The 144,179-nt window shown below is 42.7% G+C and overlaps 1 protein-coding gene across 2 annotated transcripts; it reads left to right on the top strand.

The window, feature by feature from the left end:
- Positions 1 to 63,182: 63,182 nt before the first annotated feature.
- LOC126474125 (proton-coupled amino acid transporter-like protein pathetic) lies at positions 63,183 to 137,224 on the top strand. Of its 2 annotated transcripts, none has more exons than XM_050101558.1 (10): positions 63,183 to 63,331; positions 96,596 to 96,666; positions 104,523 to 104,627; positions 107,471 to 107,621; positions 114,593 to 114,717; positions 118,760 to 118,844; positions 123,261 to 123,542; positions 128,133 to 128,311; positions 131,801 to 131,970; positions 135,874 to 137,224. In XM_050101558.1, exons 1-10 carry the CDS (start codon positions 63,314 to 63,316, stop codon positions 136,110 to 136,112), a joined length of 1,425 nt encoding a protein of 474 aa, XP_049957515.1. In that variant the 5' UTR covers positions 63,183 to 63,313; the 3' UTR covers positions 136,113 to 137,224. The 2 variants fall into 2 exon arrangements, with proteins under 2 accessions (XP_049957515.1, XP_049957516.1); XM_050101559.1 differs by lacking the exon at positions 63,183 to 63,331 and adding an exon at positions 79,794 to 79,977.
- The last annotated feature ends 6,955 nt before the right edge of the window (positions 137,225 to 144,179 follow it).

The raw sequence follows: 144,179 nt of genomic DNA, 5'->3' as shown, positions 1-144,179 counted from the left end.
GGCATAGATGTGCGTTTTGTCCTTAGCGTAAATTAGTTTATGTTAGATTATGTAGTGTGTAAGCTTAGGGACCGATGACCTCAGCAGTTTGGTCCCATAAGACCATAGTAGAAATTTCTTACCAACTGAAATCGAGAGGGACTCATCTGAACAAGCCACGGCTTTCCAGTCGTCTAGGGTCCAACCGATATGACCACGAGCCCAGGAGAAGCGCTGCAGGCGATGCCGTGCTGTTAGCAAAGGCACTCGCGACGAGCTTCTGCTGTCACAGCGCATTAACACCAGATTTCGCCTGACGGCTACGTTCGTCGTACGTCCCACATTGATTTCTGCAGTTATTTCACGCAGTGATGCTTCTTTTTTAGCACTGACAACGCAAACGCCGCTGCTCTCGGTCGTTAAGAGAAGGCTGTCGGCCACAGTGCTGTCTGTGCTGAGAGGCAATGACAGAATATTGGTGTTCTCCACACACTTTTGACACTGTGGATTTCGGAATATTAAAGTCCGTAATTATTTCCGAAATGGATTGTCCCATACGTCTAGCTCGAACTACCACCCAGCGTTCAAAGCCTGTTAATCCTCGTCCTGAGGCCATATTCGCGCCGGAAAAAAAAAAAAAAAAAAAGTCTTCAAATGTGTGTGAAATCTTATGGGACTTAACTTTCTAAGGTCATCAGTCCCTAAGCTTACACACAAGTTAACCTAAATTATCCTAAGGACAAACACACACACCCATGCCCGAGGGAGGACTCGAACCTCCGCCGGGATCAGCCGCACAGTCCATGACTGCAGCGCCTAAGACCGCTCGGCTAATCCGTCGGACACAATTTCACTTGCATCACCTGAGTACAAACGGCAGCTCCGTAAATTCACTACCCTTTTATACTTTGTGTACGGGATACTGCTGCCGTTTGCATATGTGCATCGCTCTCCTATGATTTTGTCAGCTTAGTGTATGTACTGATCGACAGGAACCAACTTCTCGTTCGGAACAAATGTTAGTGGCTATAAATTGCATCTAGTAATATGAGAACCATTATAGTTTGAAAAAATTTTCGGCACCGCTATCCCTTTTGACGATTTCAGTATTGTTAGTGAAGGTTGTCGGCGGCATTCTCAGCGGCTAGCTACGATTGTGGGCTCTAACCTCTCTGGACTGTGGGAGTGACATGTTTCCGCACACCACAGCGAGTCACGGACGGGTACGTATGGTATTTTGACGTTATGACATTTGCAATATAGTTGCAAAATAAGCATTAAACGGTTTTACAAACATTCATATAAACATTTCCTGGGTTTTAACACGTATCCAAATGTCTCTTTCAATATGGAAAGGCGATAAAATAAATAAAGTACGTTGTTCTAAATGACACAGCACAAAGTGTTTCGATTGTCTGGGGAAACTTCGAGACACTAATTTTACTTTTTGTACCGTTAAGAGTGATGTGAGTACAGACGACGTTGGCAGGAAAATGTATGAAAGTCCTTTAAAAAACACACAGTATTAATTTTTTATTTCTCCGTGTAGTGTGCGATGCGCTACAGCAGTTGTCTGCCCTGAGGTTCGGACTGCATGCTCGTGATATCACTCTTCATATTGTTGGAAGGAAATGAAAATATGTGTACTGTTACCCCTAGTTCCATTCACGTATAATTTTATGAAAGGTTATATAAGCGAACAGAAGTTAGACTTTTAAGTGATAAAGAAGATATTTCTTCATGCGCTAAAGTATTGTATCCTAACTGGCCTGACAATCCTGCAGTAAGTTTTCGTGTGAAAGAAAGAAAAATTATTTCAAAGATTCAGTTTTCCTGAGAAAAGTAATAAGATATTTTCGAGAGTTACTATAAGAAAACGGACGTCCAGTTTCTCTATTGCCTCTAATAAATACAGTTAACTGCATACCAATATCCACCAGTGAAGGTGAAGACTGTTGCTAAGTTGATGTACATCAACCTAGCGGGACCTTCTTTAAATCTGGTTCCAGAAGAGAAGACACCTGGCTACAGACAGTAAACGTAAGAAGCGGAAGCAGGCGAAACATGTGATGTTCTGATGCCGATTTAGAACATGCTTTAAATATCCAGGCACGTCTGCAAGGTACCTCTTAACCGCAATTCTGCCGGCCGGTGTGGCCGAGCGGTTCAAGGCGCTTCAGCCTGGTACCGCGCGACCGCTACGGTCGCAGGTTCGAATCCTGCCTCGGGCATGGATGTGTGTCATGTCCTTAGGTTAGTTAGGTTTAAGTAGTTCTAAGGTCTAGGGGACTGATGACCTTAGATGTTAAGTCCCATAGTGCTCAGAGCCATTTGAACCATTTGAACCGCAATTCTAGATATTATGTATGAATCTATGTTAGTTGCATACTTTAAGGTAAGCGTTCAAAGTTATTACAGCAATAATTTGTAAACGTTATACAATGGTGACAGGTCGCACAAAGTACCACTAAACTTTTTTCCAGAAAATCTGCATTGTTCACTTCCTCGCAAGTGATATACATAAACATGAAATATAACCTCAGAAAATGGTGGAATAGAGTAGTGGCAGTGGTGAAATGAAGAGGTCTACAGAAGTCGACGCGTATAAAGAACTGTTAAGACATTACTTGATTTCTTGCTTATTGTTGTTGTTGTGGCCTTCAGCCTATGGTCTGATGCGGCTCTCCATGCTACTTTATCCCGTGCAAGCTCTTAGCCTTACACCATCCTTGATGTTGCCTAGCTTTCGCATGGATTACACAGTTTGTATATTTTGCTTATTTTTTCATAGTTCCACACAACTTCTTCCTGTTTTCTCGATTTGATCTGTGTTCAGTTTTTCAAGGCCTATCCACTGTGCCAACTTATAACTAAATCTGATGGGGGTGCGATGGGGAGGTTCCCTTGTTAGTGTATTCATGTCTTGGTTTCCCTCAACGATTTTTACCCTCCACGCTTCCCTCCGGTACTAAATTGGTGATCCCTTGATGCCTCAGGACCTGTCCTACTAACCGACCCCATCTTCCAGTCAAGTTGTGCCACAGATCCTCTTCTCCACAATTCTGTTCACGTGATCCACACATCTAATCTTCAGCATTCTTCTTGTCTAAACTGTTTATCGTCTATATTTGACATCCATACATGGCTACACTCCATACGAATCCTTGCTTACCTGACTGCTTATTTCAACCACTTTCGGATAAAGTGCGTTACTATCAGATGTCACACCTCAAGATCCTTGTTTCGCCCCAACGCACTTGTATTTTAGTGATATCGACCGACGCAGCTCCCGGAAGCTCCAACAAAATTTATCCTCTCGGAAGGGTAATTGAGTTGTAAGATTTTATTTTATTAGGTAAGTTTCATTTGACTATGTTTTATATGAATTTACTCTCCTGTAGTCAACAGACCTCAGATGAAATGACCGCATTTGGAATTAACTAATGCCTCCTAACCTCACTTTTGTTTATTGTAAAGTAAGTATCCATCTAGTTAAAATTTTAGTACATCAGTTCTTGTTCTATGTATTATGATTATTCCAAACACACATACTGACGCACACACACACAGATACACACACACACACACACACACACACACACACACACACACACACAATGCACTGACAGACACAGATACATCGAGCATTAGAGATCTTAAGCTGTAATGACGAACTTTACCAGTGCGGTGATGTCTGTAGAACACTTTTCATCCAAAACGCATAACGATGCACCTTCTACACAAAGCTGAAAATCAACTTCGTACTCAGATTGCATAAATATATGAAAAATAATAAGTAAGAAATTAGTAACAGAGAGCAATATTTTCTTGAGATTATGTCATCTTTAGTGGCAACAGTCATTTGTTATTATTAATGCAGAGTATTACATTACGGAAACACCAGGTAAGTACAGTGAAGAGCCAAAGAAGCAAGTACACCTGCCTAACATCGTGTAGGGCCCCTACGAGAACGGAGAAGTGCCGCAACACGACGTGGAATGGGCTCGAATGTCTGAAGTAGTGCTGGAGGAAACTGACACCATGAATTCTGCAGGGTTGTCCATAAAGCCTTAAGAGTACGAGGGGGTGGAGATCTCTTCTGAACAGCAAGTTGCAAGGCATCCCAGATATGCTCAATAACGTTCATGTCTGGGGAGTTTGGTGGCCAGTGGAAGTCTTTAAACTCAGAAGAGTGTTCCGGGAGCCACTCTGTAGCAATTCTGGACGTGTGGGGTGTCGTATTGTCCTGCTGGAATCACCCAAGTCCCTCGGAATGCACAATGGACATGAATGGATGCTAGTGATCAGACAGGATGCTTACGTACGTGACACCTGTCAAGAATCGTATCTAGACGTATCAGCGGTCCCATATCACTCCAACTGCACTCGCCCCACACCACTGCACAGCCTCCATCAGCTAGAACAGTCCCCTCCTGACACGCAGGGTCCATGAATTCATGAGGTTGTCTCCAAAACCGCACACGTCCATCCTCTCGATACAATTTGTGTCGTGCAGTCATCAACGGCACACGAGTGGGCCCTCGGCTCTGAAAGCCTATATCGATGATGTTTCATTGAATGATTCGCACGCTGACACTTGCTGACTGCCCAGCATTGAAATCTGCAACAATTTGCGGATGGGTTGCACTTCTGTCACGTTGAACGATTCTCTTCAGTCGTCGTTGGTCCCATTCTTGCAGGACATTTTTGCGGCTGCATCTATGTCGGAAATTTGATATTGTACCGAATTCCTGATATTCACGAATGAAATGGTCGTACGGGAAAATCCACACTTCATCACTACCTCAGAGATGCTGTGTCCCATCGCTCGTGCGCCGACTATAACACCGCGTTCAAACTCGCTCAAATGTTGGTAACCTGCCGTTGTAACAGCAGTATACAATCTAACAACTGCGCCAGACAATTGTTGTCTTATATTTGCACTGCCGACCGCAGTGCCGTATTCTGCTGTTTACATATCTCTGTATTTGAATACGAATGCCTATAGCAATATTTTGGCTCTTTAGTGTAGTTGCTTCAAGTTAAGATAGTCTCTTTAGAAATGTTGTGATGGTCACTATTCACGGATAATACCTTCAGCCAGGCAGGTAACATGCCACGGAACATGAAAGACAAACGAACAGACTGAGAGATTGATGCGTTGCCGTGGTGTTTCCAGATTGGCGAGTTAACGTTGCCCCGGGGGAGTCAACTGCCGAGGTCATTAGTCCCTAAGCTTACACACAAGTTAACCTAAATTATCCTAAGGACAAACACACACACCCATGCCCGAGGGAGGACTCGAACCTTCGCCGGGATCAGCCACACAGTCCATGACTGCAGCACCTGAGACCGCTCGGCTAATCCCGCGCGGCAAGTCTGGTGTAGACAGCGACATGCTCTTGCACTCCGGACGCTCTAACTTCCACCGACGGTCGATTAGTAGGTTTTCCGAGTAAATGAAACCCAGTTCTCCCTGGGAAACTGAATTTGCTCTATCTCACGGTGTTGCTCCAAGTTTTATTGTGCCCTGTGACATTCAGTGGAATCCGAGGATTTGCATTTTAGTAGATGGCTGCTGCGATTTGGGCAGAGTAGAGAGAGAATCAACAGTCACAGTATTGCATCTTGCTGACGTCCAAATGTTGAAGTAAGAGTTGCAGTGTCGAGAAAGGAAAAAGTTCACTGGGACGCTGAACCGGTAAATTTATTTATTCATTTATTTACTTGCTATTCTCCCCCTGCCCCCGGCCCTGAAAAAAGTACGGGGTTAATTTGGGTCGTATTTCATGTGTCTTACTTTTATTACAACTTCTGTACAATTACATCTACTTTATATCACTTGACTGCTGATTTATAGTTTATTGATTTTACTGCAGTTTATAGATTGATACTTCTACGTGATTTCTATATATAGCTGTTGATCTTTTACAATTACTTTAATTCTTTCGTGTATCTTCGTAGCCTAATAGTGTAATCGTGTCCAGCTTCACGCAGGTGCATAGTGCACACAACGGTTTTCTTTCTCGTTAAGTCCAAAGCGTTAATCTACGTATCGTTTGCACAACTACTTTCCTGATGAGTACAGTTGACAGCTTCCTATGAAAGTATTTTTGCTGTTCCCAAACATGACTTGTTCATTATATTCTAATGTTATAGATGATCCTTATTGTCTACAGTTAGGTCCTATTTTGCCAATATTTTTATTCTTAATTTAAATATTTCGTTAGGGTTGATTGCTGATTCATAATCCGATATGTTTAGCAGCATTCGTGTCATCCCCTTATACACATTTGGTAGAATTCATACACAATTCTCTACCGTAATATAGCCGGTTTGTGGTGGTTATTTCACACAGATGTGGCTTGGTTTCTTGTGGATGATAACCACCCCGGCCGCGGTGGTCTAGCGGTTCTAGACGCGCAGTCCGGAACCGCGCGGTCGCAGGTTCGACTCCTGCCTCGGGCATGGATGTGTGTGATGTCCTTAGGTTGGTTAGGTTTAAGTAGTTCTAAGTTCTAGGAGACTGATGACCACAGTAGTTAAGTCCCATAGTGCTCAGAGCCATTTGAACCATTTTGATGATAACACGGTTGAGGCCAGGAGCGAGAAACCTTCAGCTGTGTTTTGCGCTACCAACTGATATATGCAGGCGTGTATTTAGCTTTTACATTTCTAGTTGTTTTGTCTTCAAGGCCAGGCCATAAGATATATCTTCCATATATGGCCCGTAGATTAACTAGGGTGGTTTGTAGGAGAACAGATCTTGCTTACGTATTTTTTTTTTTTGTCGCAAGAATGCTTGCAACTTTATTGTCATACCGTCCACGGTAGGAGCTTCATTTACAAACACCGATCTACTACATTTTTACCCGTATGCTGTATCATTTTTTTCCTTGCGTTCATGAAACCTGCCTTAAGCGCTCCTTGTTAGTGGTTATTTCCTTTGTTTATTCTCTTCAGGCTACTCGCGTCCACAGTCTTGCAATATTTTAGAAAGGACAACATGTTCAACAGGATTGTTCTTAAATGCATCTATTAATCGAAATTGCAGTTTCGGCGTAATATGTCATTATCAGCGATACCGCACTATGCAATGCGCCAATAAATCGTTCTTATTAAGTAGTATTGGTTCATGACTGCCCTCTGTGGGATTCCAGCGTGAAGTTGGAATGTCTCTGAGACATGAACTCGGCAACTTTTGCTGTGCGACGTTCCGACGATACTCAGTCATTTTGTTGAAAGTTTCGTATCTCAATCAGCGCGATATCCATGTCTCACATTATGGCCACTTCGCCACGGTTTCCTTTGAACGTTCCAGAAATTTCTATTGCACGTTTCAGCCGTAGGTCGTTGTATGAGTATTTTCTTCTAAACGTTGATTGTCTTAGGGGATAAGCTGCCTGTCTGCAAAAATCCTGCGCCGGCGCCAACATGTTTAGAAGCGAAGACGTCCTGTAATTTCTTGAATGGATATTCGCCCTGTGAGGTTACGGGATTATTATTTTGTTGAAGGGCTACTTGTAGCAGTAGAAACGCCTAAATAAGACCGTGTGTTGGCTCATTTTGGGTAATCATGAACAGAAACTCAGAGAACAGATTTGTTGAACGCCAATTCACTGCACGTGGTAGCATTTCATAAAAGCAGAGAGATTTGGAAAGATAAATTTAATTTTTCATTACAAATACTAACTACTCTTACCAAAAGAATTGTTAGAAGTTACGGTTGTCTATCAGTCCTGTAATCGATTGCGCCATTCGCCTGGTCACTCTTCCAGCAGACGTTTCGTCACGTTGGATCATTATACACTGTTGAGTCACATCAGCAATCTGAAGTTGGATGGTGCTCCGTTAACTTCATGGATGATTCACAGATTAGCCGGAAACCGAGTAGTCGCACTCTTAAAGGGAAACAATTTACTTAGCACATCACAGTTTGGATTCCAAAAGTGTTGCTGGACTATTCCTGGCATATGTGAATGACTTTCCTGTAATCGATTGCGCCATTCGCCTGGCCGCTCTTCCAGCAGACATTTCATCAGCTTGGATCATTATACACTGTTTAGTCACATCAATATGAAGCCTGAAAAGCTTCCTTTTGCATCGTGGACAACTGCGAGGCGTGCAGAAGGAGGTGCCGGCAGACGTGTGGAGCCATGCCGAGTCCAGTAACGTCGCCGGCTGGGTTCTAGACTGATGATCCATGGCGCGAAGAGGCCGTTCAAAGGGGTCCCACTGTTTCTCGATTGGACTTAAATCCAGGTAATTTTGTGACATAGGGAATACGGTAAACTCATCCTGGTGCTCTTCGAAATACGCGCGTACATTACAAACTGTCCTGCGTTGTCCTGCTGGAAAATGTCATCGTGTCGAGGAAAAACAGACTGCGTGTAGAAGTGTACATGATCTCCAAGAATAGATGAATACCTGTGTTGATCCATTGTGTCTTCCAGAAGATCATCACTCAGAAATGACACGAACACGTTCCCAAGACCTTGTTGCAGAGTGTTTGCCTCCAGACGTTTCACGCAGTACACGCCAACGGCCATCTGTCCGATGGAGCGTAAAACGTGATTCATTTGAAAAGGCCACCTGTCGCCACTCAGTGGACGTGCAGGTGTGGTACTGGCGTGCGAATTCCAGCCTTCTTCGACGATGAACAGCAGCCAACAGGCGAGCATGAACCAGACACCAGCTGCGAAGGCCCACACGCAGTAACGTTCGCTAAGCGGGCGTTGAGGAGACACTGTTAATGCCCTTGGTTCATCTGAGCTTTCAGCTGTTGCACAGTTGTACGTACGGCTATTCGCCCGCGTCTATTCGCCCGTTCAAATTTCCGCAGCCGTAGTTCACCCCTTCATCTATGGTCTGTGGTGCACCATAATTGCCTCGGCGTCAGATTAGGATAGCGCCATTTCGCCAAGCACGGTGTACTTTTATCACAGCGGTTTAAAAATTTTGCCGTTTCGGAAATGCTTCCAATCTTGGCCAGAGCGCCAATGTTCTTGCCTTTCTGAAAAACAGATAAATGCGCTTCGTTTCCGCCTTACGTTAACGGCTACACTGTTTTCCGTGTCCAACAGCACCCCTCCCCCCTCTACGCTTTATACAGGGTGTTATAAAAAGGTACGGCCAAACTTTTAGGAAACATTCCTCACACACAAAGAAAGAAAATATGTTATGTGGACATGTGTCCGGAAACGCTAAATTTCCATGTTAGAGCTCATTTTAGTTTCGTCCACCTACGCTCAATGCAGCACGTTATCATGATTTCATACGGGATACTCTACCTGTGCTGCTAGAACATGTGCCTTTACAAGTACGACACAAAATGTGGTTCATGCGCGATGGAGCTCCTGCACATTTCAGTCGAAGTGTTCGTACGCTTCTCAACAACAGATTCGGTGACCGGTGGATTGGTAGAGGAGGACCAATTCCATGGCCTCCACGCTCTCCTGACCTCAACCCTTTCATTTATGGGGTCATTTGAAAGCTCTGGTTTACGCAACCCCGGTATCAAATGTAGAGACTCTTCGTGCTCGTATTGTGAATGGCTGTGATACAATACGCCATTCTCCAGGGCTGCATCAGTGCATCAGGGATACGATGCGACGGAGGGTGGATGCATGTATCCTCGCTAACGGAGGACATTTTGAACATTTCCTGTAACAAAGTGAGGTCACGCTGGTACGTTCTGTTGCTGTATTTCCATTCCATGATTAATGTGATTTGAAGAGAAGTAATAAAATGAGCTCTAACATGGAAAGTAAGCGTTTACGGACACATGTCCACGTAACATATTTTCTTTCTTTGTGTGTGAGGAATGTTTCCTGAAAGTTTGACCGTACCTTTTTGTAACACCCTGTATACTCTCCACTGCTAATACTGTCACTTGTCGTCTGTGAGTGGTTATTGAACTCTTGAAGTGCAACATAGGCAGTGGTCACATTAGTGTAACGGGACAGAGTAGTTTCATTCTGTAGGAAAGGGTGCATGACAGATGGTCAAAACTTTTGATGATGTCTACTTCGTACAATATCATCAAACACGTTTATATCTGCATATAACTTTTTGTGTGTGTCTCTATGAACCACCATATATCTAACAATCAGCTTTAGCACATAACTCATTTCATTCTACTCATTTGCTACAGCCAGAAGACTAGAATGTGTTGCCAATGTTGCTCTGCTGCTAGAATTTGATAAAGATTTTGTCACATTAACAGTGACTTTGATGTTGCACTGCCTAATCTTGCGTACTTTAATACAATTTAAATTGTCGCTTCGCAACACACTGAGTATCGAATACAGCAATAGATTTGTGACTGGACCGTATTCATTTTATGAGATAAGATCCAGTATATAATTCTCAGTGAGGACACATTTCGACTATTATCCCATCAGTTTGAGGATTTACTTTCCTCGTTACATGCCAACTGCGTTGCCGCAGTGTTAACACGTTTCCGTCATATCACCAATATTAAGCACCGTCGGGATTGACTAGCACTTGGGTGGGTGACAGTCTGATCTGCCGAGCATTACTCGCAAGCGGGGTGCACTCAGCTACTTGATTGGGAAGTAGCGGCTCCTGTCACGAAATCTGACAACGGCCGGGAGAGCGGTGAGCTCACCACCTGCCCCTTCGTATCCGCTTCCATTGGCGCCTGTATGTTAAGGATGACACTGCTGTCGGGCCCAACCATTGGGCTTTCAAGCCCTGTTTGGACAGAGTTTAGTTTAGCTTTTCCCTTTATATATGTCGCATTGATTTCTCCATTTCTACGGGTACTACTTCTAGAAATTACTCATTCTCAAATTTATGAACTGTGAGAGCATTAGAAGATTTCTTCAAAAATTTATATAGTGTACCTAAGGAAAGGAACATCTTTAGCACGATCTCCCAGTTTGGCATCCTGTCCCACTTGATATGACGTGAACCTAGCATCAGTAGCTGTTCCGTTTCCTTAACATTTTAGTTTTTCTCGATTGCCTCTCCTTATAATCCTCTCATTATACCTTTTGACATCATCTCATAAACTTTTCTGAATAGTTTTGTTTTGTTCAGGTAACTCCATCTATCATTTAGTTTTAACTCTTTTATCTTCTTCGTCAATTGTCTGACGCCTTCTTAAATTTTGTTTCTGTATTAAAGCCATTCGTTGATTCTAATTGGTATTCTATTACTTTCATAGCTAAATTTTTTAATGAATGAAATTGTAGTTGTGCTTAACAAGTTGGTCCAAATGGCTCTGAGCACTATGGGACTTAACATCTGAGGTCATCAGTCCCCTAGAACTTAGAACTACTTAAACCTAACTAACCTAAGGACGTCAGACACATCCATGCCCGAGGCAGGACTCGAACCTGCGACCGTTGCGGTCACGCGGTTCCAGATTGAAGCGGCTAGAACTGCTTGGCCACAGCAGCCGGCGCTTAACAAGTCTGGTTCTTTCTAACTCAGGTTTTAAAATGATAGTCCAAAACACTACGACAACCACCCATCGCGATGTTGAATGCCGCCTGCTGGTGTTGCGAGCACTTGCCGTGCTATGGAAAATATATACGAGAAGCAGAGACAAACGGGGAATCATTGTAGCCACAGTACGGGCTGGAAAGAGGAAAATCCATTGACGTAAGAGATTTTGACAAACGGCAGATTGCCCTACCCTAGCAACTGGGAACGGGTATTTCGGAAACAGCTAAGCAGGTCGTATGTTCGCTTGCTGCTATCGTGAGCGTCTATGGAAAGGGGTCAACGGACGGTGAACCCAAGTGGTAGGCGACAAGATTTTGGACACCAAAAAACGGAAAGCAGCAGTAAACGACAAGTGGAAGATCTGAAAACAGTGTATGGGTTTAGTGTGGGCTCTAGTTTCCCGGAGCACGCGGTTCAGCGCTCACTGTTGAACATTGGGATCTGTTGCAGACGCACCCTACGTGTTCCCATATTGACCCAAAAACGTAATATTTAGAATGCTTATGAGACTCCACGTAATCGACGATTCAATGTTTTTGGAGCAAGTAATGAGTGCTTCATTCGTGGTTAATGACAGATGACTCTGCTGTTCCCTTGTTGCTCCATTCCATAATTAAAAGTAAGTAGAAATCGGCTAACAAGAGATCATTCCGAAGAGTAATTATGCGACCTTTATGAAATTTGGCGGGTACGTAAAAGAGTCAAAATAATGCAATAGGTATGTTTTAGTTATTGCCCACTTTCACTCCCAAGGGGTACAACATACCCCAAAAGATACTTTGGCTTATTAGGTCTAGAGGGAATATCTTCGAACACATTAGAGATTAAAAAGGTGTTTCATATAAAAGTTGAAAATTAATTATCGTTCTTCAAAACGGTATAATTACCTTTTGTGATAATCTGAAATTTTGCAAAATACCCCACCATTTTGTCACAACATGAATTAAAGACGTTTTCACGCCACACACATCCATGTGTAATAAAGCTGTTTTCTGAAATACCATTGTTTGAAAATAGGCTGTTCATGACACCTATTTAAAGTATACAAACGTTCATTATTATTCTAATTATTTGTTAATTTATTTTGTTTTCTGTTTTAAATTGTTACTTCACGGTTTAAAATCACGTTTTCATTTTGCTTTTAAGTTTACAATTTCAAATATATGTATTGTGTTAATATAAAACTGTAATGAACTCATTTTTATGATACATTATCATTATAATAATGATAATCTGCAAATAAATGCTTTTTTCTAACTTAATGAATGGTGGTGAAGTATTATGCAAAATTTCAAATTATTATAGAATTTTATTGCACAGATTTGAAGGACGGTAATTACATTTCAATTGTCATATGAAACACACGTTTTATGAATCATGGTTTCGAAGATATTCTCTCTAAATATTACATGCCAAATTACCTTTCAGATTGTGTTTCGCACCTTAAATTAGGATTGGGCATAAACGAAAATTGCTTATTGCATTATTTGAATCCTCCTAAAAGATCATTTATTTACAGCTGGGAATGGTCCCTTGAAAGGAGACCATGCCGTGTAACTGCATAAATATAAGCCCGTAAATCAGAGAAGCACTTCACAAAACTTTGTCCTGGTACGCTAATTTATCTATTCTTTCAACTGCTGGACTTTAATGTCGATAAATCTGGAAGCCAGCGTCGCTGCCTTCACTTGAGGTGTCTGAGCTTCCTTGGCGCATTCCAAGAGGTCACAAGTTCCGCAAGCATCGGTTTTAAGACGGTGCACAAGCGCGGTAGAGATGGTGTGGTTTGGAAGGACTCTGGTGCGACTGCCGAGTTGGAAAGGTGGCGAGTTTTCCAGTCTGGATCTGGCTGTGTGACTGGTAACTACACAAATATTCTTCTTTTGTGGCATTTCCATTGCTCGTCTGGAAAATTTTCATACTTTGAATCCAGGTTGGTTCCTCCTCGATAGCAGTTTACCGAGGTATACATGCTGCGAGACCGTTGTGGTACTCATTATCACCACATAACGGAAGTCAAGAAGAGCCCTACTGAGTTACATCTTAACAGTGCTTAGTTGTGCCAAAGGGATTGAACATAGTACTTCCGTTGGTAAATCTGGATAGCGCTCGCACGAGCTCGCCTGTCCCATAATTTTCTGCTGATGAAATCTGGTTCTGTATTTGATGTTTAGAAATCAGATGCTTAGTACTGTGCTGCAATATTTTCTGTCTATATTCTCGTCCTCCCTTCTCTCTCCACGTTATCGCACCCACCCCAGGTGATTCTCATATCCACAGTATTACTTTCCAGACTGTAAGTAGCATATGTACCAAATTTGATGGAAATTGTTCCACGGATTTAGGATGAGCTTTTTACCTGTACCTTTGTCCGCATACGCGCATATCAGATATATTTAACAAATATCACGCTATTCACACACATATTTCACCTGTATGTGTAGAGAATTTTCATTTTCACGCTGCACAATGTTTGCTACATCGTATCTCCTGAACTATGTGGTGTACAATGACATAATTTTGCAGATACATCCATTGGTAAAGGTGCTTATTGTCTGCGAAATTTGTTGTGAATAGAGTTAGTAGTAAAGCAGTAATAAATAAATATATCATGCATGATGAGAAAGTTTTTCACGCATCCCAGTATTTCCGACGGTATACCTCCTGAACCCAAGTGTCGTGCAATGATGTCATTGGCAAATGTGAATACTGCCTACAAAACCTGTCACGAATACAGTTAGTAGTAAAGAAGTAATAACTTGAAAGTCATGCTTCATGCGGCAGTTTTATAGAATGAGCAGCAAAAATGTAGTAACCGATGAACTTCTTCCTTTCATAATTTTGTCCATCAGCGATAAAAAGATTCGTAAAGGTTGGAAATTATGCGTAGGGTTTGCTGCAAGTCTCTCAGTGCTCTCATTCTCAAATACTGGACGACTAAGGTGTGTGTATTCTCGCATCGTGGACTACATTGCTTTCCCATCCCCACCCCTTTGGTAGGTGTGTGCCTCTTACCCCCACAGTCCTTTCCAGACTGTAAATGATATGTATGCCAAGTTTGGTTGAAATCTGTGCAGTGGTTTAGGACAAGATGTGGACGTACATACGTATGTGCGTCCATTTTTATGATTTGAATAGATTCCAAACTGAGTGCTGACAGTAACTCGTGCGCTCCTGTGGTTTAATTTATTCCGTAAATAATACAACCCATGGACAGAACGTTGCCGCAAACTTCACTTTGTTTTCAACTATGAATATGATAAAGATTTTTTTTATTATGATGTCTTTTGTAGTTAGGGGTTGTCATTGGGGTTTAATTCATTTAGATATCAGCTGGTACTCGGTGTAAATATGTGTGACTAGGAAAAGGAGCCATGTAGCCAGAGTTGCTGGTGTGTTAAATTGATTTATGAGTGGTGGAAAAGGTTCAAGTCTGGTTGTTAGCTGAAATTGTATATAACTTTTTTAAGATCTTACGGTATATGTGGTAATGTTGTTTCTACTTGATTATGACGCTAACGGCTTAATATTTTATTGAGTTTGTCTAAACCCGGTGGGAAGGCCTGTTGACATCTGTGGCGAATGTAAATGATACGTATACCAGATTATCAACGAACTTTTGCAGGATGAGTCTTCAATTTCCTTCGTCGGTGTTTGGTCTACTGTTTTGGCATTGTATTCTAATGACATTGTAGATTTTGTTTTAACGTTTTCTGCTGGAATTCCATCAGTTACCAGTTTTGAATTAATTGGAAGCTGAGGCACAGATACCCCGTAAGGGAAAGTATTTTGCTGTTTAAAGTGTCTCATTTATTTATTGGTGATTTTAAACATTTCGGTATTTGAAACTTCCTGACAGATTAAAACTGTCTGCCGGACCGAGAGTCGAACTCGGGACCTTTGCCTTTCGAGGGCAAGCGCTTTCTTCCAGGAGTGATAGTTTTGCAAGGTTCGCAGAAGAGCTTCTATGAGGTTTGGAAGATAAGAGACGAGATACTGGCAGAACTGAAGATGTGAGGACGGATCGTGAGCCGTGCTTGGATAGCTCAGTTGGTGCCGGCACCGTTGCTCAGCGTGTTCGGTCAGTGTGTTAGCTGCTCTCTGTAACAAAAAAAAAACTGAGTGAACGGATCAACAATGAACCTGAGCAGGTGTCATGGGACGTCCGACCCCGAACGAATGCAAAGAACAATAACGAACAAAATGAGGTCAAAAACAAAAGGAAATTGGTAGAGCACTTGCCTGCGAAAGGCAAAGATCCAGAGTTCGAGTCTCAGTCCGGTACACAGTTTTAATATGCCAGGAAGTTTCATATAGCGCACACTCCGCTGCAGAGTGAAAATCTTCTTCCGCATTTCAGTATTTGTCTTATGAGAGTTTAATTGAACAATCAGGTGTGCTCAGTCTACCAGCGTATGCCTTATGTAAAATTTCTGATGTGAAATAAATTGTTAAATTTTCATTTGCTGAATGTGGTCTTGGCCGCTTACGACTCCTGGATCCCTGCACCCTTCTCATTTCAGACGTAGTCCTTCAATAAGCCAACAGCAGTGTTAGTTATAAATCTCTTAATTGTCTTAACGACATAATTGACATCATGATGTTGATTTTTTTCGGGGTAGAGGGAAAGAGAGAGAGAGAAAAAAACTCTATATTCACACAGTATTATATTACTGAATGACAAGAGTTTCCAAATGTTCAATTGAGTGAAGTATTGTTCTAAAATATTAATGAAATACCCTTAGTGAAAATTACGTGAGCGTTAAGTACTAAGATATGGAGTGACTGGAAGATAGTGTTCTGTCAACTTCGCCTAAAAGATTCAGACTAATTTAGAAGTGATGCCTGGTATATACGCTGTCATAAGACAGGTATGATTTATTAGCTCATACAAATTCGAATATTCCCCAGGAAAATAACTTTTACTACGTCAAGTTGCTCTTTTCAGGTAGACGTATTGTGGGAACGTAAGCAGAGAAGCTAATTCTGAGAATGTATAATTGTGACCTACAAATTAGTCTTTTAATGACTTATTTTTAACAAGCGCTAAAGCGTAGGCTTCTCACCGTGGTAGTTAAATTGCTGTTACGTGGTAGCGTTAAAGAAACAGTGACCAGATTTGAATTTGTTGGTGGAAGGAATGTTACCCTCAGGAATTGATCTTTTCTTAGGATGTCATCAGAAATTGATGTCTTTTGCATTTTATGAGAATTGTTATGAAATGAAGTAAGGATCTGTTACAGAAACGCACATCGGCAAAAAGTGGCCAAAATTAATATTAGCATCGACTGAAGTTGTTTAAAGTGTCCAAGTGAATCACATTTAGAAAGTAAAACTCAACAAATTTAGCGGAATTTTATAAAAGCACGCCCACAATGCAGATACGTTAGCACTTGCCTTGCAACTGAGGAAAGGAGTAACGTTTACTAAAAGATTACTTGCAAGCATTTCTGAAAGGAAGGTCACTGTTAATTATCCACAATTGAACGAAACACGTTCGAAATTATTTTGCTCACTATAAATTCGTTCGCCGACTGCGAATTCGTTGATGTCAGGTGTATTAGGTATAGATCTACTACCAAACAGTGCACCGATATCCAAAATGATTAAGGTGATCGGTCGGGATAAGCGGGAAATCCGGGTTCGGGTCCCGAGCGGTCACAGATTTTCTATGACACTAGTGAGCAATAGAGGTGATGTCAAAGGATTCGCAGTCAGCGAATTAATTTCAAATAAAGCAGCTGAACTTATGAATATTGAATTCTGCCTTTTAGGTGATTAGCGCGTGATTGGCCCAGTTAACGATGAGGAACATTGCAAGTAATTTGCGCATTCTCCATGAGAGAAGAAGGCAGGCGTAGGGGTGCAAAACGTTACAGGGAAAAGAGCAGCGAATTACTGTGATGACCCTCGAGGAAGCGCAGCAGGAAAAGCGCTGCTTGTTTACGGTGACCTCCAGACGTGCGTGTCGCGCTCTGACAGCCGTGTGGGACGCTGCACAGTGCCCGGCGCCCAGAGCATGCTGATTGCTGACGAGGCCTGCACGCTGCTGGGGTTCACCGGCCACCCACGTGACCCTGCCTAACAACGTGCCAAATGACAGCAGACCGCTCTCAGGGGCATCTGACGGAACGCTTGTATGCCAGAAACTACAGTGCAACGCAGATAAACAGAGGCAAAACGCAGTATTAAACTTCTGAAATAATCGGCATGAACATGATGGAAGCAGATCCGGATTCAATTCTGTTTCGTCTTAGGAGTCTTAATCGTACAACTGCATTTCATTACCAGCTATGAAGTACAATACGGATTCGGATCTGCGTAATTATAGTTTAATGCTGCGTATTCTATTTCAAAAACAACGTAAGAGATTTTGTTTTGCGAAAAATTGAATAAATAAATAATTTTTAACCCTGCACATGTTTCAGGGCAGTACGTCATCATCTGTAAGGACAATTTTCTTATATCATCAGTCTATTGACAGGTCTGATGCAAACCACCACGACTTCCTCTCCTGTGCCAACCTCTTCATTGTAGAGTAGCCACATGCAGACAACTTCTTCATTTATTTGTTGGATATATTATAATCTTTCTCTTACCCTACAGTTTAACCTTCTAGAGCACCCTCTAGTACCATCTCTAAAGACACGTCCCATGATCCTCTTCCTTCCTTCGTCAATTATGCGGATAGAAATCAGGACTCAGGATGTTTTGTAGTCAAAGACACCATCCCTAAGCATGATTAACTATTAACTTCTCCATGCCCACTTCGCCGAAGATCTAGAAGAGAAAATTCTTAAGCCTTCGTCATCGTATTGTATCTTTTAGTTGCTTCTACGGGGATTTACGAGAAATTTTCCTTAGGAAAAACGTAATAAACGTAATCTTTCGCCAGAGAGCACCCACTTACACACACAATGTAGAGCCCTTCGGGTTACCATCTCAGTTATAAAGCTACTATGGAAAGTAGTATCACTTAGGAAGACTAGCGCAATAGTAGTTCCACACTCGTCAGCAGATCGGAAAGTTGCATTCAGCTCTCGCCCCATGTGAATTTAGCTACGTCGACTGACTGCTACATTTTCCACTTCGCTGCGTTTCTGGGCACCTGTACAGCTTGCTTTCTCCTTTGTGTTCAAACTTCTTTTTACGTCGTATTTTTCTGCACGTAATAACGTGTAAAAAGTCTGCTGCTAGTGGATAAGATGCTTTACAGCCCATGTAATACTCCTATACCAATGAGGGTGATAATGTCACTAAAAAGAGATAGGTGACACAACTTCTCGATTTCCACATCCTTCCCAGGTAGTGTCCTGGAGAGAACCCACGCATTATATTGTTTTCCAGTTTGAGTATCTCTTCCTGGAGGCTCCAGGAAAGGCACCAATACGCTCAACGTGCCTTCAAATTGACGTATAAACTATTTGTTCACTCGGCATGCTCCGCCATTTACCCATTTTAATGAAAGGAAAAAATATAAAAATGCTACAAATGAAACAGGCGAAAGTCAGGCCAAACGTCTAAAAAATGAGACTGACAGGAAGTGCAAAATGGCTAAATAGTAATGGCTAGTGGTCAAACGCTAGCATTTTTAGAAGCAAATTTCACTAAGTGAAAGATGTAGAGTATCTACAGGTAAGTTAAAGAGGGCGCCGGAGAAAACAAAACCAGCTGTATGAGTATCAAGAGCTCAGATGGAAATCCAATACTAAACAAAGAAAGGAAAGCTGAAGGACGGAAGGAGTATATAGTGGATCTGTACATGGGAGATGAAGGCAATACTATAGAACAGGAAGAAACTGTAGATGAAGACGAGATAGGAGATACGATACTGCGAGAAGAATATGACAGAGCATTGAAATACCTATGTCAAAACAACGCCTGGGAGTAGACGACATTCCGTCAGAACTACTGACAGCCTTGGGAGAGCCATCCACACCAAAACTATTCCATATGGTGTGCAAGATGCACGAGGCAGGCAAAATAACCTCAGACTTCAAGAGGAATACAATAACTCATTCCAAAGAAAGCAGTTGCCGACAGTTGTGAATATTATCGACCTATCAGTTCAATAAAATTGCAAAATACTAGCACTAATTCTTTGTATAAGAGTGTAGAACTGGTAGACCTCGGGAAACATCAGTTTGGATGACAGAGAAATGCAGGAACACGCGAGGCGATACTGACCCTGAGACTAATCTTAGAAGATAGGGTAATAAAAGACAAACCTACTTTTATAGCTTATGTAGACTTCAGCATGAGAATGCACAAGGCAATGGAAAACCACTGCATTACAGACTGTGTAACCACAGGATATGGGACCTGAAACTGAAAAACTGCCATTATGATCTCTCCATCGACAAAAGATTCCCGAATAGTCCCTCATTCGGATCTCCGGAAGAGGGTGAACGTGAGAAAAAAAACTGAATGCCCAGTGAAAGAATAACGCTCTGTGAGTTGGGGCGTGAAATCTCAGAAGCTTGAACGTGATTGAAAAGGCAGAAAATCTGAAAAGGTAAATGCAAAGGCTCAATGTAGATATAGTTGTAGTCAGTGTAGTGAAATGGAAAGAATACAAGGATTTATTGACAGATGAGTGTAAGATAATATCAGCTTCAGCAGAAAATGGTATAATGGGAGTAGGATTCGTTATGAATAGGAACGTACGGCAGAGAGTGCGTTACTGTGAACAGTTCAGTGACAGAGTTGTTCTGATCAGAATCGAGAGCAAACCAACACCAATAACACCAATAACGACAAATACACATAAAAAAAAGTTTTGCATCACCCCGGTTCCCAGAACTCCTGAAGATAGACGTTGACTGTGGATATTATATCACAGACTCATTCACTTTGACTAGAGATGAGACGTTGACTGTGGATATTGTATCACAGGCACATTCCCTTTGACTAGAGATGTCACTAAGCCCGCCCATGGATGTAAACAACCATGTATGAGCAGCGCCTATTAGAGGGAAGGGGTCCGACAGCCGATCAGTTCCAGTCATTCCAACAGGAAAGAATTACACGGCTCGTGTTGTCTGTAGTTCAACCATGCCTAGACGGCCAATGGGCTCTGAACAAGGGAAGTGTACAGGTGTCTCGGAGTGAACTGAAGCGATGTTGTTCGGACATGGAGGAGGTAGAGAGAGACAGGAGCTGTCGATGACATGCCTCGCTCAGGCCGCCCAAGGGCTACTACTGTAGTGGAGGACAACTTCCTACGGTTTATGGCTCTGAGAAGCCCTGACAGCAACGCCACCATGTTGAATGATGCATTTCGTGCAGCCACAGGATGTCGTGTTACGACTCAAACTGTGCGCAATAGAACGCATCATGCGCAACTCCATGGCGAGGTACATCTTTGCAACCACGACACCATAAAGCGCGGTACAGATGGGCCCAACAACATGCCGAATGGACCGCTTAGGACTGGCGTCACGTTCTCTTCACCGACGAGTGTCGCATTTGCCTTCAACCAGACAACCGTCGGAGACGTGTTTGGAGGCAAACCGCTCAGGCTGAACGCCTTACACACACTGTCCAGCGAGTGCAGCAAGGCGGAGGTTCCCTGCTGTTTTGGGGTGGCGTAATGTTGGGCCTACGTACGGCACTGGTGGTCAAGGAAGGCGCCGTAACGGCTGTACGATACGTGAATGCCATCATACGACCGATGGTGCAACAATATCGGCAGCATATTGGCAAGCCATTCGTCTTCATGGGCGACAAGTCGCGCCCCCATCGTGCACGCCTTGTGAATGACTTCCTTCAGGATAACGACATCACTCGGCTAGAGTGGCCAGCATGTTCTCCAGACATGAACCCTATCGACATACCTGGGATACATTGAAAGGGGCTTTTTATGGACGACGTGACCCACCAACCACTCTGAGGAATGTAAGCCGAATCGCCGTTGAGGAGTGGGACAATCTGGACCAACAGTGCTGTGATAAACTTGTGGATGCCACCAAGACTACAGGCATGCATCAGTGCAAGAGGACGAGCTACTGGGTATTAGAAGTACTGGTGTGTACAGCAATCTGGACTACCAGCTCTGAAGGTCTCGCTTTAAAGTGGTACAACATGCAATGTTTGGTTTTCATAAAAAGGGCGGAAATGATGTTTACGTTGAACTCAATTCCAATTTTCTGTACAACATCGCAAGCTGAAGATGAAAAGAAAGAGGAAGCATATGAGTATGGTGAAAGGGTAATACAGTACGTAAGGGAAATGAAAATCGAATACTCAGGGGGACTGGAATGCAGTTGTAGGTGAAGGAATAGAAGAAAAGGTTACAGGAGAGTATGAGCTTGGGGCAAGGAATAAGAGAGGAGAAAAACTGAGTTCTGTAATAAATTTCACGTCGTGGATGATTGACTGATATGGCCCTGTTACACTAACCAAGACGGCCTTGCTGTTTTGGTACTGCGAACGGCTGAAAGCAAGGGGAAACTACAGCCGTAATTTTTCCCAAGGACATGCAGCTTTACTGTACATGGAGAGCTGCATCAAACCAGTCTCAGGACTGAAGACCACAACAACATAGCGAATACTTGAGGAAAAGCCCAGATGATACCAGAAGATTTCAGTTAGATTACATCATGATCAGACAGTGATTCCGAAATCAGATACTGGATTGTAAGGGGTACCCAGAAGCAGATATAGGCTCAGATCACAATATAGTAGTAGGCTGAAGTTTAAGAAAGAATTAATACGCAAAGAAGTGGGATACGGAAGTATTAAAAATGACGAGATACGTTTGAAGTTCTCTAAGGCTATAGATACAGCAATAAGGTTCAAATGGCTCTGAGCACTATGGGACTTAACCTCTTAGGTCATCAGTCCCCTAGAACTTAGAACTTAGAACTACTTAAACCTAACTAACCTAAGGACATCACAAACATCCATGCCCGAGGCAGGATTCGAACCTGCGACCGTAGCGGTCGCGCGGTTCCAGACTGAAGCGCCTAGAACCGCTCGGCCACTGTGGCCGGCAGCAATAAGGAATAGCTCAGTAGCAGTACAGTTGAAGAGGGATGGACATCTCTAAAAAGGGCAATCACGGAAGTTGGAAAGGAAAGCAAGGATAAAAAGAAGGTAACTGTGAAAAAACCATGGTAACAGAAGAAATACTTCAGTTGATTGATGAAAGGAGGAAGTACAAAAATGTTCCGGGAAACGCAGGAATACAGAAATACAAGTCAATGAGGAATTAAATAAATAGGAAGTGCAGGGAAGCTAAGACGAAATGGCTGCGTGAATATGGTGAAGCACTCGAAGAAGAAATGATTTTTGGGATGACTGGCCCAGCATATAGGAAAGTCAAAAAACCTTTCGGTGAGTATAAAAGCAAGGGTGGTAGCTTTAAGCCTAAAACGGCAATTCCAATTTTAAAAGTGGAGGAGAGAGCGTATAGAGAGATTACACAGAATGCCTCTATGAGGGGGAAGAGTTGTCTGATGTGATAGAAGAAGAAACAGGAGTCTATTTAGAAGAGATAGGAGATCCAGTATTAGAATCAGAATTTAAAGGGCTTTGGAGGACTAAAGATCAAATAAGGCAGAAGGGATAGATAACATTAATCATTGGGACAAGTGGCAACAAAATAACTATTCACGTTGGTGTGTAGAACGTATGAGTCTGGCGATGTACCATCTGACTTTCGGTAATCTACACAATTCCGAAGACGCCAAGAGCTGATAAGTGTGAGAGCCATTGCACAATCAGCCAAGAATAATATACAGAAGAATGGAAAAGAAAGCTGCGGATGTGTCAGATGACGATCAGTTTGGCTTTAGGAAAGGTAAACGCCCCAGAGAGGCAATTCTGACGTCGCGGTTGCTAATGGAAGCAAGAATAAAGAACAATCATAGAATTTGCCGATCTGGTAAAAGCGTTCGACAATATAAAATGGTGCAAGATGTTCGAAATAGTGAGAAAATACGGCCAAGCTATAGGGAGCGACGGGTAATATATAACAGGTGCAAGAGCCAAAGAATGGTTCAAATGGCTCTGAGCACTATGTGACTTAACTTCTGAGGTCATCAGTCGCCTAGAACTTAGAACTAATTAAACCTAACTAACCTAAGGACATCACACACATCCATGCCCGAGGCAGGATTCGAACCTGCGACGGAGCGGTCGCTCGGCTCCAGACTGTAGCGCCTAGAACCGCACGGCCACTCCGGCCGGCCTGCAAGAGCCAAGAGGCAATAATAAGGGTGGGCGACCAAGAACGAAGTGGTCGGGTTAAAAAGGGTGTAAGACAGGGATGTAGTCCCTCTCCCTTACTGTTCGACGTGTAAATCGAAGAAGCAATGATGGAAATAAAAAGAAGGTTCAGAAATCAGATTAAAATTCGAGGTGAAATAATCTCAATGAAACGATCCGCTGATGACATCGCTAATATGCGTTGAAGTGAAGAAGAATTACATGAGGCTACGGTCGCAGGTTCGAATCCTGCCTCGGGCATGAATGTGTGTGATGTGCTTAGGTTAGATAGGTTTAAGTAGTTCTAAGTTCTAGGCGACTGATGACCTCAGATGTTAAGTCCCATAGTGCTCAGAGCCATTTGAACCAAGAATTACATGATCTGCTGAATGGAATGCACAGTGTAATGAGTACAGTGTAAATCGAAGAAAGGGCAGGTAATGAGCAGTAGTTTAAATGAGAACGGCGAGAAACACATCAGGATTGATGGTCACGAAATAGATGAAGCTAAGAAATTCTACCACCTAGGGAGCAAAAACGACGGTGGAGCAAGGAGGGTATCAATAGCAGATTACTAGTAACAATCACTGGTCTTAAATTGAGGAAGAAATTTCTGATAATGTATGTTTAAAGCACAGCATTGTATTGTAGTGAAACACGGACTGTGGGAAATTGGGAACAGTAGCAATGTGGTGCTATAGACTAACGTCGAAAATTAGGTGGAATGATAAGGTATGGAGTGAGGAGGTTCTGAGCAGAATCGGAGAGGAAAGGAATATGTGGAACACACTGATAACGAGAAGGGACAGGATGACGGGACATCAGGTAGAACGTGAGGGAATGGCTCCCACAGTACTAGAGGGAGCTGCAGAGAGTAAAAACTGTAGAGGAGGACAGAGATTGGAATACATGCAGTAAATAACTGAGGACGTAGGTTCCAAATGCTACTCTGAGACGAAGAGGTTGGCGCAGGAGAGGAATTCGTGGGTGGCCGCATCAAACCAGTCAGTAGACCGACGACTCAAAAAAAAAGGGGGGGGGGGGAAGAAAAACAAGAAAGACTTGCGGAAACCTTATGACAAAGTAGGCTGGTATACTGGCTTTGAAATTCTGAATATGGCTTGGATAAAATATAGGAGCGAAAGACTATTTACAACTTTTACAGAAACTAGACAGCAGTTGTAAGAGTACAGGGGCAAGAAGAGGGAGCAGTGGTTGAGAAGGGATTGAGACGCAGCAGTAGTCTGTAACCGAAATTATTCAAATGGTTCAAATGGCTCTGAGCACTATGGGACTTAACATCTGTGGTCATCAGTCCCCTAGAACTTAGAACTACTTAAACCTAACTAACCCAATGACATCACACACATCCATGCCCGAGGCAGGATTCGAACCTGCGACCGTAGCAGTCGCGGCCGAAATTATTCAATTTGTACACTTAGCAAACACTAAAGAAAACCAAAGAGAAATCTGGAGCAGTTACTGGATCCTAGGGGCAAGAAATAATATCAAGCTATTTATCATTCTGTTTGGGAGCACCTTGCTAACAGTAATTCAGTGATGACGAGACGTAGTACGTGAATGAACATTTGATGTTTGCCGATGACACTCTAATTCTGTTAGAGAATGGAAAGGATTTCGAAGGGCAGTAGATCGGAATAGACAGTGTCTTTAAATGAGGATGTAAGATGAGTATTTACGAATGCAAAACAAAGATAAAGAGATGTAGTCGAATTAAATAAGGTGATGTTGGAAGTATTCGATTAGCAAACGAGACGATGAAAGTAGTAACTGTTTTTCGTTTATTTACTTACAACGTGCTCGATTACAATATTTGCATGATTGCATGTATGTACTGTGTTTTGCATGTTTCTCTCTCTCTCTAACTTACTGCCTCTCTCTCTCTCTCTCTCTCTCTCTCTCTCTCTCTCTCTCTCTCTCTGTGTGTGTGTGTGTGTGTGTGTGTGTGTGTGTGTGTGTGTGTGTGTGTCAGAGAGAGAGAGAGAGAGAGAGAGAGAGAGAGAGATAGATAGAGAGAGATAGAGAGACAGAGAGAGAGAGAGAGAGAGGGGTGTAATCTTTGTGTTGTTCGATGGCGGTGGTGGTGGTGATGATTATGAGGAAAGGGAGAGGGAGAGGGAGAAATCCGGTGCCACCACATAGCCTACTCCTCGACTAAACCATCAAGGAGGCCGCCGAACTTCACGTCCCCATCCGACGGACGGATCACCCTCAACAATGACTGTCACAAGCCCTCATTTCATGAGACAATGTGTAGAGGAATGGTTCTTAAACGAGGACAGTGGTGTAAAGTCTGACGGTCAGAAACTGTATACCACCGCCTCTCCTCCACTTTCTGCCCAAACACTGGCAGTAAAATTTTTTCCCACCATCAGGATTCGGACCAGTTTACCCAAGATTTGAGCGCCACCGCACGAACCTGCGTTAGCGACTCGGCCGCGGAGGATGGTGAGTTTTACTATTTGAGCAGCAAAATAACTGGCGATGACCGAAGTAGAGAGGATATAGAACGTAGACTAGCTATGATAAGAATAGCGTTTCTGAAGAAGAGAAATTTGCTAACATCACATATAGATTTAAATGTTCAGAAATTTGTTCTGAACGTATTTGTCCGGAGTGGACGGTAAACAGTTTAGACAACAATACAACAGTGGCTTTTCAAATGTAGTGCTACATAAGATGCTGAAGATCATATGGGTAGATTGCGTAACTAATAAGGAGGTACGGAACAGAATTGGGGAGATAATAAATCTGTGGCACAAGTTGCTAAAAGAAAGGATCAGCTGATAGGACTCGTTCTGAGATATCGAGGGATCACTATTTAAGTATTGACGGAAAGTGTGGGGGATAAAAATCGTGGAGGGGTTGTAAGAGATAAATACATTAAGCAGACTGCGAAAGATGTGGTTTCAGTAGTTATTCGGATATGGAAAGGCTTGCACAGGATAGAGTAGCATGGATAACTACATCAAATCGGACTGAAGACCACAACAACAAAAACAACATTTAGAAGGTAAACATATTCATAGATTGATTAAAAATAAGAATGTTAAATTGGGAAGCACTAAGTCAGACGTATGAGTTTGATCTGCACTGACGATCCTGCAGTGAGAGTATACCGACTGCCATGGTAGATACAGCAAATAATAATATTTCGACCACTACGCTTTGTTTACAAGTTCTTGTTCCTGGCGACATGGATCGACGTCGTCAAGTTTAAACGCATTAGGATTACTTTCAACAGCATAAAGAAGATGAGCAAAAGAAGATTATCATTTTAAAATACTGAATCTGAAGACGCAGGCGTTCAGCTCCGACGTACGTCACTTGGAAAGAAAGATCACTTGTCCACCTTTTCTTCTTTTCTACGACGCAGCAGTGAAACTGAGGAGTCCTTGAGAGCTCTTACGTGTCTCTACATCTAGATGCCAGACTGAGATTCATTGGAAGAATCCTAAGGAAATGCAATCCGAAAAAAAAGGAAGTAGGGTAAAGTACGCTTGTTCGCCCACTGCTTGAATACTGCTCAGCAGTGTGGGATCCGTACCAGATAGGGTTGATAGAAGAGATAGAGAAGATCCAACGGAGAGCAGCGCGCTTCGTTACAGGATCATTTAGTAATCGCGAAAGCGTTACGGAGATGATAGATAAACTCCAGTGGAAGACTCTGCAGGGGAGACGCTCAGTAGCTCGGGACGGGCTTTTGTTAAAGTTTCGAGAACATACCTTCACCGAAGAGTCAAGCAGTACATTGCTCCCTCCTACGTATATCTCGCGAAGAGACCATGAGGATAAAATCAGAGAGATTAGAGCCCACACAGAAGCATACCGACAATCCTTCTTTCCACGAACAATACGAGACTGCAATAGAAGGGAAAAGCGATATAGGTACTCAGGATACCCTCCGCCACACACCGTCAGATGGCTTGCGGAGTATGGATGTAGATGTAGATGTAGATAGATCTCTGAACGCCGTCGAAGACAGCACTTGCGTCTGCCGATACTAGCGCACAGAATACACGTTTGTGAAAATAAAGAAAAATACAATAGAGTCGCAAAATATTTCGACGTGTTATTCTAGTAGCACGTCAAGGCACGAGGTACGCCAACCAATTGACTATGACAGCGTAAGCATAGAAATGTGAACTGAAATGTTTCTCCCCTCGTCAAAGATGCAGTGGTAGGATGGAGGAAAGTCGACTGTGTCCCTATTACTGAAACCGTCTCATCGTTTGTTAAAGTTTCGCGAACATACCTTCACCGAAGAGTCAAGCAGTACATTGCTCCCTCCTACGTATATCTCGCGAAGAGACCATGAGGATAAAATCAGAGAGAGAAGGATACTTTATTGTATGATTATATGATAGCGGAACAAACACTGGTAGCAGTTACTTCTGTAAAATATCTGGGAGTATGCGTGCGGAACGATTTGAAGTGGAATGATCATATAAAATTAATTGTTGGTAAGGCGGGTACCAGGTTGAGATTCATTGGGAGAGTGATTAGAAAATGTAGTCCATCAACAAAGGAGGTGGCTTACAAAACTCTCGTTCGACCTATACTTGAGTATTGCTCATCAGTGTGGGATCCGTACCAGATCGGTTTGACGGAGGAGATAGAGAATATCCAAAGAAGAGCGGCGCGTTTCGTCACAGGGTTATTTGGTAACCGTGATAGCGTTACGGAGATGTTTAATAAACTCAAGTGGCAGACTCTGCAAGAGAGGCGCTCTGCATCGCGGTGTAGATTGCTCGCCAGGTTTCGAGAGGGTGCGTTTCTGGATGAGGTATCGAATATATTGCTTCCCCCTACTTATACCTCCCGAGGAGATCACGAATGTAAAATTAGAGAGATTAGAGCGAGCACGAAGGCTTTCAGACAGTCGTTCTTCCCGCGAACCATACGCGACTGGAACAGGAAAGGGAGGTAATGACAGTGGCACGTAAAATGCCCTCCGCCACACACCTTTGGGTGGCTTGCGGAGTATAAATGTAGATGTAGATGTAGATGTTTAGCGAAACAAAAAAACGTTAGAAAGGGATGACTGGATATAGTTTTGCACTGAACTGATTTGATATATGGGTGCAAAATAATAGTCACTGCACCATTCAATTGTAAACGGCAGTGTGGAATATAGAACTGTATATGATTTAAACCTTCACCCTAGTAATTAACTGGCATCATACAACTTAGATTTACCTTAAATATAATTACCTTGCCTATGACACAATTTATAAATTTCGTGTTTGCTGCTGATTAACATGTGATCATCTAAAAATATCACTAGTTGCAGACTTAAAATGACAAAACAGATGATTTTTTCATGTCTGGATTTAAATAGAGCTAATTTATAATGTGCAAGGTCACTAGACTGATTTCTTCAGGTTTTCTCTTACGTTTTCAAAACATCCAACAGAGGCAGCAAAGGCAGTTAAAATATAGATTTCCCTGTTTTTACTTGTCATTTACATTTTGATAACTACTCATAATGTAGGTCGTTGCTCTTTCCAGTGAACTAAATGGCATATTAATTATTTAAAACAGATGTCGTTTCACAGTCACCAACTTTAGACAGTTACATCTTATCCGATTACTCGGCGAGGTAGCACAATAGTTAGCGCTTTGGACTCACAGTCCACTGAAAGACGGTTCAAACCCGTATGACGCCATCATAATATCTGTTTTCTCACGTTCTCGTGAATCCCTTAAGGCAAATAATAGAATGGTTCCTCCCTAAATGGCCGATTTTCTTCGTGGTTCCGTAATACTCCCCCCCCCCCCCCCCCCCCAACACAAAAAAAAGATTAGTGGAAGCTGTGGTTCACTATAATGCAATAGATTTGCAAATAATGATACACCGATGTACACTGATCACCCAGAAAATTATGACCACCAATATACTACCGAAAAAAAGCCGTCCAGGCGACAGCAGCATCACCTGGTGAGGAATGACTGCTAGTCAAACACACACACATACGATGCATATAATATCAGTGAGCGTTCTGTACGTGTGTAGAACGAGAAGGCGTGCGATCTATCTGAGTTCGAGCGAGGGCAAACTGTGATGGTACAGAGGTTCAAATGGTTCAAATGACTGAGCATTATGGGACTTAACATCTTAGGTCATCAGATCCCTAGAACTTAGAACTGCTTAAACCTAACTAACGTAAGGACATCACACACATCCATGCCCGAGGCAGGATTCGAATCTGCGATCGTAGCAGCCCGCGGTTCCGGACTGCAGCTCCTAGAACCGCACGGTCAGCGCGGCCGGCTGGTCCAGAGGATTGCACGAGCATTTCGGAAACTGCTCGACTTGTCTGGTGCTCGAGGAGTGTCTTTAACACTTGGCGAAACAAAGATGAAACAACGGCCAGACGCCGTGGGCTTGGCTGGCCACGCCTCATTACAGATGTCGGACGTCGTAGGCTTGGCAGACTGGTGAAACAGGACAGACGTCGAACTGTGGCGGAATTAAAATCAGACTTTAACGATGGGCAGAGTACAAATGAGTATGATCATATAGTGCACAAAACACTCCTAACGATGGGCCTCTGCTGCGGATGATCATGCATGTGCCGACATTAATACCACAACATCGACAACTACGACAGAAGTGAGTACGTGACCTTAGGCACTGGATTTTGGCTCAGCGGGAAAGCGTTGCATGGTCTGATGAATCCCGATAGCTTCTTCATGATGCCGATGGGAGGGCGCGAATACGGTGTCCTCCAGGGAAACAGCTCCTTGACACTTGTGCTTGGGACTGAGACAAGCTGGCGGCGGTTCCGTTACTCTCTGGGGAACACTTACGTGAACATCCATGGGCCAGAGGAGCTCGTGCAAGGCACCATGATGGTCAAGGAGTATCGTAAGCTTTTTGCATACCACATACACCCCTTTATTACGATCATGTTTCCCGACGGCAGTGGCATCTTTCAACAAGATAATGTTCCATCTCACAAGGCTAGGAATGTGATAGCGTGGTTCGAAGAACTCAGTGGCGAGCTTTAGTTGACACTGTCGAACATATGAACGTCGTGCCACAGCTCATCGCCACCCCAACCCATCCTCCCCGCCCTCCCTCCTCTAAAATTTACTGGGATTGGGTGACTTGTGTGCGGTGCCTACTACCTCGAACGACCTACCAAGGCCTCACTGCTTCCATGCCACGACGTGTCGCCGCTGTTATCCGTACCAGAGGTGAACATACCGGCTATTAGATATGTGGTTACAATGTCCTGATTGATCAGCGTATTACCTGCATATGAAGTTTATTATGCCAGCCGAGTGTCTCACACCTTCATCAGTGACATTACAATTATAACCATGCTTTTTGTATTATGGTATTTATTATGTAAGGACAGAACGTGCTGCATCCTTCCCACTTCCTTTTGCTCCTGTAAGTTCTTTCCGCGCATATGCGCGCCATTTGTAACTCAGAAAATGAACACGTAACTAATGGCATTACATTTTAAACGATAAACTTATTATTTCATTCAGAAAGCTAATCCCATTACAAAACGAAATGCTCTTATACTCCAACTATCTACGAGAGACTGTTCCACGAATTGTAAAGTGTATCTGACGACCAAAAGTATCGAGGGTTTTTGTAGCTCTTTTACTAAACGTGTTTTTAATTCATATCGTACCGACTTTTCTTTGGTGATATTGTCCAAGTCAGTGACAAAAAATTCTAATTAGAAGATAAATAAATTTTATCTCTATCAACGGCCTCAGATAATACATGCATCCAACATCTGCACTGCGACTTATTCACGAAGAAAGTGGTAGGACATATTTTCTACGTTGCCCGAACGTTAATTTCATTAGAAAAGAATCCAGGGTCCCCCTATTTTGACTAATTCAGAAAATTTGAAGAGCAAAATCTTTATCCTATTATGGAAACTTAAATTCATAATCTGAGATTTAATTACAAAGAACAGAGAGAATTAATTACTGAAGTAGCTTCACTGGTCCACATCAGTAATGATATCATTGTCGACCAACCTGAGGCTTCTTTGATAATTCTTTGCAGTTGAACCGTTTGCTACAATTTTCGTGGTCTTATGTGCTACACTTTTAGGCAGTTTCACCTACTAAGGTAAATTTTGTGGAAGTGAAATGGCGCCCTCCCTATCGTATTGCAGGAGGTACCACTAAATTTATTTTTCTGCCTTCTAACTCAAACAACCACTTAAAAGTTCTTTTCCTTGTATTTTACATGTATAAATGTATAAATTACAAATCAACCATAGGCACGAAGCGTTTCATGATTTCGAAAATAATTATCTACCTTGATAATTATCGCTGTGCGGTTATTTAGATTCGCTAATTACTTTCTGTTCTTACCTTTTTCGTTTTTGTGTGATCTTCATTTCTGCTAATTGGGCCATATTAATATGCAGACATGGTTCTTTAGGATCGAAAACAAGGCTTAAAACTACACAGACATCAGAGCTCGCTTTCTGCCACCAGGAAAGTTCGAAAGTGTCTAACACGGTGCCTTCACTACAGTTTCAGACAGATCATAAATTATGTGTTTTAAGCCCTTTTTCATGCGACTTTATTGCATCGTGCTTTCTTAGTTAACGTCTTCCCTCTTTCTGCAAACATCGCGCTTACAAATATTGTAAATGCTACTCTCGACTTAGCAACTGACATACAAAATGTTTGAGGCGCTAGTGAATTAGGAAAAAAACAAGAATGTTCTGTAAACGGTTTACTTTCTGCTGTTGAGGGGCTTTCCCTGAAGAAAATACCAGTGAACTGTGCCGTTGCTATTGCCTGATAAAAGACAGACGTGTTTACATTAGAGGCCTTCGTCTAGTGCGCATTGTGAGGACAGTGACGAAGAAGAAATGCCCATTCAATGCCGCAATATGTACCGTCTTATCACTTCCCGTGTTTTCCGAGTTCCGTGACCCGGGGGCCATGTCGCAACACTCAGATTGGAGCTTGTCTGGCCAAAAGTGACTTCAGTGCATCACAATTTCTGTGGTTAGGCTGCTACATCGTACACCAGTTTACATATCAAGTGAAAGAAAAAATTCTTGCACGACAGTCTGTGCCCAAGTATACCGATTAAAAAGAGAATGAGCTTTGCAATGTTCCTGCACTTCGATTTGCTTCACGATGTGGTCATACATATAAGGATTTTTCCAACAAGGAAATCGGTTCAGAACGCAGCTCAGTCTTAATGAGAACACCGTAGAATTCACAACCTAGTATGCTAAGGAATCCACACTTAACGGTGAAAATTTTGATATAATGTTTTCCTCAATCATTTGGTAAATTTTTGTGCTGATACCAAAGACAGCCAATATAGGTTTAAGTGCTTATAAAAATTGTTTTCTGAGGAAAGTTTCAAATGAAATGGTCATTAATGGAGTTGAACAAACCTTACTGCAATACTAATTAGTTACACCCTAGCCTTCATATTCCACGTACGCAACAATTACGTAGTTCTGCTACACGTGTAATTACACAACTATGTCACTGGTAATAACCAAGTTTGATTGTTCTGTAACGTTTTTTCTAATAATTTGGATAACGATCCATCAAAATTGTGTAACCTAGGCATTGGATTTTATTATCTTCCTCGTGGTCTAACGTGATGAGGATGTCTGTGTGTCTTAATGATCCAAACAGCTGTGTTGGCGAGAGCAATGCCCTGTCAAGGTCACCCATGACATACTGTTCAGCAGGTGAGAGACAAGTGCAACGCCCTGTCAAGGTCACCCATGATACACAGCAGAATGTGAGAGACAAGACAAAAAGCAGTTCCTCATGGGGCTCCCTTTTCGGAAGTGTCTGGGGGCCAACCACTTGGACCCTTTGCTAAGTTTGACATTGCTTCCAGTTATGGCGCACAGGGCATACAGTCAGGTAACGTCGTCGACAACCGCTGGTTGCATTCCCGTATTTTATTTGAATATTATGCACGTTGGGAGGAAATCAGATCTCTCCGTAGGTTTTCCTCCCTATCGGCCACTCTTGGTAAATTTTTCCTTGTTCGATGTCATCAGAATGTGAGGCCTGAAGGTGTTACATTTTCATTGATTAGTCTTAGCTTCCACAGGGGAGGAAGACCTCCTCAGGAGTGGTGAAGGTAGCTTGTCTATGGGAGCAAACCTGTGAGACAAAACCTGGTGCTCCAAGTTAGGAGTTATTTGGTAAGGCCAGTAACCTCTCTATTTACAAATCTTCATACTCGCAAGCCTCATAGTAAGTCTCGACAAAAGCCGGAAATCATGAATGACAACCAGGCAAGGAAATGGTTATGAATTACGAAATGAAAGACATATTCAATACTTTCACATGGAATGTACGGGGTTTTGGGCAAATGACAGCGAACTTAACAAAAAAACCATAAATCATAATGTCAATACAGCAGTGATTACAGAAATCAAAAAGTAACTGAATATCACTCAATACCTCAATCAGTATCTCAACTCGTTGTCAACTCAATATCTATAAGATTTACTTATTCTATACACAGTGTGGTAGTTCTGAACATAGAGCACATACTGGAATGGCAGTAATGGTAAACAGAATATGGGAGAGAACATACAGCAGTATGCTTTAGCAAATAAAAGGATCATGGTTCAAATGGCTCTGAGCACTATGGGACTTAACATCTATGGTGATCAGTCCCCTAGAACTTAGAACTACTTAAACCTAACTAACCTAAGGACATTACACAACACCCAGTCATCACGAGGCAGAGAAAATCCCTGACGCCGCCGGGAATCGAACCCGGGAACCCGGGCGCGGGAAGCGAGAACGCTATCGCACGACCACGAGATGCGGACCAAAAAGGAAGGAGCAAAGGAACAAACAGATCAGTACTACAAAGAATTATAGAAACGTCTGAATAAAATAAACGTTACAGACCATGTTGTCTTGGCGGCAGACGTAAATGTACTTACCCGTTGGTCGCAAAAATCGAGAAGATGCCATTAATAATAATGATGTAAAACGGAGTTTGTTGCCTTTAATGAACTGAAAATAACCAACACATTTTCTGAAAAGAAAGAAATAGTTAAATACACATGTTTTGAAAAAGACCCTAGAGCTCCTGTTGATCACATGATAGAAGTTCAAAATTTGTCTTCAGGGGGGAGAAACGTAAAGACGAACCATTATCTTCTTAAATCAAGGACTCAGCTGTGGGAACAATCTTAAAAACGGAACAATACGGAAAATGAAACGTACCAAAACAAATTTTTTAGGGTGCATCTGCTCTGGTTAACTAAGGCACTCCAACAAATGTCAAACTTACAAAGCACTGTAGAATCAACAAACATTAAAAAATACCATAACAGAGGTCGGAAAAGGAGCACTAGGTGAAAAACTCAAATCGAATCGAAGAAGGGGAATTAAAATTTGAAATGAAGCCGAAGCAGAAGCTATAGATAAGAGAAATGGAGCATAAAAGGAGTGATTGCAAAAACAGGGTGAAGAAGCTAAACTGAAATGCAATAAAATCAGAAAGGAATCCAAAAAATAGTTAGACAGGCATACAGATCTTCATGGGATACAATTACAAGCAGAGATAAAACTGACATTCATGGTAGGCAGGAAATCTACATCTACATCTACATGTATACTCCGCGAGCCACCTTACGGTGTGTGGCGGAGGGTACTTATTGTACCACTATCTGATCCCCCCTTCCCTGTTCCATTCACGAATTGTGCGTGGAAAGAACGACTGCTTGTAAGTCTCCGTATTTGCTCTAATTTCTCGGATCTTTTCGTTGTGATCATTACGCGAGATATATGTGGGCGGTAGTAATATGTTGCCCATTTCTTCCCGGAATGTGCTCTCTCGTAATTTCGATAATAAACCTCTCCGTATTGCGTAACGCCTTTCTTGAAGTGTCCGCCACTGGAGCTTGTTCAGCATCTCCGTAACGCTCTCGCGCTGACTAAATGTCCCCATGACGAATCGCGCTGCTTTTCGCTGGATCATGTCTATCTCTTCCATTAATCCAACCTGGTAAGGGTCCCATACTGATGAGCAATACTCAAGAATCGGACGAACAAGCGTTTTGTAAGCTACTTCTTTCGTCAATGAGTCACATTTTCTTAGAATTCTTCCTATGAATCTCAACCTGGCGCCTGCTTTTCCCACTATTTGTTTTATGTGATCATTCCACTTCAGATCGCTCCGGATAGTAACTCCTAAGTATTTTACGGTCGTTACCGCTTCCAATGATTTACCACCTATGGCATAATCGTACTGGAATGGATTTCTGCCCCTATGTATGCGCATTATATTACATTTATCTACGTTTAGGGAAAGCTGCCAGCTTTCGCACCATGCATTAATCCTCTGCAGGTCCTCCTGGAGTACGTACGAGTCTTCTGATGTTGCTACTTTCTTGTAGACAACCGTGTCATCTGCAAATAGCCTCACGGAGCTACCGATGTTGTCAACTAAGTCATTTATGTATATTGTAAACAATAAAGGTCCTATCACGCTTCCCTGCGGTACTCCCGAAATTACCTCTACATCTGCAGATTTTGAACCGTTAAGAATGACATGTTGTGTTCTTTCTTCTAGGAAATCCTGAATCCAATCACAAACCTGGTCCGATATTCCGTAAGCTCGTATTTTTTTCACTAAACGTAAGTGCGGAACCGTATCAAATGCCTTCCTGAAGTCCAGGAATACGGCATCAATCTGCTCGCCAGTGTCTACGGCACTGTGAATTTCTTGGGCAAATAGGGCGAGCTGAGTTTCACATGATCTCTGTTTGCGGAATCCATGTTGGTTATGATGAAGGAGATTTGTATTATCTAAGAACGTCATAATACGAGAACACAAAACATGTTCCATTATTCTACAACAGATTGACGTAAGCGAAATAGGCCTATAATTATTCGCATCTGATTTATGACCCTTCTTGAAAATGGGAACGACCTGCGCTTTCTTCCAGTCGCTAGGTACTTTACGTTCTTCCAGCGATCTACGATAAATTGCTGATAGAAAGGGGGCAAGTTCTTTAGCATAATCACTGTAGAATCTTAAGGGTATCTCGTCTGGTCCGGATGCTTTTCCGCTACTAAGTGATAGCAGTTGTTTTTCAATTCCGATATCGTTTATTTCAATATTTTCCATTTTGGCGTCCGTGCGACGGCTGAAGTCAGGGACCGTGTTACGATTTTCCGCAGTGAAACAGTTTCGGAACACTGAATTCAGTATTTCTGCCTTTCTTCGGTCGTCCTCTGTTTCGGTGCCATCGTGGTCAACGAGTGACTGAATAGGGGATTTAGATCCGCTTACCGATTTTACATATGACCAAAACTTTTTAGGGTTCTTGTTTAGATTGTTTGCCAATGTTTTACGTTCGAATTCGTTGAATGCTTCTCTCATTGCTCTCTTTACGCTCTTTTTCGCTTCGTTCAGCTTTTCCTTATCAGCTATGATTCGACTACTCTTAAACCTATGATGAAGCTTTCTTTGTTTCCGTAGTACCTTTCGTACATGATTGTTATACCACGGTGGATCTTTCCCCTCGCTTTGGACCTTAGTCGGTACGAACTTATCTAAGGCGTACTGGACGATTTTTCTGAATTTTTTCCATTTTTGTTCCACATCCTCTTCCTCAGAAATGAACGTTTGATGGTGGTCACTCAGATATTCTGCGATTTGTGCCCTATCACTCTTGTTAAGCAAATATATTTTCCTTCCTTTCTTGGCATTTCTTATTACACTTGTAGTCATTGATGCAACCACTGACTTATGATCACTGATACCCTCTTCTACATTCACGGAGTCGAAAAGATCCGGTCTATTTGTTGCTATGAGGTCTAAAACGTTAGCTTCACGAGTTGGTTCTCTAACTATCTGCTCGAAGTAATTCTCGGACAAGGCAGTCAGGATAATGTCACAAGAGTCTCTGTCCCTGGCTCCAGTTCTGATTGTGTGACTATCCCATTCTATACCTGGTAGATTGAAGTCTCCCCCTATTACAATAGTATGATCACGAAACTTCTTCACGACGTTCTGCAGGTTCTCTCTGAGGCGCTCAACTACTACGGTTGCTGATGCAGGTGGTCTATAGAAGCATCCGACTATCATATCTGACCCACCTTTGATACTTAACTTAACCCAGATTATTTCACATTCGCATTCGGTAATAACTTCACTGGATATTATTGAATTCTTTACTGCTATAAATACTCCTCCACCATTGGCGTTTATCCTATCCTTGCGGTATATATTCCATTCTGTGTCTAGGATTTCGTTACTGTTCACTTCCGGTTTTAACCAACTTTCCGTTCCTAATACTATATGCGCACTATTTCCTTCAATAAGAGATACTAATTCAGGAACCTTGCCCTGGATACTCCTGCAGTTTACCAATATTACGTTAACTTTTCCTGTTTTTGGTCTCCGAGGACGGACATTCTTTATCAACGATGATAATGCCCTCTCTGGTAAGCCGTCAGGTACTTTATCGTTTCGCCCAAGGGGGGGTCCCTCTAACCTAAAAAACCCCCGTGTGCACGCCACACGTACTCTGCTACCCTAGTAGCTGCTTCCGGTGTGTAGTGCACGCCTGACCTGTCTAGGGGGGCCCTACAGTTCTCCACCCAATAACGGAGGTCGATGAATTTGCAACCATTATAGTCGCAGAGTCGTCTGAGCCTCTGGTTTAGACCCTCCACACGGCTCCAAACCAGGGGACCGCGATCGACTCTGGGCACTATGCTGCAGATATTAAGCTCAGCTTGCACTCCGCGTGTGATGCTGGTTGTCTTCACCAAATCAGCCAGCCGCCGGAAGGAACCAAGGATGGCCTCAGAACCCAAGCGGCAGGGGTCATTCGTTCCGACATGTGCTACTATCTGCAGCCGGTCACACCCAGTGCGTTCAATAGCTGCCGGAAGGGCCTCCTCCACATTACGGACGAGACCCCCCGGCAAGCACACCGAGTGCACACTGGCATTCTTCCCCGACCTACCCGCTATTTTCCTGAGGGGCTCCATAACCCGCCTAACGTTGGAGCTCCCTATAACTAATAGGCCCGCCCTCTGTGACTGTCGGGACCTTGCCGGAGAATCGGCCACTGGCCCAACAGGCGAGGCACCCTGTGGTGGCTCGGAAACGATGTCATCACCACTAGGAAGCACCCCGTACCTGTTGGAAAGGGGTAAGGCAGCTGCCACGCGGCCAGATCCCACCTTCGCCTTTCGGCCAGGCACGCGCGAGCCCACCACTGTCCGCCATTCACCCTGGAGTGATGGCTGACCGGTAAGATGCTCACTGCCGGAAGACGCAGCGACATCAGGGGTTCCATGTGATTCCAAGGCCACCGAAGTAGGCATAGGTCTCACCACAGTTGCCCCAACGCCACTACGAGCCGACGCCTGCGCCTCGAGCTCGATGAGCCTAACAGACAAAGCCTCCACCTGCCCCCGAAGAGTGGCCAATTCTCCTTGCGTCCGCTCACAACAACCACAGTCCCTACACATGACTATGTTTACCCTACTCTATAATATAGTATAAACTGATCAGACAGCTGGAAAGAACCGATAAAGGTACTGCAGATACAAATATCATTCCTTTCGAAGAATGGATAAATCATTACAAGAAATTATGCATAATACAGATGCAGAAGAGCCAACTGAAACAGGCAGAAGAAGGTACAGATGTAACAGATCTGAAACAATAAAAATAAGCGTTCAAGAAAGCGAAAAACAGAAAAGCAGCTGCACTAGACGGAATAACTCAGAACTGATAATACAAGGGCGTGCTAAAAAGTAATGCTTCCGAATTAATGTGAAAGCTCTTAATGCCTTTTCAATTAAAAAAATTATTAACATTTATTTTTAACAATTTATTTACATTTATTTTATTAACAGTTTTATCTATTCTACATCTTTATTCTTCATGTCTGCGTATTTAATTCTCAAATTAGTCACCCTGGCGAAGAACATATTTCTACCAATGAGAGACCAGTTTGTTGATACAGTCACTGTAGAATGTTTGACTTTGTTCTCAAAGATGTTCTTTAAGTTTAGAAACGGATAATAATCTGGTGGGGTCTAATCGAGACTGTGTGGAGGATGATCGACGACAGTGATCCCAGTGTGTCAGATTGGTGTAGATGTAGCAGCGCTCGTGTGTGGTCTGGTATTTTTGCTGAAGCGGAGGTTGCTCCGTTTATGGATGAAGTCTTCCATTTCTAAATCCTATTAGTGCACGCTGTTTCTCACACACCGACATAGTTACGTTATACACCGCCATGATATATGCTACAATTCGGAGCTCTCTATCGGCAGAGGGCTGCAAATATGTAGACATGAACAGACACGTGGACAGAAAGAATAAAGATGTGGAATGTTAATAACGTCTATTTTATTTAAAAAAAGCTTTTAGAGGTTTCTCACAAAAATTCGGAGGCATTACTTTTCAGTACGCCACCTGATATAGTGGAACATTCCTTGAATTGTGAATGCTATATAGACTCTTTAATACGTGTTGGCGTACAGGTAAAATGCAAGAAGAACGGAGCTGCACTTAAGTTATTACATTGTTTAAAAAGGGAGACTGAGGTAACAAAAATAATTACAGGGCAATCAGTCTTCTGAATGCTTCTCATAAGATGTACAATAAATTTATTAATGAAAGGCTTCGAAATATCTCATGGTCAGTTCTGTTAGAACAGCAAGTAGGTTTTCATAAAGGAAGATGTGCCGACGATGTTTTCACACTGAAACAAATTATTAAAAGTAGACAAGAATTCAATTTGGAAACATACATGGCATTTAACGACTGCGAAAAAGCACTTGACCGCATCAACACTGATCAGTATTAGAGAAAAGAATTATTCCAAGGGTGATCCAAATCACCAAAATAAGAACAGATACTGGCAAAGATCTGACGCCAGAAGTAGAGGTAAGCCATGGAGTGAGGCAAGGCTGTAGTATGTCACCTACACTGTTCAAGATCTACACCGATGAACTGGTCAGGGAATGGATGGGACAATATAGCTTAAGGTATAAGAACTTAGGACATAAATTTCTAAACACAGTGCTTTATGCCGACGACCAGGTGATAATACAGGAAACTAAAGACAAACCACATACAGCGGTGCATAGACTAAACTAGGGGTGTCCAACACTCGGTCCGAGCCACCTGCAGCCAAAAGCAAACATCAGTGCGCCACAAGAAGCGAACATCTATCACACGATCGGAAAAAAATCCATAAGCATCCGTTTGTTTCAGCTTATAATAAACAGGAATATTTTCAATATGGGGAACGAGAACACGAACCTACCCCGTGTAGTAATAGTGTCATAAACGAACACTACAATCATACAACAAAACTATATTTTGAAAATAACTTAATGGAAAGAATATAACAATTCATATAAGGATAATGTAAATGGTGATTACACTGACTGGTCTGGTATCTTCCAATTAGGAATGTTGTGACAATGACTCGGTGCAGCTCACTGTACAAAATTATTCGGCACGTAGAAAATTCCATAAAGGAGCAATCAGTGTGTTAAGTTAGTGTTTTTTTTAACGTCCCGTCGACACCGAGGTCATTAGAGACGGAGCACAAGCTCGGATTATGGAAGGATGGGGAAGGAAATCGGCCGTGCCCTTTCAAAGGAACAATTCCGGCATTTGCCTGAAACGATTTAGGGAAATCACGGAAAACCTAAATCAGGATGGCTGGAGACGGGATTGAACCGTCGTCCTCCCGAATGCGAGTCCAGTGTGCTAACGACTGCGCCACCTCGCTCGGTGGAGCAATCAGTATTCCTACGGCCACCAGCTATTCGCGCTCGGGTCTCGCTACAATCTACAAAGTGCCACACGTATTGGAATTCCTGTCTCGCATACCACAGTCCACGCCTCGCTTCCACTTATCGTTTATGTGGTGGAGTAGCTGCAGGACAGTAGCGGCACGGTTGAGCAAGTCGCCCCAACAGCTGCTTACGGCAGCGGCTTGTTTCCCATACTTGTTTGGGAGAAACTCCTCTCCTGCCAGATAAGTAGTCGTGCCACATTCCTGTGGCTATGAAGTACTTCTTTAAATAATTTTTAAATCTGGAAACAAAAGAACATTTGGATTTAGACAAAAGAACAGAATCATGCATTTATAACTATGTGCAAGGGTTACAATTTCTTTTGCAAAGGCTGTTAGGCACTTTTAATAATCACTTGGACGTTGCACTTACTAGTAACACGGAAAAGCTGAATAAGGATGAGGGTGCAAATAGGAGGTAGCTTTCTTTAAAAAACATACGTATTTCCGCGAAAGCAGTTTAATTGCGCCACGGGACCTCTATCTGAAATAGTTGTAGAGACGATTCAGAGACTAAATGTTTCAGTCTGATTAGCTTTTAAAAAATCGTATTTCCTTACGCATATTGTTGCAACAGTTGTTTTTAAATAACATTGTAGGTGAGTCTACATATGTGTACCAGTGGCGTGTAATGATCTTGTCACAAAAGAATGAAATGTCATACTTAAAGGTGAAATTATATTGTACGTAATTAAGTTGGATCCCGTTCTTCTCAGCGAAGTCATTGTCCCACGCCTCCTCCAACCAGGTAGATGTAGCAAAGAACAGGACATATGTCTCTGGAAGAAGTCCATTTACAATACCCCGAGCTCTCTCACTCTCATCAGAGCCGGCAGGTGTGGCCGAACGGTTCTAGGTGCTTCAGTCTGGAACCGCGTGAGAGCTACGGTCGCAGGTTCGAATCCTGCCTCGGGCGTGGATGTGTGTGATTTCCTTAGGTTAGTTGGGTTTAAGTGATTCTAAGTCTAGGGGACTGATGACCTCAGATGTTAAGTCCCATAGTGCTCAGAGCCATTTGAACCATTTGAATCCTCATCAGAGTGGTAGTTCATGGGCTCACAGTCTTTCCGTAGTGAAAATATCCTCTCACGCGACTGCCTTTGAAGTGAGTAAAATGGGAAGGAAAATACTATTTCAGAAAGGTTACGCTTTCGGATCCAAAAATTTGTTAAAATGTGGAGTAGCGCATTTGAAGTCCCAACATTAAGCCTCAGTACGGCTAGGACCATGTAAAAATAGCTTTAGGCAAAATTCAGAGACAGAAAATAGTTTTTGATCTGAAGTGGAAAGCGACAGAAGGAAAATGTGAAAGACCATCAGAGCTATTGGTTTGCACAAATGAAATTACAAAATTTCACGGACTTTACTGGTCTCATATAGATTTGAATTTATGTATATAAACTGAAGCGTCGAGTGAAAATTTGGACCCAGGCCAGGAATCGAACCTGGGTCTCCTGCTTAATTTGGTGCATAAGTTCACAGCGTTTTTCCATATCTTTGATAAACACAGGAGATACATATAACAGGAACGTCAGTCATCAATGGCATTATACTACTTCACTATTTACAACAGTCTGCCACCACTGGGGTATCTTTTCGATTCCACGACTATAGAAATCACGGGGTTTTGAGGCGAAGACCTCGTCGAGCCATGCTCGGGGTGTATTTTCATTCGGCAACGAAGTTTTTGGAACATTATTCGGCAGAGATCGGAAAATGTAAAAATCTGAAGGTGCAAACTCACATGAATAAGATAGATGCTCAATGACATCTCAACCCAGCTCCGTATAGTGTATTTTGTCGGTCTACCAGACTGCGGGCATGCATTACCGTGGAATAGTATCACTTCCTACCTGGTTGATGTATTTGGATTGCGTCTGCAAGACATCTAAATTGTGAAAACAAATGTCAGCAGTTATGGTTACACCTTGGGAAAGAAATTCATAGAACATCACACCGTGGCTGTCCCACCAGATGCGTAACATAATCTTTTATGGATGCGCACGGGTCTTTGTACGCTGAGTTGTTGCTTTGTTTGGGCTCAATCACTCCTTCATTCACCGCGCGTAGTGTATAAGCCTAGGGAGCGATGACCTCAGCAGTTTGGTCCCATAGTAACCTACCACCACTACTCCTTCATTGCTTTCTGCTCTTTATATTAGCATGAAGACACCATGTATAGCCATCAGTAAAGGTACAGGACGGGAATGGTAGATGTTGTTTATGAGCCATCTGATGACAAGTAAACAGGGATGCGCATATGGCAACCTGCTGATTTCTGTGATTTTAGCTTAGAGCATGCTGTACCCAGACAACCTTTTTTTTAACCTTCCCCACTGTATGCAGATGTCGCACGATGGTGGAATGACCACAGTTCATCACATTTGGCAGTTCTCGAGTACGCCGACGTGGATTATTGCGTTTAAACGATTTTCATCAAACCCCCAGGTATTCCTTATCGTGAAGGGCCACTAATGTCAAAACGACCCTCCTTAAAACGAGAAAACCATTTCCTTGATATGCGTTGTCCAATGGCATTACCTCTTATAGGCGCAAATGTTTTGGCTGACTGCGCTGCTGCTGCTGCACCAATACTGAACTCAAAGCGAAGAATATGGAGGAATCATTCAGATTTCTCCACTTGGCACTCCATTTTCTAGTGTCCGCTGCTCCACTACTATCTCCAAATTACAAAATGACAATATGTAAACTCTAAGAGTAACAGTGAACCACAAATAAAAAATCAGAATCGTTAAATGAACTCATAACAACCGGAATAGCAACATACAAAACATAAATGTGATGAACTGATGCACCAAGCTAATACTTATAATATGTAATCAACTGCATGGAGAACAGACAGACCCATTGAAGATGATCACACCTACGTATATATATTTACAAAGCTTGGCGGAAAATTCTGTCGAAATTAGCAACCAATATTCAGAAGGTTAGTGTTCTTCTTGAAGCTATAGATGGGTAAAATTCGTTGTTACGGAATGGTACTGACAAAACTATTGTAATGGTATGCGAAGTTGAAAAGCTCAAAAAACTTAGTCGTTGTGACACCATGTATGTTGATGGAACGTTCATATATTGCACAAGAATGTGTAATTAAAAGGTCACTCTTTGAAACCTCGTAATCGTCTCCCATTGGCTCCAAGGTGCCTACAGCATCCCACTGTAATGATGAAATAGCCTGCAGCAATGCTACATCACCCTTTGAGCTTGGCGACGCTTCAGAATCGAAGGTATCGTCACATTCGAGAAAAAGGCCAAAGCTCAGAAGTTCATGTGAGGGACATGTGTGCCGGCATGCTGACTCTGACGGGTGTCGAAGGGGTTGCCTGCGCTCAGGCGTTAGAGCAGAAGTGGCTCGCGTCCAAATTACGTCGAATGGTTTTGCATCCTGTACACCAGAGCAAAAATTATAGTCATGCTTTGATGTTGCATCCTCACGATGTCCTTCGAGAAGATTTGAATCATCTGTTTACGGGGAGAGGGAGGGGAGTGGGGGAGGGGAAGGTGTCAATAGTGTCGAGCGTTGTCAAGAACGTCGCTCTGTTGCTCTTCGCACTGCGAACTGTCGTTTTCGACAGCAAAATGTGTGGGAATCAGCTTCCCAAGGGGTGGGGCGGTTTCACTGACGAACTTCATGCCACCTCCTGAGACCTTTTAATGCGGAGCGGCGCTACGTCTGAAATGTTTTCCTCGGTCTTCCATAAGAAAACCACTGAGTGTCGCGATTTTTATCTCCATCGTAGAGGCATCAAAAGAAGGGGTGAAACGTTTGATAATAGGGAGTGTGACGACCTTCCCGTTCTGTGATACGCCCATGGTGGCTTTGGGCAGAACTATGGTGAAATTTGCTGGCAATGTGGCATCATTAATCTACCTTACAGCCTACACGAGCTTCTAAGCCCTGTCCTTTATTTTGCATGTGTCGACACTGCTGTTTGAAGCATCGCCAAGTGCGAGTGTGACGTCTAAGAGTGCAATTTTTTCCCACTGTTACAAGGACTTTTGTGGATACCTTTGAACCGAATTTCGAACTCCTGCGTCGCATTGGGAGACAGTCCCTGGGTTTCAAAGAGGTGACCCTTAAATTGTGTTGCTCAGTGTACGATCTATGGTGTTGTTGAACATTACATTGCAATTGTTTTTCTTGTTCAACGATAAGAAAATTTCATTTTTCAGCTTGTATTTTCAGCAGCTGTTGAGAAATGGAATAATCTCGGTCTGAAATTGTATCCCTGAAGTATGTTTCTTGGAGAATACTTTCTTGAAAGTATTATGCAAGCTGGGTGTGAAATGTGGACTGATATAAGAATCTAAGGATGTAAATTTCATCAAAAAGTGCTGGTAGTGGAAGATATAAACATTTGGGCTTGCACAGTAATATTCTAGAAATGAAATCGGAAAATATTTTTGTTATATATTTGCTTTGCTAGTGATATGATTGGTGATTGTTCTGTTGAGGACGTAATGTCTGCGATGCCTGTGTCTGAATAACACCAACTTTCAGCAGTTACATAGTGCATAATTATGTAGACTAAAACGCACTCTTTTTCCATCCATGAAAAAAAAAAAAGAGACAAAGAGAGTGAGAGAGAAAGAGAGAGGGAGAGAGAGAGAGAGAGAGAGAGAGAGAGAGAGAGAGAGAGAGAGAGAGAGAGAGAGAGAGAGAGAGAGAGAGAGGCATCTTGGCTGGCTTCAAAATTCGTAACGCAACAAGTGGCGAACTTATAAGCTGTAGAAATTTCTAGAATGCCATATGGGAAAATTAGTTTCGTATAGAAGAAAACATGGAAGTGCAAACTAAAATGAATAAGAGTGCCAGTTTTAATGATCAAACTGAAATGAAATGATCGAATGGCGTTATTGTCTGGAGACCCCTGTGGTGTCGTCTGGCCGCATAGTATGAGTCACATTATTTGACGCCAGTTCGGCGAATTACGCGTCGATGTTGATGAAATGATGATAAGCACAACATAGAACACCAGCCAGTCTCCGATCGGCTAAAATCTCCGACGCGTCCGGGAATCGAACACCGGGCCGCTGCCTAGCAGTCAGCCATGCGGACTACTCAGCTACGGAGGCAGACAGTTGTTAAGATGGGTATATAAATTGACTAGGCTGACAATAAATTTTTACATGTATTTAAGAATATAAAAAAATGAAAATTTGTAGAAAATTCTGTGCTTTGAAAAAGTTCGTCTCCCCGTGATGCACTCTGCGTAACACTGAACGAATTGGTATAAAAGCCATTAATTAACATTTAAGCATTAGAGGCTCATTTTCTTTTGATCTCAACGTACAGAGTCGCTTTTTTTGTTACGACTTACGCGAAAAATATTTTAGACCTTCGAGTAGAAGTATATTTGTAGCTACTTGCTTTGAACAGAAGGCCTGGGTCCGATCTCTGACCCCGAGAGGCGTTGGTCCCACTTTTCCGACGGCGGGAGGCGTCGGTCATGCACCCTCAGGAGTTCCTTTTCAATTGACAACATAGTTAAGTCAGTAAACCTTCGCGAAATTTCTGACCGAGAAACTTCTCTTAACTGAGGCTCCGGACGCGAAATAGTTAAAATACGTTCATAGAATCTCACCGCAGGGTGCTCTTCGAAATACAACTGTCAAATTACCAACTCCATTATGAAGCAGTTCTCCTAAACTATGCGTTACTACTAGCTGCGATCTTAAGTGGGAAAATAAAAATGATGCATAGCAATCTTTTTGCGACTAAAATCAAAGATCAACGAGACACTGTTTATACCGATCAAAATTATGCACGTTTAAAAGTTAAAAAAGTAAAACAGAATCCGAGTTACTGAATCTGTGTTGCAACTGCTCGAGCACTGTGTCCTAAATTTTGCAATAGATTCTTCTGAAGTTCCCAAACAGAAAAAAACGTAAGTTTTTGTTACACAACCATTGTAAGCTCTGGCTTGAAATGTATCGAATAACGCGTTAATGAGGGAGAAATTATCCGAAAAAGCATGTAGAATTGGGTTTAAACACATCTTGCATCATGATTTCAACTCTACGAGCAGCAGTATCGACACCATCCTCCCATATCTCATTTGAATCTACACTCCTGGAAATTGAAATAAGAACACCGTGAATTCATTGTCCCAGGAAGGGGAAACTTTATTGACACATTCCTGGGGTCAGATACATCACATGATCACACTGACAGAACCACAGGCACATAGACACAGGCAACAGAGCATGCACAATGTCCGCACTAGTACAGTGTATATCCACCTTTCGCAGCAATGCAGGCTGCTATTCTCCCATGGAGACGATCGTAGGGCTGCTGGATGTAGTCCTGTGGAACGGCTTGCCATGCCATTTCCACCTGGCGCCTCAGTTGGACCAGCGTTCGTGCTGGACGTGCAGACCGCGTGAGACGACGCTTCATCCAGTCCCAAACATGCTCAATGGGAGACAGATCCGGAGATCTTGCTGGCCAGGGTAGTTGACTTACACCTTCTAGAGCACGTTGGGTGGCGCGGGATACATGCGGACGTGCATTGTCCTGTTGGAACAGCAAGTTCCCTTGCCGGTCTAGGAATGGTAGAACGATGGGTTCGATGACGGTTTGGATGTACCGTGCACTATTCAGTGTCCCCTCGACGATCACCAGTGGTGTACAGCCAGTGTAGGAGATCGCTCCCCACACCATGATGCCAGGTGTTGGCCCTGTGTGCCTCGGTCGTATGCAGTCCTGATTGTGGCGCTCACCTGCACGGCGCCAAACACGCATACGACCATCATTGGCACCAAGGCAGAAGCGACTCTCATCGCTGAAGACGACACGTCTCCATTCGTCCCTCCATTCACGCCTGTCGCGACACCACTGGAAGTGGGCTGCACGATGTTGGGGCGTGAGCGGAAGACGGCCTAACGGTGTGCGGGACCGTAGCCCAGCTTCATGGAGACGGTTGCGAATGGTCCTCGCCGATACCCCAGGAGCAACAGTGTCCCTAATTTGCTGGGAAGTGGCGGTGCGGTCCCCTACGGCACTGCGTAGGATCCTACGGTCTTGGCGTGCATCCGCGCGTCGCTGCGGTCCGGTCCCAGGTCGACGGGCACGTGCACCTTCCGCCGACCACTGGCGACAACATCGATGTACTGTGGAGACCTCACGCCCCACGTGTTGATCAATTCGGCGGTACGTCCACCCGGCCTCCCGCATGTCCACTATACGCCCTCGCTCAAAGTCCGTCAACTGCACATACGGTTCACGTCCACGCTGTCGCGGCATGCTACCAGTGTTAAAGACTGCGATGGAGCTCCGTATGCCACGGCAAACTGGCTGACACTGACGGCGGCGGTGCACAAATGGTGCGCAGCTAGCGCCATTCGACGGCCAACACCGCGGTTCCTGGTGTGTCCGCTGTGCCGTGCGTGTGATCATTGCTTGTACAGCCCTCTCGCAGTGTCCGGAGCAAGTATGGTGGGTCTGACACACCGGTGTCAATGTGTTCTTTTTTCCATTTCCAGGAGTGTATTATTACATTAAGAAGTGAAACCAGTTAACTAATGTACTCATATACGCTTTTCGCTAAACGAACTGGAGAACTCCGCAGCGTGGCAGACACTTTATGCAACCGTTTCTTTACTTTCTCATTTGGAGCCCTGGTTCTATTGGCTGACGTGGGAAATAAATAGAAAGACCATTCAAAGTGAGGAGAAAACTTCTGCGCTTTTTGATCTTTGATACACCTTGCGATAGCGCTAAATTCAGTCGGTGAGCGAAAGATTGAACGGACATTGCAGTACGAAACGTGTATTTCACAGAATACTGCAATCCATTCAAATAACCAGCCTTGATTGCAGCTCCTTCGTAACTACGAGCGTTTAGTTTTTGATTGCACCCATATCTGTCTATCAGTTGTACCGCAGTATGATACGGGACCTCGGCTGTTCTGCCGTCAGAAATGTTAATCAATTTTAAAAATCTTACGGGGTCCCGACCATGAGCTGTAATAAAGCGAAAGGCTGAGGTGACCTGTGAGAAGCTATTCACATCAGTTGTTTCGTCCAGAATAACCGAAGAAAAGTTCGTTTCACATATCTCCTTCCCTACTTCACTCATGAGCGTGTTTGAAACGTAAACAATTTAATCGTTTAGTGTTAGAACACAGTTGAGTATTCTAAATGATGTTTCCGCTTTTCGTCCTATTCACATACGAACTGTATGGGTCAACGAACTGCCTTTATTCAGAGACCCACGTGATTTATCACGCCCTTTGAAGGCCAACCCTTGTGCTGACATGAAACGAACTACTTAAGTGTACGCCCCTATTCTTTCGTACAAGATTGTTATGTTGTAAATTACGAATTTTCTTCTATTCGTCCAACACGCAATCAACTATCGCCTTTCGATCGTTGTTTCATTGATTGTGGAAAGCTAATGTTTCTGGGACTGGCTGTGGATTTTGCAAGCTTTGTAAATGTTAACCGAATCGCAGTAACCAACCATATTCCAAACAGATTTATCATTTATGAACAAAAGACGTTTGCATATTAGGGCATCTTGTTAGTCACTTATTGCTGTTACACAGGTGCATACAGATACGCCGTATGCAAGATATCACCTTAACTGCAACGCATCAGTCAGGTGTAGTTGTATCCTCTTCTCTTGGAAACTGCGAGCGGGTAAGTTGGGCCGGCCGCGGTGGCCGAGCGGTTCTAGGTGCTTCAGTCCGGAACTGCGCGACTGCTACGTTCGTAGGTTCGAATCCTGCCTCGGCCATAGATGTATGTGATGTCCCTAGGTTAGTTAGGTTTAAGTAGTTCTAGGGGACTGATGACCGCAGATGTTAAGTCCCATAATGCTCAGAGCCATTTGAACCATTTCTGAGGGGGTAAGTTGTGGATAGGAGTTTCACAGACTGCACATTGACACGGGCGTTGCCCTGCTTGGATACTCATGCCCTCTGCGCTCTACACTACGATACTCAACGAACTAGGTTGTTTGCGATCCCATACATATGCCATGTTTATTACGAACTTTTAAAGCTGCTTATGCCGTTGAGACATCGTAAAATTATGAACCACATGAGTAATTACTCATTTACCTTACACACGAACACCTTTACTCCGCGTTAAAGACATTCGTGTGTAAGGTACATCTACATCTACATCTACATCCATACTCCGCAAGCCACCTGACGGTGTGTGGCGGAGGGTACCTTGAGTACCTCTATCGGTTCTCCCTTCTATTCCATTCTCGTATTGTTCGTGGAAAGAAGGATTGTCGGTATGCCTCTGTGTGGGCTCTAATCTCTCTGATTTGATCCTCATGGTCTCTTCGCGAGATATACGTAGGAGGGAGCAATATACTGCTTGACTCTTCGGTGAAGGTATGTTCTCGAAACTTTGACAAAAGCCCGTACCGAGCTACTGAGCGTCTCTCCTGCAGAGTCTTCCACTGGAGTTTATCTATCATCTCCGTAACGCTTTCGCGATTACTAAATGATCCTGTAACGAAGCGCGCTGCTCTCCGTTGGATCTTCTCTATCTCTTCTATCAACCCTATCAGGTACGGATCCCACACTGCTGAGTAGTATTCAAGCAGTGGGCGAACAAGCGTACTGTAACCTACTTCCTTTGTTTTCGGATTGCATTTCCTTAGGATTCTTCCAATGAATCTCAGTCTGGCATCTGCTTTACCGACGATCAACATTATATGATCATTCCATTTTAAATCACTCCTAATGCGTACTCCCAGATAATTTATGGTATTAACTGCTTCCAGTTGCTGACCTGCTATTTTGTAGCTAAATGATAAAGGATCTATCTTTCTGTGTATTCGCAGCACATTACACTTGTCTACATTGAGATTCAATTGCCATTCCCTGCACCATGCGTCAATTCGCTGCAGATCCTCCTGCATTTCAGTACAATTTTCCATTGTTACAACCTCTCGATACACCACAGCATCATCCGCAAAAAGCCTCAGTGAACTTCCGATGTCATCCACAAGGTCATTTATGTATATTGTGTATAGCAACGGTCCTATGACACTCCCCTGCGGCACACCTGAAATCACTCTTACTTCGGAAGACTTCTCTCCATTGAGAATGACATGCTGCGTCCAGTTATCTAGGAACTCCTCAATCCAATCACACAATTGGTCTGATAGTCCATATGCTCTTACTTTGTTCATTAAATGACTGTGGGGAACTGTATCGAACGCCTTGCGGAAGTCAAGAAACACGGCATCTACCTGTGAACCCGTATCTATGGCCCTCTGAGTCTCGTGGACGAATAGCGCTAGCTGGGTTTCACATGACCGTCTTTTTCGAAACCCATGCTGATTCCTATAGAGTAGATTTCTAGTCTCCAGAAAAGTCATTATACTCGAACACAATACGTGTTCCAAAATTCTACAACTGATTGACGTTAGAGATATAGGTCTATAGTTCTGCACATCTGCTCGACGTCCCTTCTTGAAAACGGGGATGACCTGTGCCCTTTTCCAATCCTTTGGAACGCTACGCTCTTCTAGAGACCTACGGTACACCGCTGCAAGAAGGGGGGCAAGTTCCTTCGAGTACTCTGTGTAAAATTGAACTGGTATCCCATCAGGTCCAGAGGCCTTTCCTCTTTTGAGCGATTTTAATTGTTTCTCTATCCCTCTGTCGTCTATTTCGATATCTACCATTTTGTCATCTGTGCGACAATCTAGATAAGGAACTACAGTGCAATCTTCCTCTGTGAAACAACTTTGGAAAAAGACATTTAGTATTTCGGCCTTTAGTCTGTCATCCTCTGTTTCAGTACCATTTTGGTCACAGAGTGTCTGGACATTTTGTTTTGATCCACCTACCGCTTTGACATAAGACCAAAATTTCTTAGGATTTTCTGCCAAGTCAGTACATAGAACTTTACTTTCGAATTCATTGAACGCCTCTCGCATAGCCCTCCTCACACTACATTTCGCTTCACGTAATTTTTGTTTGTCTGCAAGGCTTTAGCTATGTTTATGTTTGCTGTGAAGTTCCCTTTGCTTCCGCAGCAGTTTTCTAACTCGGTTGTTGTACCACGGTGGCTCTTTTCCATCTCTTACGATCTTGCTTGGCACATACTCATCTAACGCATTATGTACGACGGTTTTGAACTTTGTCCACTGATCCTCAACACTATCTGTACTTGAGACAAAACTTTTGTGTTGAGCCAACAGGTACTCTGTTATCTGCTTTTTGTCACTTTTTCTAAACAGAAAAATGTTCCTACCCTTTTTAATATTCCTATTTACGGCTGAAATCATCGATGCAGGTAAATGACAATAGAAATATTACTCCTCATAATCTCTCGCCAAGGCCTGCACTCTAGAGTATCAGGCAGCGACGCCTTCTGGAAGTCCAGCGGGCGCTCAGGTGACATCGGTCCGCACTGGAATCGTGCCACACTGTGAGCGCGAAGCTACGAAGTTTGCTGAGAATCACGAGAAATCGGCAGCGCTAAATCAAAAACATTGCACAAAACCTTATTTGTCAATCTACATAAGGCACGCTTTTAAACTTTAGCATCGTTGTTGTTGCCAGTTTATGCTGTGTAAGCAGTGTTTACCTTGCGTCCATTCCACTCCATTGATCCTTACACATTTTTGTGAACTCCTCTGTAGTTCTTTTCCTCGGTGTGTCGTTCTGAGCTACTGTATCATACCAGTGTATGTGCTGTATAGCCGGCCGAAGTGGCCGTGCGGTTCTAGGCGCTACAGTCTGGAACCGCGTGACCGCTGCGGTCGCGGGTTCGAATCCTGCCTCGGGCATGGATGTGTGTGATGTCCTTAGGTTAGTTAGGTTTAAGTAGTTCTAAGTTCTAGGGGACTGATGACCAAAGCAGTTAAGCCCCATAGTGCTCAGAGCCATTTGAACCATTTTTTGTGCTGTATACACTATACACAAACAGACTTGACGGGGAACCACATTGCCACACCGATGCACGGAATGGTTCAAATGGCTCTGAGCACTATGCGACTTAACTTATGAGGTCATCAGTTGCCTAGAACTTAGAACTAATTAAACTTAACTAACCTAAGGACATCACACACATCCATGCCCGAGGCAGGATTCGAACCTGCGACCGTAGCGGTCGCGCGGTTCCAGACTGTAGCGCCTAGAACCGCACGGCCACTCCGGCCAGCCGATGCACAGAGCTTCATTTTCAATCGACGTATTTAATTTTGCTATCGATGTAGTTTGAAAACGGATTCATAGTTCCTCAGAGGAAATGTTTTTATGATTGTACGAGCTCGGTAAGATGTGCTATATTTTTTGCCGTATCATCGAAAGTGTATGTGGCTCACTAAAGCCTGAACTGTTATATGTAGACTGAAAACATAATGTATTTTATACAAAGAGTGCCAATGCGACGTACAAACATTCACTCCAAAAAACTGTAAAGAATATTAGCCATTTTAGGAAGTTGTTTAAGCGAGCACCAGAACGTCGTCAGATTTTTGATTACGGTGATATGCTGCTTGGCCAATGTTCATTAAATAGCCCACTAAGACCACTAAACATGCTGCTTCGATTTCTTGCAGGAGCTCTTATAGTAGAGACGAATTTCTGTGACGCGCAGTATCTTGTAAGGATTCTCTTAGCTAAACGTCTAACGGGGTTAAAACTGAAGAATGTGTGAAGGCATCTGCACTTCCTCTTTCATTCGAGCAATCTAAAAGATCGTCAGTCGTACACAATATGGTAATGTCTAGGTGCACAACATACGATACAGGAAGCGTGAATGAGGCGATGGTGTGTAGGTTGTTCGTGAACAATTGGCGCCCGACCATGTTCTTGTAAGTTGCCTCCATTTAGACTCCTACACGAAATCAAACATTAAATTCGTTGTAAACTGAAGAAAGATCTGCGTTTAACTTCTGGTCGATGACGATGTCATTAGAGAAGGCGGATAAACTCTGTTAGGAAAGCAATGGAAAAGGTAGTCGGCCATGTCCGTTTCAAAGGGACCATCCACATCCAACATTCAGTTTAATTGATTTATGGAAATACCGGAGAAATATAAGTTAGTGACCTTATCTTGAATAAGAATCCAGTGCCTTAACTCTAGGGGCTGATGACCTAGTAGTTTATTCCCTTAAATGGTCCAAGCAACCAACTTTAGGTCTGCGCCACCTCAGTCAGTCCCCGTAAGCTCACTTTCTTTGCTCTAATACATGTTAATTGCCTACTTTGCAGCACCCACAATAATTGCTGTTTTCTGAACAAAGTGCTGATCCTTTTACAGTCAGTTTCTGTAACATGCTGCTGCAGCCACGTATCAGGTTATCTGCTTTCGTTTCATGAGTGATGGAGTGGTGGTATTACATTTTAAAGCTTGTAACTTTAGAAATGAGACGCAATTTGGTTCTCATAACACAAATATCACGTTTGCTATACTTGAACTGTGAGGAATAAGCTGTTCCGATAGGAAACGCCGAACAATCTGGTCACACTGTGACACGAAGTCGCCATACTGCCCACATGAGATGTAGTATTGGTCCACAAGATTTCAACTTATCATGGATGCTTCAAAGCGTCTCGTTTGTTATTCTGGTCCGTACTGATCTGTTCGCTGACACAGAACAGCGACGACATTCTCAAATTTCACTTTAAAACAGCTTTAGCTGCTAAAATTAGAGCAGCCAATACTTTGAGTCAGAAACATATTTGTCTTATGTAATCTAATGTATACACCTAAAGAAGCTAGAAGACTGTACTTAGACATTTCGGCAGTAATTTATCCGCTATCTGCAGTTCTCTCGAAATTTCATGCAACGTAATGCAGAGAGTCTGTGGACAAACGTTAACGATCAGCATTTTAAAACTTCCCGTTCATACGTACAAAAATATTTTTGCAGGTAAGAAATTCTCTGTTAATTAGACTAAATCAAACCTTGCTAACTTCACAAGGTTGAAAACAACAATGTATTCGATTTGTCATACGGAAGAATGATATAAACGGCGGAAAATTATGCGTCCCACGACTTCTATCCTACGTTAGGGTCATAAATCAAATACCACTATTGAAGAAACGAATTCAGTCGTAAATTATGGTTGCTTTGAATAACGCAATTGGTAAAGCATTTTGGTACGATAAACAATGAAGTCTTGAATTGATGCTTGTTTCTGGTATCTTAATTCATTTTTGCCTCATAGTTTAATGAAAGGCATTATTATTATAAATAAAAGGCCGTTGAAGTCTCGAAGACGATAGCCATACCTACTGGAATCATAAAAAATCATATAAGGAAAGACATGGTTGCAATTTTTCATTTATGGAACCGACGTTTAATGTCGTAAACGGCACAGCCCGCTAAACCCGCTAGGCAGAACAGGTGATTTGGATTGCGGAAAGTGCGAAATAGGGTTGGGGTCACTTTCACCTTAAAATTGTAATTTAATAACACATTTACAACCAAAGCGGCACATAGCTGAACTTTTACAACTACGCATTTCAAACTCCAAATCTTTCACGGCTGAAGGCTTCCAAACAAGAAATGTTAAAACTCAACAAAGTGAATTTCAAGTGACTGAAAACACGCAGTTACAATTACAAATAAAAATTTATATATATATATATATATATATATATATATATATATATATATATATATATATATATATATCACAGCTAGGCTGAAAGCCTCAAGGCAAGGGTGGGTAGACAAACACAAACAAGATGCAATACAAACGGCTGATGATCCACAGCAAAATTTTCAAGATTTTAAAATAAATTAACATAACCTTTCAAAGGCAGAAGGCTGCAATGTTTAAGCTTGAAAGGTAATTTTAAGAATAAGGTTCCAAGGCTGTAGGCCCACAATTTTCCAGAATTTAAAAAATAAATAACCATAAGCCTTAAGCTCTAAGTAGCTGAAACCAAACTAAAAGATAAGACAATACAACGGCAATAACCTTTCAGCAAATATCCACTTGCTAGAATTCAAACTTACTTGCATAAAACACAGTAAAACCAAGAATTATTTTATCATTGGCTATCATAGATTATAAACAGACAATTAAACAACAGACAAATAAAGAGAAAGACAGTAAAGACAACAGCACTCAGGAGCCTCCAGCGGGTCGGTCTGCCCTCGTTCACTTAGGTGAGACAGGTGGTGAGCCCAACTATACTTGATCTGTCGGAACCCAACCTAGGGACTGGCACAGACCGACCGACAAACGACTTGCTTGCCACCAATCGGTACATGAGAATTCAAACACAAAATGTTACAGGCGTGATTATCCACATTCGAATATGTATATGTATTAAGCTGTCAAAACTACACACCGTGTTGGACAGTGACAACAGGTGAAGAAAGGACATTGCCTTAAATTACGTTAGTAGCCAGGGCAGGTAACCGGAACACTAATGGCCACAAGGCAGAAAATTCCACTGGTGCACTTGAATTGTAGTCAACCAATGTAGTTAATTCCACTGCATGGCGGCTAAATTTCAGCAGTACAAGTACTCGGTGTTACTCACAGGAAAATCACCCCAACAGCGAACCACCAAAACGAACCACACAACATGAATGGACATGGCTTGGGTACTTGAAACCACTACTCAACTTTGACGTCCTGGGTCGGTGAACCACGAAGCTCGTAACGATCGGACAGCTCCACACACGCACCGACATTGCACAGGGACCACCAACGGACCCAGCCGACTGCACCACACGGAGATAACTTCCCTGGTCCGGAGCAACCGCCTGACTCCTCTCAGAATGCCGACAACATCTAAAATAGTCGTCAGTAGAAATAACGCCAACTACACACACAACCTGACAAACACTTACACCAAGACCTGAACAATACCCAACAGTAACTAAGCATGCAGGACGACCGACCGACGATCCACCAAGACCGTGGCCCAGTTCAAGTGATGCGTGGCGGCAATGGTCGGGCGAGCCATGTCGACGCAAACCTCACTGCTGCTCCAACCAGACTGCACTAGTGCCGCATTGAAACTCCCCAACTGGCACATCCGGACTGAGCTCCAGCCGCGTTCCAACTCACTGGCAGCCCGAACTCGAGACCCGAACTCGGCCTACGGTAGACAACGACCGGGAAGTAATAGCACTCGAAAAAAGATACTACGAGAGGGGATATATCGATACGCGCTGCTTAAGCCGCTCACGGTCAGGAAAAGCAGTAACACAGTGACAGTAGTAATTTAAATTAACGTAATGAGGTGGAAGTACGTTAAAGACAGGGTGTAAAATACATGGTGGCGGGAACACGAGCCACGCACGGCTCACATCGAACAAGAAGTCCTGTCGACATCGTGTTCATTAGGGACAGAGCAGAACCTTCGTTTGTTTGGAGGCTGGGGTAGGCAATTGGCCGTACTATTTCAAAGGAACCATCTCGGCATTTGCATGGAGAGATTTAGGGAAATCACGGGAAATCCAAATGTGGATGGCCGGATGCGGGTTTGAACTACCGTTCTCCCGAAAGAGAGTCCAGTGTGCTGACCACTGTATTACGTTGTCGGTTGCATTGTAGAGATTTGGAGAATTCTACGATATCCAACATATGTAGCTTGTTTTTTCCTGAAGAAGCTCTTGTAGAATTTTAAGTAGGATTAATAGAATCCTGGAAATATGCTGTTCAGTGTTGGTTTGCAAATCGTTTCCTTATGTTATAACGCCTCTCAGTTTCAAGTTATCAAGTACCTGTTTCTTTGGCCTTGTGCTCCACTTGAAAGTGAAAACAAAGGTCAATAATTGTCCATTCGTGAATAAAAATAATTTGTTGACTTAATGAACAGCACTGCAGAAACAACGGTTTCCTTCAACAAATACTGTGTTGTAAGCGTATAGATATCGATTCCATACTGCTAGGATCGAATTACCCTCACGTTCCTTTACTACCGAGCAGTGACATCACTGACGGAGAGACTGGTGCCTGGAGATCGTATGGAGGTTTAGGAGAGAGTCAGTCGAGCCTGAGCAAGCCCGCAGGGCAGGTTCGGAAGCTCGTACCCCTCGCATGGAGCGTAGAAGAGTGAGTTAGTTTTTCGATATTGCGGGATATTGTCAGCGGAGCCGGAGCATGATTACAGGGCAGATCATAAGTGCCTGCGCTTCTCGTGATCGTGCGTAAAAGTGATAGATTTTACTGATAGTCGTGCCAGAGTTAAAATGCGTGTAGAATTCGTATTTGTGTGTGTGAGCAAAGCTAGAATTTTGAAGCTCAGATTTATATTTTATTTCCGGGAAACTTGAAATATGTCAATAGAAAATCAAGCAGGCCAAAACATAAATAAATCAAAGTAATAAACTGATGAGAAATATTTATAAGCTAACAAATATGTAAATAACAATTGCAGAGTGTGAGATAAAAGTTAAGAAAAATGTTTTGTAAAATTTATTTAAGCTTTTTGCATATCGATGGTGACAGTGAAGTATCCGTACCAAGCTCTTTGTTGGCGGGAGAGCCCGCGCCTTGATACATAGGGAGCGCGGCGAGAAGCGCGCAGCATTGTCGATAGAACACTCTTGAGCCAACCTTTCTGCAGTGAAGTTGTGTGTAGAGAGAGAGAGCGGTGCGCCTATTCGACAACAGCTATATATTACTTGAAGAATACTATAATTATATAATTGGTAATTATTCAAGAATTATTAAAAATCGACGTCATGAAGACGTATAAGGTATTTAAGCACTAACTGCATATTGTAAGTTATTTGTAACATTTTTTAACCCGTTTTATGTAAACGATCCCCAAACTAAAGTTTTATAAATTGAATCATTACAAAGACTTAAAAACTTATATTCCTTCGTTTTCAGAATAGATCAGTTTATCTCAGTCAATATCGTATTATTATTCATTCAACCCAGTATCCACAGGATTTAACTTTTGTTGAATTTTCTCAATTTTTTTTAGTTAATAATAACATTGAATTTTTCACCGGTAACTTCAATGAAAAAAGCAAATCAATAATAAGTACAGTTTTAGCTCACATATTTGCAATCCCAGTAAATGAATGCCAACCCAAATAATTATCAACAGCAGATCAGAGTGAGTGCATTCAGACACGCAGTCAGCTGACGTTATCCACAGGCGACCCAGTAAAATAAACGGTAAGGTAAACATACAAGTATGTTTTCAGGCTCACTGCATAGACAACCAGTACTAAGGGCCACGCCGTAAGCTTATGTGTTCACGTCGAAATAGTCTTCTTTTGATCAGTCACATTAATATTGTCGTCAATAAAGACACAAGGCGTACTACATTGTGTACGCTAAAGACTATCAGATAAGACACGTTGTCAAAAGCAAGTGGAGACAGGAAACCTGCAAGGCACAAAAGTTCAATTCTCTTTCTTTCTTTCCTTAGACGGAAAGTAAGTTAAATTATTTTATTCTAGACAGGAAGATTATCGTCTAAACGCATTAAGTTCAATCATTTATTCTTTTATTTATTCGACGGGAAGGTTTCATACCGGTGTAATGAAAAGACGATATTAATGATAAGACAATGGTAAACTCATACAGACGCGTGATAAATCAGTGACTGCGTTTGTAGAGTGCAGCCAGAATCAGCAGAGACGTGTTTCTGGATTTTAAAGTGTAACAAAATAACTGAACGTACAAAAGTGTTCACCTATTAAAACCTCTTCATCATTAATATAATGTTTTGGAAGGAACAGAATCATAATGTGGGAGAACTGACAGGGCATGTGTTTTAGCCTCGCGGTCAGAACTTGAGTTATCAGCGCACGTATCTCTATAGCTGGCTACTTATTAATATCCGATGCCTAATTTTCCCAACTAGGCAGACTATAACAAATATTGGTTAACTATATTCACTAATAGAATCAATAAAATATTAGGTGCGGCTTGCAGTGTAAGTTTTACTAAAAACGGTCTGACGTTTCTTTTTTAGTTTTCGATTAATTTCTGGAAGTGCAGCAATGTCTTCTACAGCCCGACCTTACCTGATCTCGGCCTCCAAATATTACGAGTAGGAGTACTACTAGCACAGGTCTCACTGATACTGGTTCCCGCTGATTTTGTGCGGACCCTATCAATGGGCTTTCACTCTTCTGTTTTTGGGGAGAGAGATGTGTCTCTACGTAGCTCTGCGCTCTATTTACGTCTTCGATTCAATGAGTCTTGTAATTCTTAATCAAATATTATGGTTTTATTACCTGAAGATACATTCCATCTTTAGGACAGAGGACAATGTATACAGAAATAGGTGTAACTCGCAACCTGACAGATTAACTCGCACTTCCAGAAATGAGCTTAACGGACGTGCGGTCTAACGCACTGCTTCCTGAGCGGGAAAGCGTGCCGGTCCCCTGCACGAATCTGCCCGGCGGATTAGTGTCGAGGTCTGGTGCGCGGGACAGCCTGTGGATGGGTTTTAAGGTGGTTTTCCATCTGCCTCGGCGAATGCGGACTGGTTCCCCTTGTTCCGCCTCAGGTACACTATGTCGGCGATTGCTGCGCAAACATCGTCTCCACGCATGCATACACCATAATTACTCTACCACGCAATCATTGGGGTTACACTCATCTATCATGAGACGTTTCCGGGGGAATCCACTGGGGGCCGAACCGCAAAACAACCCTCGGTTCGGTGTGGGGCGGCTGTGGGGTGAGTGGACTGCTGTAGCCTGTTGTCGGGTTGTGTACCACTGAGGGCTACGGCGGGGACGAAGCCTCTCCGTCGTTTCTAGGTCCCCAGTTCAATACATACACACTTGTATTATATGACATTTTCAATTCCATATTCGAATTCAATACCAGTAGTGCCTTCCGATTGAAAAAATCTATCGTTACCTGCATCGCTATGTTCATGATGTCACATTTGCTTCTGTAATTTTTTGCATTCTTGCTTTCTTAATCGGAGAAATCTTTTATTTCTTACTAGCTGACGAACCCGGCATTCCCCAGTATTCATTTTGCCAATTTTATGTTAGGAACGAAAACAAAAAATTAGATGATTGTTACTGAGGTCCCTAAAAAATTTCACTTCCATCTGTTCGTGAAAACACCTTTGAAATTATGAATCAGTCGTACAAAGAAATGTGCATAATGTACCAGGTGGCTATAATTAAAGTGGAGATATTCACAGAGGCCCAGTGTGGGCTGTAATCATCGTATGACAGAAAATCTTGGTAGGTATTGTAACGCGTTGATGAGGAATCGATTTATTCTGGAAAATATTAGTTCAAATTTTGACCAGCAGGTGCAAATCTGGCACCGTGCAGAATGTCGTCGACGCATCCGGTGCACATATTGAACAAATTACCTAAGCGATGGTTAATAGTATCAAAATTATGTCTTTGTTAATAATATCAACATTACGCCTTTGTCACTTATTTCACCTTTCCTGCCCACCTCCCTTTCGCAACCCATCACATACAGAAATATTTCTATACGACTTCCTTGCATCCACAGAGTCAGATTTACAACTGATGCCTAAAATTGGGACTAATTACTTTCCTCATTAACACATTAGAAAATCTGCAGAGTTCTGCTGCCATGCGATAATTACTGCCCACAGCTGACCTCTGTAAGTATCTGAACATCAGTTATAACTTCCCGGTAGTAATATATTGGTCTGCAGGTTAAGAAACATGATCGCAGACAGTTTCCGTCCGTTGGGTGCAGCTGCTTCACGTGTCTACATCTGGATTATGTCACTTGTCTACGGCAATGTCTCTTCATACCTCGATAGGAAACTGTCGCTTTCGCCTAACGCCGTTTGCGCTTCGCGGTTGACAGCTATCAAAATCATTGCGAGGCGTCAGGGATTTCCTTAATTGACTCGACAGTACGAGTGTCTTATAAAAAGAATAAATGTATTAAACCTTAATGCACGATGCGGGTTTTTTTCCTCGTATTTCAGTGTTTGTGACGTTGTACCTCTTGAAATATGTGTCGTACATTGATATATTTTTGTAGGTACATTCAGCGGAATATGTGGAGCATGTCAGCGAAGTATGTTGCGAATAGAGTTAATATCAAGGAAGTGACTGCGGCAGTTTTTCATGCAGCTCATCGTTTATGACATCATATCTCTCGAAGTATGACAAAGAGGTGATTCTTAACGCCACAGCGCTTGATGCCTGACAGCAAGGGTGACCTGTTCCAAGTTTAATTAAAGCCATTTCAGTGATTTAGTAGGAGACATGGAACATAGACACATACACACATACATTTTTACAATGTTTGTTGATTTTCCGATGGAAGTCAACAAAGGTAAAATCGCGTAGGCAAGACAACTATATGTCGCCATCGAAATGGCACAATACCTTTGTAATAGGTAGTGCAAAATTTAAAAGAACGTGGACTTATGCAGCGCCTTTTTCTTAGTCCGTATACCTAATAAGCATGAAATAATTTTTTTAAATTCCTACCAAACCAAACCTTGTAGATCTTTTTGAATGTAATAGTAGAGCCAGAAGTCAATAGTACTGGGCCTACGGTAAACAGTTCTAAGTTGCCCACTTGGCAAATGATGCCAGCAATGGTAAGTCGGGTGGTGGGCGATTTCCCGGTAGTATTTACGTTGCATCAGCTGGTCTATTCGCAGCTTCACTCGGAACGTCGCACGCCGCGCCGCGAGCCAAAAACCGCCAGTATATACAGGGCAGGCCACGCGTGAGCAGCGCAGTCTGCTTCGTATCTCCGCCTCAGGCCAGGTGGTCACGTGCGCTCTGGGGGCCGGATTGTTGACAACTGCACAACTGGATACGGTCACTGGTTCACACCTGATGGTGTCTGCTTCACTGGAGCCAGGACGTTTCTCTCAACATGGATCTGGTTAGCGAGGTACGTCCAGCAATTTGCCCGACGCGACTTAAGCATGCACTCTCTGTACTCATTCAAGTAATGTTTCAATCACTCGTGCTTTGTGCCGAAAGCGATACACTTCCATGGGGACTTGATCGAGAAGTTTACCTTTCACGTACGCTAGAACTAACTAGGACAATACTTGACACTGAAGTGAGTTGCGGCTCCCTAGCCACATTTCCGCAGTTGTCTCGCGAACGATTCGTTTTCAGACCAATGTTTATTGTAAGTTTTAGTTTCAGTTAGCCTATTCTTTCTAGAGATCAGAAACGGAGAGGGTATTCGTCTGTTGGTCGGTTTGCGCTCGTCACAAATCAAGGCGCAGCTGTTACATCAGAGCTAACGGGAAACTTTCGTTCCCGCTGGTAGTTCAGCGGGTATGGCGATTCTGAGAACTGGGCGCTGCGGTTGCTTCATACCTGGAATGTACGCCCAGTCGTAACTTACTGTTTGTACGAGACAGAAGTACGTGATCTTCCTGCTGTAATGTAGCATCGAGAAGGCGAAGGGGCCGACTGTCGGCATCACATGTCCTTTATGGGCTAATAGCGAGTTGTATAGTTTAACATTCATTGTAGTAATTTATTTTAACAATTAATCACCATTTAGAGGATGAACTTTGCCCTTACGTCACGTTTTCTGGTACTGTCGGGCTCGTTAACGACTCGAAAATGTGTACATGTCTACATAATCGTTAGACTTCGTTCGAATAGATATTAAATACTAAAGTAGATCTACAGCTGTGTTCAAAAAAGGTATATCTTTATCAATATATGTATAAAGAGAACAATATTCGCTTCTAACCAGTCAGTCATATTGACATATGAAGTGCTTCTATCATTTAGTAAGGTCGGTCATTTTGTGACATTTCAACCTGCAATCAAGAATGTTATAATGCCGAAATCATAACTGTGTGAATTAAGTTAATATCAATTTTCAGTTTAACAGTGGAAATTTCTTTCAAAACGTTTGCATACGTTGCGAGAGTGTCATGGGCTCGCTGTTATATTTGCTAACTCGTGTTCTCGCTCACGTTTCTGAGTGAATCGACTCCCGACAACAGACTCAAATGACGTGTCGGCTGCGGCGGAGAGGCTCGGAGGTGGCGAGTTAGAAGATGACGTCACAGGACTCGCTGGCGTCAGCTTGGTATTATACGTCCTGTATACTAGTTCTGTGTCGGTAAGTTGTTATCATTGTCAATAAAATTATTGAATTCTGTCCTTGGAGTACGATGAGTGGAAAGAGCAGCATGCTTATAGCGCAATCTGCAGTTCTACTGACAAAGAATATATGACGTTTTTAGCAATATCTAGATGAATGCAAGCGGAGGGGTATCTGCAGTGTCGGTTAACATGGCACCTGCCATTGAAAGGCAGCGCAGGTGGCGTCGCCTGTATGTAAGACAGTCTGCAGCAGCGCCCTATGTTCTTCCCCTGCGTCAGTCCGGAACACAGTGCCACACGGTTTTGCGTCTGCCCTTCAGCTATCCTCTCACGGAACTTGAAAAAGTACGTGAACGAGGAGCTGGTGACATCAAAGTGTGGAATTCTGCGTACCACTACAATGCGGAGCCTGAAATGAATCTGGCATATCAGATTTTTGCTTCATGAAGCGGAATGTGGCCGAAGAGATGCGACATCGTTGTACATTGCCAGCAGAACATAGCAGCCGCCATATTGCATGGCGTTAAACAACGTGTCTGTGTGTCTCTTCTCTCATAGAGTACGTACAATTAATATAAGCTGTTTCGAAGCATCAGCAAAATCATGGTCTCTACAAAATGCGTCGTTTTAGCTACGGTGTGTTATAATAAGATGTCAAGAAATTACATATCAGTAGGTAAACGCATTGTGTAGTTAATTTTAGTGTTATAACTTATATACTACGAAAGTGTACATTTCAATGCTACGGCACAACATTTATCAAAGTATGTCTCTCTGGTACAGTTTGCATACTAAATACCAGGAAGTAACATTTGTACTTACGATCTTTACAACAGTGTTTGCCATGTGCGGTGGCCAGGTAGCTGTGTTGAAGCTCTGGAAAGCAGAATTGATAGCGTCGTGGGCCACTGAGGTGCGATGAACAAGGTAGCGAGTTTGCGTCCAGCCGCCTCCGGTATTTTTTAATGTATTTTTCTATATATTATTCTGCGTCGTTTTTATTCATTTACAAGTATTATCTCAAAAGTCGGTGTTACCTGTTATAACTAATAAATTTGCATCAATTCCAGTAGCAGAGGCCAACGATTGGAATGTTTCGCCAGCTCCCAGAATGTGTGAAGGTAACTTTACTCACTGTAGGTTTTTGCTGTTATGAAACTTTCTGTAAAATATATATACCCATCCCTGGGTTTATGGACTGGCCCATATTTGGTGTCTTCAAGGTAAATATCTTCTTCAGTGACGGTATGCACCTTCGAAAAAATCTCTTCTTCGATTCAAGTGAAATCACGAAATGAATCTCGATCTTCAAATCTTTGTAATGAAGTATGTTATTTCAGAGTGTTAGCAGTGAATGAAACATCGAGAATATGGAAATCACGCATGCGAAAACTGCCGTTAGAGACTATTCTTAACCATATTCCGTTTAAAACCGACAATGGGATGAAAATTTGATTGGGTTAAGGAATTATTTATTTCTCGTTCTATCTGCCAGATACATTTTACAAAGAACAGATAAGATTAATATAAATCACAATAAACGTTTGGAACTTACAATGTGGAAACAAATTATGTCAGTTATTACATTACAATTATGTCAGGGAAACTACATTATTACATTAAATGGAACAAAAATCACATAAATTGAAGACAATTAATTACACAGTAACATTAAGATTATGGAGCCATTTCCTGGCATTGTCCGTTAACTTATGGAGCGACATAAGAGAGCCGTCTCTGAAACCATGAATGTTACAAACCAGAAGATGGTCCATTGTTTGTACCTCGCCACACTCACAACACGAATCGTCTGTATGGCCCCGTTTGGTTGTTTGCTGTCTGCATCGTCCAACTCCCGTGCGAAACCTGTTTAGAGCCGACCAGTGTTTCCTGTTGAGATTGAAGCCTTCGTTCCTTTTGGTTGGGTCGTGGATTAGGTGATGGTTTTCCACGACGCCGCTTCTCAGACCCTACCATGCTTTCTTCCATTCAGCATCGAAACCTTTTGTGCCCAATGTTCTGCTCCAGACGATGGGTTTCCTGGACTTGAGTCACGTGGGTCCTCCCATGTCGGCATGTATGGGTAGCCTTGGGTTTGCTTCAATTTTTCTACTATATCCTGGGTTGCTTTCTCTCTACGTATGGAAGAAGGAGCGATGTTTGCCAGCACCGGAAGCCACTCAACGGGGGCAGGCCTGAGAGTGCCGGTGACGGTTCTCAGAGTAGTATTTAGTTATACATCCACTTTTTAGGCGTGCGGGCTTCTGCTCCAGACTGGGGCACGGTATTCTGCAGCGCTATACACGTGTGCCAGTGCAGCAGTTTGTAGAGTGGCAGCATCACAACCCCAAGTGGTGACTACCAGTCTGTTGAGCGGGTTATTTCTCGTCTTTATCAGTTAGGTGTTAGGTGTTGTCTGAAAGTCATGCAGCGATCTAGCTTAATACCGAGATATTTTGGGAAATTCTCGTGGCTGACAGCTTTACCATTTATAACCAGGCGCAGTTACCCTCTCGCTTCCTTGTTGTTTAGATGCATGACCGTGCATACAGTTTACGAAAATGGACACGCGTAAAACAGCTGCGTTAACTCTGTTAGCTATTGTCAGAAGAAGAGCTGAGAAAATCGCAAGAAAGATTCTGGATTCGTAGGTTGCTTGAACAGAGAATTTCTGTTAGAGGATCACTGCATTATGCTATATAGCGTTCTGATAAACATATCAGTAGAAATTAGTTAAGGAATAGTTTCTACTCCTCTCACCTATCTGTTTCCATCCCCTCCTTGTCCCTCACTTTCCGTCCATCTCCTCGTATCCGCTTCTTTTCCTTGTTATCGTCCCCATCCCAATAGGAAGTTGCTTGTCGTTACCCCCAATAATATTTCTATCCAAATAGCGAGTAGTACGTGTACCAAATTTGACTGAAGACGTTTAGGGATTTAGGAGGAGCGTTTTACACGTGTGTGGCTTTTCTCTTGCACGCCCATGTCACATATATGTAACATATGTCGCATATATTCGTACATGTAGTCCATCTGTAGCGAATTTCGCCCTGCAGTTTCGTTTCCACGCGACTTCCCTTCCCGTCGAGTACCGCTTTGCGATACTCATTGCGAAGTTGTTGAGGGGTGTGACTCAAAGGTTACGGGACGAACTGAAGACTTAAATTGACAACTGTCTGCCTAATGGCATACACTGCGGGTTGTTTGCACCAGTGAATGAGCTACAACAAACTAAATCGAAATTAATTGTTTTTATACAATCGAGAGTATGTTAACATATTTACAGTTAACGGAAATTTGTGACTTTTCTGTTGCTTTCGCTGTTAGTTTTCACACTATAATTTAATTTTACTGGGCGACAGTGGCGCTGCTAGTCACAGAAAATAAAACTACCCGTATGATTTATCTCTTTCTTGCTATTTGCTCCCACTGCCGCACAGTACATGAAACACGGAACACCACATACACGTCCCACTGCACTATTTATCTCAAATCTCTCCTGCAGTAGCCTAGAAGATTAACAGTTGTATACAACGGCATGTTTTTGTGTCTCGCGTACAAAGATGGTGTTCAAAAGCTGATCCTCCATTTTCTAAATAAAACGATACAGAGCTGTTATGGAGGACGTGACGCAACTCACATGCTTCGTATCGTGGACTCTAAGACGCTGATAACTGGATAGTAACACGTTGCAAACGATTTGTTGGTGTGTTACTCTTCAGTCGCGGTATCTGCAGAGTCATACTCAACTATACGGAAATGATTCGCAAACTACCAGCTATTAACTTGCGCCGTCAACGAGCCTCAATTCAGTTGCTCTGTGTGAGGAGGGCCTTAACCCTAGCGACGCTGCAGAGTAAAACAGAAACGCCTAAGCAGTCTATATCTGTTTGTACTGTTTGTATCCCGCAAGACGCAGCACGGCGTGGGTAGAAATTGTGTGGAGGGAAGGGGAGCAGACAGGGAAAGGTTGCGCGGAGTATGTCAGTGGTATTCTCCCCACTTCTGTTCCCATTCGTGATTGGTACAGCGGATTAAGTATTGTCAATGTCCATTATGGCTCTTTGCGAATATCTTTATCAGTATAATTCTTATGCGCTGTTGATCGAATTGACAGTATATTAAATTGTCCGACGTTTCGGGCACTATTGCAAACGGCCTCTCTCAGGGCTTTGTGCTGAGCTGAATAACGGATTTTGTATAGTATCGGAGGAAACTGTTTGCGTGCTTTCATAGTGTACTTGAGGATAGGAGGAGGGGTGTTAGGCGTTCTTTATTCTACATCTACATCTACATATATACCCCGCAAGCCACCCAACGGTGTGTGGCGGAGGGCACTTTACGTGCCACTGTCATTACTTCCCTTTCCTGTTCCAGTCGCGTATGGTTCGCGGGAAGATCAACTGCCGGAAAGCGCGCTCGAATCTCTCTAATTTTATATTCGTGATCTCCTCGGGAGGTATAAGTAGGGGGAAGCAATATATTCGATACCTTATCCAGAAACGTACCCTCTCGAAACCTGGGCAGCAAGCTGGGCAGATCGCCTCTCTTGCCGAGTCTGCCACTTGAGTTTGCTAAACATCTCCGTAACGCTATCACGCTTACCAAATAACCCTGCGACGAAACGCACCGCTCTTCTTTGGATCTTCTCTATCTCCTCCGACAACCCGACCTGGTACGGATCCCACACTTATGAGCAGTACTCAAGTATAGGTCGAACGAGTATTTTGTAAGCCACCTCCTTTGTTGATAGACTACATTTTCTAAAGGACTCTCCCAATCAATCTCAACCTGGTACCCGCCTTACCAACAATTAATTTTATATGATCATTCCACTTCAAATCGTTCCGCACGCGTACTCCCAGATATTTTACAGAAGTAACTGCTACCAGTGTTTGTTCCGCTATCATATAACCATACAATAAAGAATCCTTCTTTCTATGTATTCGCAATACATCACGTTTGTCTATGCTAAGGGTCAGTTGCCACTCCCTGCACCAAGTGCCTATCCGCTGCAGATTTTCTTCCATTTCGCTGCAATTTTCTAATGCTGCAACTTCTCTGTTTACTACAGCATCATCCGCGAAAAGCCGCATGGAACTTCCGACACTATCTGCTAGGTCATTTATATATATTGTGAAAAGCAATGGTCTCATAATACTCGCCTGTGGCACGCCAGAGCTTACTTTGACGTCTGTAGACGTCTCTCCATTGAGAACAACATGCTGTGTTCTGTTTGCTAAAAACTCTTCAATCCAGCCACACAGCTGGTCTGATATTCCGTAAGCTCTCACTTTGTTTATCAAGCGACACTGCGGAACTGTATCGAACGCCTTCCGGAAGTCAAGGAAAATGGCATCTACTTGGGAGCCTGTATCTAATATTTTCTGGGTCTCATGAACAAATAAAGCGAGTTGGGTCTCAACCGATCGCTGTTTTCGGAATCCATGTTGATTCCTACAGAGTAGATTCTAGGTTTCCAGAAACGATATGATACACGAGCTAAAAACATGTTCTAAAATTCTACAACAGATCGACGTCAGGGATATAGGTCTACAGTTTTGCGCATCAGCTCGACGACCCTTGTTGAAGACTGGGACTACCTATGCTCTTTTCCAATCATTTGGAACCTTCCGTCCCTCTAGAGACTTGCGGTACACCGATGTTAGAAGGGGGGCAAGTTCTTTCGCGTACTCTGTGTAGAATCGAACTGGTATCCCGTCGGGTCCAGTGGACTTTCCTCTGTTGAGTGATTCCAGTTGCGTTTCTATTCCTTGGACACTTATTTCGATGTCGGACATTTTTTCCGTTTGTGCGAGGATTATTGGTCTTTATATTAATCTTTGTCACTGGCGGATAAAGAAGCGGCTGGTTGGTTTTTACATTGTTTCTTGCCATTGGTGGATACAGGCGACTTAGAAACAGGCGGTAGCTGTGCCGCAGTGCTGTTTAATTGTTGGCAGGTGCGGGCTGCGGCGTCACTGCGCTCTGTTAATATGTACGACCACCGCTGTCTTCGGCACGCCTGTGTGAGTTGCCTTGCGCGCTGTCCTATAACATAGCGTTGTCACTGCTGGCAGCCACGACGCCGTCCTCTCTGTTCATCTTGGCGGGTCGCTTGGCCGTTCCTATCGCCCTCCTTAATTTTCTTCATCAATGTAAATGGCTGTTCCGCCTGTAAGCGGGCTTCACGAATGATTACACTACTGGCCATTAAAATTGCTACACCAACAAACAATGTATATGATAAACGGGTATTCATTGGACAAATATATTATGCTAGAATAGACTTGTGATTACATTTTCACGCAATTTCGGTGCATAGATCCTGGGAAATCAGTGCCCAGAACAACCCCTTCTGGCCGTAATAACAGCCTTGATACGTCTGGGCATTGAGTCAAACAGAGCTTGTATGGCGTGTACATGTACAGCTGCCCATGCAGCTTCAAAACGATACAACAGTTCATCAAGAGTAGTGACTGGCGTATTGTGACGAACCAGTTGCTCGGCCACCATTGACCAGACGTTTTCAGTTGGTGAGAGATCTGGAGAATGTGCTGGCCAGGGCAGCAGTCGAACATTTTCTGTATCCAGAAAGGCCCGTACGGGACCTGCAACATTTGGTCGTGCATTGTCCTGCTGAGATGTAGGGTTTCGCAGGGATCAAATGAAGGGTAGAGCCACGCGTCGTTACACATCTGAAATTTAACGTCCACTGTTCAAAGTGCTGTCAATGCGAACAAGAGGTGACCGAGACGTGTAACCAATGGCACCCCATACCATCACGCCGGGTGATACGCCAGTATGGCGATGACGACTACACGCTTCCAATGTGCGTTCACCACGATGTCGCCAAACATGGATGCGACCATCATGATGTTGTTAACAGAACCTGGATTCATCTGAAAAAATGACGTTTTGCCATTCGTGCACCCAGGTTCGCCGTTGAATACACCATCTCAGGCGCTCCTATCTGTGATACAGCGTCTGGGGTAACCGCAGCCACGGTTTCCGAGCTGATAGTCCATGCTGATGCAAACGTCGTCGAACTGTTCGTTCAGATGGTTATTGTCTTGCAAACGTCCCCATCTCTTGACTCAAGGATCGAGACGTGGCTGCACGATCCGTTACAGCCATGCGGATAAGATGCCTGTCATCTCGACTGCTAGTGATAGGAGGCCATTGGGATCGAGCACGGCGTTCCGTATTACCCTGCTAAACCCACCGATTCCATATTATACTAAGTCACTGGATCTCGACCAACGCGAGCAGCAATGTCGTGATACGATAAACGTCAATCGCGATAGGCTACAATTCGACCTTTATCAAAGTCGTAAACGTGATGGTACGCATTTCTCCTCCTTACGCGAGGTATCAGAACAACGCCCTTCAACTGCTGTTTGTGTATGAAAATCGGTTGGAAACTTTCCTCATGTCAGCACGTTGTAGGTGTTGCCACAGGCGCCAACCTTGTGTGAATGATCTGAAAAGCTAATCATTTGCATATCACAGCATCTTCTTCCTGTCTGTTAAATTTCCCATCTGTAGCACGTCATCTTCGTGGTGTAGAAATTTTAATGGCCATTGCATTCATCCTAGTGTTCCGCCACCGCTGCCCGTGTGCCTTGTCCCTGACGGATATATCTTTCATGAGCTACAGTTCCTGTGCTATCGGCCGCCCCGTCTCGCCTACACGTCCTAGTCCACATTTGCAACCGATGTCGTAGACTCCTGCGGTGTTTAGCTTCTCGACAGCATCTTTCGTTGGACCTGTAACATCTTTAATTTTATTTTTGCTCCGAAAGATTGGCTTCGTGCTCTCTCGGCGGAGAATTTTGCCCACACGTTCAGTGACCCCTTGTACATATGGTAATAGGTCTATGTTCTGTTCTTCCTTCTGCTATTCGGTATTGGCTTCATACTTTATCTTCATATTTCATCTGTCATATTCTTGCCACAACCGATGGCTGCAGAAACGGATCTTAGGTGTCATAGTTTCGCCTTCATGTGTCCGTCATCGCTGATTGTGGGCTTTCATGGTTTAAGTGTGAACGGGGAACTTCTGTGTGGATGATGGTGGGAGGAGCCCCCGGAAGCCCACACTTAATTTAACTAACCTGTTTGGGCAGGAAGTATACAGAAACATAGGGCAGCTTTAATCGCTGCGACTAAAAAGAGGTAAATTGCTGAATGATTCTGCTTTTTGAAAAGATGTAGTGACACCAATGTAGCTCCAAAACTCTTACAGCCGACGTTCCGTACAAAATCGAACAAGGCTAAGAATATCTGTTTAAGGCGAATAAGGCTTTACTAAGAAAGAGGATCCGGCACATTCGTATTAGACTCGAGAACATCATCAACAACAACAACAGGAAACTGTGTGAACCGCACCTCTTCCTGACAAAAAAGCTGGAGATGGGAGACTGGGACAAGGTCGACAGGTCAACCTTTCAACAAGCCACAAGATGGAGCGACAATATCACTGATCGTGGCTATGACATATACCACGAGCTAAAGCAGAGAATATCGGACAAGAAACGGTACGAGTCCTGACTGATGTAAAGCCGTACAAAGAAAACATAAGCAGGGAGGAACGATTTGCTATCGTTGAGCTGAAGAAGACCCTCAGTTAGTAATGGCACAGGCAGACAAGGGCAACGCTACCATTGTACAGGACACAGCAGACTACAACAAACGAATGAAGAAGCTTCTTCTTCTTCTTTTTTACTTTCTTTATTCGTCAGTCTTCTGAATTCCTCTCTTGTGTCAATTACTTCATCTCAGAGCAGTATTTGCAACCTACGTCCTCAATTATTTACTAGATGTATTCTAATCTCTCTCTTCCTCTACAGTTTCTGCCCTGTACACCTCCCTCTAGTACCATTGAAGTCATTCCATGAACTATGGAAGTATTCTGTGATATCTTAACAGATGCCGTCTCATCCGGTCCCTTCTTCCTGTCACTGTTTTCCACATAATCCTTTCCTCTCCGATTCTTCACAGAACCTCCTCATTCCTTACCTCATCAGTCCAACTATTTCCAACAATCGTCTGTAGCACCACATTTCAAATGTTTCGCTTGTCTGACAGATTTTTTCACATTCCATGTTTCACTGCCATACAATCCTATGCTCCAGACGTACAGTGTCAGAAATTTCTTTCTCAAATTAATGCCTGTGTTTGATACTAGTAGAATTCTCTTGGCCAGGGATGCTCTTTTTGCCAGTGCTAGTAAGCTTTTGATGTCCTTGCTCCGCCCGTCATTGGTTATTTAGCGGCCTATGTAGTAGAATTCCTTAATTTCATCTACATCGTGACCATCAGTCCTGATGTTCGGTTTCTCGCTGTCCTCATTTCTGCTACTTTTCATTACTTTCGTCTTTCTTCGCTTTATTCTCAATCCATATTATCCACTCATTAGCGCGTTCATTCCATTCAGCAGATCTGTAATTCTTCTTCATTTTCACTGTAGATAACAAGGCATCCATTCTTATTATTCCTCTTGGCTCTTGTACATATTGTATATTATCCGTCTCTCCCTATTGCTTACCGCATTTTTCTCAGAATTTCGAACATCTTGCACAGTTTTACATTGTCGAACTCTTTTTCCAGGTAGACGAGTCCTACGAAAATCTCTTGATTTTTCTACAGACTTGCTTCTTGGTGTCTTTACTTTTCCTATAGCTAAACTGATCATCATATACCACATCTTCAGTTTTACGTTCCATTGTTTGAATGGAATACTTAATGAATGCATGCTTGCATTCAATATTTCGGCGGCTACATCGGATATTAATGTACCAGCATTTCACATTTGTAATGCCTTATCTCGTGCTTACATCAACCTCTGATCTTTCAATGTCAGTCACTTATATATGTTGCCTAGACAGATGTATTCACTGAATTTAATTACTCTACATTAATTACGTTTTGGTGTTGCAGTGTTTTCTCCCGTCATTTTGTTATGAACATATTTACCGATTATGCAGTATGTGACGATGACATGTAATACACCGTCTGGTAATTTTGTATTTCCACTTCTACTAAATGAAAATATTCCGTAGATCTTATTTTTCAGAAATTGTTCCACTTGAAAATCGCTATAAGAGTAATTGCAGTTGTGCAGGTTGAAAGGTTTCTGTTGGATTCCTTTCATGTTAATTTCTTAAATCTGTTGTCATTTACGGCACAAATTCCTCTTCTAAATTTACTGTGGTGTTTCTGACTATCTGGGAGGAGACTGAGGGGTGAAACGTGTTATTTTGACACATAAACAAGAACGATCTGTCACACTACTACACTTTAAAATACAGTTTATATGTAATTCATGTCACACAGTCTCATACGGAACCTGTGTGAGAGGATGAATGAGCAAATGTATTTGTAGTTGCATGCTGGATGGTAGCAGACAAGCCTGTCTGCTAGAGAACAGTAGGACCAACGTCGGAACAGGTAGCTACGCTTTCTAAAAGCAGAGAGGTTTCTATGCTTAGTATGGTCCTGTCCATCCCTTGTCATGTTGGTATAGGAAGCTGCCTCTCTGGTCACTTCCGTTTGTATTTGGGAAGCACGCTCGGTAGGAGCGCAGATCAGTCTGTCCGCGGCGAGCGTCTGAAGTGGTAAGATCTCCGGCTAAGCGCGTGTCTGCTAAGTCCGTAGGACAATGGATTTCTTAAGTTTAGCCTAACTGAAAATTTAATCACCTTTATTTCAGGTTTAGCTCTAAAATATCTAATGTTATCTTAAATTGTAATGCAGTGTAATTCGAGTGTGAAGTTCAGAATATATTCCGGTAGTTGCTTTGTCACTACTTTGCGAGTAAAGTGGGACCACGTGTTGATCAGTAACTCTAACTAGCATCATCAATGCGAATGTGCGTGAGATTATAACGTCTCGTCTTGACAATATTTTTCAATATCGCAACTTTCTTTATGTTCAACCCACGTGGGGTATACTTTGTGAGACCAGTACCACGTGCTTATACAATTGTTTGACCCATCAGGTTAATAGTAAGACGATAGTAACCAGTTCGAGGTTTTTCTTTTGTAAATTGGTTTTCGATCTAATTTATTTTAATTATCAAAATTATTGTGGAGTTACACTCTTTGTGTAAACCAAGCTGACCACGTGAAGCATGTGGTGTAATCATCAAAGTAGCCCTCAGCTTTTCATTTCGGGAAGATTTCACAGAGAGTTAGTATGAATTTAGTATACCAGTGTGTGGTAATTACATGACGGACAGGATTGCGTTACGAACGTAACTTCTTTGGGTGAAAATTGAATCGCTTGGTTGTGGTTAATTTCCTCTTGCATGTTTCAACGTTCTTCGTGTGTTATTTTATGAATGCAGTGTTGTATGCAGTCTCCCAATCTTGGCTCCATATTTGATGTGTTCCGTGAGATTACAAACTCACATTTTCATAGTCCTAAATAAGGCACCAGCTTACTTAAGAATCAAGTTTAATATGCTGAAATTTCAATGATCAATGTTAAAATAAATTTCCAAATATAAACCGATTTATTTCTTTTTGTTTAAATTCTCTTTTATATATATATATATATATATATATATATATATATATATATATATATATATATATATATATATAACCGGTTCTCGTATGACTATTAGAAGATTATAATTAATGTTAGTCTGGTTGGGAATTTGGTAAGCTAGACTGGATACCTGGTGAAACAGTTGCTCAGTAATGCAAGGTTAACTTCCCCAGACAGCTCACAGCTTTTAACCCACTTTTATGGTCTTGAACATCAGCACCGCTTTCATAGAAAATTAAAGCAACAACGTTACAAGGTTGTAAATAAAGTAATTTTACCAGTCAAAGGAGGTAGTGACGTGTTTTTAAAAGTTTTATTACTGGGGACCCAAGACAAGAAAAGATAATCAGTAGTGTAAAATGATCTTCAGCACTACTGTTTTTGTGTCTGCCATTGGAAGGTAGTACATCAACACCAACTGCCATTATACACCCACCGAGAAAGACTTAAGTAGGAATATACACTACTGGCCATTATAATTGCTACACCACGAAGATGACGTGCTACAGACGCGAAATTTAACCGACAGGAAGAAGATACTGTGATATGCAAATGATTAGCTTTTCAGAGCATTCAGCACCTGCAACGTGCTGACATGAGGAAAGTTTCCGACCGATTTCTCATACACAAACAGCAGTTGACCGGCGTTGCCTGGTAAAACGTTGTTGTGATGCGTCGTGTAAGGAGGAGAAATGCGTACCATGACGTTTACGACTTTGATAAAGGTCGGATTGTAGCCTATCGCGATTGCGGTTTATCGTAACGCGACATTGCTGCTCGCGTTGGTCGAGATCCAATGACTGTTAGCAGAATATGGAATCGGTGGGTTCAGGAGGGTGATACAGAACGCCGTGCTGGATCTCAACGGCCTCGTACCACTAGCACTCGAGATGACAGGCATCTTATCCGCATGGCTGTAACAGATCGTGCAGCCACGTCTCGATCCCTGAGTCAAAAGATGGAGACGTTTGCAAAACAACAACCATCTGAACGAACAGTTCGACGACGTTTGCAGCAGCACGGACTGTCAGCTCGGAGACCGTGGCTGCGGTTACCCTTGACGCTGCCTGTGATGGTGTACTCGACGACGAACCTGGGTGCACGAATGGCACGTCATTTTTTCGGATGAATCCAGGTTCTGTTTACAGCTTCATGATGGTCGCATCCTTGTTCGGCGACATCGCGGTGAACGCACATTGGAAGCGTGTAGTCGTCATCGCCATACTGGCGTATCACCCGGCGTGATGGTATGGGGTGCCATTGGTTACACGTCTCGGTCACCTCTTGTTCGCATTGACAGCAGTTTGAACAGTGGACGTTAAATTTCAGATGTGTAACGACGCGTAGCTCTACCCTTCATTTGATCCCTGCGAAACCCTACATCTCAGCAGGACAATGCACGACCAAATGTTGCAGGTCCCGTACCGGCCTTTCTGGATACTGAAAATGTTCGACTGCTGCCCTGGCCAGCACATTCTCCACATCTCTCACCAATTGAAAACGTCTGGTCAATGGTGGCCGAGCAACTGGCTCGTCACAATACACCAGTCACTACTCTTGATGAACTGTGATATCGTGTTGAAGCTGCATGGGCAGCTGTACCTGTACACGCCATTCAAGCTCTGTTTGACTCAATGCCCAGGCGTATCAAGGCTGTTATTACGGCCAGAGGTAGTTGTTCTGGGTACTGATTTCTCAAGATGTGTGCACCCAAATTGCGTGAAAATGTAATCACATGTCAGTTCTAGTATAATATATTTCTCCATGAATACGCGTTTATCATCTGCATTTCTTCTTGGTGTAGCAATTTTAATGGGCAGTAGTGTAATTGGATTACGAATCGCTGAAAGTTCAAAATAGTGCCTAGGATGCGAAGTGTCTCTGAAGAATTTTATAGCCACGACAAGTAAGTGTTTTATTTTAGTATTAGAAAATCTCCTATGGCATTAACTACAGTCAGTTCCCATCATAAACAGGATCAGATAATGATGACAAAGACTAAAGAAGAAAACTAGAAAAAATATTTTTTTTCTTAAACGTATTGGCTACAGAAATTTTTATCTAACTGTTATGTTTCTTTCTTTTAAACAACAACAAAAAAATCGTAACCGATAGGAGACTAAACTTCAGATCTAAGACAGTTCGTCACAGAAGGGAGCTCTGAGGCCGAACTTTATGGTTTCTCAACCAAGACTAGTTAGTGCCAAAGATATATCGTAAAAGCTACTTACAACGTTTTAGTTAATTTTATGCTATGGTTATTACCGCTTCTGCTGATTTTTCCTCAGAAGACGCTGCAATTGGCGTTACACTGGTTTCGTTCACTGTTTCAAGTTCTTCTTGGTAATTCGGAATCCTGTTTTTCTAGACAGCACATGTTTTGCGACATTGTGGACCAAACTCTTCACAGAGATCGTTCCCCGTCATGTTTGTCACTCTGTTGACAATGACGATAGCTAAGAGTATAAGTTCGACGTGGAAAGATCTCCGTGAAGCATTTATTACTAACGTTACGGGTAATTATATGAGAGATCTCCACATGGCAGTCACACACACTGACCGAAGAGCTGTATTGATTGTATGTTGGCACTAATGTAGGAAACCATCGTGTTAAAAATAAAGTAAAAGAGACACAACAATTATATGATTTGAAATTTTGCCTTTACTGTAGCTTACGTTCTTGTTTTCCTGCTAGTTTTGTGGTTTTGCGCATTAATACCAACATACAATCACTATAGCTCTATGCTGGTCGAAGTGAAACTTGAATGAGAAGTAACGGCTCCAATATTAGGAAAGCTGACAACACCTGGAAGACCGCGTATCCCTCCCCACCGAATCTAAATGGCGCAGAATGGTAATGGACGACTAGATAGTCTGTTAGCAACGCGGAATCGTCCAGGTCTGTTCTCGGGTCTTACAAAAATTAAACATTACGTATGTTGTGGGGTTGAATGGGTGTGTGCATGTACGTGGATGTGTATTATTCTAATCACGTAGGTAAGAACATGAGTTGGCGAGAGGGAAGGTGGGCGAAGTGGGGTGCACGGAATGAGAAGGAAGGGTGCTGAATAGAGAAAGGGTGCTGGCTATAGTAGGGAGGATACCGGAGTAGGGAGGGTCGAGGTTTCAGTAGGATGGATGTAGGTTGGAGTGTGGAGAGTCGAGGCTGGAGTAGGGATGATGAAGATTGGAGGAGGAAGATGGAAACGAGAAAGGACGAAGAAAAAGAAACATGGTAGGAAAATGTATCAGCTATACGATTTGCATAGCCTTTTGATGGAGTGTAGGCTTCCAAACTTGACGAATTGAAAAAAGTGACTTCTTGTATCTTTTCCATTTTTGACTTAAAATGTGGGAAAGGAGAGAATGGTACAGGCGGGTGAGAGCAATGAAGACTGACAGATGTGAGCCACTCGGTCTGATTCTGGTGGTAGATCAATACCTGGAGAAGTAGCAGCACGGGATCCGTACGGAGAAAGCCGGGCCAGTTCTTGCCTCTGGCAGGTGGCGCCGGGGTTCCCCGCGCAGTTCATCTGAACAGTTCCCCTGCCTCCTCCCTCCCGCCTTTCCCCTCTATTGGAGGTAGTAGGTAGTACGCACTGCCCCCACTCCCGAGCGCCACGTACGTCACGCCGGCGGCGGCGGCACGCGGTCCCCGACCCTGAGGAGTAGGAGGCGGCGTCGGCCGGCTAGCGGTCCCACGTATAAAAGTGACGGCCGGGGCACGCCGACCACTGTTCTACAATAACCTGCGACCAACAAGGCTTCCACCCTACTGGGCACCTCCGAAAGCAGCCTGCCGCAGCCGACAACTCAGGCCGTTCCGTGACAGACGCCGCTGCTGTAAAAGTCGCGTAGCTGACGGCAGGGGGTTCCCACTCAGAGCTCCTCGTATTGTATAAGGTAAGCAGCTTTTCGGCAAAACATCTCACCAAGTCGCCCAACAGAAGGCTATGTCACACTTAGTTAGGATTAAAAACTATGAGCGAGTATAATTTCATTGCACTGCTGATTTCATCTTTAACGGCTGGAAAGTTAGTTTCTAACAATAGTCCCAAATATCGTGTGAACATTTCGTCAGAGGGTTAGAGTATATTTTACTGTGTTTTTTGCTGTCTGAGGCTTTGTTCTTCTTCTAGTACTGCTATACTCAGCTTTTACTGTGATCAAAATATGTTGCAACGCCACCTGAATCCTCGACTGTAAGAAAGGTAAGAGTTTGATGCCATGTGTTTGCACGACCGGTGTAAACATTATAACGCATATTTATCATGTCGGGCACGTTACTGGGAGATGACCAATCATTTCTTTTTATTTAATATCATTTGATACCTTTCTCCATTTCATTCTACCATATGTCTCTCGTTTCGACACTATTTACCACACCCAACATGATCGACAAACTTCCCCTACAGTATTTCCCCAATGACGCATATTTCAGTACTAAATTATCAAATGTTCCACTACCATGGCTCTTTTCAAGTGAACATTTCCAACGATTTTTTCTTCTCCCCTCGGTTCCTGCTCACCCCTTAATTTTTAACATCGCTTACAAAACCACACTATCAGACCATTTTCCTTCAGTTCCGGGGTTTTTATTTTTTTATTTTTAGTAGATTGTACTCCAGACGCGCAACTTACATAATTGCTCCCTGAATTTCATGTCGAAACTTGATAACCGTCAACCTTACTTGGTAAATATGGCTTTCTTTGTATTCAGTAATCTGTTTCCGATTCTTCTGTGGTTCAGTCGTCTTTTAATTTCTCTCCACGTCTTAGTGTCGTGTTTGTACATGTCAGTATAACGCGATAATCATTACTTATAAAGACCATGATACTTCTTATTTCGCTTCAAAATGAGTCTGCGTTAGACATCGGTAACCCAGCTGCTCAGAGGTGTTTTATTCCAGACGAAAAAGGAAAAATAATTTAAAATAAATCTGATCACGCTGTACGTAGCTCCGATATTTTCTATGAGTTGATAAAAACTTTAACCAGCGACATTCTACAAAATACTGAAATACCCTATTACGTGCGTCTTCAACTGTATGTGCAGGGTAAATATTACACGTACAAATGAAAGGAGCGTGTGGGAGACAGTGAAACAAGCAAATAATGCGGATAAACATAGGTCAGAAAATTAATCGGTTCCCCGATACGACGTATCCGCAAGCGCTCAGATGCATATATTACAACAGTGTTAATGACTACGTCTATTTTGGAACACTGCAAGTGAGGCGTAAGGTGCTAAGTAATAAATCAGATAAATATAATTCCGGATACACAAGTACCGTTAATAGTGTTGCGACAGCTAGTGTATCTGTCTTTGCTCACCCATACCATGGCCTCCCAGTTCCCGACTTGAACCCGCTGAAATTTTTAGTGTGGGAATATTTAAAAGCTTATGAATAAAATCGGCTAGATCGTCAGACTGTAGATATCTCATGTTCGTAGGAGGCGAAACGTCGTAATAAGTAAAGAAATTTTAATAAGTATTCACAATGCAATGATATCGGACTCACAGAGGAAATTCATTTCCTATATTAACAAATATTCAAAAACTTTGGTGTATTCCGTACCTGTATTCCATCCTTGCTGGTAGTGTAGAGGAAATTCGGGAATCCACTGTGGATGGTTGTATATGCTTCTCGGAACACGCCTGGTATTTCCGAACGTGTATGAAATACGCTGTAGACTGCCTTCACATAAGCGTTGGCAGTGTGGAACACATGTTGGAAAGTGTTTCTCGTCTATAGTTTCGATCCTCGAGCACTCTGATATAAGGTGCTCATGTACGTCGTATCGGGGAAACCATCGGTTCATTAGTTGGAAATTCTACACAAAATATTTTACGGTCCTCCTAATAATGCCTTTTTCTCTACATTATCATCAATGGTTCTGTATAAAATACCATAGCCAGGTCGTTGTCTTCTCAAAATATTGTTTGGATTCCGTATATAAAGATCTCACTTGTCATTAATCTCTGTTACCAGGAATGCTGTCATCACTCGTGAAATAAGAGAAATTTACTAAAACTAAAAAACGGATTTTGATTGGTCTAATTTCCTTGGACCAATTAATGTCAAGATACTTCTGAGCTTATACACTGAAAAGCCAAAGAAACTGAGACACCTTCTTAACATCGTGTAGGGCTCCCTCAGAAGTGCCGCAACATGGTGTGGCATGAACTCGACTATTGTCTGAAGTAATGCTGGAGGGAAGTGATACCATGAATCCTGCAGGGCCATAAATCTATAAGAGTACGAAGGGATGGAGATCTCTTCTGAACAGCACGTTGTAAGACATCCCAGAAATGCTCTATAATGTTCATGTCTGGGGAATCTGCTGGCCAGCGGAAGTGTTTAGACTCAGATAAGTGTTCTTGGAGCCACTCTGTAGCAATTCTAGACCTGTGGGGTGTCGCCGTGTCCTGCTGGAATTGTCCAGGTCCGTCGGAATGTCGAATGGACATGAATTGATGCAGATGATCAGTCACGATGCTTACGTATGTGTCTCCTGTCAGAATAGTACCTAGGCGTATCATGAGTCCCGTATCACTCTAACTGCACACTCCCCACACCATTACAGAGCCTCCACCAGATAGAACAGTTCCCCGCTGACACGAAGGTCCATGGATTCATGAGGTTGACTCCATACCCGTACACGTCCATATGCTCGATATAATATAAAATGAAACTCGTCCGACCAGGCAACATGTTTGCAGTCAGCAGCCCAGTGTCGGTGTTGACTGGCCCAGACGAGCTTTAAAGCTTTGTGTCGTGCAGTCATCAAGGGTACAGGAGTGGGACTTCGGCTCCGAAAGCCCATATCGATGATGATCGTTGAACGGTTCGCAAGCTGACACTTGATGGCCCAGCACTGAAATGTGCAGCAGTTTGCGGAAGGGTTGCACTTCTGTCAAGTTGAATGATTCTCTTCAGTCGCCGTTGGTCCCCTTCTTGCAGGATCTTTTTCCGGCAGCAGCGGTGTCGGAGATTTGATGATTTACCGGATTCGTGATATTTACGGTACACTCTTGAAATGGTCGTACGGGAAAGTCTCAACTTCATCGCTACCGGCAATGCTGTGTCCCTTCGGTCGTGCGCCAGCTATAACACTAAGTTCTAACTCACTTAAATGTTGATAACCTGCCACTGTAAAAGCAGTAACCGATCTAACAACTGCCCCTAATACTTTCTATCTGTTTACATATCTCTGTATTTGAATACGTATGCCTATATCCGTTTCTTTGGCGCTTCGGTGTATAAACCTGCAAGCATTGCGGCAGAAATGAATGTCTTTGGTGACGAGCTGATAATCACAAAAAACAGTCAGACAAAAAAAAAAAAAGCAAGTTGGTATGTCTTCACTGGATAGCTCTCCACTGATTCACAACGCTTGCAAAATGCGAAGGTCTTTTGCGGAGCTGTCGGTACAGATACACAAGGTCAGCAATCTCAGCTCATCTCGATTTTGCAACTGTAACATAACATAACTTTTCGTAATCGAACGTGTCATTCCGCACATGTGCTGAAGAGAACGAGAGACTATGTTCACGGTGTAAATGCTTCGTTCGGAAAAAATTCAGTAGCAATTCTGCAAAAGAAACGCACACGCATATCCGTGTCGCGAGGAAAGCTTACTTACCATTTACGTGGCCGTTGTTTGTGGCGTGAAGAAATTACGGTATTCGACTGAAGAAGCGTTGCTAGCGGTGGAAAAGATAATGACGTGTGAACGACAACGACGTCTCTGAGGACCATTTACACACGCGTAAGTGTGTCCCATAATTTCAGTTCTCAGTCAGACAAATTCTGTGGAAGTCAGGTCACTTTCGATTTAACTGGTTATCGGAGTGCGATTTGTTAAAAACGATTCAGATAAAGCGATGCTTTCCGAAAAAAGTAACTTTTTTATCTGATACATTTTCAGAATAATAGTTAAAAAAATGGTTCAAATGGCTCTGAGCACTATGGGACTTAACTTCTAAGGTCATCAGTCCCCTCGAACTTAGAACTACTTAAACCTAACTAACCTAAGGACATCACACACATCCATGCCCAAGGCAGGATTCGAACCTGCGACCGTAGCGGAACGGTCGCGCGGTTCCATACCGTAGCGCCTAGAACCGCTCGGCCACCCCGGCCGGCAGAATAATAGTGAAACTGAAGTTTACAACAATATGTATCCATACTGTACCGGTTACTAAGCTGTAATAAAGTTTAGTGCCTGAGGTCTCGAATATGATACGCAGCCGCCATTACATGTAACAGTCGGACGTTGAAAGTTATGCGATGACCCTGGAGGTAAGGCTAAATGACTGTGAACTTTTCTTTCATTAAAGACAACTTGGGTAATATCCATTACTTCTTAAGAAGAGAAATGTTTGAGTATTTCCACAGACCATCTTCTCTTTATTTTGCCTAGCGTTATTCTGTATTCTGATGAAATTAAATATGAAACGGTTCTCTTATTTTCTATTTCTTCATTCCGCCAATATTTATGTAATTTAAGACTAACTGTACAGGAGCTGTCGAGGCAGTCCTGAATGTGGCAACAAGCTACTTTGTTTGGACTTCGTACGAAGTTGAAAAATGAGATCCGTCAGTGAGACGTGATACTTCTCTTTCATGGTAATCTTCTAAGAAGGAATGTTAAGACTGAACGGCCTGGCTTCTGTTATCAGTGGCGCTAAATACGAGGAAACTGTGGCAGGAGAGGGGCCGTCGGTGTTGATGGGTCAAGGCGGTATCACCAGCCGCGGTTGCCTGGGGTTCCCGAACCCCACCACCACCGGCGGCGGGCAACCACGATAACTAACAGCACGGCCTATCTCTCCTGTTGTCTCAGCATCGCCTGCTGCACACTCAGCGCAGCTGATTACTACGAAAAGCGTCTTTTCTGCTTCCATGGGCTCTATGAACCTGAATCAGCATCCACGCGACGCTGCCATCTCTTATCCTGCACGATTGTTTAGGTCTGTAGGAGACACTGGGGGAGTCGTACCCCAAATATAGAGCATTTGCTATTTAGATTTGATATGATAATTATACGTATCGCACCACGTCCAGAACAGTGACACAACTCAAAAAAACAATTCTTGAGAAAAGTCGACATGAAGAATTCTTTAAAACTTACATAAAAATGCTATAACTTCGTTAAAATTTCAAGTAAGAATTTTTGGCAGTAAATTTCATTGTGTTCTAGGCAACAGTAATACGGAAATGTACTTCTGTTCTCACCGAATGTAAAGTGTTACCATGTGACTTTTAGTTAGTCTCTGAGTTGTCACTTTCCTTGGTTTTCTAAAAACTTTTTTGTTTTATTATGACCCTCATGTAATACAAAATGCCACTTTCGTACCCCAAATAATATAACTTTTTTTTGCTTACTGTAATATAATATGACATTCGAATCTCCCTCGGGCGAAATTTGTACTTAATTTGAATATAGAATGAGAAAAAAGTTGGTACTGTTTTGTTAAGAAAATACAAAAGGCAACATTATAATTCATTGTAATTAATACAATTTAATTAGGAACATCAAATAGTTAAAGTTTAAAGAAAACGATTTACGAGAACATAAAATCGTAAATGGGCTTTTGTAATGTAGCAATACTTTCCGCTGAGAAAAGGGATGCAATACGAACTTTCTTAATAGCAGAAATTTTCCTTTTTTTATTGTACACTGCAGCACACGAAGTTTCGTAATATTTACGACAGCTGTTATCGTTAAAACAATGTTCCTTTAGACATGCATGCATGCATGTCTGAACGACATTGTAATGTGAAATGCAGACACTGTATAATCAGAGACATTCTAATAATCAATAATGCTAAAAATTACATTCAACTTATATTATGCAGAAAAATGTCACAACGCAGACTGTCGCGCTCTTCTTGACTGAGCCACGCACACCTGCCGTTAGCAACACTGAACCGACGCTGTCCTTCCCGCGGTGAATCATGAAGTAACCGACAACAAAACTGACAGAAATGCCCTGTACTGGACAACTTGCGAGACAGAGTGATGTTTCTCGTGCAAATTGGTGCACTTCACACACACTTTTCATTAACAAACTAAAAGTTGTCGTTTCTTCGACTTGTATCACTTTTTCTGCCGCGGTGTGATATGATTGCCCAAGAGGCTGCACCACTTCACCGGATGTATTTTTTTGTAGATAAATGAAATTCAAAACGGGATTTCTACTGCCGCATCACACCTGCCTAAGACAAGTACTGAGTCTTGAAATTTGTGATACATCTATTTTAGTTTATTTTCCCGAGGCTAACTGAAAAAGTGTCCTCTTTTACAAAATAGCGCCACTGACGTGCCAATGGGTGAAATGATTTGGCGCATTACATAGAATCACAAAGGCAGATCAAAAGTTTGAGTACTTAATGTCCTCTAATTTCTATAATTGGTAATAATCGCAACTTCTACTGTTTTCTACAGCAAATGAACATATTAAGTTTTTATTTTGTGTTTCATTGCGGTAGAGTTTATTTATTGTACCTGTTCTAACGAAGACTGCTTAGCAGTTAAAGACGGTCAAACTTGTTACCAGTTTGTGCGATTAAGAAAAATTCAATAAAAATGTATAAAGAAATGTCCCACAGCACTGTTCCTACCAAAACGACTAAATATTCTGGTGTAACTACGAAAGGCCGTAAAGAAGTTTTGAAGACTGTATACAAAATGAGCAATTACCATTCTAGGTTTGTCTATTTCGGTAGCGAGGATGAATTAACTGAAGTGAACGCCTTGCGTAGAACAAGATGAACCACAATCAGCAACGTGCGAATATTTTATGAGTGCTGCATCTTCTCACACAATTTTTTCATCAGTTATCTCTACACATAAAAGATATTGCCTATGACGACAAAGACTTGTAGCTCCAACAGAAACATGCTCCACGCTCACTTTATAGATTAACGTTAGTGTTCTCTAGAAGATTGGACAGACATGACAACTTCCTGCTGAATAGCCTACAGGCTGCCATGTTATTCATATAGAATCTATTATGTAACTATATTTCGACGATCACATTGCAGGTACTTATTCTGATGATTACTGAATGGCTAATTGAAAACATTGTGTTTGGTGTTGTGGCGTATTGCAATCCTTTCCCGTAGCTCTTGCAAAACCATACATTTCTCAGGGACATTTACGACAAGTGGCGACCGCAACACTCCGATGTAAGAAACCGCATATCATGTTCCTGCAATCAGCTGCCTCCCTGCATCACTTCCGGACGCTGCAGTGGTGGAAGTATGACGCAGGGAATGTCCCGCAGCAGGTGACGCCCACACATTGCTCGCTGAAAAATTGCTGCTCAGGGCACCTTTGATGACCAAGACATGTTATCTGACTCGATATTCTTCTGATTGGTTTGATGAGGCCAAATTCCTCTCCTGTGCCGACCTTTTGAAATCATAGTAGCACTTGCAATCTTCGTCTTCAAGTATCCGCTGGATGTATAGCAATCTGTGTTTCCTTTACAGGTTTTACCCCCTACAACTTCCTCTAGTCCCATAGAAGTTACTCCCTGTTGTCTTAATAGATGTCCTGTCGCTTCTTCTTGTCAGTGTTTTCCATACATTCGTTTCCTCACCGATTCTGCAGCGACCACCTCATTTCTTACTTTATCAGTCCACCTGATTTGCAATATTTTTCTGTATTGCTACATCTCAAAGGCTTCGATTCTCATCTGTTCCGGTTTCCCATAGTCCGTGCTTCACTACCATAGAATGCTGTGCTCCATTATTCACAGAGATTTCTTCCTCGAATTTAAGGCCTATGTTTGATACTAGTAGACTTCTCCTGGCTAGGAATACCCTCTTTGCCAGAACGATATTGCTTTTTATGTCCTCCTTACTCCGTCCGTCATCTGTTATTTTGATATCCAGGTAGCAGAATTCCTTAACTTCTACAGTTCTGATGTTAAGTTTCTCGCAATTCTCATTTCTGCTATTTCTCTCGCAATTCTCATTTCTTCTATTTATCATTACTTCCGTCTTCCTTCGATTTACTCTCAATACATATCTGTACTTATTAGACTGCATTCCTTTCAACAGGTCTTGTAATTCTTCTTTACTTTCACTGAGTACAGCAATGTCATCAGCGAATCTCATCACCGTTATCCTTTCACCGTGAATTTTATTCCCACTCCCGAAGTTTTCATTTACATCCGTTATTGCTTCTTCGATGTGTAGACTGAACAGTACGGGCGAAAGACTACATGCCTGTCTTACCCTTTTTAATCCGAGCACTTCGTCTTGGTCTATCAGTCTTATTGTTCCTGCTTCGCTCTTGTACGTATTGTGTGTCACCCTTCTTTCCCTATAGCTAACCCCTATTTTTCTGAGAATTTCGAACATCTTACGTCACTTTATGTTGTGGAACGCCTTTTTCCAGGTCGAAAATCCATTGAACGTGTTTCGAATTCTCTTCATTCTTTCTTCCATTACCAACCGAAACGTCAGAACTGCTTCGCTTGTGCTTTTAGCTATTCTAAAACCAAACTGATGTCTTCTAATGCATCCCCAATTTTTTTGCGTTCTCCTATGTATTATGCTTGTCAGCAACCTGGATGCATGAGCTGTTAAGCTGATTTTGCTATAATTCTCACATTTGTCGGCCCTTGCTTTCTTCAGAATTGTGTGGATAATGTTTTCCCGAAAGTCTGATGATATATCTCCAATCTCATACATTAAACACACCAGCTAAATAGACGTTTTGTTGCCACTTCCCGAAACGACTTTACAAATTCTGGTGGAAAGTTTTCTATCCCTTATGCCTTACTTGATCTTAAGTCGTCCAAAGCCATCCTATTACTGAGTCCTCTGTCTCTACCCTGACGACTCCTGTTTCTTCTTCTATCACGTCATTGGACGTATCATGATACACTATCGATTTAAGTTTCGGTTGTATTGACCAACAAGGCGATGTCTTCCAATAGATCAGATCCAGTGGTGAGTGCAGATCCTCTTATCCGTGAGAAAATGAATTCTGTTGAACATATTGTTAGTCAGTTACCTAAAAGAGAAAAAGAAAGTTACACTAGGGCAAAGTCATAAGTTATACCAGTGCTCTGAAAAAATATTCAATGTCTGGCAGTAGGTGATAACCAATTTCGTGCTATGTTATTAGTTTCGCGCTTTTATTCATCGCTGGGTATAGTTACAGCAAATTATACTATAGTATTGTACCATACAGTAAATTATACTATAGGTCTACAGATAGAAATGACTTTGGTTGCATAAAGTTGTGTGCTGTCAAAATGTCGGACTTCGTGAGGAAGCAACAATCTGCGAGTATTTGACCAGCATACTGGATGGGCGCGTACTCCATCGACCAAGTTTCAGAGGTTTTTCAGGGATATTTTCTGAGTTTTTGGTTTAAGGAGCAATAATATAATTACGATTTATTCGGTTTGTTACTCTTAATTATCTTAGTTCCTCTGAAATTACCATTACAATACTGAAAAAGCCTGTAATATGCAATCATTAAAAGGTACATGAAACACACTGAATTAGCGCCTTTATGTAGATGCGAGACTGCCGCGCGGGATTAGCCGAGCGGTGTGAGGCGCTGCAATCATGGACTGTGCGGCTGGTCCCGGCGGAGGTTCGAGCCCTCCCTCGGGCATGGGTGTGTGTGTTCGTCCTTAGGATAATTTAGGTTAAGTAGTGTGTAAGCATAGGGACTGATGACCGTAGCAGTTGAGTCCCATAAGATTTCACACACATCTGAACATTTTGTAGATGCGAGACTGCTGTGCTGTTGTTGCCGTCGCAGCTGGAACAGCTCAGAACAGCGCCAGTGCACAGTTCTTCAATTACATGCAGTGGAACCATACACAGCGTACCTACTCGCCAAATCTTCACTAGTAAAGCTGTCCACGCCGCTTTCTATCAATGTTAATGTACAACAAACACTGCTGGAAAAACAATTCAGAGGCAGAACCCTGTAATACTGAATGCAAGCTTGAGGGTGTTACCGTTGTCAGCGGGAAAGATCGTGAGTGAATGGGACAAGTGTGTTTCCAAGCAAAGCACACAGTGCGACATTTGCCACAATTGTATACAGGGTTTTACAAAAAGGTACGGCCAAACTTTCAGGAAACATTCCTCACACACAAAGAAAGAAAAATGTTATGTGGACATGTATCCGGAAACGCTTACTTTCCATGTTAGAGCTCATTTTATTACTTCAAATCACATTAATCATGGAATGGAAACACACAGCAACAGAACGTTCCAGCGTGACTTCAGACACTTTGTTACAGGAAATGTTCTAAATGTCCTCCTTTAGCGAGGATACATACATCCACCCTCTGTCGCATGGAATCCCTCATGCGCTGATGCAGCCCTGGAGAATGGCGTATTGTATCACAGCCGTCCAAAATACGAGCACGAAGAGTCTCTACATTTGGTACCGGGGTTGCGTAGACAAGAGCTTTCAAACGCCCCCATAAATGAAAGTCAAGAGGGTTAAGGTCAGGAGAGCGTGGAGGCCATGGAATTGGTCTGCCTCTACCAATCCATCGCTCACCGAATCTTTTGTTGAGAAGCGTACGAACACTTTGACTGAAATGTGCAGGAGCTCCATCGTGCATGAACTACATGTTGTGTCGTACTTGTAAAGGCACATGATCTAGCAGCACAGATAGAGTATGCCGTATGAAATCATGATAACGTGCTCCATTGAGCATAGGTGGAAGAACATGGGGCCCAATCAAGACATCACCAACAATGCCTTCCCAATGAGTCGCATGTCAACACAAGCACCGAAGCCAACATTACCTTCCTTCTATTGGGCCAACTGGCGGTGAATCGAGGAAGTACAGTACATACTGACGAAACTAAAATGAGCTCTAACATGGAAATTAAGCGTTTCCAGACACATGTCCACATAACATCTTTTCTTTATTTGTGTGTGAGGAATGTTTCCTAAAAGTTGGCCGTATCTTTTTGTAACACCCTGTATATACTTCCAGTGCAACACAAAGGGAAATGTGGCTAAGAAATTAAACGAAATTCAGTTAAATCAAACAGTACGTTTTTAGAGACCTTTTCAAGGCTCAAACATCTATATGCAAACTGAAGCGACGAACGAAAATTTGTAACAGGGCGGGGATTCGAACTCAGGTCTCCTGCTCACTACGCAGATGCGCTTACCAGTACGCCACCCTGGCACAGTGCCTTTCCACAACTGCGGAGTCTACCCAGCACGCCTCCCTCCTCAATCAAAGTTCCCATCCACGCCTAAGCCCACTTGGTATTCCCATTTACTTCGAACAGCATTGCTGTACATCTCCGACTGTATTGCAATAGCACGTCAGTGTCGAACGAAACGGTGGATCCTGCCTGAAACACAGGCATAGGTGCCTTAATCGAATGAAACTGTGTGTTTTCAAAGACCTATGCCTAGGTTTCAGGTACGATCCACTGTTTCTTTCGGTGCTAGGTGCTATTCCAGTACAGTTGGAGATCTGCAATGCTGTTCAAGTGAAGCACAAAGTGGCCTGAGGGTGGACGGGAATTTTGATTGAGGAGGGAGGTGTACCAGGGCAGTCCCTGCTGTTGTGCCAAGTAACTTTGCCAGAGAGGCATAATGGTTAGCGACTTAGCCTAGAGAACAGGACACCCAGGTTTGAATTCTGGTGCTGCTACAAATTTTCAGTCACCGCTTCTGTCTGCATGTACACGTCACAGAAATGTAATTACTCTGTAACGATTCATTGAAGACGAATACACTCAGAAACCCCCTCCCCCCACCCCCCAAAAAAGGCCTACATTTTGTCGGCAGAGTTCTGATTCACCTTGTATAGCCTTCTTTATTGGAATAACATTTGGTGGGCCGACCGTGTTAAAATTCCAATGTAATGCCGGGGTCACGATCAAAAGTGACATTCTGTGATACACGGGAGAACGTTGGAGTTTTGACTCTCAGTGTAATTGGAGAGTCACGGAAGGACATCGCAATTATTTTGACGCAACTGCAGTTATACACGTACTGTCAACTGGCCTTCCAACTCCACTGAGTTCCTCACTCGACTGCATCTGGTAAAATATGATACGTAGGAGCGGTCAGTACGAAAGGCATATTCTCTACTGCATACTGTTTCATTTTACCGCCTTCTGTTAGCGAATTCGTTGGCACTATGGTTAATCTGCTTCCGTGACCCAGATTTCCGACCGCCCATCATGAATTAGGTTTTCGCTGATTTCTCTTTTTACAATGTTGGCTGAAGTAATCTCTTTGAAAATCTGAAGGGATAAAACACAGCAATCAAAAGTCTGTTTACAAATCATAGAGTAACCAGAAAGCACTTAAAAGAGTCGAGAGGAATCAAAGGAATTGTAGCCTATCTCCAATGTTACTCAATCTGTACACTGAGCAACAAAGAGAAATTTGGAGTAGAAATTGAAGTTGAGGAACAAGAAATAAAAACTTTGAGGTTCGCCGTTGACATTGTAATTCTGTCACAGACAGGAAATGACTTGTAAGTAGCATATAAGACGAACATCAACAAAAGTAATAGAGGGAGAGTCGAATGTAGCCGAATTAAATCAGGTGATGCGGGAAATTACAGCCGGGAACAAGACACTTGTAGTAGTAGATGAGTTGTGTTACTTGGGCAGCAAAATAACTGATGATGGCAAAATTAGAGAGGATAAAAAATGTAGACTGACAGTGGAAAAGGAAACGTTTCAGAACGTAACAAATTTATTGCCATCGAATATCGACTTAAATGTTAGATCTTTTCTGAAGGTATTTGTCTGGAGTGTTGCCATATATGGAAGTGAAACATATACGAGAAACAGTTTATACAAGAATCATTAGACTGCTAAAGATTAGATGGATAGATCTTGTAACTAATGAAGAGATACTGAATAAAATGGAGCGAAAAGAAATTTGTGGCACAACCTGTCCAGAAGAAAGGCTCAGTTAATAGGACATTCTAAGACATTAAGGGATTACCACTTGAGTATCGAAGGTAAGTAGGAAGGGTAAATGTTGTAGTGGGAGACCAAGAGATAAATATAGTAAGCAGATTCAGAAAGATGTAAGCTTCACTGGATTGCACGGGATAGAGCAGTATTAAACTAGCCTTCGGTCTCAAGACCGCAACAAAAACGGCAACATGATTTACTTAATCACTTTAGGCAAATGCTGTGCTGGTCTGTACAAGGTAAAAGTCGCTCCGCATCTTTGTTCAACAAAACCTGCATTCCGTTTCTTCAAATACGCCGAAGTTCAGTGGTTGTGAACCTCCTACCTTTTTGTGGCATCTCTGGGCACAAACAATAATTTCCTCGTAACGCAACCCTGAAGAAGCTGCAGACTCGCACACGGCGTCTGACAGTGCGTGGTCGGTCTCTGCACACAAAGAATTAGCGGCCGAGTTGTGCCGGCGGCCGTGGCCGTGACCCTGACCCTTATCCGTCACGTGGCAGAATCCACGTCAGCCGAGGTCGCGCTGCGGCCGGAAGACCTGCTGCGCTGTTGCGCGTCGGGACCTGGGAGACTGTACGGCCGGGGTGTCAGACCGTCACCCAGCTGCACGTCGTCCTGCGATAACACATGGTGGAGCGCACAGGTAGCTGCAACGTGACGGAAGACAGTCCCGCAGAAGACGCTGATCAACTTATAACACGGGAAAGCATTTCCTAACCAAATAAACTGTCATCGGAACTAAAAACGTCCACTACTGGCCATTAAAATTGCTACACCAAGAAGAAATGCGATGATAAACGGGGATTCATTGGAAAGATATATTATACTAGAACTGAGATGTGATTACATTTTCACGCAATTTGAGTGCATAGATCCTGGGAAATCAGTACCCACAACAACCACCTCTGCCCGTAATAACGGCCTTGATACGCCTGGGCATTGAGTCAAACAGTGCTTCCATGGCGTGTACAGGTACAGCTGCCCATGCAGCTTCGACACGATACCACAGTTCATCAAGAGTAGTGACTGGCGTATTGTGACGAGCCAGTTGCTCGGCCACCATTGACCAGACGTTTTCAATTGATGAGAGATCTGGAGAATGTGCTGCCCAGGGCAGCACTTGAACATTTTCTGTATCCAGAAAGGCCCGTACAGGACCTGCAACATGCGGTCGTGCATTATCCTGCTGAAATGAAGGATTTCGAAGCGATCGAATGAAGGGTGGAGCCACGGGTCGTAACACATCTGAAATGTAACGTCCACTGTTCAACGTGCCGTCAATGCGAACAAGAGGTGACCGAGACGTGTAACCAATGGCACCCCATACCATCACGCCGGGTGATACACCAGTATGGCGATGACGAACACAGGCTTCCAACGTGCGTTTACCGCGATGTCACCAAACACGGATGCGACCATCGTGATGCTGTAAACAGAACCTGGATTCATCCAAAAAAATGACGTTTTGTCATTCGTGCACCCAGGTTCGTCGTCGAGTACACCATCACAGCCGTTCCTGTCTGTGATGCACCATCAAGGGTAACCGCAGCCACGGTCTCCGAGCTGATAGTCCATGCTGATGCAAACGTCGTCGAACTGTTCGTGCAGATGGTTGTTTTCTTGCAAACATCCCTATCTGTTAACTCAGGGATCGAGACGTGGCTGCACGATCCGTTACAGCCATGTGGATAAGATGCCTGTCATCTCGACTGCTAGTGGTACGAGGTCGTTGGGATCCAGCACGGCGTTCCGTATTACCCTCCTGAACCCACCGATTCCATATTCTGCTAACAGTCATTGGATCTCGACCAACGCGAGCAGCAATGTCGCGATACGATAAACCGCAATCGCGGTAGGCTACAATCCGACCTTTATCAAAGTCGGAAACGTGATGGTACGCATTTCTCCTCCTTACACGAGGCATCACAACAACGTTTCATCAGGCAACGCCGGCCAACTGCTGTTTGTGTATAAGAAATCGGTTGGAAAATTTCCTCACGTCAGCGCGTTGTAGGTGTGAATTCTCTGAAAAGCTAATCGTTTGCATATCACAGCATATCCTTCGTGTCGGTTAAATTTCGCCTCTGTAGCACGTCATCTTCGTGGTGTAACCATTTTAATGGCCAGTAGTATATTACTATTTGCAGGGTTCCGATTATTAAGTTGAAGTATCTGGTTTATTTGAAAGAAAATCTACTGTTCCTCGTATAATAAGTTTTCGGTCGTCTGGTTGAATAACCGATTTCATATTCCATAATATTTGTGAAAGCTTTTGAACCCATGCTACATATAGCCGAGTTCACATTGCCCCTCGTAAGACGTTTGACTTTTGAACAAAAGCAAGAACACGAATTAGTGTATCATCGAGAATGGAGGAGGACAAGAAATGGATTGTGCCCTTTTCAGAGGAACCAATTCGGAATTTTCTTCATATAATTGTGGGAACGACGGTAAAACCTTTATCTCCAAGCGCGGAGATCCAGTTTGAAATTATTTTCGTAGAATAGAAAGTGCTGTATACTGAGTCACGACTTCATATTTCAGTACAGTCTTCGTACGCCCGCTCTTTTCTATGCTCCACATGGAAACGTTTATAAAATTTGGGTCACTTAGAAAATATTTAAGGAAAGTTGTGCGGCTGATTCAGTGCAAAGATAATTATCCTGAAAAACTGTACAATATAAGTATTTCAGTTGTTGGTGAGGCGACAGCCTGGTTACGCCAATATGTAGTCGTGCCAGACAGCGTGTTTACTGATTAATTTTATTTTGAATCTCAAAGCTTCCGGCATATGATCAGCAGCTTGCTAGTCAGTTGAATTTCCGTCTGACCTCGAGGAATGTGGCTCAAGGTACCCATGCTGCCGTATGGAACCATGTTTGTTGCTGCTGACAGTTAATATGTTCTGAAAAAACATAAGCGTCTGCATGTGATTTTTGCTGTACAACGCAACTAGATATAAAGATAGCGGACTCAGTTATACATTATTGGAACTTTTCCATCATCGATGCATTGTTTACCTTTCTGATAGACATTCTGTGATTTGCTTTAAATACTCTTTTCTTCTCTTTTTACATTAAGAGAATTGATGGATACTCATGTATTTCATACGGTGTGATGTTTTGAAATGTATGTTTGAAGTTCTTTTCGTTTCTTCTTACCTCCTTGTCGTCACAAACTTCACTCTGAAGCGATGTATATGTAGTAACTGCTTTCTTCTTATTTCTATAATACCTACGTAGAAATTACTATTGATGTACAAGAATGACGAAAGAACAACGAAAGAAGGAATGTCTTATTAGGTCTGTTTATTTCGAATGAGCCTTGTAATATTTTTTATACAGCAGTGATGTAATTTATCCACGTTATTCACATTATTTCATTGTTAATTCCAAGCTCTTTCCTTTTCTCCCATTCCCTGTAAATTGTAGATTATTTATCTTCTCAACAACTGTCACCGTGTTAAAAGGGATTTTAATAAGTTTTCTTCCTCTTCACTGGTCATCATACAGCTTTATGTGTGGCTTATGTGTTACGTTTGCTTACTCTGTTGCAGATGCGGCGGGAGAAAAACGTCGTCCCTCGTGAAAGCGACACAGTCATCACCCTGAGCGTATTCAATCCTCCGTAAGTAACGACACTCTGACTTTGATATAGAAAACACAAAACACAAGTGTCTCTGTCATAATGTTTTGATACATCTTTTAACCGATAGTGACATCAATATCACGTCATCAACTTTCTAACGCTTACAGGTTCCGACATACCTGCTTCCTTTTGCGTAAGTCTCGTCTGTTCTTCTCGGTACCTGCACAGGCTCCAAAACTAGAATAGAGGTGTTGGTTCTGGTTACGGGTTACAGCAATATTGTGGTCGACACCAGAGGTGGATTTAAAACACCTCAGTTACGCTCTAGGTGTAAAGTATTCACTGATGTCATTTTCGAGTCTCACATATATCTCAAATTAAAGGAAAGCTTCCAGAATGACATTTTACACTCTGCAGCGGAGTGTGCGCTGATATGAAACTTCCTGGCAGATTAAAACTGTGTGCCCGACCGAGGGCTCGAACTCGGGACCTTTGCCCTTTGCGGGCAAGTGCTCTAGGAAAGCTGCTTGTTACCTAATACATTATGTCATAGATTCTGAAATTGTTCTAGTGCGGTAATCATATAACACAGTTCAGTGGTTCAAAACGATTCACACATTGCAAAAAATGTGAAGTATCACTCCCCCGTATCCCTGTCCTCAAACTCATTTAAGGAATACGAAAAAATTAAGGTAGTGCACAAAAATAATCAGTAAGTCCATCAATACTTCCCTGCTAACCAGTCATTGTTCCTAGGACTCAGTAATCACAACGTTCCTCTAATACGTTCTCACTGAGGAGTAATGTCCACCCCTGGTAGCTGAGTTGCGCCGGCACGGTAGCTCAGCGTGTTCGGTGAGAGGGTTTAGGTAGCCTCTGTAATAAAAAAAACTGAGTGAACGGATCAACGAACAACCTGAACGGGTGTCGTCGGACGTCCGCCAAACAAAAAACGAGATCAACAGAAAAAAAAGTGGTCAGCGCGACGGAATGTCAATCCTAAGGGCCTGGGTTCGATTCGCGGCTGGGTCGGAGACATTTGCCGCTCAGGGACTGGGTGTTGCGTTGTCCTAATCATCATCATTTCATCCCCATCGACGCGCAAGTCGCCGAAGTGGCATCACATCGACAGACTTGCACCCAGCGAACGGTCTACCCGACGAGAGGACCTAGTCACACGACATTTACTGAGGATTAATGAGTAATTACTGTCACAGAAGTCATGAATTAAGCCCATGAGTAATGAAAACGAACTGTACGCAATATTTCAGAATGTTAGCTTTCGGACTGCGGCATACTGCTCACAATAAGAGACGTATTCGTCGCTCCCTTTATTCTCAGCCTCAGACTGCCTGACCTCAGAAGTGCTAGGTTTACATATAGTTTCGCCTACGAACAATATGTTTTACACTATTCATTATTGACTTTAGCCATACTAAACAAAATATTTTATTACACTCAAAATATTGAGCTTCCTAATTAATTTTATTAACAAATCCTGAACGTCAGTTGGAAAACATAAAATATATTGACAAAATTATAATGCCGAAATTCTCAATCTGACACTAATGTTGACGTAATTTGTAACTGAAATCTAAACCTTTAATGTTAATTAATGCGGAAGTTAATTAGTTTCAGAGAATTTTAGATGCCTTACGGAAAATTTGGAGATATGTACATCCAAATGATAGCCGTTAATACGCCGAAATATGTTTCCTACTTCTCACTAAATAAGTGCTATTGCCTTAACATTTTCAGTTAACAATATCTCACAATGAACAAGGTTTCTGATCACTGCAACTGTATTAGCAAGCCCGCATCTCGTGGTCGTGCGGTAGCGTTCTCGCTTCCTACGCCCGGGTTCCCGGGTTCGATTCCCAGCGGGGTCAGGGATTTTCTCTGCCTCGTGATGGCTGGGTGTTGTGTGATGTCCTTAGGTTAGTTAGGTTTAAGTAGTTCTAAGTTATAGGGGACTGATGACCATAGATGTTAAGTCCCGTAGTGCTCAGAGCCATTTGAACCATTTTTTTGTATTAGCAATTACTGAGAAATGAGCAATGAAATTCAGTGGGATTAAGCTTATTTACTAATCTAAAATTACTATGCACTCATTGGGTACTAAGTACACTATCATATTGTCATTATCAAACGTACTTCGTCTGAAGCTGAATCGTGTGACGCCATTCAGAACGAATCGTGTGACGCCATTCAGGAAAAATACTTAATTCTTGGTTAGGGATTCTATATTCTCAGCCGGCCGGTGTTGCCAAGCGTTTCTAGGCGCTTCAGTCCGGAACCTCGCGACCACTACGGTCGAGGTTCGAATCCTGCCTCGGTCATATATGTGTGTGATGTCCTTAGGTTAGTTAGGTTTAAGTAGTTCTAAGTTCTAGGTCCCCCCCCCCCCCCCCCCATGAACCACTGACCTTGCCGTTGGTGGGAAGGCTTGCGTGCCTCAACGAAACAGATAGCCGTACCGTAGGTGCAACCACAACGGAGGGGTCTCTGTTGAGATGCCAGACAAACGTGTGGTTCCTGAAGAGGGGTAGCAGCCTTTTCAGTAGTTGCAGGGGCAACAGTCTGGATGATTGACTGATCTGGCCTTGCTGTTCTGGTAATGCGAACGGCTGAAAGCATGGGGAAAGGACAGCCGTAATTTTTCCCGAGGGCATGCAGCTTTACTGTATGATTAAATGATGATGGCGTCTTCTTGGGTAAAATATTCCGGAGGTAAAATAGTCCCCCATTCGGATCTCCGGGCGGGGACTACACAGGAGGACGTCGTTATCAGGAGAAAGAAAACTAGCTTTCTACGGATCGGAGCGTGGAATGTCAGATCCCTTAATCAGGCAGGAAGGTTAGAAAATTTAAAAAGGGAAATGGATAGGTTAGAAGGTTAGAAAATTTAAAAAGGGAAATGGATAGGTTAAAGTTAGATATAGTGGGAATTAGTGAAGTTCGGTGGCAGGAGGAACAAGACTTTTGGTCAGGTGAATACAGGGTTATAAATAGAAAAGCAAATATGGGTAATGCTGGAGTAGGTTTAATAATGAATAAAAAAATAGAAGTACTGGTAAGCTACTACAAAGAGCATAGTGAACACATTATTGTGACCAAGATAGACACGAAGCCCACGCCAACTACAGTAGTACAAGTTTATATGCCAACTAGCTCTGCAGATGACGAAGAAATTGATGAAATGTATGATGAGATAAAAGAAATTATTCAGGTAGTGAAGGGAGGCGAAAATTTAATAGTCATGGGTGACTGGAATTGGTCAGTAGGAAAAGGGAGAGAAGGAAACATAGTAGGTGAATATGGATTGGGGCTAAGAAATGAAAGAGGAAGCCGCCTGGTAGAATTTTGCGCAGAGCATAACTTAATCATAGCTAACACTTGGTTCAAGAATCATGAAAGAAGGTTGTGTACATGGAAGAACCCTGGAGATACTTATAGGTATCAGATAGATTATATAATGGTAAGACAGAGATTTAGGAACCAAGTTTTAAATTGCAAGACATTTCCAGGGGCAGATGTGGATTCTGACCACTATTTATTGGTTATGAACTGTAGATTAAAACTGGAGAAACTTCAAAAAGGTGGAAATTTAAGGAGATGGGACCTGGATAAACTGAAAGAAACAGAGGTTATACAGAGTTTGAGGGAGAGCATAAGGGAACAATTGACAGGAATGGGGGAAAGAAATACAGTAGAAGAAGAATGGGTGGCTTTGAGGTATGCAATAATGAAGGCAGCAGAGGATCAAGTCGGTAAAAAGACAAAGGCTAGTAGAAACCCTTGGGTAACAGAAGAAATATTGAATTTAATTGATGAAAGGAGAAAATATAAAAATGCAGTAAATGAAGCAGGCAAAAATGAATACAAACGTCTCAAATATGAGATTGATAGGAAGTGCAAAATGACTAAGCAGGGATGGCTAGAGGACAAATGTAAGGATGTAGATGCTTATCTCACTAGGGGTAAGATAGATACTGCCTACAGGAAAATTAAAGAGACCTTTGGAGAAAGGAGAACCACTTGCATGAATATCAAGAGCTCAGATGAAAACACAGTTCTAAGCAAAGAAGGGAAAGAGAAAGGTGGTAGGAGTATATAGAGGGTCTATACAAGGGCGATTTACTTGAGGAGAATATTATTGAAATGGAAGAGGATGTAGATGAAGATGAAATGGAAGATATGATACTGCGTGAAGAGTTCGACAGAGCACTGAGAGACCTTAGTCGAAACAAGGCCCCCGGGGCAGACAACATTCCATTAGAACTACTGAAAGCCTTGGGAGAGCAGTCCTGACAATACTCTACCATCTGGTGAGCAAGATGTACGAGACAGGCGAAATACCCTCAGACTTCAAGAAGAATATAATAATTCCAATCCCGAAGAAAGCAGGTGTTGACAGCTGTGAAAATTACCGAACTATCAGTTTAATAAGTCACAGCTGCAAAATACTAACGCGAATTCTTTACAGACGAATGGAAAAACTGGTAGAAGCCGACCTCGGGGAAGATCAGTTTGGATTCCGTAGACATGTTGGAACACGTGAGGCAATACCGACCCTACGACTTATCTTAGTAGAAAGATTAAGGAAAGGCAAACCTACGTTTCTAGCATTTGTAGACTTAGAGAAAGCTTTTGACAATGTTGATTGGAATACTCTCTTCCAAATTCTGAAGGTGGCAGGGGTAAAATAAAGGGAGCGAAAGGCTATTTACAATTTGTGCAGAAAGCAGACGGCAGTCATAAGAGTCGAGGGGTATGAAAGGGAAGCAGTGGTTGGGAAGGGAGTGAGACAGGGTTGTAGCCTATCCCCGATGTGATTCAATCTCTATATTGAACAAGCAATAAAGGAAACAAAAGAAAAATTCGGAGTAGCTATTAAAATCCATGGAGAAGAAATAAAAACTTTGAGGTTCACCGATGACATTGTAATTCTGTCAGAGACAGCAAAGGACTTGAGAGAGCAGTTGAACAGAATGGACCGTATCTTGAAAGGAGGGTGTAAGATGAACATCAACAAAAGCAAAACGAGGATAATGGAATGTAGTCGAATTGAGTCGGGTGATGCTGAGGGAAATGAGACACTTAAAGTAGTAAAGGAGTTTTGCTATTTGGGGAGCAAAATAACTGATGATGTTCAAAGTAGAGAGGATATAAAATGTAGGCTGGCAATGGCAAGGAGAGCGTTTCTGAAGAAGAAAATTTGTTAACATCGAGTGTAGATTTAAATGTCAGGAACTCGTTTCTGAAAGTATTTTTATGGAGTGTAGCCATGTATGGAAGTGAAACGTGGACGATTAATAGTTTAGACAAGAAGAGAATAGAAGCTTTCGAAATGTGGTGCTACAAAAGAATGCTGAAGATTAGATGGGTAGATCACATAACTACGAGGAGGTATTGAATAGAATCGGGGAGAAGAGGAGCTTGTGGCACAACTTTACTAGAAGAAGGGATCGGTTGGTAGGACATGTTCTGAGACATCGAGGGATCGCCAATTTAGTATTGGAGGGCAGCGTGGAGGGTAAATATCGTAGAGGGAAACCAAGACATGAATACACTAAGCAGATTCAGAACAATGTAGGCTGCAGTAGGTACTGGGGGATTAAGATGCATACACAGGATAGAGTAGCATGGAGATCTGCATCGAACCAGTCTCAGGACTGAAGACCATAACAACAACACAAGTTCTAGGGTTCAAAATGGTTCAAATGGCTCTGAGCACTATGGGACTCAACTGCTGAGGTCATTAGTCCCCTAGAACTTAGAGCTAGTTAAACCTAACTAACCTAAGGACATCACAAACATCCATGCCCGAGGCAGGATTCGAACCTGCGACCGTAGCGGTCTTGCGGTTCCAGACTGCAGCGCCTTTAACCGCACGGCCACTTCGGCCGGCTCAAGTTCTAGGGGACTGATGACCTCAGATGTTAAGTCCCATAGTGCTCGGAGCCATTTGAACCATTTTGCTATATTCTCAGGTGTTTCTCAGAACTGTTGTTTCAAAAAAATGGTTCTGAGCACTATGGGACTCAACATCTGTGGTCATAAGTCCCCTAGAACATCGAACTACTTAAACCTAACTAACCTAAGGACATCACACACATCCATGCCCGAGGCAGGATTCGAACCTGCGACCGTAGCAGTCGCGCGGTTCCGGACTGCGCACCTAGAACCGCTAGACCACCGCGGCCGGCAACTGTTGTTTCAATTACTGTTAAATCATGGGGGACGTAACAGTTTACGAAAACTCTGGTTCTTCTTTCACTTATTGGTGCTACGTATCCCTGTTTGGCAATTTTTTTCCATGTCATTGCACTTAGTTTGTGCCTGCTTACTGTGTTATTAATGTTATGTCTATGACATTAGAAATAAATCTCTGGTTTTATGCAATGGGCTACGTCATCGTGCAAGAATTCTGTATACTTTCGTTATTTCATCTACATCTACAGCTACATCTACATACATCCTCCGCACTCCACCATACTGTACTTGGCGGAGGGTACCTCGTACCACAACTAGCATCTTCTCTCCCTGTTCCACTCCCAAACAGAACGAGGGAAAGATGACTGCCTATATGCCTCTGTACGAGCCCTTATCTCCCTTATCTTATCTTTGTGGGGTTTCCGCGAAATATAAGTTGGCCGCAGTAAAATTGTACTGCAGTCTGCCTCAAATGCTGGTTCTCCAAATTTCCTCAGTAGCGATTCACGAAATGAACACCTCCTTTCCTCCAGAGACTCCCACCCGAGTTCCGAAGCATTTCCGTAACACTCGCGTGATGATCAACTCTACCACTAACAAATCTAGCAGCCCGCCTCTGAATTGCTTCAATGTCCTCCCTCAATCTGACCTGATAGGGATCCCAAACGCTCGAGCAGTACTCAAGATTAGGTCGTATTAGTGTTTTATAAGCGATCTCCTTTACAGATGAATCACATCTTCCGAAAATTCTACCAATGAACCGAAGACGACTATCCGCTTTCCCCACAACTGCCATTACATGCTTGCCCCACTTCATATCGCTCTGCAATGTTACGCCCATGTATTTAATCGACGTGACTGTGTCAAGCTCTACACTACTACTGGAGTATTCAAACATTACGGGATTCTTTTTCCTATTCTTCTGCATTAATTTACATTTATCTATATTTATAGTTAGCTGCCATTCTTTACACCAATCACAAATCCTGTCCAAGTCATATTGTATCCTCCTACAGTTACTCAACGACGACACCTTCCCGTACACCACAGCATTATCAGCAAACAGTCGCACATTGCTATCCACCCTATCCAAAAGATCATTTATGTTGAAAATCAGCATTCAGGATGGAAAGTAATCTGGAAATCGGATATTCACAAGGCGCGTGGTGAAATACAGTCCCCACTTTTTTTTCAGACTCAGATTGTGGTCTACCACACCCGAATCACAATAATGCTTGAATAAATTCCCCTCTTAATCTTAAAATCAGAGCTGGTTGAGGAGATGGTATAGAAGAACATGACATTAGTGAATATCAAAAACCTTTTGTTCCAGTGAGAACTCCATTTGTTTCTGTGGTCCAGTAATCTCTTAACCTATGGAAATTTGCTGAACATCTGCAACAATTGCAATCATTGTTACTAATTGTACACGCAATTATCGTACATAAGTACTTTTCAAATGATGATTACGTCACAGAAATTTACTTGGATGAAACACTACAAGCTTTCTCCTCGTTAATCGTCTTTCAACGGAATGCACCAATTACAAAATTGTAGACACAAAGCTGTTCAGTTACGCAACAAATCTCAGTACTGCAGAATGACCATGTGTCAAATGAATTTCGGTACAATGTGAGCGACAGTTCACACTTAGTGTGTGCTGCTTTCCTCTTCCACAGGGTGAGCGTGACGGACTTAAAGAGCGGCGGGCAGAATGGTTCGGCACCCGCAGCTACAGCTGACTACGATCCTTTCGCCGAAAGGAACCGTGAAAATGCCTACTCGTAAGTATTCATGACGATAATTCTGTGTATAGTAGAGTCACTCATGACGAACATTTAATAATTTATTAAATTTTATTGATTTCACTGTCGGCAGGGGGCAAAACATAATTACAGGGAAAATCATCACTATTTTACCATTGTTTCATTTTTTCCTGTCCAGCTTTTGAATTATTATCCCGTCGTCTGGCGTCACAGGCAAAGATGCAATGCACACTGACAGACAAAGAAAAAAAATCTTCAAAATGATTAACTGCTAGTATTAAATACACGATATAATATGTTTAAAATAGTAGAATAGTGAAACGAATTACTGTAAAATACACTTTCATTGGGACACGACCTAATTAAAATGTACTGGGTAATCATTCAGGATTGGAGAGAAACTTTTGTGTTTGTTCATTCACTAACTGTTCAAGATTATTCTTGCGGTTCCTCTTGATCTCGAGCATTACGAACAGCGCAAGTTTATATTTGTCTAGTGTGAAATTTACCTTCTCTTAACCTTATGACTTCACTTTCATTCATTCGTTACGTCTGTTAGAAGGATTTGACATAATACATAGCGTTCTGTTACTCATCTTTTCTCACTAAAATTCTCGCAACTATAGGAAACTACACTACTGGCCATTAAAATTCCTATACCAGGAACATGATGTGCTACAGACGCGAAATTTAACCGACAGGAAGAAGATGCTGTAATATGCAAATGATAAGCTTTTCAGAGCATTCACACGAGGCTGGCGCCGGTGGCGACACCTACAACGAGCTGACATGAGAAAGTTTCCAACAGATTTCTTATACACAAACAGCAGTTGACCGACGTTGCCTGGTGAAACGTTGTTGTGATGCCTCGTGTAAGGAGGAGAAATGCGTACCATCACGTTTCCGACTTTGATAAAGGTCGGATTGTAGCCTGTCGCGATTGAGGTTTATCGTATCGCGACATGGCTGCTCGCGTTGGTCGAGATCCAATGACTTAGCAGAATATGGAATCGGTGGGTTCAAGAGGGTAATACAGAAGGCTGTGCTGGATCCCAAAGGCCTCGTATCACTAGCAGTCGAGATGATAGGCATCTTATCCGCATGGCTGTAACGGAACATGCAGCCACGTTTCAATCCCTGAATCAACATTTGGGGATTTTTGCAAGACAACAACCATCTGCACGAACAGTTCGACGACGTTTGCAACAGCATGGACTATCAACTCGGAGACCATGACTGCGGTTACCCTTGCTCTGCATCACAGGCAGGAACGCCTGCGATGGTATACTCAATGACGAACCTGGGTGCACGAATGGCAAAACGTCATTTTTTCGGATGAATCCAGGTTCTGTTTACAGCATCATGATGGCCACATCCATGTTTGGTGACATCGCGGTGAACGCACATTGGAAGCGTGCATTCGTCATCGCCATACCCGGCGTGATGGTGTGGGGTGCCATTGGTTACACGTCTCGGTCACCTCTTGTTCGCATTGATGGCACTTTGAACAGTGGACGTTACATTTAAGATGGGTTACGACCCGTGCCTCTACCCTTCATTCGATCCCTATGAAAACCTACATTTCAGCAGGATAATGCACGACCGCATGTTGCAGGTCCTGTACGGGCATTTTTCTGGATACAGAAAATGTTTGACTGCTGCCCTGGCCAGCACATTCTTCAGATTTCTCAGCAATTGAAAACGTCTGGTCAATGGTGGCCGAGCAACTGGCTCGTCACAATACGCCAGTCACTACTGTTGATGAACTGTGGTATCGTGCTGAACCTGCATGGGCAGCTGTACCTGTACACGCCATTCAAGCTCTGTTTGACTCAATGCCCAGGCGTATGAAGGCCGTTATTACGACCAGAGGTGGTTGTTCTGGGTACTGATTTCTCAGGATGTATGCACCCAAATTGCGCGAAAATGTATCACATGTCACTTCTAGCATAATAAATTTTTTCCAACGAATACCTGTTTGTCGTCTGTGTTTCTTCTTTGTTTAGCAATTTATTGGCCAGTAGTGTAAATATCAGTTTTTCGAATTGGTTAGAAAGCGGTTCGTGAAAAGAAGTATAACGTGCTTTTAACGAGAGAAAAATTTCCATAGGTTTTAAATACTGCCTTACAGCTCATTATCTATTAGAATGGAGATCATTGTAGAAGTTACAACCAAAATCTCTTTTTTTATGCGCAGTTAGTCATTTGACTTGGGGCGCTGAAGTCGGCTAAGATTCCCATCCGAAGGCTTTAATCCAGTTAAAATACGTTTCATGGACATTTCTTTGATGTTTATTGTCTTTAGTATAGCTACAAAGGAAGGGATATTCAATAACTGAATCAGCTGGTTCCATGTTTGTAATAGCCTGTAGAGAGGAGGTCTCTCAATTTTTGTGTTTTTCAGTGTCTTTGTGGAAAAGAACGGCAGGTTTAATTTAGTTTGAGAGATAAATTCCGCCAAGTTCTTGTGTTCCAGTGTAACTTGATTTGTTAGGTAATTCTAAATGTAACAAACCTGTACGTACTGAGTTCCCTTGCCTGAGATTCATTCTGGAAACCCTTGTGGTTCAATGTGATAGCCGTACTTAAAATTCAGCTCCTGCAACACTGTTGTTACAACAATATTAGCTACTTAAATAAGCAGCCTGTCATAAACGGCTCCACACAGCAACAACAATTAACATAGAGAGACGCGTAGGTCCACTCTCGCCTCCACAAATACACACAGAGGAAGAGAGAGAGAGAGAGAGAGAGAGAGAGAGAAAGAAAGGTGTGGGGGGAATAAATGTGAACTTATGGATTTCCAACGCTTCGCGCTGAATGTGGCCACTGAGTCGCCTGACCTTTCTCTCCTTTTGCAGCGACTACGGTGCCTTGGCGCACCTGCTGAAGTCGGCTCTGAGCAGCGGCTTTCTGGTGATGCCGAATGCTTTCAAGAACGCCGGGCTCGCGTTTGGACTGGTTTCTACCTTCGTCATTGCCTTCATCTTCAACCATACTATACAACTGCTGGTAAGAGTTTCTCAACATTTTTTCCATCAATCTGCTTTAAACTTCTAGTGATATTGTTGACACAGGCTGGGAAAAATAAAGTAAACCCGGAAAATGCCTATGCAGTACTGACCTTTGTTAATGGAAAACATAGAAGGTGCTGGCTACCGTTAACGATACAGCGTTGTGCCCTATTTATCAAGCTCTGGCTAACGGATAACAGCAACAGCTTTTTCGGTGTGTGAGGATTACTTACGTTCACCTGCCCCTTCAATTTACCCCACAGGTAAAAATCACAAGGGCACTGACTGTCCTCTCATCACCGAACAGCTCGTGCAGTCGTGACAGAATAGTCATAAAGGTGATACAGGTGCTTGCTGTTCCCTTGTCTCTCTCAAAATATCCAGTCGTGACAGAATAGTCATAAAGGTGATACAGGTGCTTGCTGTTCCCTTGTCTCTCTCAAAATATCCACACAGCCTTTCTTCTTCCGTGATTTGATACCCATATTGATTAAGCAGTTGCTGCACATACAGTTTAGCATTAACAGCTAGATGAGAGAATACTGTTGCGATGGGGGCGCCGGATATTGCGCACCCAACAGCGATCTTCAGATTATGCAACGGATTTTCAGAGTGCTTGCGTAATGTCGCATATTCTGTGAGTTCACATACTCTGACAGGCTGAACTCAGACTCATCTAAAGAAATTAAAATGCGGATCCAAAAGTCCTAATTCCAGTTCAATTGGAAACCCCCTGCAGAACTCAAGGTCTCAAGTTCACCTATACGTTTTAATTCAAGGAGAACAGTAAACTTGTAAGGATTTACATGAAGGGCCTTTTTGATAACATTTCGACGCGATGATCACTCAATTTCCAGTTGCACAGAGAAACAATATTGAGAGCTCGTCGTACCGTGTTCGAGGCTTTCTTTCACTCAACCAATGTATTCTGCTGTTCGAGTTCGTTACGTAAAGCTACGGTTTTTACTCGCTACGCAGCACTTCTCGCGCCATTTTGCCACTATGTTATCCATTGTAAACTTAGATGGAGGTTTTCCACAACAATTAAAATCTTAAACATTTGCGAAAACAGTTCAGCAAATGTTTTCCACTATTTGCGCTTCACGTAACACTGGATGACGAAATACGTAAGTAGTGTCACAAAAGACGGTGCGTAAATTATGCATAAAGGTGAGAAGTCATGAGATACCGCTTCATATCGAGTCAGATTTCTTTTGCCCGGTGTAGAGCAGTGATTAGATGCGGCGGCCTCGACTCAACAAGGCGTTGGAATTCCTCTGCAGGCATTGTTAGCCATGTTGCCTCTTTAACCGTATTGCCGGTGAAGGATTCTCTGCGCGAACTGACCTCTCGATTAGGTCCCATAAATGTTCGATGGGGCTTATGTCGGGCGATCTGAGTGCGGAATGTTCTTCAAACCAATCGCCAGTCCGGTGACATGGCGTATTGCCATCCATACAAATTCCATCGTTGTTAGGAAACATAAAATCCATGAATGACTGCAAGTGGTGTCCAAGTAGCCGTCCAATCAGTTGTCGGTTCGCCGGCCGGGGTGGCCGAGCGGTTCTAGGAGCTACAGTCTGGAACCGCGCGACCAATACTGTCGCAGGTTCGAATCCTTCCTCGGGCATGGATGTGTGTGATGTCCTTAGGTTAGTTAGGTTTAAGTAGTTCTAAGTTCTAGGGGACTGATGACTTCAGAAGTTAAGTCCCATAGTGCTGAGAGCCATTTGAAGTTGTCGGTTCAGTTGAACCAGAGGGCCCAGTCTATTTCACATAAATACAGCACACACCATTATGGAGCCACCGCCAGCTTGCACAGCGCCTTATGGAGAAGGTGGTTTCCGGATACGTCCGTCATATGTGTAACGTTGATTTTTACGACTATTACTGATAGTATTGACATCTCAAAGCAAAAGCCGCTGCTTTTTGTCGTTAAATGAGGGCCATCAGCCAATGCGTTGTGCGTGGCAGCAGGTAATGCCTGAAATGTGTTATTCTCTGCACTCTCTTGACACTGTGACCTCGGAATATGGAGTTCGCTAATTCCGAAAATGGAATGTTCCATGCGTCTAGCTCCAACTAACGTTTCGCGTTCAAAGTCTGTTAATTCCTGTCAGGAGGCAATAAACACGTCAGTAACCTTTTCACATGAATTACTTGAGTACAAATGACAGCTCCGTCAATGCAGCGCCCTTTTATGCCTTGTGTATACGATACAACGGCCACTTGTGTTTGTGCGTATCGGTTCAAAATGGTTCAAATGGCTCTGAGCATTATGGGATTCAACTGCTGTGGTCATTAGTCCCCTATAACTTAGAACTACTTAAACCTAATTAACCTAAGGACATCACACACATCCATGCCCGAGGCAGGATTCGAACCTGCGACCATAGCAGTCTCACGGTTCCGGACTGCTCGCCTGGAACCGCGAGGCGTATCGGTTCCCATGACTTTTGGCACCTCAGTGTATTTCTAGACGGTAAGGGACTATCTAGGAAACAGAAACCTAAGAGCACAGTTTTAATATGTTTTAACCAGTTCCTAGATAGCAAAATATTTCTCGTTTTTAGGTCAATACGCAAATAATAAAACACAATTTCTATTAATAACATAGTACTATACAAAAATGTGTCTGACAGCAATTTGATATGGCTGAATAACCAAACCTCTCCGTAAACAGAAACACGCGGACTTAATTGTAGTGTAGTGTCCGCCAATAATGACGTGTATCTAAATTTATAGGATGAAGGAAAGCAATCATGAAGTCATCTACGAGAAACCAAAGACACAGAACTTTACAAGTAACTATTGTAATTCCTTTCGCCGCGAGGACGTCTATCGAAGAGAGTTCAGCATTAGTTTCTAGCGAGAAGAAATTAGGTGTCTGTTAAAGAAAAAAAACTGTATTCTATCATCCAGGGATTGATAAGTAAACTTTGGAGTTATTCATTTGTTTGATCAAAGAGGTACACGAGGTACACAATACCGCAGCAGTCCGTCTGAACCTATCTTAACACTCTGAAACTACTGAACTTTATTCAACGCCACTGGCCAGAGTCTAAGATCAAAGCTTGGGTGGATGCGTCTGTTGGAAATATAATGATCCCTGTTATGAAAAAAAAAGTCCTTTGTCCTCGTAGTCAACAGGATTCCATTTTCAAGAACAGCGACAACAAAAGAAAAGAAAAAAAAAAAAGAAGCAGACAACTACTGTGGATCGTTTATTCGTGAAGCACGGACCATGTGCAAGACGATTCATGAGATACTGTTTTTCTGGTTACAGTCTTTACGTAATTGGAGGGGAGGGGGGACTTTCCTTGGCTCTTACAGTCTCAAGGCTAGAAGGTGCGCATCATATGCCCAGGTACGGACAGATACTTCCAGGAAATGGTGGCGAAGAAGGTGTCGCAACGCTTCCTGGAAGACGTAGGACATTATGAGTACTCTTTGTCACCGGTTCTTTGTGGCCACGATCTGCGAAGTGTACCTCCCATTGACAAAATAATAGCGATTTTTTTCAGCCTCCGCAAAGCAGCTAAGAGTAAAATGCTGGCAGTGTCTGCAGCTTTCCCGGCTGACTAAATCGACTTCGCATATTTCGGTAGAAGTCTAACAGTTTCTAACTACTGCATGATTGCCATTTAATTTCCAGCGTAAAGTAATGAAACTGTATTTTATCCACAGTGACAAATACGTGAATACATTCTGTTACATTCTAAAATCACTATACAATACTGAGAAATAATTTTACGCATTTTCTTTCGGTTGGTATTCATTAAATCCGACGCACGCTTTGCACAAAGAATTCTCATAGCTAATTTTCCGAGTGAATTGTACGACACCTTTTCCTTCTGATACGTCTATGATGTTAGCTACTGTGTACCTTATTCAATTTAAAGTGGATTTGCACTGCTTAAAATACGTCCACCATATGTAAACAGATGTGGTTCTGCATACCGTGTCTGTATGATGTAACAAGCATAGGTGAGTAATATGTATATGGACGTGGCCTTTTGCACAAGGTGCTTTATGTTTTTCAATAATTATTTTAGTGATGAGAAGCCTTTTATAATGTGCTGATTTTAATGGATCTGGCATCTTGTGTGTGAGTTCAGAGTAAAATGAACATGTTTTACAACAAAAAGATTTTAAGACCTGAAAATGACAGCAAAGTCTGTTGCAACCGGTTGTTTTAAATAAAGAAATGTTTTGTGCGATCTTGGCTACTGAACGGTTTTTACAATTAAAACCGATCTCTAAGTGAGAAAATCCAACTTTTCAGGTCATCGACTGAAGTGAAGCTCACAGAACATGCTCACTTCGTAATGTTGTGTACTAGAAAGTAAGCCCACTTCGTAATGTCGTGTACTAGAAACTAAATACAACAAACTAATTTAACGCTTGACCCCTAATAACAAAAAATAAAGCACCATGCCTCTGCAAGGCCGAGAGTTCTTGTCCTTGTTATTGTGTAGCCTTCTCGAGCCCATGTATCTAAAGGTTTTTCTGTAGTTCCGCTCCATCTTTTTTCTGTTTGTCCCTCTTTTCTATTTTTCTCTCTGTCCCTCTTTTCTTTCTTGAAGCGAAAACTTTTAGCTTCGTTTGCGAAAGTGAATCAGTCGCAGCTTGTCAAACTTCCGCCTCATTTTCTGCAGAGCAGTCAGTAACGTCCTCTCCTTCTTGTTTTATTGACAATCCAAACCAAAGGACAAAAACAGGTGCACCGCCCTAGTTTCGGTCTGCAGTGGCAAACCTTATTGGTAGCTCTAGCACAAAGACGTAACGGGCAGATAGCGTCTGACTATGTTCCTAGTCACACATTTATTTCAACTAACGACGTACTTAGCAACACACCAGTTTTACATTAAGGATGTGACTCATATTCAGTTTTGACAATATTCGCCAGAACCTTCCGTCAAGAGAAACTTCTCATCGTCTTCGTAACCGAAGAAGCTAAATTTTGTACTACGAATACCTGGGCTTGATTTTTGTGTATGTGATTAGATGGTAGGATGTATATGACGCTGAACTGGCGGGGTGTTGAGACTTGCAGAAAGAGTATACTAAAAGTGACATTTCATAGTGTATTTACTACGCTGTTAAAGTTTCTACGGTAGCGTATTTTACGTGAGTTCATATATTAAAAAGGAAATGAGTAATAGCCCACGCATCGAATTACTGGGACTCTGTGATCTGGGAAGCAGTCGAAATTACACTTAGCGACAATAACTTTAACAGAGACAACGGCTATGCAATTAGTAACACCTGGAAGAATGCACTGGATAAAGAAAAATCGCAGAGGATAGCTTCCCGCACTTTACCTCCTGATTCAAGGCATGGCGCTGCAAGCAACACTGGATAGAAACTACATCTATGGAAGTAGAGGGCACCACTTCACTACGCGCCATACCGCTGTTGCTATGACGCACTCCAGCCAATCAGAAGCCATCCTTTGCATATAAGTGGGAGCCTCGCTAGTTTACGACACCGCCCTGAGATACCTTGGCCTCACCCTCGACCGGCATCTCACCTGGACCCCTCACCTCCATACCATCCAGCAGAAAGCCCATTCCCACCTCCACCTTCTGAAACTCCTGTCTGGCCAGACATGGCGATTGCATCCTTTTACCATCCTCCAGACCTACAAATCCCTCATCTGTCCTATCCTCTGTTATGCCAGCGTTGCCTGGATCTCCACACCCACCTGCTTTTATAAGGCCCTCCAAATCCTCGAACGTCATGTGCTCCGCCTTGCCTTCCGTATCCGCCTTCCTTCCCCCACACAGCTCTTGTATGAACTCATCCCCTTCCCCCATCTCCTCCTGTTCCTCCAACATCTCACATCCTTTACATTGTCTGCAGGCTTGATCTGCTCCACCCTCTGGTTTTGTCCTTCCTCTCTCCACTCCCCAGCCACTGCCGCACCTCTATCTCTGTATCCCTCCCTCTCTCCACCTCCACACCCTCCTTCATCAGGGCAATTTCCAGTGTCTCCCCCTCCCGGATGATGAACTTCGCCATGACATCTACCCTTCCTTCCAACTATAACCTGGCCTTGTTCCCCCCCCCCCCCCCCAGGGGCCCCTTTTTCCTCTCCCCTCCTTCTCCCTGAGCGGATTTTCCTCCTCCCCCCTCCAGGACCCTGCACCCCATCTTTGCCTCTTTCCTTCCCACATCCCTCCCTACCTGGCCCTCCTCAGCGCGCCCCCTGCCCATCTCCCCCCTCTCTTCCCCTCCCTCCCACCCTCCTTCCGGTCCCCCTCATCTCCTTGTGCCTGGCAGATCATCCGTTTTGACCATCTTCAGTGTGCCACGTCAGTTTTTTGTTTAGTGCTGTTTCTCCTGTGCGTCAATAGGTGTGATTTTAATTGTGTGCTGCCTTGAGGCTCCGTGTCAGTGTTTGTTATGTGCTACGCCATCTGTCGATACTTTAATGCTCTGGTCATACTGTGCCTTGTGTTCTTTTAATTGTCCCAGTGTGTGGTTTTTTGTGTGCACTACATTTTTACGGTTTTTATCTCCATTTTACAGTCGCCCCTTTTTTTGTCTATCGCCTTCCATGATGTTCCCCCTTTTTTATATCTATGTTCACCATATTTTCTCCTTTGTATATTTTGAAATGTCTTCTCTTGTTTGTTCTATGTCTTTCGGCTGAAGAGCAGCACATATGCTGCTGCCAGCCATCCCCGATGGGGAATTGAAATACAATAAAGGAAAAATAAAAAATAGGTTACGACAGTCAGTTTTAGCCCTGACGATCACCATGGAGGTAGTGGTCGAAAGCTTGGAGTTTTATCCTGAATTGACGCGGCATGTGCACCGAGAGACTTTTATTCAAGAAATACGTCGCGAAAGACTTCGTAGCCATGCTAGAATGTCAGTAGTCATTAGTGGTCCGTGCACCGTTTGCGGTCGCTGGCGGTAGTGCTACCAACTGTATTTGAACCAGAGTCCGTTGCTTTGCAGGTGCGTTGCTCCCAAGAGCTGTGCCGGCGGGAGCGCGTGCCGGTGCTCGCCTTCGCTGAGACCGCGGAGGCGGCCTTCAAGACCTCCAGGTTTCCAGTCCTCCGCTCCTACTCCACGTTCGCAAAGTGAGTAATCGTATCGAGCCGAGAATAATTTTAATAACTAGTAATAATGTAACTACCACTGCATAGTGACTCTAAAGAAACCTGTAGCGCCGGCCGGTGTGGCCTTGCGGTTCTAGGCGCTTCAGTCTGGAACCGCGTGACCACTACGGTCGCAGGTTCGAATCCTGCCTCGGGTATGGATGTGTGTGGTTAGTTAGGTGAGTTAGGTTTAAGTAGTTCTAAGTTCTAGGGGACTGATGACCACAGATGTTATGTCCCATAGTGCTCAGAGCCATTTGAACCATTTGAAACCTGTAGCATTTAAACTCAACTTGATGTTTCTGCTTAATGAATTCTTCTTCTCGAAAGTGTATAAACTGCTGGATAATAAAATTACAACATAAAGAAGGCGATATGTAACAAACCTCGGGTTGTCATGAAGTAAACTAAATGTTAAAAAAGAAAACAACCGTCGCGTCATGAAGGAATTATCCGAATGGGACGGAAAGCGATAGATATGATCTACATGTACAGACAAACAAATGATTACTTCCTCAGAAAAATTGTATGATTTATTCTAGAAGAAGATCTTCACAAAACGAGCAAGTCTATAACGTGTTGGTCCACCTCCGACCCTTGGACAAGCAGTGATGCAGCTTGGAAATATGATAATTTTTGGAATTCCATTTGAGGACCACCGTGGCAAATTCTGCCCTACTGGTGCGTTAGATCTCATAATTCCAAGATGATTGGAGGGCCCTGCCCATAATGAGCCAAACGTCATCAACTGAGGAGAGATCCGGCGATCTTGCTCGCCAAGGTAGGGTTTGGCAAGCACGAAGACAAGCTCTCACCGTGTTCCGACGGGTAGTCTCTTGCCGAAATGTAAGAAGAGGATGGTTCGCCTTGAAGGGCAACAAAACAGGACGCAGAGTACCGTCATTGTACGTCTGTGCTGTTAAGGCGCCGCGGATGACAACGAAAAGAGTCCTGATATCAAATGAAATAGCATCACACCTGGTTGTACTGCGGGCGACTGTGGGGTTCGTAACCCATCGCCGTCCGGGGCATCTCCAGAGATGTCTTCGCTGGTGATCGGGCCTCAATTAGAAGCGGGACTCATTACTGAAGATGCTCATAACGCTGATCCCTCCAGAATACTGTACAGCATGTGAGACACTGCTCTCCGTACACCACTTTCATCTTGCGATAAATTTGTGAAGCATGCTTCCCTTCAGCGTGAAGAAACTGGATAACCGCTCTTTGAGCTGATCGGGAGAAATCCATCATGGAGCGAACTGCGGGAAGCATTCTTTAGAAAAGACGAAATTGTTGCGAAGCCGTTAACTCTGCTTATGCAACTGCGAATATCATCACGCCACCTCGCGGTTAGAACATTCCCTCACTGTGATTATACCGGGTGATCAAAAAGTCAGTATAAATTTGAAAACTGAATAAATCACGGAATAATGTAGATAGAGAGGTACAAATTGACACTCATGCTTGGAATGGCATGGGTGTTATTAGAACCAAAAAAATGCAAAAGTTCAAAAAGTGTCCGACAGATGGCGCTTCATCTGATCAGAATAGCAATAATTAACATAACAAAGTAAGACAAAGCAAAGATGATGTTATTTACAGAAAATGCTCAATATGTCCACCATCATTCCTCAACAATAGCTGTAGTCGAGGAATAATGTTGTGAACAGCACTGTAAAGCATGACCGGAGTTATGGTGAGGCATTGCCGTCGGATGTTGTCTTTCAGCATTCCTAGAGACGTCGGTCGATCACGATACACTTGCGCCTTCAGGTAACCCCAAACCCAATAATCGCACGGACTGAGGTCTGGGGACCTGGGAGGCCAAGCATGTCAAAAGTGGCGGCTGAGCACACGATCATCACCAAACGACGCGCGCAAGAGATCTGTCGGACATTTTGTGAACTTTGTTTTTTTTTTTTTGTTCTAATAAAACCCCATGTCATTCCAAGCCAGTGTGTCAATTTTTACCTCTCTATTTACATTATTCCATGGTTTATTAAGTTCTCAAATTTATACTGACTGTTTGATCACCCGGTATACAATGGAGCTACCTTGAAGGTCTCCTTCTGAATTTGGCACATGTTGCTGGTAGAAGTAACACTCTCTACAATCCGTCTGTCAGAAATAGGTAAGCGGTTGGTTCCTCCATTCAGAAATGGCATCTGTATAGTGTTTGTGTGTGAGGAGATGGTTTCATGCCTCGTATAAGAAGGAGAAACGTCTGTCGCAATTAAACAGTCTTCTTACCAAATCAGACGACCCCGAGGGAACTAGATTCGGTTATATGGTTAGAAAATCTTTCAGACGGTATTTTCCTAATGTGTAGGCGTATATAGAATTGAAACGTTGACAGTAAACGGTTCAGACAACGATACACACTTGTTGGGCAAAGAGCAAACGGACAATTTTCTGGTAACTGATATGTCCACCCGGTTACATGTGTCATACAAAGAAAACGAGAATATCTAGAAGCCTTCTTTAAAGCACACTCCTTTTCTTCCGAATAGAAATTCCTCGTAGTAGGAGCTACAAATACGATACAACCTTTAATACTTAGAAGGTTCAGTTATAGACTTTCGTATGCCCCCCATAACATTATCTGTCAATTTCACTAGAATGCAAAATCTTGCCACTCCTTATAGATTCAGAGTTGTGAAGGGCTCTGTCGCAACAGGTCATACGAAAAGCAGCGTATCATCGAGATGAACATTGTTAACAGACACTGTTAATTCTTCATTAGCACTGTCTGGAAACTTGTCCGCTTTGTAAAGTAGGACAAATGGTAATCTATGGCATCTCTCCCGAAAGAGCACACTGCTGGTGCACGCACAAGTGTTTCAGAGCACACCATTCATCGTACATTGTTGAACATGAAACTCCGCAGCAGACAACTCGTACGCGTTCACATGCTGACCCAGCGACATCGGCGGTTGCGATTGCAGTGGGCACGGGACCATCGGGATTCGACCGTCGATCTAAGGAGACGTGTCGGCTCTTCGGCTGAATCACATTTTTGACACACGAGGGCGATGGTCGTGCCAACGAAAGACGTCATCGAAGTGATCGGCGGCTCAAAATGCGCAGCGCGCCTCGGACGCAGGCTGGTGCGAGCTGAATTATGCTATGGGAGACATTATCCTTTCATGGGACCTGTGGTAATAATCGAAGACACGCTGACAGCTGCGAAACACCTGCATTCATTAATGCTTGATGTCTTCCCCGAGGGCGACCTCGTCTTTCAGTAGTATAATTGTCCGTGCCTCGGAGCGATAACAGTTGTGCAGTGGTTTGAGGAACATTATAGTAAACTCACGTTGATGCCTCTGCGACAAAATTCGCCTGACGTAAATTCTATAGAGCCCATTTGGGTCGCTATTGGGCGCCATCACAGCGTACGCAAACCAGCGGCCCTTTATTTATGCGAATTTCATGACCTGTGCGTGGAAATATAATGCCATATATGTCTAGGAACCTACCAGCAAACTGTCGGATCCCTGATGCTCAGAACCAGTGATGTATTTTGCTACAAAGACGGACAAACAAGCTATTAAACAGGTGGTGATAATGTCTAGGCTCATCAGTGTATATTCTCTGTTTTGTAAGTAATATTCACTTTCAAATTATTTCCTTACTTGTTCTTTCCCTTGAAGAAAGAACCTTAAGCTTCAGCAGCCCGTGTAGTAAGGGGTCATTAGAGTCTGAGCACAATCTCAGATAGGTCTAGAATAGGGAAAGAAATCGACAATGTGGTTTAGAAAGGAACCATACCAGCATCCGACTTATGCAAGTAGGAAAACCACGTCAAACCTGGATGGGAGGACGGGCTTTACAACCCTCATCTCCTGTAAGTGCCATGCCCTAACCACTAAACGACCTCAGTCATTTATTGTGGTTTTAGAATTAGTTACACGTGTTTATTTACTCAAGTGTCGCAAAATGTAGTTATTCTGAATAATTATGTTGCTTGTCAGCCGCTGCTCTTATTATGGTATTCGATTTACTCACGCAGCCCTCTTCACAGGAATTTTGTGAACGTCGGGATCCTGTCATCTTACTACGGAGCGTCCTCCGTGTACCTGCTGCTGCTCGCCACTTCGGTACAGCAGGTGAGTCTGCTGTCATAAGCCAAATTTGAAGACACTACTACAACACACAGGAATACAACATTCTAAGTGAAATGAACGCGAGACTTCCGGTATAGAATATCAACCTTGCAGAGACCTACTGACTGATACTACACGACAATTGCATTTTGTAAACACACCTGCTTCACAGAAAAACTATTTTCCGTGTTTCCAAGCTCCTGATAACTACACTTGTATTACTGACTCTGATTTAAGTGTGTGTGGGCGTGGAGGGGTGGGGGGGTAGGAGGGGGAAGTCGTGCACTCTCCTGTGTGTGTGTGTGTGTGTGAGAGAGAGAGAGTGCGTTCGGTAAGACCGCAAAGCTTGCAACAGAAGAGAACGAGGAGGAGATTAATGTTTAAGGTCCCATTGACAACGACGTCATAATACACGGAACACAAGCTCGGATTAGGGAAGGATGAGGAAGGAAATCGGCCGTGTCCTTTAAAGGAAACTTCGCGACATTTGCCTTCAGCGATTTAGGGAAATCACGGGATATCTAAATCTCAATTGCCGGTCGCGAATTTGAACTGTCCTGCTCCCGAATGCGAGTCCAGTGTGCTAACCACTGCGTTACCTAGCTCAATCTTGCAACAAAAATGAGTAAGCGTACATGCTTTTAAAAATTTAGAAACATAAGACTAAAACTCTCGATCCAACACACGAATCGTTATAGCAGATAGAAACAAATTTATTTAACATGTAAAACACATTAAGAGAGCAATAAACGAAAAAAAATGGTTCAAATTGCTCTGAGCACTATGGGTCTTAACATCTGATGTCATCAGTCCCGTAGACATAGAACTACTTAAACCTAACTAACCTAAGGACGTCACACACATCCATGCTCGAGGCAGGAGTCGAACCTGCGACCGTAGCAGCAGCGCGGTTCCGGACTGAAGTGCGTAGAACGACTCGGCCACAGCAGCCGGCAATAAACGAAAGTCCTGTAGCAATATGTAGGAAATAAACTGTCATTAACGCAAAATAACTGGAAAATTTCTGTTTCTGTCCTAGCCTGAGACTTAAGGCTTTTCTGTCAGCGAATCATAAATTAGCACTTGTTTTATTACCTGTAAATTTCTCCGGGTGTGGTGGATTCAGCGAAAAGTTGCACGAGTCTTTTTGTAGTGCATTCAGTCACAGAACTGCCCCTTCTTCAAAAAATTTATTTTCAGAAGGCAGATTTCACACTCTTTCTCCACAATCACTCTACGGAAAGCAATCAGATTGATTGATTTGTGCCTCCATCGTTCCGAATCGCATATTGTACGACTGCCTCATGTTGCAACAAATTTACTTCATTTCGATTGGTCCCTCTTCTTGCTAAGGTTTATTATTTTCGGATTGAAAAGGGAAGGTGGTTCGACACTGAACTTCTGTGACGCCATAGGCTCTTAACGACCTACATTCGTAGTTCATACTGACATTAGAGAGAAATTAGACGACTGCATGTACTGAAAACAGAAGTTGTATGGAACCGTCCGGTTCGTCACTGCATATTATATTCTCTGCTGACATGATTTGACGCTTTGATGACGTTTCCCCCACATACTGACATCGTGATGAGTGAAATGTGGAAATTCGAGCTGTAATCGTTACTTAAGGGCGAAATCGTCCACGCAAGGAGCCATTGTGGTCTCTGTGGTTTCTTAAGATGCATCGTACTCAGTAACCATAGAAAATCGTCTCATGTTTTCCAGAAGATTAGAAGAGTTTCTGCATGATGAAACATATTACATCACTCATAGAACGCTTTTTTTTAATATATGAAGCGCATATTCATATTCGCTGCTTTCAAATGTTCTCGTTCGTTGTTACTTAGAGGAAAATATTTGAATCATCTAAAGCAGGAAATTAGCAAACTGTTTTGAGATACTCAGAGATACATACCTCTCTGGTGTTCTCAAATAGCAAGTGACAGGTAAAGATTAGTGCTGAGCAATACATTGATATCATGATCGATTGAGACGTAGCAACTGCCTCGATGATAAGAGGTAACCTATTTCTGTATCATGAACTGGTGCTATCATACAAGGAAAGTCCTCGCCCCAATCGAAATGCTTCTGAGACTCATATGACCGGTTGGCTACAATTCATGAGCATTGTTGAGTAACGTTTATCTTGTCCAAATATCTCTTAAGAATTTTGTTGTCTCTAAGCTTTGGATGTCATCACTAAGGAGGCCCTTTAGAGGGAGCTGCTCTTGTGAAAGAAATAACTCGAAAGGTTGTTATTAATGAACAACCAGAGAAACAATTAGTACGGATTTCAAGGGCTGCGGTACTATCGAAGCCACGCTGATATAACGATGTGCTTAGAAACTGCTGACAGTCCGTCCTTAATCATCACAACGATGCTGAAAAAAAGTGATGCAGAAGATGACACATATCTAAGGTGCTTTAAAAATAGCTGGATTCTTGAAGTAAGATTCCGAGGGGAACAGTGAAAACATAATTTGTAATTTCGCCACTATCAGCCTGTCTCTCCTTTCCTTGTCTTTTTATCTGATTACCTCTAGTCTTACTGATACTGATCAATTATCTTAGACTGTAAATAATAGATTTCAGCTATCAGTCGTCCTTTTGCAATTTTATTGACAGATCTAGATTTCAGCTAGAAACTAGCCATTCCCAATGCACTCTCATTTTTGATCAATGCATGTAATGCCTGTTGGTCGGGCTTCATCCACAGTTCATTGAATTTCCAAAGGACGGCTGATAGCTGAAGTCTATTATTTTCAATCAATATAACGGTCGCTGCATGCAACAGCCTTCGGAATGGAAGGTAACCTGATGAATTATCTTAGTGATAACCTTATATAGTGCAGGCACGGGAAGGGTTGCAGCGATACAAACAAAACATCTCTTGATCATTTTACTAACAGGCTGCTTTTTTTGTGATAGTGAAAAGTTTGCTCTGCTGTTGGAAAGCATCCTGTAAACACTGATGTGAAACCATTGCCTCAATTTATGTAGAAATGAAGACCTCAGTACAAGAAAAGCAGAAACGTCACTCACTTAACGAGAGTATTGGCTTGTTACTGGTGCTGTCATTGTTTTTGTTGTCTTAACTCCAAAGACTAGTTTGAGCAACTTACAATGCTAGTCTATCCTGTGCAAGCCTATTCATCTCGACGTTACTATTACTTCAACCAACATCCAATTGAACCTGAGTACTAGACGTTCCTGACTAATTCTAATTCTTTTTTTTTTTCCACTCTTCCTCTTTACCAAACTGACATTTCCTTTATGTTTCTGGGTGTTTTCTATTAGCCGACCACTTCTTATTGTCACGTTGTGCTATAGTTTCCTTACCAGTTCCTCATTAGTAATTCGATCTATCCATCCAGTCTTCAGTATTCTTCTGTAGCATTGCATTTCAAAAGCTTCTTGCCTTTTTTGGTCTGAATTTTCAACTGATGTTCCATCTATTTGCCGTGTCTGTCAGAATTACCATGTCATCGAGGATTGTTGTTGTTGCTTTTGCTGTTGCTGTGGTCTTTAGCCCAGAGAATGGTCTGATGCAGCTCTTCTTGCTACTGTATCCTGTGCATGCTTCTTCATCTCAGAGTAACTACTGCAACCTACATCCTACTGAATCTGTTTAGTGAATTCATGTCTTGGTCTCCCTCCAAGATTTTCTGCCCTCTGCGCTTCCCTCCAGTACTAAACTGATGATCCCTTAATGCCTCAGAACTTGCCCTACCAACCGATCCCTTCTTCTAGTCAAGTTGTGCCTCAAATTCCTCTTCTCCCCAATTCTATTCAGTACTCCCTCACTAGTTACGTGATCTACCCATCTAATCTTCAGCATTCTTCTGTAGCATCACATTTAGATAGCTTCTTTTCTCTTCTTGTCTAAACCATTTATTGCCCAAAGTTCAGTTTCATACATGACTACGCTCCCTACAAATACTTTCAGAAAAGACTTCCTGACATGTAAATCTATACTCGATGTTAACAAATTTCTTCACAAACACTTTCCTTGCCATTTACAGTCTACATCATATATCCTCTCTACTTCGACCACCATCAGTTATTTTGCTCCCCAAATAGCAAAACTCCTTTACTACTTTAAGTGCCTCATTTCCTAATGTAATTCCCTCAGCATCACCTGATTTGATTCGACTCATCGATGTTTTTATCTGTACTCCTGAACTTAGATTCCTTAGATTTCTTTGCTTCTTGTTCACGCCACAGACCAAATAACACCGGGGATTGGATACAGTTCTGTTACAGTCTTCCCTACTACTGCTTTCCCTATGTGCCCACTCTTACTATTAGAATTGCAGTACGAGTTCTGCATAATTTGTAGATGACGTTTTTCTCGCTGTATTTCGTGTGTACTCGTCTATTGGCGTATCCGTTGGTGATGGACGGGTGTTTGCGTGGCAGGTGTGCAGGTACTACGTGCCCGCGATGGCGGAGCTGGACATCCGCTACTACCTGCTGATGCCGCTGCCCATCCTGCTGGTACTGGGGGTGCTGCGCGAGCTCAAGTACCTGGTGCCCTTCTCGCACGTGGCTAACGTGGCCGTGGGCGTCAGCTGCGGCATCACGCTCTACTACATGTTCTGCGACCTGCCGGACATCGCTGAGCGCAAGAACTTCGCAACTGTCGCACAGCTGCCCATCTTCTTCAGCATTGCGATCTTCGCCATGGAGTGCATCGGCGTGGTGAGTTGAGGTCTTCCGTCCTAAAGCTGACAATTTTTGAGAAGGGGTTCGCGAAACAGTCTCAACCCTCCAGGTCCTTACGATTGCAACACCAGAAACACAGTAAATAAAGAAATTTTACTTATTGTGCATATATTGTATACACTGAGGTAATAAAGATACGGGATGGCGATTCGAACATATACAGACGGCGGACGTATGGCGTTGTTGTTGTTGTGGTCTTCAGTCCTGAGACTGGTTTGATGCAGCTCTCCACGCTACTCTATCCTGTGCAAGCTTCTTCATCTCCCAGTACCTACCGCAAACTACATCCTTCTGAATCTGCTTAGTGTATTCATCTCTTGGTCTCCCTCTACGATTTTTACCCACCACGCTGCCCTCAAATACTAAATTTGTGATCCCTTGATGCCTCAGAACATGTCCTACCAACCGATCCCTTCCTCTAGTCAAGTTGTGCCACAAACTCCTCTTCTCCCCAATCCTATTCAGTACCTCCTCATTCGTTATGTGATCTACCCATCTAATCTTCAGCATTCTTCTGTAGCACCACATTTTAAAAGCTTCTATTCTCTTCTTGTCCAAACTATTTATCGTCCATGTTTCACTTCCATACATGGCTACACTCCATACATATACTTTCAGAAACGACTTCCTGACACTTAAATCTATACCCGATGTTAACAAATTTCTCTTCTTCAGAAACGCTTTCCTTGCCATTGCCAGTCTACATTTTATATCCTCTCTACTTCGACCATCATCAGTTATTTTGCTCCCCAAACAGCAAAACTCCTTTGCTGCTTTAAGTGTCTCATTTCCTAATCTAATTCCCTCAGCAACATCCGACTTAATTAGACTACATTCCATTATCCTCGTTTTGCTTTTGTTGATGTTCATCTTATATCCTCCTTTCAAGACAATGTCCATTCCGTTCAACTGCTCCTCCAAGTCCTTTGCTGTCTCTGACAGAATTACAATGTCATCGGCGAACCTCAAAGTTTTAATTTCTTCTCCATGGATTTTAATACCTACTCCTAATTTTTCTTTTGTTTCCTTTATTGCTTGTTCAATATAGAGATTGAATAACATCGGGGATAGGCTACAACCCTGTCTCACTCCCTTCCCAACCACTGCTTTCCTTTCATGCCCCTCGACTCTTATAACTGCCACCTAGTTTCTGTGCAAATTGTAAATAGCCTTTCGCTCCCTGTATTTTACTCCTGCCACCTTAAGAATTTGAAAGAGAGTATTCCAATCAACATTGTCAAAAGCTTTGTCTAAGTCTACAAATGCTAGAAACGTAGGTTTGGTTTTTCTTAATCTAGCTTCCAAAATAAGTCGTAGGGTCAGTATTGCCCCACGTGTCCCCATATTTCTACGGAATCCAAACTGATCTTCCCCAAGGTCGGCTTATACAAGTTTTTCCATTCGTCTGTAAAGAATTCGCGTTAGTATTTTGCATCCGTGACTTATTAAACTGATTGTTCGGTAATTTTCACATCTGTCAAAACCTGCTTTCTTTGGGATTGAAATTATTATATTCTTCTTGAAGCCTGTGGGTATTTCGCCTGTCTCATACATCTTGCTCAGCAGATGGTAGAGTTTCGTCAGGAGTGGGTCTCCCAAGGCCATCAGTAGTTCTAATGGAATGTTGTCTACTGCCGAGGCCTTGTTTCGACTCAGGTCTTTCAGTGCTCTGTAAAACTCTTCACGCAGTATCATATCTCTCATTTAATCTTCATCTACATCCTCTTCCATTTCCATAATATTGTCCTCAAGTACACCGCCCTTGTATAGACCCTCTACATACCCTTTCCACCTTTCTGCTTTCCCTTCTTTGCTTAGAACTGGGTTTCCATCTGAGCTCTTGATATTCATACAAGTCGTTCTCTTTTCTCCAAAGGTCTCTTTAATTTTCCTGTAGGCAGTATCTATCTTACCTCTAGTGAGATAAGCCTCTACATTTGTCCTCTAGCCATGCCTGCTTAGCCATTTTGCACTTCCTGTCGATCTCATTTCTGAGACGTTTGTATTCCTTTTTGCCTGCTTCATTTACTGCATTTTTATATTTTCTCCTTTCGTCAATTAAATTCAATATTTCTTCTGTCACCCAAGGATTTCTATTAGGCCTCATCTTTTTACCTACTTGATCCTCTGCTGCCTTCACTACTTCATCCCTCAAAGCTACCCATTCTTCTTCTACTGTATTTCTTTCCCCCATTCTTGTCAACTGTTCCCTTATGTTCTCCCTGAAACTCTGTACGTATGGCGTACACAAACCATAAAAGGGCACTGCATTGGCGGAGCTGTCATTTGTATTCAGGCGATTTACGTAAAAAGCTTTCCGACGTGATTATGACCACGCGACGGGAATTGACAGACTTTAAACGCGGAATGGTCGTTCGAGTTAGACGCATGGGACACTCTGTTTCGGAAATCTTTAGGGAATTCAATATTCCGAGATCCACAGAGTCAAGAGCGTGCCAAGAATACCAAATTTTAGGCATTACCTCTCACCACGGACAATACAGTGGGCGCTGGCCTTCATTTAGCGACTGAGAGGAGCGGAAGTTGCGTAGAGTTGTCAGCGCTAACAGATAAGCAACACTGAATGAAATAATGTGGGACGTATCCTTTAGAACACTCTGACAGAATTTCGCGTTTGTGGGCTACGGCAGCAGACGGCCGACGCTAGTGCCTTTGTTAATAACACGACATCGCCTGCAGCGTCTCTCTCTTTCTCGGGGTCGTGATCATATTCATTGGGCCCTAGACGACTGGAAAACCGTGGCCTGACCACATTTCAACGGTTAAGAACTAAGTGTAACGCGCCCATGGTATAGATGTAGAGCCTTTCATTCATAACCGAAACCTCCTCGGTCCCGGGTTCGAACCCCGGCACTGCTTAAATTTTGAATACAAATCACCAGAAATGGCGGCCAAAGACTTCAGGTAAAAGAAGTCACGCTCATTCATCCAACGGCCTTGACAAAGAGGGTCGCAGGACCGGATAGAGGTTTACGGGACTCTCTTGTCTTCGGATGGGAAACTGACCCTAAGAGAGGAAGAATGAGCGATGATCAACGGCTTGAGAATGCAGAAGGCAGTGGAAAATATTGCGTTACAGACGCAGTGTGTATCCACAGGACATGTGGCCTGTAATTGAAAAAGTGGTATGATGATGTCTCCATTGAAAACAGTTTCAGGAATAGTACACCATTCGGATCTCCTGGAGGGTACTGCCAAGGGGAGATGACCATGAGAAAAATATTGAATAACCAAAGAAAAGTTAACGTTCTGTGAGTCTGCGTGGGCTGAGTCAGGAGTTTGAACGTAGTAGAAAAGCTAGAAAATCTGAAAAGCGAAATAATAAGGTTGACTCTAGATATACTGGAGGTCAATGAAGTGAAATCGACAGGACACAAGAATTCGTGGTCACACGAGTATAGGTTAATATCAGTAGCTGCGAAAAAAGGCATAGCGGGAGTGTAATTTGTTATGAATAGGAAGTTAGGGCAGACAGTGGGTTACTGTGAGCAGTTTAGTGGTAGAGTTATTCTCATCAGAATCTAAAGCAAATCAACACCGACGTCGCAAGCAGAAGATGAAGAGATAGAGGAAGTATATGAGGATACTGAACGAGTAAGATATTGTTACACTTCAAATACATATGTTCAGGAATCTTGTCTTTTATAGAAAAATACGTGATATTAACAGATTTAGTTTTTAAAACCGTCTCGTGAAGTCTCAGTCCTTAGACAAAAGAGCATTTAAGCCTTCTCTTGGACAACTGACTTCTAAATTTTTCTCAGTCTGCATTTCCTGTCACTCACTGCGTTCGTTTTTGGAAGCTTTTATTTTCTGCTTGCAGAGCCCTGTCACTTGTAAATATGGTTCACCTACTTATCTAACTGTTGTAGGTCCATTATAAAGTAACAAGAGTCTTCTGTGTGAAATTATGGTGTTCAAGAATCTGAAATAATAGTTTAACACTCTGCAGATGTCTACACAACATAGGCAGTGTTTACGGGTATTACGTACGTCTGGTAACGACTTGTCTTTTGTTTGGAAATGTTATTCCAGAGGCATTACAGAGTGTCGTCAGAAACAATCTGAAATGTTGTAGGGGTGTTTCAGCATAGATTGTGCTGAGAATAAGTTGTTAAGAAAAAATCCGATACGTTGCGTCGTTTCCTTGTTAATTAGCACTGAAATTAGCGCGTTCTTCGTTTGGTTTCCCAAAACCGAACAAGAGAGCGGTACAATAGTTTGACATGGGACGGAAGTAAGAATGGAACCCGAGTCAAATGTTGAGCAGTCTCGTACGCAATCGTCTTCGCTATGAGAACAATTGACTATACTTGTATCTGGCGGGACGCTAAAATTTGCACCATCGACAGCCTGCTAATTAACTCATAAACGACGCAACGTATCGAATTTTGTAAACATTTATTTCTCAGTACAACCTACCCTGCAACACCTTTACCATCTTTTCACACTGTTTCTGACCACTTTGTATAAAATACAAGTGAAAATATCTTAATGAATCTTGGCTGCTGCATCAGTGCAGAAATCTCATTGTATCTTTTACAGGTCTTGCCGGTAGAAAACAGCATGAAGAAACCGAGCCATTTCCTAGGTTGCCCCGGAGTGCTCAACATCGGTTTCTCCATCGTCGTCGGCTTGTACGCCATGATGGGCTTCGTCGGTTACTGGAAGTATGGCGAGGACACCATGGATAGCATCACTCTAAACCTGCCGCTAAATGAGATGTAAGTGTGTCCTGAGCCCTCTAAGAACTCGTAACAATAGTTGGTAACCGTAACGTAACTCATCAGTAACTAAAGTAGTAAAGGGTGGGCAAATAACATTTATAGCAAAATCCAGATTGCAGTCACTGTGTGACCATCATCAGTGCACTAAATTAAGTTAAAACATTAAAACCATTAACATACACACATTTTCATGTCGAAGGTTGAGTTCACAGTAATCATTCGGTTGCAGTAGTTTGTGTGAAGATACAGACAATCGACAAACACTGTGATGGAATTTAGTATCTGTTTTTACTGTTTGCGTTTTAGCACTTCTGGAATCAGAAAAGTTTATACCAGTGCTTTTAATGAAAGCGATTGTCTAGTCAGAACAGCCCCATAAGACTAATGAAGTAAAAAAAAAAAAAAAACTGTCTTGCGCAACATTGTGATGTAGTGATAGGAATTCAGTTTCTTTGCTAGAATATATTGAGTAACTGGAAGTGTTGGTGGATGAATGGTCTGTGAAAACACAGTCTTCTGAAACACATGAAAACACATTCAGGTAAGATTTGCCCGTGAATAGAAATTTTCCCAACACATTTTTTTAGCACTGCATGTTTGAAAATTGCTTCAAATGTCTCCGTATGCAGGGACGACGGCTTCCTATTAACGCCATTCTGCATGCAGGAGTGGCGTTTCCAACGGATCAAGCTACTGCACCATCTTGTTAAATGTAAAAATTTCGTCTCTGGCGAATAATTATAGAAGACCGGCGATTACGAGAGGATGTTATTCAAACGTCTCAAAAACAAACATCGGCCTTAAGGCCCAACGGAACAGACCGGTCGCCGAGTCATCCTCACAGCCTTTAGGCGTTACTGGAAGCGGACACGGAGGGGTATGTGGTCAGCATACCGCTCTCCCAGCCGTTGTCAGTTTTCGTGCCCGGTACCCTTCTCAGTTACGTAGCTCCTTAACTGACCTCACAAGGGCTGAATGCACCCCACTTGTCATCACGCGGTAGACGCGGACGGTGACCAAACAAAGTGCTAGCCAAGTCCTTTTTTTTTTTTTTTTTTTTTTTTAAAGTAGCTCTGAATACATATTCAGCTGAGCTCATAGATACACGTATTGACAGGCTTAAGCGTATATGATATTATGAACAACACAAGGACATCCATGCTACTTGTACTCAAATTTCATAGTTCTTACGATACAGAATTGCACTTCAAGAATAACAAAAAAGTCTTACCAAAGTCAGAGCATCTAGCGGATTCGGTATTACAATATGGAAAAAATCATTACCTTTGAACGATACAAATTGTAACGATGGTATGGCATTGATGGTCGGAAGTTTCTACCTGGCGGAGTTTGGCCGGCGAGTTGCAAGTCTTTTCCGTTGACGCCACATTGGACGACTTTCGTGTTCATTATAAATAAAATGGTAATAAAGACAACACCACTCCCAGAGAAAGAAAATCTCCTGCCCTATTGGGAATCGAATCCGGGCCCTCTGTATGGCAGTCAGACGCGCTAAACACTCAGCTAAAGGGGTGGGCAAATCATACAGAGTTGTTGCAAAATTATATTTTCATCAACAAAAATGGTTGCAACAAAGACGAGCAGTGGCCTAAAGCAGACGTGCATCATGCACACCACACTGTGAATATGTGCTCGTGAACTGTGCGTGAAGAGTTAATAGACTTTCTTTTATTTCTCGGTTGTAAAATACGGCAGTTCTTCACTGCGACGGTACCTAACAGTTGATGCTGAATAGTTGCTCTTCCAAATAGCAGTCCAGACGAGTAAACCAGATGCGACTTTCCCTCATACTGTTCGTACCTTTGATTGTCGGGCTACGCGCTGCTCTATTTAAAAAGAATAGCTCGATGTAGTCATAGGGTCGAGCCACAAAATGTTCAAATGCCTCTGAAGACTATGGAACTCAACATCTGAGGTCATCAGTTCCCTAGAACTTAGAACTACTTAAACCTAACTAACCTAAGGACATCACACACATCCGCGCCCGAGGCAGGATTCGAACCTGCGACCGTAGCGGTCGCGCGGTTCCAGACTGAAGCGCCTAGAACCGCTCGGCCACACCGGCCGGCGTCGAGCCACATCCAACTCACTGCAAATAGTAAACAGTATCTGTGATCCCGCAGACAAACAATCCTTCCATTGGCAAAAATCGGACTTAATAAAATATACAGAAATACGAAATAAAAAATAAGTGAATAATCTAATGAGAAGGGTTCTATTCCAACATCCGTATTTGGTTTAGACGACAGAGAATTATGTCGAACAATATTTATTCAAGAAAGGACATCTGAAATAAACGGGAAGACAGACAGAAAATATCTGTATGAAATGCATTAAAGTTACGTCTAGAACTTTTCGATAACGGTAACAAAATCTTCAAACTAAAAAGTCATCGAAGAGTCGCGAAAACTAAATCGATTTCATGCTCACGTGAACGACTGACTCGTTCAAATAGTTCAGAGTTGAACATGATGATTTATAAATTATCGCACGCGATACGAAGAACAGTAACTAATATTCTGTCTATCCTCGGTTCCGTAATACAAGCGGAAAAAATTAGAATCCTATTCTGTGGCATATTCGGATCTCTCGTAAGTTAGAATGCCTTCAGAAGTTGGAGTATTGTAGGGGGCATTCACCGCCCCGAGCCAATCACCTATACGACTAAATCACGCAGATTACCATAGGGCCGGCCAGAGTGGCTGTGCGGTTCTAGGCGCTACAGTCTGGAGCCGAGCGACCGCTACGGTCGCAGGTTCGAATCCTGCCTCGGGCATGGATGTGTGTGATGTCCTTAGGTTAGTTAGGTTTAATTAGTTCTAAGTTCTAGGCGACTGATGACCTCAGAAGTTAAGTCGCATAGTGCTCAGAGCAATTTGAACCAACCATACCACAGGCAGGTCTGCCTTCCTCCAGCAACGACACAAAGTACCAGATCGCTCCTTTGGTCTCTTCACTCGAAAAGTCCCAGTTTCCACTTGACTTCCCCAGTGTTCCGCCACTGTCTGCTTTTTCTTTGGCTGAAGGCCGTTCCCACCAAAATTACATCGTTATTAACTTTTGCAGACATGATCTGATTCAATTCATCACTTCCCATACTGAACTAACATATTACAACATTTTTTAAATAAACAAATTTTAGAACTTTCAGTCACATCCAGAGCATTCATATTAATTACAAATAAAGGTTTGCTCACAAATAAATAAGCTGGTGTTCTTGGGCACCGACGCGATCGCTGATCGTCCTTAATTTAAGGCTTGCAAGACAGATGCGACTGTCTGGTAGACTCACAGTAGTATCTGATTGGATGCAAGACAGGCACTTTCCAGTACCTGTTACATACACACTGCAGGAGAGATAAGGCAGCTCAGGAACTCACACGTCGGCTCCGTTTCTACTTTTTCTTCGAGACTTGTGAGTCTACCTGTGCTGTGCTGACGTGTTTCCCTCTCTTGTGATCGCAGCCTGGCGCAGTCGGTGAACGTGCTGATCGCGCTGGCTACGCTCGTGACGTTCGGGCTGGCGGTGATGGTGCCCAACAACATCGCCCTCTCCATGATCCTGAAGAAGGTCTCTCCTAAGAGGGCCGAGGTCGTCCAGTACGTCTTTCGCATCTTCATCGTCCTCGCTTCAGGTAAGGAAAATTGCTGGTCACTCCATTAAACAAGTCGCATTATGCTCTTGTTAATACTTCTCGTAAAACGTGATTCTAACGAGGAAGAAAAAGATTTAGCAACAAGCTACCAAACTATTGACAGTCCATGTACACCTCTAATGCTCTCGTCTTCCTCTTGAGTTTACTTTAGTCAGATACAATAAAACACTTCTTTTCTCTTTTGTTGACTTGATACTACGTAACTATTTCGAAACGTCTGATGATTTAGTAAAAATTCAGAGCCAGTATGATACCGTTTCTACTTCCCCATTTAAATACACACTCCGAAAGCCATCACACGGTACATGAGTGGGGGTACTTTCTCTCCCTGTTATACCCCTCCCTGCCATTAGCAAATGGAGGGACGGAAAGCAACTGACTTGCTTCTGTACAAGCCCTGATATCGTCAACTAGGGTCTGCACTACGTATGTGAGACGTTTGTTGGGGACAGTAGGATTATTCTGCAGTCTGTCACAAATGCTGGTTCGCTAAACTTTCTGAGCAGTGTTTCGTGAAATGAGCGCCATCCCCCCTCAAGAGATTTCCATGTAGCTGTCAGTTTAATGAGATAACTTGACACGGCTGCCGGGAATTTGACGAATTGCATGGTGGCCATCAGATGCACAGGTCTATTGTGTATTTTTTACTGGTATCCGTCGTAATGACCAGCTTCACAGGAGGAAAGAAGATGTATATCAGACGGGTATGTAATTCCACTTTCCACTGGATAAAATTAAAACCATCAGTCATAAAATGTTTAGAAAATAACTTGAAAACCACACAAAACTGACTTCTCTATGATTAAAAAGAACGATCATTAAGGTGGTAACGAAAATAACCAATGGAAAGTGGCTCTGCACATCCATATAATGAACAGTTTTTCTTTCGTCCTTTGAAGACGATCGCTACGACAGTAAAGAGTAGAAAGCAAAGAATAATTTTCTGTTGCTGACGGAAAACATGTATTTCTTCCAATGCCCATCGGTTCACAGCACATATGCGCAATACTCGCGTGTTGATCAAACTAACCGCTAACAGAATTGGAAGGAAAATCAGCATCTACATCTACATCTACATGACTACTCTGCAATTCACATTTAAGTGCTTGGCAGAGGGTTCGTCGAACCACAATCATACTATCTCTCTACCATTCCACTCCCGAACAGCGTGCGGGAAAAACGAACATCTAAACCTTTCTCTTCGAGCTCTGATTTCTCTTATTTTATTTTGATGATCATTCCTACCTATGTAGGTTGGGCTCAACAAAATATTTTCGCATTCGGAAGAGAAAGTTGGTTACTGAAATTTCGTAAGTAGATCTCGCCGCGACGAAAAACGTCTTTGCTTTAATGACTTCCATCCCAATTCGCGTATCCTATCTGCCACACTCTCTCCCCTACTACGTGATAATACAAAACGAGCTGCCCTTTTTTGCACGCTTTCGATGTCCTCCGTCAATCCTACCTGGTAAGGATCCCACACCGTGCAGCAATATTCTAACAGAGGACGAACGAGTGTAGTGTAAGCTGTCTCTTTAGTTGACTTGTTGCATCTTCTAAGTGTCCTGCCAATGAACGCAACCTTTGGCTCGCCTTCCCCACAATATTATCTATATGGTCTTTCCAACTGAAGTTGTTCGTAATTTTAACACCCAGGTACTTAGTTGCATTGACAGCCTTGAGAATTGTACTATTTATCCAGTAATCGAATTCCAACGGATTTCTTTTGGAACTCATGTGGATCACCTCACACTTTTCGTTATTTAGCGTCAACTGCCACCTGCCACACCATACAGCAATCATTTCTAAATCGCTTTGCACCTGATACTAGTCTTCGGATTATCTTACTAGACGGTAAATTACAGCATGATCTGCGAACAACTTAAGACAACTGCTCGGATTGTCACCCAGGTCACTTATATAGATCAGGAACAGCAGAGGTCCCAGGACGCTTACCTGGGGAACACCTGACATCACTTCAGTTTTACTCGATGATTTGCCGTCTATTACTACGAACTGCGACCTTCCTGACAGGAAATCACGAATCCAGTCGCACAACTGAGACGATACCCCATAGGCCCGCCGCTTGATTAGAAGTCGCTTGTGAGGAATGGTGTCAAAAGCCTTCCGGAAATCTAGAAATGCGGAATCAACTTGAGATCCCCTGTCGATAACGGCCATTACTTCGTGCGAATAAAGAGCTAGCTGCGTTGCACAAGAACGATGTTTGCTGAAACCATGCTGGTTACGTATCAATAGATCGTTCCCTTCGAGGTGATTCATAATGTTTGAATACAGTATATGCTCCAAAACCCTACTGCAAACCGACGTCAATGGTATAGGTCTGTAGTTAGATGGATTACTCCTACTACCTTTCTTAAACACTGGTGCGACCTGCGCAATTTTCCAATCTGTAGGTACAGATCTATCGGTGAGCGAGCGGTTGTATATGAGTGCTAAGTAGGGAGCTATTGTATCTGAGTAATCTGAAAGGAACCTAATCGGTATACAATCTGGACCTGAAGACTTGCCCGTATCAAGCGATTTGAGTTGCTTCGCAATCCCTAAGGTATCTACTTCTAAGAAACTCATGCTAGCAGCTGTTCGTGTTTCAAATTCTGGAATATTCCATTCATCTTCCCAGGTGAAGGAATTTCGGAAAACTGCGCTCAATAACTCCGCTTTAGCGGCACAGTCGTCGGTAACAGTACCATCGGCACTGCGCAGCGAAGGTATTGACTGCGTCTTGCCGCTTGTGTAATTTACATACGACCAGAATTTCTTCGGATTTTCTACCAAATTTCGAGACAATGTTTCGTTGTGGAACCTATTGAAGGTATCTCGCATTGAAGTCCGGCCCAAATTTCGCGCGTCTGTAATCCCGGCCGTATTCTTCCAGTATTCACTTATTGGTCGTGGTGCACACAACACGCCATGGAGTCGCCAATCAATAACCGCTAACAAATGTGGTAGAACGAACCCGATTAGTACACAAGAATCGGTTTTACAAGTGTTTTGCATGCTGTCTCATTCATATATAGACATTTTCACTTACATGGAATTCTCCAAATAAAGCAAAGTCACCCACTCGCATTCCCTACAACCGGCATTAGGTGCTCGTTCCACTTCCTGTTGCTTTGCAGTGTTTCACCTAGATTTAAAATCGAAGTGACTGTGTCAAGCAGAACACCACTAATACGGTACTCGAATATTACAGGATGATTTTTCCAACTCATCCTCATTACATTTTCCCACAGGTGGATGAAGATTCTATTCATCACACCAAACATAAATTCGATCCAAGTCATTCGGTGTCCTCCTACAGTCACTCAAGGACACTACCGTGTCAGTAGTAAGGAGTCGTTTCCGTGTATAGGGTAAGCCAGAACTCCCGGCAAACTTTCAGAGGACCAAAACAAGAAAAAAAATTTCAGTAAACATGAGCTCCAAAGTGAATATCTTAAGAGCTATGAGCACTTGTTCATCTTCGCTATTGTTAGACACGTTTCTACTGACAGCTCTTTGATTTCCATATCTAAAAAGTGCTAGTATGGACCAAAACAAGGAAAAAATTATCAGGAAACATGTGCTCTAATATACATACCTTAAAAGCTATGAGCATTTTTTCATCATCGATACTGTGAAACACATTACTTTTACTGGGAAAGTTCTCTGAACTCTTTAGGTATGCAATTTAGAGCCCATGCTTACGGGATTTTTTTCTAGTTTTGGTGCATACCACCACCTCTGAAAGTTTATCGGTGGCGTTCTGGCTCACACTGTGATCCCATAACGCATTATGCCAAGTCAGCTTGACACCAGAAATCACATGCCGAGAGCCTATGCAACAAACTACAGTTTTTTTTTTCTTTTCCGTTTCAGTGTCAATAGCGGTGGCCATCCCGAAGCTGCAACCCATCGTGTCGCTGGTGGGAGCTGTCTTCCTGTCCGTGTTGGGACTCTTCTGCCCACCCATCCTGGAGATCGTCGTCTTCTGGGACGAGGGCCTCGGCTGGAAGCGCTGGAGAATGTGGAAAGACATCTTCATCGCTGCCTTTTCACTCTTAGGCCTAGCAACCGGTTGCTACGCTAGTATTGTTGACATTATCAACACCGTATAGACTGATGTAACTGCAGCCGAAAACCCGTGGACTGAAAACTGGATCCACTGCTGTAGCGTCTGCGCGAGAGATGTTCTCGATGTAGTGTCGGCGTGTAAGCCTCCTGATCATTAAACGTGTGACCATTTACTGCGTCGAGGAGAATATCTAGTTCAGCCGAACTGTAGAACTGTATGCATGAACTGCGAAGGACAGAAGTGGTGGATACGGACTTTGCGAATCAAGTTCCTATATCAGAGCTCTTTTAGTGTGTTTATGTCGTGTGCTTGAGAAGTGTGTGTGTATGTGTGTTTTCTCGCTGTATTTACGTTGCTACATTCCGGGTACAACAATGACTCTCGACACGCAACACATCGACGTACAAATATTTACCAATTTCCAAAGCGTAAAATAAATACAAAGGTGACGCTGACTGGATGATGTGCTATTGTGAGAAAAATATACACTTGCTAATCAGATCAGATGTAATTTGCAATTGTCAGAAAACATCTGTACCCACTGATTCAATGTGTAGGACTAATTTTTTCATTCTCTGTAAATGCACTTATGCCACAAATGGAGATAAATAGCAGTGTCTTCGAATTTTTTTTCTTACAGTGTGTGTGATTAGCTATCATGTGGAGTTGTCTGAAGTGTCTATGACAACGCATTTGACGCTGTTATAAAAAAGCAGTGAAAATATAACTGCAATTGTATTAAACGGATTATTCGACAAATTGTGCAACTAACGTTGGCCGAATACAATTGTGCATTCTGTTTGTACAAGCATAACTGTTTTTGACAAGTGCATGAATGTAATGAGTTACAGCTGTTATTATGAAACAGCAGTTTTATATTAGTAAGAATTTTTGTCTTCAGTTCCAAATATAATCCACGTTGACGGAATATGTTACTTCTAGTTTGCAATTACGTAAGCTAACAGTGCCTAACTTTAAGTCGCACATCATTGTTTCGTTTCTGTCAGTGTGAAGCAATACCAGTACCTGTTTAAAGAACTGTATCATTTGCAGCTGTAATGTAAATGTCAGTTTTAATATACCCTTGTCACGAGATACTGAAAATGATTAGTGGCTTGCTTTTTATACTGATAATTATATTTATTTTCTAGTATATTTGACCATGTTTTATTTGATTTCCCTCTTTCCTCGTGCGTGTCTCAAATATTGACAATGATTAAATTTTAGCTGTCCCCTTTACAGAAAGTCAACACGTAGCAGCAAATAATTATCACGTAAATACTAAATCTCCAATAACAAAAAAAGTATCCTTCTTGTTGCAAATGCATAATCACTGGCTTACTCTCACACAGTTTGTTCATCAGTATAAACTGGCAGTCATTATAACTTTTTAAAGCCCTGTAGATAAAGAATAAGTTTTACTATTTATTTGTTAATCAGTCCATAACTGTGTGAAGTGGTCACTTTCCGGAATAGGGCTGTCGTTTTACAGAATTCTGAAATGTTTCATACTGTGTAAAAACTGAACACTTCTAAGGAGTCGACACATTTTTCTAAAAACATGTCTACCTACAGCCATAAAATTTGGGCTACTTTGACTTACTGAGGAATACGAGGAAAACTTAAAAACTTCTCTCCGTGGCGCAAAGCATTTTTTTTTTATATTTGCGAATGTGTCGTCCATAAATCTAAGTCGTCAATTTAATCTGCTAAATATTTCTGTTTATAGAGCTATTTAAAGAAAGCATATTGTGTGCATTTCGTTCTAATCGATAAACTGAAATATTTTCATTATAAAATTCTTTCTTTTTGGGAGCATAACTCTGATAAAAATTCATCTAAAGTTACTGATTGTACATAACTTACGATTTTTCGTTATTTTCAACACATCAGGCTTCCATTGCCTAACTAAAATGTGAAGTCCACGTGCGGTATGTCCCTCAATTTCACAATAGTTGAACAGTTAATGGCCTATGAAGCTGTTGGTGACACAGACGTGTAAAAGGAAGCATGTTCATTTTACATTAAGAAATAAATAGGAGATAGCTTTATGCAAAATTTATTCTGCATTATTGAATGCTGACGAAGAAAAATGCGAATTTCAGTTTTTCTCGATCATTCAAATTGGTTTAAATATCAATCAGTTGATATTTAGGCCTCATTTTGCAGCTGGGAGTGAGATGTAAGTCCAGCACCTAATGTCAAAAAATGAATAGCAGGAAACATAAAAAATTTAAATTTTTATTCGATGTAAACCTCTTTAAAGCTAATTCATTTAATCGTAGTGCAATGTGTGCGTAGAGCATAATTCCCTCCCCGAATTACTATTCTGAATGGGCTCGGAATCATTCATTTCTAGTTACAACTTCTTGGTTGGACTGAAAATGATATAAAACAGGAACAAATTTCATGTGGTGTGGAAATAAGTAGAAGTGCGAAACAATCTAGTGAAAAGGATGAAGATTCTTACACTAAGTACGTTAGTCTTCATTTTCTCACAAAGTCCTGCATTAGGGTGGGTGCAGTGTGCTGAACGCGAGGCAATTCTCACGTAGTTTTTCATTCGACTAGTCCTTAAAAGTTTTATAGTATCACTAGTTACTGATTTACCCCTTGCAAAGTGTAACGTGGCAAATATGGCATTAGGACAGTGTTCAGTCCATCACGAAAAACTAAAGAAATGCTGTGTTTAATGAAAGATGATCTACTGTCACAAGGTTTTCATACTCTTATGAAAGGACATGGATTTCGCTTTGAAGCTATCGAAACCCTATTCCACGCTCCGCAGCACTAGGAGTCTACATTAAACGAAACATTAAATATTTGCAACTGCACCAGTGCATTTATTAAGGTCAACGGCTACGACCTTAATGAAAGCTGGGGACAACTGCTAGAACGGAACGTTCTTCAAAAGAAGACATCAAACAGTTAATGTCAAAGAGGGGAAAACGGTGCTTGGGGCAGTCTCTATTCTTCCTCCACTCCATAATTCCAGCCCGAGGAACAAAGGAACCGTGTTTCTTTCACTGCTGATTCACTGCTTGTGCATGCAAGTCGCGTCCTCCAAGTGACGGCACTTCATTTATAGCGTCACACCGCTTGTGTATCAAAGACATATGTCGAGCCCAGCTGTCATCTGCTGCAGACGGTGCACATCAAAAGTAATGCATCTAGAACAGCAAAAGAATTTTATACTAGGTTTTATCACAAAAAGCTTCAGAACTATTATAATTTTTAACAACCCTCAAGAACTCTTCACGTTACCCTCGCATTTATTCTTCTTTAACTAATGCTCTTTTATTGGAGCTTATTGCAGTCGTCAGAAGACTTTAGAAAACGTAAGTGAAAATTTATGACGAGTTGTACTATGCATTCAATAGCGAGTCTGAAACAGAGATTCGATGGCAGTGTGCACCACCTGGCGAAAGTATACAAAGGACAGTGTGGATTAATTGTTACCTCTGTGTTGTGGAGGAGCAATGCTTGTACTCTTCTCTTATTTTGATGTTAGGTACTATTATCTTTATATTCATCAGATTATTCTTAGATGTGCTTCTCAATAATAAGTATATTGTGCCGTGCATTCTGTATATTTTTCCAAACAAAAGAAAAACTATATTTCCTTTACTTTTGATTGGATGGGAAGATCTGTAACAATACCTTTACATTGACGTCTATTCCATTATGCTGTTATTCCTCAGTTAAATTTATTTCACTGACTTCAGTCACGAGCATCCGCAGAAATTTTCCGGGGAAGGGAGGGGGGGGGGGGGGGTTGGATACAACTCTAAAGTTATGTCAAAATGGTTCAAATGGCTCTGAGCACTATGCGACTTAACTTCTGAGGTCATCAGTCGCCTAGAACTTAGAACTAATTAAACCTAACTAACCTAAGGACATCACACACATCCATGCCCGAGGCAGGATTCGAACCTGCAACCGTAGCGGTCACGCGGTTCCAGACTGAAGCGCCTTTAACCGCACGGCCACACCGGCCGGCAAAGTTATGTCAATTTTGATATAAATGAGCAAGTCAGATCCAAGTCTTCTCACGCTGCAAGCCACGTAAGCCAGAACTGCTTAAACAAGATGTTTAGTGGAATCACGCGAAATGACTTCCAGAAGAATATGAGAACTCTGCAATGAATAAAAATTGTGTACTCCTGATAGCGATGAAGATCCTACATAAACACCCTTATCTAGAAACTAACCAACAGAATACAACTGATCATTTGCACTTGGCCTAAAGGAATCTGGGGGTGGAGGGGAGGGGGTTATAAATAAAAGAAAATCACTTACGAGAATTCTGTAACGATTAATAACCCTGTACTCTCATTGTAAAGTAGGGGGCAAGCACTGTCTCCTGACCCCCACACGCCCCACCCCACCCATCCCCACCCCTGCTCTGCTCTTTCGATTGTGCCTATGCCTTTATTGAAACTTCTCCACACATGTTAAATAAAAATGAGAATACTCTGCAATATACCTTTCATACTTCTCAATAATAACTTGTCGTTACTGAGCGAGGTGGCGCAGTGGTAAGCACACTGGACTCGCATTCGGGAGGACGACGGCTCAAACCCGCGTCCGACCATCCTGATTTAAGTTCTCCTTGACTTCCCTAAATCTCTTCAGGCAAATCCCAGGACGGTTCCTTTGAAAGGGCTCGGCCGACGTCCTTCCACATCCTTCCCTAATCCGATGGGACCGATGACCTCGTTGTTTGTTCGCCTCCTACAAATCAATCAACCAACCAAATAGTCGTTCATGGTGTTCCACTTTGATTGCTACCACTTGCTATTATTTTAAAATATCAAAGAGTACTCTTATTACTATCTGAAATTTATTACAGAACTCAATTAATCTTTCTCCTCTCTCATTCTTTGTCCCAAGCCCGTATCCTCCTGTTACCTTTTCTTCTACTCCTTTCCCTACAACTGCATCCCAGTCCCCTTGACTATTACATTTGCATCTCCTTTTGCATACTATATTACCATTACAATATACTCACATACTTTCTCTATCTCTTCGACTTCAGCTTGCGACGTGCTGGTTTGCTGTCGATTCTTATCAGACGACAACTGTTCACAATAACTCACTTTCTGCTCTACCTTCCTATTTTTCTACATCCGTTATACCATTTTCTGCTGCCACTGATATTATTACCCTATACTCATCTGACCAGAAATCCTTGTCTTCTTTCCATTTCACTTCAATGACCCCTGATATCTCTAGATTTGCATTTCCTTTCTCAGATTTTCTAGCATCCCTACCATGTTGAAGCTTCTGACATTCCACGTCCCGACTGGTAGATCGTTATCCTTTCGTTGATTATTCAATCTTTTTCTCATGGTCATCTGCCCGTTGGCGGTTCCCTCCCAGAGATCCGAATGGGAGACTATTTCGAAATCTTTTGCCAATGAAGAGATCATCACGACACTTTTCAGTTACAGGCCACATGTCCTGTGGATACACGTTATGTGCCTTTAATGTAGTGGCTTTCATGGCCTTCTGCATGGCCTTCTGCCGTTAGTCATTGCTGATTCTTCGGCCTTTAAGGCCAGTTTCCCACCCTAAGGAGAAGAGAATGCCCTGAACCTCTGTCTGTTCGTCCGTCCTCTTTGACAAAGCCGTTCGCAGAATGAGGTTTACCTCTTGTGCTGGAAGTCTTCGGCTGCCAATGCTGATTATTAATCAAAATTTAAGCGTTAGTAGGTTTCGAGCTCAGGACCAATGACGTTTTGTTCACTAACCAAGGATGCTATCTCTGGACCACGGGTGCTCTTCATGAAACAATCAACAGGTCATAATCGAGAGGTCAGCTGGTGCACACAATTCTGTATCGGCAACACTTTCGGAGTTATACAGGCTGTATGCTCGGTATTTCTGCAGGTCGAGTTGCTGCACTATGTCAGGCAAAAGAAGATCTGACACGATATTAGGAGCCTCACTCTCTCTCTCTCTCTCTCTCTCTCTCTCTCTCTCTCTCTCTCTCTCTCACACACACACACACACACACACACACACACACAGCTTTCCAATATGCAAGGCTGAAATTACTGTTGACAATCGTACATGTCTCACCTACTTATCACTTTCTGTAACGGAAGACAATAGAGGTACTTTCTATTCAATGTTGCAGCATCTGAAGCGGGTGGGAGGGGACGTGACTGCGAGATGGACAACGAAGATATTAATTTAGTCAAAGCATACGGAAGTGATGGGTGGTCGAATTCGGTTTAAGGACCCGTGACACTTCTTTAATGCCTATTTTTGCGTGTCTGAGAACGGAGAGCTTCAAATTAACCAACCTATTAAAATTAGTTTTTCACCAGTCTGCAATTCTCTCTTGAGTACGTCAGGTGACATAAAAGAAATCTACCCAATAATAAAAAATGTAGGTTGAATGCCTTTCAGAATCAGTGATGAATGGTGTTCCACTACTGTTGTTGGCAAGATGTTAAAGAAGAGAGAGAGTCTGATTGGTCATTAAAAGAAACCATTCAACTTAATGTTAATTAAAATAAAGGGTTATATGGAGGACTATACAGAAAACTGCCAAAAGTGATAACAAATAAACATTCAGTAATAAACGATCACTCAAATGAGATGCCTGTTTGAAGTGATCAGTTATGTATCCCATAAATAAGAATGCAAATTCTGTCCTCATATTGACTATATGCAAGCAAGTTAAACTTTTCACAGTAACCATTTGCTACCAAGCTGAAACATGTACATATATTCGAAAAGCAGAACAATATGTCTCTGTTAACTTGTTTAGTATCTAGTATTTTGGTTACAGATGGATGGTCATAATAGACGAGAAAGATGAGAAAAAATGTCACAAAGCACCTTACATCTACATCTACATCTACACCTACCAAATACTCCGCAAGCGTGCTAATGGTGTGTGGTGGAGAGTAATTTTTGTACCACTAACTGAGCATTCCAACCCTTTTCCTCAAGAGTCATGTAAATCTATTAATGTTGCAGGTTGCTAATACACATACATACCATTTCTGTTGCATAAAAACCATTTGATTCTACCATATCAGCATTACTCTTCATCACTCCTCCATAACAGTATGTGAGCTGACTGGACACAGTTTAAGCCATTCCACAGTATCATGCCTGGTGGCAGGAATTTGTACATACAATTTACAAAGTTTAGCAACATGCTACATCTTCCATTTGTAATTTATGCCGTGTATGGTACACATCCTAGAGCCATTTGCTACTTGCCGTGGTAGCAATAGCTCAGGTTCGTATTCGCATCAAGTACATTTCCATACACCATCCAGTACAGTTTGTTACATATGGTGTAGCTACGGCAAAGAATTTTCAGAGTTTAGTTTGTACAGATCCAACAACTCCGCGAAATGGTTCGCTGAAAAACTGTATGTAATTACGAAGACAGTCAGTAGGTTTTAACTGCCAAATATTCCTGAAGAAGAATTAGCATTTCACTCAATAGAGGCCTGCCATATTTGCCAAGAACTGTTTAAGAAAGGGGATGTTAAACATAGAGATAGGTGCAATTTTTTTACTGCCTACTGGGGTGCTGCAAACGCCTACTTTAACCTGTAATATAGATCTTGTTTTACAGTCCCAATCATAATTCGCCTGTGCTGCCATCGGATATGGAGAAGTATAAATAATTTACGCAATGTATTTTAGTAACCTAACGAGAGTGGAGATGAAATACAAAATTCTGATTTATGGATTCGTCTCATATTTTGGCAAGTTTCCTTGAGATCTGTGTATCGTAATTTTAAATTGTACAAACTGAGGATAGTGAGGAATTATATTCCTGATGATAATGATTTTAATTTAGCCCATCAGAAAAGTGTATACTGAGTCTTTTTTGTTAGAAGATCATTCACATCCAACTGTGAAACGTGAAAGTGTTCTAAACTGTGAATGTAACATAAGAGGCGAGGAGCACAGGGTATGCACTGTATTGCATTTGCTCAAATGTAAGGCGCTAGAGGAGTGTTCTGCTCTGTGTTTAAGAATTGATGTGCTACTATTTGTTGATGTATTCAAAAGCTTTTATAGCCTTTGTCTGAAAACATATGAACTGGATCTTGTTCATTACACTATTTCATCT

Source organism: Schistocerca serialis, chromosome 4 (genome assembly GCF_023864345.2).
Source record: "Schistocerca serialis cubense isolate TAMUIC-IGC-003099 chromosome 4, iqSchSeri2.2, whole genome shotgun sequence".
NCBI lineage: Eukaryota > Metazoa > Arthropoda > Insecta > Orthoptera > Acrididae > Schistocerca > Schistocerca serialis.
Note: the sequence above shows the minus strand (reverse complement) of the source record. Positions and strands in the feature narration are given on the sequence as shown.

Bases quoted from the DNA above. Each gene is read 5' to 3' on its own strand.
- LOC126474125 (XM_050101558.1), top strand. The intron at 118,845-123,260 runs GTGAGTCTGCTG...TTTGCGTGGCAG, and splicing joins TCGCCACTTCGGTACAGCAG to GTGTGCAGGTACTACGTGCC. The intron at 128,312-131,800 runs GTAAGTGTGTCC...TTGTGATCGCAG, and splicing joins AACCTGCCGCTAAATGAGAT to CCTGGCGCAGTCGGTGAACG.